At 40.9% G+C, this 138,534-nt stretch overlaps 6 protein-coding genes and 1 pseudogene across 29 annotated transcripts; 4 read left to right on the plus strand and 3 right to left on the minus strand.

Moving 5' to 3' along the window:
- Positions 1–399: 399 nt before the first annotated feature.
- LOC103715270 (flowering-promoting factor 1-like protein 1) lies at positions 400–1,840 on the minus strand. Its single transcript, XM_008802843.6, has one exon. It carries the CDS (start codon positions 1,724–1,726, stop codon positions 1,406–1,408), a length of 321 nt encoding a protein of 106 aa, XP_008801065.1. The 5' UTR covers positions 1,727–1,840; the 3' UTR covers positions 400–1,405.
- Positions 1,841–15,897: 14,057 nt separating this feature from the next.
- Positions 15,898–17,022, plus strand: LOC103715303 (glutathione S-transferase 3-like; annotated as a pseudogene). Its single transcript, XR_015967929.2, has 2 exons — positions 15,898–16,298; positions 16,373–17,022. The product of XR_015967929.2 is annotated as a glutathione S-transferase 3-like (transcript).
- Positions 17,023–18,553: 1,531 nt separating this feature from the next.
- LOC103715269 (autophagy-related protein 18a) lies at positions 18,554–27,313 on the minus strand. Its single transcript, XM_008802842.6, has 4 exons — positions 26,069–27,313; positions 22,135–22,336; positions 19,287–19,413; positions 18,554–18,876 (listed from the first exon to the last, which is right to left on the minus strand). The coding sequence occupies exons 1-4, from the start codon at positions 27,020–27,022 to the stop codon at positions 18,786–18,788; spliced, it is 1,374 nt and encodes a 457-aa protein (XP_008801064.3). The 5' UTR covers positions 27,023–27,313; the 3' UTR covers positions 18,554–18,785.
- A 4,463-nt stretch (positions 27,314–31,776) lies between these two features.
- On the plus strand, positions 31,777–34,476 carry LOC149752962 (uncharacterized). The gene is made up of 3 exons (XM_089924623.1): positions 31,777–32,257; positions 33,147–33,229; positions 34,426–34,476. The coding sequence occupies exons 1-3, from the start codon at positions 31,777–31,779 to the stop codon at positions 34,474–34,476; spliced, it is 615 nt and encodes a 204-aa protein (XP_089780749.1).
- An 8,383-nt stretch (positions 34,477–42,859) lies between these two features.
- On the minus strand, positions 42,860–44,405 carry LOC103715268 (uncharacterized). The gene has a single exon (XM_008802840.6). The coding sequence runs from the start codon at positions 44,205–44,207 to the stop codon at positions 43,083–43,085; it is 1,125 nt and encodes a 374-aa protein (XP_008801062.4). The 5' UTR covers positions 44,208–44,405; the 3' UTR covers positions 42,860–43,082.
- A 14,910-nt stretch (positions 44,406–59,315) lies between these two features.
- LOC103698678 (pre-mRNA-splicing factor ATP-dependent RNA helicase DEAH10-like) lies at positions 59,316–101,681 on the plus strand. 22 transcript variants are annotated; one of them, XM_089924754.1, is made up of 18 exons: positions 59,316–59,589; positions 60,493–60,592; positions 61,507–61,574; positions 66,120–66,187; positions 71,201–71,292; positions 71,482–71,559; positions 71,663–71,724; positions 89,016–89,062; positions 89,201–89,281; positions 89,661–89,877; positions 92,035–92,440; positions 92,827–93,030; positions 93,702–93,862; positions 97,238–97,423; positions 98,313–98,544; positions 100,066–100,268; positions 100,621–100,755; positions 101,383–101,681. In XM_089924754.1, exons 5-18 carry the CDS (start codon positions 71,266–71,268, stop codon positions 101,564–101,566), a joined length of 2,223 nt encoding a protein of 740 aa, XP_089780880.1. In that variant the 5' UTR covers positions 59,316–59,589; positions 60,493–60,592; positions 61,507–61,574; positions 66,120–66,187; positions 71,201–71,265; the 3' UTR covers positions 101,567–101,681. The 22 variants fall into 22 exon arrangements, with proteins under 22 accessions (XP_089780880.1, XP_088558865.2, XP_088558872.2 ...); XM_089924757.1 differs by lacking the exons at positions 59,316–59,589; positions 60,493–60,592; positions 61,507–61,574 and adding exons at positions 63,980–64,208; positions 65,107–65,206; positions 68,093–68,195; XM_089924752.1 differs by lacking the exons at positions 59,316–59,589; positions 60,493–60,592; positions 61,507–61,574 and adding exons at positions 64,068–64,208; positions 65,107–65,206; positions 68,093–68,174.
- Positions 101,682–113,012: 11,331 nt separating this feature from the next.
- Positions 113,013–120,722, plus strand: LOC103697718 (1-(5-phosphoribosyl)-5-[(5-phosphoribosylamino)methylideneamino] imidazole-4-carboxamide isomerase HISN3, chloroplastic). 2 transcript variants are annotated; one of them, XM_039124583.3, is made up of 8 exons: positions 113,013–113,261; positions 113,359–113,417; positions 113,502–113,706; positions 114,273–114,358; positions 114,847–114,948; positions 116,000–116,133; positions 119,618–119,666; positions 120,158–120,722. In XM_039124583.3, exons 1-8 carry the CDS (start codon positions 113,138–113,140, stop codon positions 120,200–120,202), a joined length of 804 nt encoding a protein of 267 aa, XP_038980511.1. In that variant the 5' UTR covers positions 113,013–113,137; the 3' UTR covers positions 120,203–120,722. The 2 variants fall into 2 exon arrangements, with proteins under 2 accessions (XP_038980511.1, XP_038980510.1); XM_039124582.3 differs by having other exon boundaries at positions 113,014–113,261; positions 120,236–120,722.
- The last annotated feature ends 17,812 nt before the right edge of the window (positions 120,723–138,534 follow it).

The raw sequence follows: 138,534 nt of genomic DNA on the forward strand, positions 1-138,534 counted from the left end.
AGAAACCATCCCAAACTTAGTTAATTAAAAAAAAAAAAAAGAGAACATAGAGGAATTCTTTGATGCTCTGGGCAATCACTTTATAGAGTTGGAAATCTTGGTCTAAGGGTAGTGGGATTTGGATACCCTTCCCCATGGCACTGTCAGCGCCACCAGAAGGACAATGGATACGTGCCTCGTCCCCACCCTATCTCCGGCCACCATATCTTGCCGTCGACACTCTCTTGAGGACCTTGACCGATTAGGCTATTGCCTAGTGATGTGGATGGAAAGTAACCGTGTTTCTCTTCAGAGGTATTGTCCGCTCTGAGGGATTCGTGGATCGTAGTCTGCGGGGGTCCGCATAGGTACTACCCCTTTTTTGACAGGAGCCACCAGCCCCCCCTCACGGTTTTATCCCAAAAGGGCCCTCTGAAGAGAAAGAGGGGAGCTCCCCTATTTAAGGCACAGCACTCTTCGTCACACAAGTGGTATGAGATTAAAGGGGTCCCCCTAGATCCCAACACAGCCCCTCTGACGGAGAGTGCTGTGAGTCCACCTTGCGGTTTTAAGGGTATAGGGTGGGCTCTTCTTCTAGCGCCAACTGATGTGGACGGAAAGTAACCGTATTTCTCTCCAGAGGTATTGTCCGCTCTGGAGGGTTCGTGGATCGTAGCCTGCAGGGATCCGCATAGGTACTACCCCTTTTTTGACAGGAGCCACCAGCCCCCCTCACGGTTTTGTCCCAAAAGGGCCCTCTGAAGAGAAAGAGGGGAGCCTCCCCATTTAAGGCACAACACTCTTCATCACACAGGCGGTATGGGATTAAAGGGGTCTTTCCAGACCCCAACACCTAGTATCCCTCCTGGTCCATCCATTTGTTCCCAATCAGTTACTTTAGGCCATTTTAACACTTCACCAGGGCTGGCTGATAAAGCCCCTCTTCTTTTTCTCCCCATGTTTCCATGCACTCCTAACAAGCCATGCATGTTTCCCATAGGACCTCCCTTGGAATGAATTAATGTTACATGTGGGTTGGTTAGCACCTTTTGTTTGCATGCAGTGTCTCCAGGTTTAAGACTAACATAACAAAAAATACCGTGACCACTGCAGTTTATTTTCTATAGGATCACTGAATTAATGGAACAAACCATGCATGTTTCTTGTAGGGCTTTCTCAGACAGAATGTTACTCTTGGGTTGCTAAGCATCTTATTTGCATGTAATAATACAACAGAATAAATATTGGACGAGAAGCCCATAAATATTCCATTTCTACAGGATCTCACAATGCGACAACAGGACACACACATGAAACAAACAGCGGAAGAAACAAGGCAAAAGCCATGGAAAGCTCAAGCTCACACCAATGATATCTGAACACTACTGAGGCTTAAAGTGGAAGTCCATCGTTTAGGGAATAAATACTACATATCGATGACCCGGAAGGAGTCGCGATTCTTGACGACGATGTCATACATGTGCATGGACTTGAACTGGCTGAAATCCCTCGGGAGGGAGATGAGGTCGATGGACGAGCGCTTGTGGAACTGGAGGAGGTCGGGGTCTTCGTAGTATCGCTCCCACCCGAGGCTAGTGAGCTTGCGCTCAAGAGAGGCATAGGAGTTGATGACCTCATTTGTGGGAGTGTGAAGTAATACCTTCCGACGAACTGTAGAGGACTGCTCATTTGCAGGGTTCTCCACGAGCCTCACAACTCCATTTTTGAACACCCAGACTCCAGACATCTCTCTCTTGAGAACTGTTGGACTGCAGACAGGGAGAGGGAGAGCAAAAGAAGGTGATGGGTTGGAAATGAAGGGTTGATGGGGCGTATAAATAGACGATAAGTGGGGTAGATAGAAGAAACACATGCTTATATATTAGCCGTGGTAAAGATGTTGGCTTTGTGTGGGGTCTTAAGGATACAAAGATGCCACACGGGTGACACGTACTGCTACGATGGTGGATTGGAGAGAATCTAGCTAGGCTTCTAGAGGAATCTTTGATGAAATTTCCGTGAAGATTATAACAAGAAATTCTAGTGACTAGATTTTAACGAATGGTAACATCCAGAGATGTAGGCTTTTGGGTTTATCGATGACCAGTTTCTAACGTCAGAGAGGACACAAATTAGTGGCAGAATCCACTCAGCTCGCTGTCTTTATCTCGATGCAGGCTTAAGCATCCATGATGACGAGTACATCACGGTTGTGAACGCAGAACTTGTTTTCAGTGTCTACAATTTCTAAGTCAAGGATGCTGCACTCAGCTGTACTTTTTATCAGATTGGCAGAGAAATTGAGCAGTCTCTGATCTATGAAATCAGTTGCTCCTGGCATCAAAATTATTGTGGGATACAAGAAACGTATCACCTTCTCGTGTTACAAGGAGGACCCCCTTTTCTTTTTTTTCTAAGAAGTTGAATTTATTGTACCAATATATTATAAATACAACCATAAAAATCTAAAAATAAAATATTTAATAAAATAGAAGAAGAATCGTATGAAGCCGTCTCTATATATCACCATTCAGTCTGTAGCACTATTAGTTTCCCCATAGACATATTCCTTTATCTTTTAGGAATACATGTGGATAGTTATAGTTGTGAACTGGCTTTGATTTTCTTGTCCCTATATATTGCTTTTCTACTAGTTACCATGACTAGTCGAGCCTATATTCAAAAAAAAGAAAGCTTTTTCGAGAATAAGATTCTTAGATACCATGGCCTTTTTATTCTCCACTCTAGAAAAGATATTTTTGTTTTTTTAATGACTATGGGAGGATCCTTTGATAGATTTTCAGCTTTCTTTAGTCTTGTGTTAAGGATTAGTATACACACCGGCTCGCCGACATTGGAATTTGGTAAATTTCTAAGGTAGGCAGCCTTGCCTAACTATTTTGACGCCATGGGAGCAGTCGGACGGAGACGAAGTCCTAGTTTGACGCAGCCAGATGTCTTTCCTATTATCACCTTTGCAAACAAAAAAAAATGAAATTGAGGAATTGGAGAGTGAACTTTTGCTCCATGTTACATTTGATTTGAAGCCTGATTCATCTATTACAGATTGTGGGATACATGTATACATGTGTGCATGTGTGCAAGTAAGTGAGAAAGAGACATATAAATGGAGAACCCAAAAGTTTAAAATGATCCGTGTCAAAAAAACAATAATAATGAATTACATGTATAAAAGTACAAATCAAAATTCATTAGGTTTTGATGTGTCTCAACCATATAATTAGATACAAAATTGTAGCACATCAATAAAAATTCTTATTCTGTGTTCATTTAATGCATCAATTAGATGCAAAGAAAGTATATATCTATGACCTTCTAAGCATTTAAACTGTCGTAAATCATAACCAAAGATTAACTGGCTTCTTTTTAATGTAAAATATCTCAAATATATGAATCACAAATTCAATCTAGTCCTCTATCAAGAGCCCTCGTGCTTTATCATGCTCATTTGATATTCAACAACTAAGCTTTCAGTACAATTAAAGCCACCAAGAGAATTTATAAGCTACGAACGATAATTTATTTTGGATCAATGCTCCAAGCAATGACAAACATGAAACACTAAAGCATATGGAATCAACATCATACATCTTATATTTTCTTCCGGTTTCCATAGATGAGCATTTGTGATGCCGTCAAGCATCGATAGTAAGTTGTAGTTTAGAAATCATACCAAACAAAACATTCAGGGTGATCCCATAGTAGAGCTTCCCAACCAAGATCTTGTGTTAGCTCCTCTTTGCATGTATGCACATATTTCTTGGTATAGACTCAAATATAATGCTAATGCTTCTGTAATTAGGTCAAATTATATTCTATATTGTGTGTCGGTTCGTCTTTTTACTGTGGGCTAATTACCGAGACAAGTGCATGATAAATAGAGTCTATAGAAAAGAGACAAGCTTATTGGTCACGGCTATATATAGTGCATGCAGGGTAGGGTATAATTTCTCTACAATTATTAGATAGTAAAATATCCGATCTCTGCCCTGTGTGATGCGACCTCAGCAAGTGGGATTTGGATGGCTCTTCTCCACCACCACACGTGTCGCTCCCCACCAAAAGGCCATTGGATCGTTTCACATGGCTCTTTGCCCTCATGTCTCCTATCCCATATCTTTCCCGTCAAATCCCCTCATATCATTGGCCAGAAACCCATGCTCCATCTAATCCTCAAGACCCCATGAATAGACTAACCTTAGCCTTGAGAAAGAGGCTTTTTGTAACAAATATGTTCGTTGTTGTCCCTTTCCTACAACAGTCCACATGCTCACTATTCCATAGGCTACTGCATGCTTGTTCTCTCGTGCCATGTTACAAATACAAAAGGACAAGTTATGGCCCAAGAACTCCAATAGCACCACACAATGTAACCATGGATTACAGAACCAAAAGATGACAAAACTGACACTAAACGACCCATTAATTGTTTGGAGATTAATTAGCTCCTAATACAGCCATGATATATATATATATATATATATATATATATATATATATATATATATATATATATATATATGTATATATATATATATACATATATATATATATATATACATATATATATATATATACATATACATATATATATACATATACATATATATATATATATACATATACATATATATATATATATATATATACATATACATATATATATATATATATACATATATATATATATATACATATATATATAAGAGTGGAAAGCCATCTCTCTCTTTACACAATCTACACATCAATGACCCTAAATGATTCGCGATTCTTAATCAACTTGAATCGGCTGAAGTCCCTCGGAAGTGAGTCGAGATCAATACTTGAATTGGTTGAAGTCCCTTGTGGAATTGGATGAGGGAGTTATGAGAGGTGATGATCTTGTTGGTAGGAGCATGGAGCAAGACTTTGCAGCGAAGTATTGATGACTGCTCATTGGCAGACATTCTTTCAGGTTTTCTTCTATCAATTGTATTGCTTATGTGAACAGGGAGAGGCCAAGAGTTACAATATACCTCATGGATTTGAAAGAAGGGTTCATGGGGTATCATGTAGATGGTGTTTGGTTTAGAAAACAAGGAATAGAAGAGAAAAACATATGGGGTACTCTCAAGGAACATATTTGTGATAATGTTTTATCATTGATGTGCTTCTAAGTGGGGTCTTAACATATAAATATGCTACAAGGGTGTTGGGTGCCGAGTGCGCCTCTATATAGGCAACTAATTAGGGCATGTATGGTTGGGAGGAGTTAGGCTTTGTAATAGGAATGGAAATTAGCAACTCCCATTCTAGTTGTTTGGTTACAGGGAGTCCAATTTTCCTTCCGATTTTAGAATAGAACATGAATGCTCCAATCCTCCAAAGCCTAATTCGGACTCTCTCTTAGTATTCGAATTTTATTCCGACTCTGATTTCAGTCACGAACCAAATGCATCGAGGAATTCGGCCATTCTGATTTCTATTACATTCCATTCTGATTGTGATTCTGATTTCAGTCGCAAACTAAACACACCCTTGATGTATGTGAATCATGATTCTATGAACAAGTTGGTGTCGAACTGCATGCGGATCATTCCTTAATTTAATGAAGTTACAATGTCATCATCAATGATCAGGGCTCGAACCAATATGAATCCTGAAAAATTCTGCAATCTATATCAGATAGTCATGGTTTCACAAGAAGCTTGAGATAGCAATCACATTCAATCTGCATTCCCCATACGTATTATGTTTTGACAGTCTCCAACTTTAAAGTGAATGATTTCATCAGCTATCAAGCATGTTAACACAACTTTATACTGTATTTTTTTGTCAAATTTTCGAAGAATTTGTTCCAAGAGTAAATGAAGGAGCATGGAGGCATCAGCATCCAAACAATAGCTGGTACAGCATGCTTCCCTCTTGCTTATGATTCAAAGAGCTTACCATTAATTTCTGCCTTCGTATAGCTAGTTAATATGTAACAAAACTTGGGTTTTCGGGTTTTCTCAGTGATGCACAAGCCCTATAGGGACATCAAAGCTCTCGTTGCTAATGGTCTTGTGGAGGTATTTCTTGGCCTTTCCTTTTTATCCAAAATTACATAAACAAGATGCTTGGTTATCATAAAATAAAGGTTCTTTATCCAAAAAAACAGAAGAAAAATTGATATAAAGGTTCTTCACATTGGCTTTGCGTTTGGGCTTAGTACGTAGGAAACTTGAACAAAAAGATTCTCAAGTCTTTTGTTTCAAGTTTTAGCACATATAAACATCTAATTTTCTAACTAGGACTTGCCTAACTACTCTCGTTCTTCTTATCGTTTATCCAACTTAACTAACCTCTCTCACTCCTTCTTATCACCCTGAAACTTTTTTCATTTAGGTTTCATTGCTCGTAGCAGCACATAATCTTCACGAGATCTCAAGAAAATAAGTTAAGTAGCTGATGTCTAACCTTTTCAGTTGTTCCTCGATCAAGCAAATTATCTGTTGCTAAGAGAAATACCACAGAGATATGGTGAATGATATCACTCTCCAACTCGGTTTATATTTTCTGGTGAATGGAGCGTCCTTTTTTGAACTTTTTTTAGGTGCCTAATACATCGCTCAGGATGCCACTTCAAAGGCATGTACTAAAAGATTTTTTTTTTTTTTTGTAGGTTTCTTTCCTCATATATCTGAATCATTTTAGTATGATTCCTATTTCAATAATACACCATTTTTCACAACACTCAAACTCTGACCCTTTTATTTTTTTGGTTCCCTTCACTCATGCGCAAGATTGTATCAGCTAGGACCATGGATCATCATATGGGCATGAAATTGGGAGTTTTGGGAAGTGGGTGTGCAAGGGATGTTTCAGCTTTAGCCTAATAAATCATATGAAGTGCCGGGACATTTATCTTTACTTGCTAACTTTATTACCTGTGGGTTTTCTTTTCTAATGTAAAAAGTACAAGAGGGAAGATTTTTATCTTTACAGTGAGTTGCCTTGTGAGAATGTGTGTGGGTGTGTATTTAGTTTCGGATGAATCTTGAGTACTTGTTTTGGGTGAACTCTAAATAAAACCTTCAGCTAATATTTTTAGATGGGTCTTGGATTAATCAAAACAATATCAGAGCAGATCCGATCCATGGGCTCGTGTGAACTAGGAGATCCTATGTTATATGCTCATTTGGACCAACCACAATCTGATCGTGATATTTGTGAATTAATTTGAGTAGATTTGATCTTTAGTTTGGCAAAAATATCATAATTTAAATAGGAGGAGTTTGTAAGAATCCATATAAGTTTATATTTAGTTCTACATCGGTTATGTATTGGGTATGTCTTAAAATACTTATATAGAACTAAAAAAATAATATCTTCTAACTAACTTTTTTAAATGAATTCTTGAATCGTTATTATTTCCTAATTTACTTGTCTACCACTGCATTGGCCTCCACACTTGTTTGAAGGCAATTCACCGTGGCCTCAAAAGAATAGTTTATGTCTCCAATCCCCAGCCTTAGAATTATATATATAGTGGCGGAATAATTGTCTACTTTTATTTTATCTAAATGAAATTTTTCATGAGAATTTTTTTTTCAAAGTAAATTTGCAAGCCACCTACCAATCAGTTGGCATAATCTAAGAGCTTGCTCATGAGAGATCAAGAGACTAGACCCTATTGCTATTAGAAAAATATAAAAAAAGAAAAAGAAAACTTGCTAGCAAATTACTCTACCACATATTAGAAGAAATGTCATCAGCCTGATTTAGATCTAGGAGAATTGTCGTTGTCCGATCATGCACCAAAAGTTTTACAACTAAGTTGGCAAGCAAGTTGAAACTGAAAATTCTCATTCAGAGGAAAGAGAGGAAATGGTTTTGTTCCTCAATTGAAAACATGGAGAAGATCACCAACGACAAGAAAAGGTTGTGGTCCTTGAGCACGACCCGAACCCGATCTAGATTGGTAGATAGGGGATCACAAGAGTTGATGAGGGCATTGGGCTACATGCTTCTTTTTACTGACCAAATTCCTGCACTATCTTCATTGGTCCCTCTTTCCCACAGAATTTGGAGTTTTTCTTGCTCCCCTAGCTTATAATTTGAGTCCTTAGGCTGCTACTTTATGACCTCCCTATGTCTGACTTGGTGATTGATCCCATGGGGACAATATGATCCATACGTGATCGACATTTAAACAATATCAGCAAGATATTTCTGATGGAATTTTAAGATGTCGTCCTCCAGTTGAGGACCAGATCGAAGGCCACACCTTGCAGACCACAAAAGATCTGAAAAACTTATAATACTGAAGTGTTTTTATTTGTAACAAAATATTTGAACAAGTTTTGCGATATATTTACTTTTTTTTTGTGGCTAATTTTCAATGAAACGATTTTTTTTCCTCGTTAATCAAACTGAACAAAAAAAATCCTAGTTCATTTAGTGCATAAATACTAACATTGAGCAGGTATGCCATATATAAAGATATACAAAATGGACTTAGTCTAAAATTATGTTAGATCCCTTGGTATGAAATATGACATTCTTCCATGCACCCACTTATCCTGTGTACGTGCACATTGATGCCACAATTGAGTCATGTTCTATGCCACCACCATACCTATGCGATCCTGTGTGTTATGAACCTTCCATGACAACTTATCATGACTTACATTTATTTATAGCCTCTTATAATGAGCATAAACTACAGCATTACAATCTAGCCTTTTCGATAAGATTAGCATACCACATGCTAAATCATGTCGCATTATAGTAGTAATTGCGACAAACAACTAGGGAAACACACGAGTATAGATGCATTGCCCAGGCTATTGCCTGGTTTGCAATCTTACATGAGAGCCACCTTGCAAGCTAAAATGTACAAGAGTTATAACAATGCTATCAGTAATACATGGCATTACCTTGTTATCAAGCTTTTAATAGAACAATTCAGTGTGTTTTCTGCATGTGTGATGCTCATGAAATTGGCCTCTGTGTGTGTGTGTGTGAGAGAGAGAGATGACTCATGATTAGAAAGGAGCTGAAAAAAAATGGTTATGCCATCAGACATGGTTTCCTGTGAACCCATCTTGATATGGCACAAGGGAATTGGTGTTATTAACGAAGGTTTTGTTATATAATTGAAGAAAGTGATGGGTTATTTTCAGGATAAATTTATCATTTTGCTCAAGAATTTTGCAAACTAATATGATTCTGGACGAACAACTCTAAAAATCAAAGTTAATACCATATATCCATTCCACCCCTCCCCCATTCCACTCATTGACCTTCCAGGAAAAATCACTAGGAAAAAAAAAGATCCCTATTTAGCCCATGAATCACGCATCGACCCCGTATATAATTAATTAGGCTACCACATTGCAACATCAATCCATGCTTAGTTGGCTTTATAGACATTAAGTCCAAAAATTTTATGTAAGAACTACAAAAATAATGGATAAAATCTCTCTTTCTTTTTTCTTTTTTTTTTTTAGTGATCACAGCAAGATATATATGTTTCCATGAAGTGAACAAATAGTAATGATATTTTTACAAGAATCTAGAGAAGTAATGCACATAACAGAATCCAAAAAAGCAGATTTTCAAGCTTCTTCTGCAAGCTTTTTTATCTTAATTTTTTATTCTAATACCATACAAAGTTCTTCTTTATTATCTTTCCCTATACAATTTTTTTATTGAAAGAATTTTTCTTTTTATACAAGCAAATCAGCACTGAACAAGGACAAGGGATGCCCTATTTAGATAGGGCAAGATACTACTTGTTTCTTCTCTTGCGGTGCCCTCTCTCTTCTTTTTTCAAAGCCATGATACCTACGGTTGTCATATCTATATGCTAAACTTTATAAAAGTAAGCATCCCTTAGGATTTGGAAAAGATGGGAGATTTGAAACCATGGAATATATATTACAAAAATCTATCTGGATTATGTTTGTGCTTAACAACTAAACCAAGGGATAGAAAACCATAAATAATTCCTATTATAGCTAAAGTTCAGCATGTTCTAGCACTAACTTTAGTTAAAAAAATATAGAAAAACCGTTAAAGGTTGTTATGGTGAGCTTGAATTGCGTTACAAGGAGAATAAAGTCCATGACATTGGGAATGTTGGATCAATTCCCTCACCAAAATGGCCAGGAGCATTTGTAAAGTTGTAGCTCATGTTTGGAAAAGGGGATCAATTCCGCTAGGTTAAACAAGATAAGAATCATTAAGGCGCTACGGCATGTGAATATCACATGGGAGTGTGCTTTGCATATACACGCTGCCCATCGGTTCGTGTCAATTTTTCATTCGCATATAAAGATAGATGAAATAAGCATGCACTACAAACTAAAAATAGTAGGGTCGATGCCAAATCTAGCTTGCTTATTTGTCGGGGGACTAGGATTAGGGTTTGAACCATTACCTTCTGCCATTTGTCTAAAGCAACACGATCTTCCATATCATTAGCTAAACGAACAAATAACACAAATTGCAAGCCTAAGATCTGGAATCCAACTAGGGAGCTCTAGGAATTTGAGCATATGCTGCTCCATGATAGGTATGGTTATATACATGGTGGGGATTACAAAGAACTTGTGGCATGGAGCCTAAGTGGAGCTATGAGCTTCATGCTTATTTGTCGAAGGACTAGGATTAGGGTTTGAACCATAACTTTTTGCCATTTGTCTAAAGCAACACGATCTTCTATATAATTAGCTAAGCGAACAAATAACACAAATTGCAAGCCTAAGATCTGGAATCCAATCGGGGTTGCTCTAGAAATTTGAGCATATGCTGCTCCATGATAGGTGTGGTTATATACATGGTGGGGATTACACAGAACTTGTGGCATGGAGCCTAAGTAGAGCTGTGAGCTTCATGCTTATTTGTTGTAGCAACTCAATAGCTAGAGAAGGAACACGAGAGTAAGTGGTTCATTAATTTCGAAGATTGTTTAATTAAGAAATTAAGATTGCTCATGAACTAAGTTTAATCCAAATTAATAATGGAGAAAAGCGGCATATATTCAAATTTCAAGAAAAACAAAGAAAACTTTATACCAGCATCTTGATAAATGATATCAATTAACAGATAAGCAACAACAAGCAACCCAAAATGCACCATGATACCAAAGGTTTTAAAAACTAAATGTCAACTCATTAGTTTAAGGTCCATTTTGTTGATAGTCATTGCAATTATTAATCTGGTGGCGGGGGAAAAATGAGAAATATGAGGAAATTTTAAAACCGAACAAAGATATTTTGAATAAGTCTTAGAAAAGTAAAATCATTTTAAAAAATATAACAATATAACTGATATATGTTGTGGTGCTTACGCAAACAATGAATGTGGATCTGAATAGCTTTTGAGTTTGAGCTTAAAAACCTCATGAGTAGCTTTTGAATTAGTATGGCATTTTAAAGCACTTGAGTTTGCTCACAACTAATTTGTGAACCAAAGCTTGCCCCAATGGTTATACCATTTTGCTTAGCAGCCGAAGATTTTATATTAAATTCTTCAACGATACATGCTCAAAAATCTGGATCTGGATAATGTTTCTCTCCCTTTCTTTCAGAAAAGGAAAAAAAGATAAATGAATTATTTTGATACTCTAAAAACCGCAAGTAGGTAATTCATTGTCAATAACGTTTTGAATATTTCATTTACAAATACAGACCAATTTTTTTTTTTTTTAACTTTTTTTTGGCCCCCTCCACCCTCACTGCGTTCAGATGTTTGAGCCAGATTGGATGGAGTCCTATCAAATCAATATATTTAGAAGACTAATTCACCAAGAATTTCAGTTGATATATTCAAATCTTCATGATTTGGTAATTTTCTTGACCAATCTTACGATTGCTTGTCAGCTCAGTTGCTTGGCTGCTGAAACTGTGGCTCTGAGTCCACACTATAAAAGATTTTCAGATGACCAACCACAACACAAGCATGGGAGTTTGGGTCCCCAATGTTGCGCATTTCTGAAAGTTTTTTCTTTTCAAAATTGAAATTTTATCTTCTCAATTTCAGATTTTATTCTTCTTTCTCTTTAACTCTTCCTCTCACTTGATTATCCAAACTTTTTTTCTATCATCTCCGCGTGCTATTCATTTTCATCAACTGTTCCTCTTAAAATATTTAGGTTTTTTTTTTTCGTTTTCTGATGTTACCTTCTTATTCTAATTTATTTTTTTCCTAATTTAATTATCTGCACTTACATTGTTTCAAAATGCTGCAGAAAGATGAGATGAGACGATATAGCTAATTTTCTCATGCACTTCCTTCTAACTCACCTAACAAGTGCTCTGATCTTCATAATTCAGATTGTTTCTTCTAAAAACTTTTCAGATATCTTGATGAAACCTAAACAAAAAATAGTAGAAGGTTTTCATCCTCCTTCCAGCATATTTTATCCATCAAGCAAATTGCACCTTACAAATACAAATCTGAATCCAACAAACCAAGTAGCAACAAGAGAGACCATATATAGAAATGTCCAGTTACTTTGATATTTAGGGTACCACAATTCATTTGACTAGAGATCAATGATATTCCCAAAACTTTGGGACATGTACATTATAAATGCAGACCTTCTTCCATCTTTCAAGAGATTCAAGCAACCAAACACTACAAAATGTGCCAAAGAAGTCCTTGATTGCATATTGCTACATGTTTCAATATTTATAGCTCCAACAGAAAGATCAATCTAGGGCTCCATGAGCACCAAGATCATCTCTTAGGACTCTATTTTCATAAACTATGGGTTGTTCAGTGGATAAGTTTTATTAAAACAGATACACAAAAAATTGATTAGTTTTACAAAAGTATTTATTTGATTTTCTATAAAACCTATTTTGTCAAAGCTAATGTCATAAAATCTAAAAGATGAGTATTATTAAAAACAAGTCTTTTCATGAATTCATAAGACAGCTGTCCACCAGTCGATAAATTTTATTAAATTGGATAATATTAAAAAAAGGGTTTTACAAAAATATTTATTTGATTGTTTTCCATTAAATCTACTGTGTCAAATTAATAAATCATAAAACCTGAAGAATGAGTATTATGAAAAAAATAAATCTTTTCATGTTTTCATAAGACTTGTTTGATTAAGAATCATATTTTATGGGTAGTTTGGCAACCAAGCTGCCCCTCTGAGTTTAAAGAAACCACCTCTATCATGCAGAGTATAGGAAATTTTGCTTAGCTTGCTGAAGGCAAAAACATGATAAACTTCTTTCCAATGATTATGCAATGAAGATATGAAGAAGTATTTTCATATTTCCCAAGGCCCTAGTGCATGATATGACATTCCATTAAGAACAGATATGCACACTATAACAAGATAGAAGTTTCTTCTGAGGGTGAAAAACTGTTTCTTCTCAACATTCCAAAACATCAACTGCTGCAGTACAGAGCTACATGGAAAGAAATTATAAGAAGAAAACACATATTGGAACTCTCTCAATTTTTCATGCCTAAAACTTCCTCCAGCAATAGTTCTCATAAAAATGCATATTTTACTAGGAAAATGCACTATATACCATTATATGACTACAAATGGAACAGAATGGTGATCTTTGTCGCTTGGCGGCCAACATTATCTGCAAACTTGAGGAAGCCAGATTAGATAAAGGCACTAGATTTTAGGTATAAACAAGATTGAAAAGGAAAAACTAGCAGCAAAATCCAATGGTACATTAATAACATGATCAAGCGTAGACCACTAAACTCAAGACAATGTTTTCAACAAATGGGCAAAACCTTGTTAGGAAATAGGGCCAGTAACCTTCCACAAGCCTTTCCCCCAGGAAATGAGATAGCAAACTAATTTTTATCAACTAACGGCTGTTAATTGATGAAGCCTACTTAGAGTTCAATAGATTATGCCATCAATTTGCCCCCAAGATCACATGTAAGACCAATTGATAGCTCACTACCCTGCCAACCAGTTGTCAAGCTTAAAAGGCCTGTAACATCTTGGTAGTTGGGCACTTTATTTTCTGTCTAAAGATTCATAAAATTCCTTTCATGTCATCAAAAAGATTTTTTTCTACATACAAAAAGAAAGCAAGATAAGTAATCAATAGAATAATCCAAAGCTGCAAATATAATCATTTAAAGCTCAACCTCTTGGAGTGATTACAAGTGCTCGCCCCAACCAAACTTCAATGACTATTACAAGCACCTTCAGTTAACAAAGCCAGGCACCTATCATGGATCTATTTTGCATATAACAAGTTTTATAGCAGCAATGCTGTTGTTAGCTCAACTGGTTGGTGCCCCTCTGCTTAGGGCTTGCCCTTAGAAGAGGTCAAGCCCTTAGCAGAGGTCCAGGGTTCAAACTCTGGTGGCAGCACATAAATAATGTTCAATATGTTCATATTGATGGACAATAAATAGATTATCACAACAGCATTTGCCAATTTTGTGCGCCTGTTAGTGGGTGGAGGCTAAGGTTCTTTGAAATACAATACTTCAGCTTCAACCTCTGAACATATAACTTGCTTGAAAAATTTCCTTTTTAAACATCAGTCACAAAGATAGGGAGATATAAGGAAAGAGAAATGTGACTGCATAAAACTTTAGAAAAAAACTTTTGTCAGATATCTATAGTAATTTAAGTCGGCAAAAAAACTTCTGATGAAGGGCAACTGTTGTAGGAAATTGTGAAATACAAATTTAGGACTGAAAATTCAGGAGTGGAGGAAGCGATTGATGAAATTCAATTCTTCAGAGTGACTGTGCTAGTTAATTAAGAAAATCATATAAAGGCTTTCGAGAGTCTAATTCCAATTAAGTTTCATCTGAGATTCGCTTGACATCACTTTCATGGGTAGCTAAGGAATTATATGTTTCAACACTTTCACGTCTAAAATGAGGAAGTTGTTAAACTCTAAAATCTAAATGCATTATGTGATCCCTAGATTGTGTAAGAGTATCTAATTTTGTATTGTTGAACCACTGTGATATCATAGAGGCGTTCAAATAGTTAATATCTTTTTCAAGCATATCTACTGAAGCAGTACCTAAATCATGAATCAGAGAGTGATAGATGCATTGAAATTACAAAGGGCTTTATTTTGATTTGTTCAATCTTTGCACTTGAAAGAGATGAATAAAAAAAAAAGGGAAAATAATGCCTGTATATCAAGCGATAATCGACCAGAATCTCCAAAGAAGATCAACTGGGGCACTGAACCAAAATAATAATAAAATTGCTATCATCATTTAGAAAGATAACACCAAAAGCACCTTAATGAGACATGATGGACCTTGGAAAAGGTGTATTAAAAATGTTTTTTGCTTGATTTTTGCAGCAAAACGGCATGACATATCAGGAATTTCGAAGAACTCCATGCAGAAAATAAGGAGCCATTCTATCCAGCCACTTAATACTGCGATTGCAAGATTGGTATCTTTCTTTTGTGTGAATTATAGCGCGCGCGCGCCCAGAGAAAGAGAGAGATGTGGTTCTTCTTAGGTTTTATTTTCTGCTTAAGTAAAATCCTAAGCGGATGCATATCAGTAAATAAGGGATGGGAGATCTACTAAGACAGATCATTTCTTATCTGATATTCAAAATTGTAAATGCTTCTGTTTCTCTTGGTTATTTGTTCTTTCCTTGCTTTATCCCTCCATTATTGCTGTGAGCTCAGGCACATCAAAGCCATTATAAAGGTTCGAGCTCAGAAAAAGGTAGTTTTATAACACGACTATCATTAAATTTTTTTATTCTCAAAATGCTTGCCAAATTAAGTCCTGCTTGGCCGACTCCGACCGAATCCAGCATGACCAAATCCTAACAAAAAATGCTCTAGTTACTCGCCGCGGTCGATCGAGGGCAGGTCCCTGTCCATCTTGTCGATGTCGTGCCACAAAAAAAGAGTCGTCTTTTATTAGGAAAATCTTCCAATGTCGCCGCCCCAACGACGGCTGAACCTTCACAGGTGGTGAAATTGATGCGCAGGGTGTCATATTAACAAGACGAGATCTACTCGCCCTCTAAAACCAAAATCAAAATCCAGATCGAGAGAGAGAGAGAGAGAGAGAGAGGAAGAAGAAGATGGGGATGAAGCTATACGGGACGCCGCTGTCGACGAACACAACGAGGGCGAGAGCGCTGCTCAACGAGATGGGAATAGACTTCGAGCTCGTCCCCGTCAATCTCCGTGCCCGCGATCACAAGCTCCCCCGATCTCTCTCTTATTATTTTTTTTTCTTCTTTTGAATCTTAACTGTTATTCTAATTCATATATCTTCTTTGCAGCCATTCGGTCAGGTTCCGGCGCTGCAGGATGGAGATATAATCCTTTTCGGTAATTATAAAATTATCGAGCCTTTTAAAATTTATTCAACCTGTTCTCATCGTTCGGCGAAATTGGATGGCCAGAATCGCGGGCGATAAACCGGTACATCGCGAGCAAGTACAAGGAGACCGGACCGGACCTGCTCCGGTCGGCGGGGGGGCCGGCGGAGGCGGCGGCGGTGGAGGTGTGGCTGGCGGTGGAGTCGCAGCAGTTCGGGCCGCCCGTCGAGGAGCTGGTGTTCGAGGCGGTGATCAACCCGCGGATCGGGGAGGCAACCGATCAGACGGCGGTGGAGCGGCAGGCGGAGAGGTTGGGGAGGGTGCTCGACGTGTACGAGGAGCGGCTCTCCAAGAATAAATATCTGGGCGGTGAGTTCACATTGGCGGACCTGAACCACATGCCCTACACCTATTTCCTCCTGAGGACACCCCAGGCGGATCTGGTCACCCCCCGGCCGCATGTTCTGGCCTGGTGGGAGGATATCTCCTCGAGGCCCGCCTGGAAGAAGACCGCCGAGGTCATCCCCATATAAGAGCGAGAGATGGATCCTGACGCGTTTGATGTCTCCAATGTTTAGTAGTAGAATAAAATAGTTTATATGAACTAAATTATGCCATCACTAGCAGAATAATAACGGCCTGTTTGGCACCTTTCTGTTTTCTAATTTTGTTTCTCTATAAATTAGTAAAATTCTATATGGAAATGGATGAGATGTGCTCCTTGCTTCTTCTTTTTCTGCTTTCCAAATGCAATAGATACTTGCTTCCAACGAGGTTATTAAAAAAATAATTTGAAAAATTAAACTGGTTTCATCACAAAAAGCCTAGTGCAATAATAACAACTCAGGCCACCAAGATGGTAGCCCAGTTGGAACGGGGCGTTTACTTCCAACCAAGTGGTTACAGGTTCGAAACGCGCGGGCGTCGATTAAATTTGGGGACCGAATGCTCCACGCCTGGACACGGGGTCTGGAAGTGCTACTGGTCAGCTGGTAGCCTGGGTGGTGCCAGGTGTGACGTACTCACACGGAGGGTCGGATCGGGTAATCGAGCCGGCTCACGGGTGGAGAGAGTATAAGTAAAATAGGTCGGCGTGCCCAACACACGCCCCGGTTTGCACCCATCGAACATTCTCCTGGCGGGGTGGGGGGCCCAGTGGGGGCTGCTACGCGAGGTTGGGCTTGTCCCTTCCTCCCCCCTTCTCCTTTTTTTTTAGCAAAAAAAAAAAAAATAACAACTCAAAATTTCATTCAAAAAGATTAATCAAAAAATATTAGTTAGTTTCTTTGATCTTGTATAAGTACCCAAAATTTATCTAGCAAATTATCGACACAAATTCTAGCATACTTCTTTCGTTTAAGCCTTGACGTCCTCCTTAAGCTAAGGATCCAAATCTATTCAAATCTAATCACAAACAGCACGATCTAGCATGATCTAACACATGTGCAAACAATACTAGAAAATGATAACAGTACTAAATAAACCCTAGTTTATTTTTCTGTTTTTGTTTTAAAAGTATAACTGGATTTTTTTTGCAAAATTAACTACTGAAACCTCTTTCTGATATTATCTTACATTTATTCCAAAATTGAAACTTCTAATTCTAGACATAACTACTTCGACGGACGGTCCATGCAGTAGAGATGCGAAAGAGCTAAACTTGAAAAAGCTGGATGTTAGATACCTAACATCATTTCAATGACTGACGATTTGATATTGGTTTCATAATATCAGTCCAATCATACAACATTTAGAGAAAAAATGGTTCATAGTTGTCGCCCGGCCTCTCCGCTTGCACCCATATTCTCAGCATCAAGGCACATAAAGAGCCTTACAAAGGGAATTTACCATGACAAACATGCTTCTTAGAAATGGTGATCAATCTATCTGACCATCCATCAGCAAACTATGATAGAGCGGCAGGTTGCATATGCAATACCAACATAATATTTCAGTTTAAGATATTTCTTCAGTTCGCTATAAAATCATTCGCAGTTCAAGCTTTAGTTTCTAGCCACCTGGACTATTGAGCCAAAGTTTTATCATAATTCCAACCAATCAGATTAGTAAAATATCTAGGCACAGGCTGAAACAACATGAAACCAGAAGCAGAGTATGTAGCACAACTGAAGGTAGGAGCAGGCCATCAGAAAATCATAACACATTACAAGGAAAAAGGGAAATTGAAATAAACACTACGTAATAGCAAAGGAATCGCCACAGCCTTTAATGAAGCAACTGTCCATCATGTCAATAGAGAGATTCAGGGAGACAAAAAGACATTTATAAATATAGCATGGCAAACTATAATGTGCCCAGAAAATAGGACACACATAGATCTATCATGTGATATTCACACAAATAGTCACTTTGATATGAGTACATGGAAATATTTGCAAGCTGTTAACACTAAGATATGTACAGATTATTGCCCCCAAGAATATTTACCAATGATAGTGAACAGCAGTACAATCAGACATATAAAACTTTCCTTGCGCTAAAAGGTTTCCTCTGGTTTTAAGAAATTGTAACATTCCAGCTGTGTCATCTCTCCACCGTTCACTGGGTCAAATTGGCATCGGTAGAAACTGCACATTCAGGACAACATTAGGGTATGTTTAGAATAAAGACACAATGGCTTAAGAACAAAAACACATAAACCCACTCCTGGGCTATCATGATGCGCAGAGAGCAGAGAAACTAAATGTTCATAAACCCACTCTTGCGCACCAGCATGAGTCAGGAATGTCTTGAGGAAGGAATCATGCAATCCCAGAGCAAAAAAATTACATAAACGCAACATTGCCATCATGTCAGGGTCACTTAAGAGGCAATAAATCATGTTTGTATCACTAATTTGTTTCAGTAAATATCCAAATGCAATAAATATATCAGTTGCAAATATCACCAAATTTCAAAATTGAGAACTTTGTACCAAATATTGGGCAAAATTTGAAGTTTCAGCAGGAAGCCAATTGTTGGAGTTGACATTGCATACCTTCCGTCCATCCCAAGAATCACAATAGTGTTCTTTTGGTGTCCAAATGCAACATTATGTTGCAAACCTTCATGCAAGCGGTACTGGGCCACAGACCATTCTGAGTTGAAATACTTAGGCAGAACACCTAAGATGAAACCAAAAAGGCAACTTTAACTTAAACAGTCTACAAGGCAGCAGCTGATTGGGGGCAGCATGCTATTTTTCACACTAACAGCAAATTTTCTCATGTATAAATACCAACACAAATGATATCATATTTCCTTTGATTACAATGTTGAAATCCAAGTACACTGCAAACAGGTTCGAAAAATTTGCAACCTGCCCGGTTCGAACTCAAAATACGTAGCATTAACATGAACATTTGAATCAGATTTCTATGTCCAAATTCAACACCAGAAAAAGGATCATTAGCTTGACTCAATACAGATAGTTCATATAGGGTAGAAAAGAATCTGTTCACCCAGTTAATTACAAACTCCTGGTTATTAGCCGATTGAATCCATCTGGACCATTTGAAATAAGATCTCGTCTAAGACACGGTTGAACTTGATTGCCACCCACAAAAATAAAGCACTGCTCAGCAGTGAACCCAACCCCGGTCCCCGGTCCAGCACAAGGAACACTCAAGCAAACCAACATGATTACCGGTAGGGTGCTGACAAGCATTGGAAGATTTCCAAGGGCAGAACTTTGTATTTAAGCAAGACAATTGCAAGAAGTTAAGGAAAAACATGGGAGATTATATCTTGAAAAAAGATTAAAGTGGTTACAATAAAAGGAATGAATTTAAAAAAAATTAAAAAATAAATAACATGAAATATTCAAAATGATTATTGACAATTTCTGAGGCATATAGATGGACTGGAGCTGATGCAAGTATGATCCATTAACTAAAATCCGTGGTCCAATTTAATCTGATAATCTGGAGGATGGAAGCAAGATGAGCTTTATTATTTTTAATTTCTCCTATTTTAGGGGGCAGCGGGGGTTTTTGTTTTTTTCTCGTTAAGGCATGGGGAACTCTAGCTAAGGATGCACATGAACCAAACTGATCAGAAACAACTCAGGCTCAGATCAATAATAGGGCTTAGTTGAGCTCCTTTGATTAAGAAGCAAGTCAAGACAAAGCTCAGGCCTCGTTTAAAGCTCAAGTTATAAGAAAATCATGCTTGAATAATATGGGTTTGTAAAAACAAACTTAACACTAGGCTTCTTCAAACTCGTCCAACAATGAAATGAACAGTGCTTTAACATTTATTAGCAAGCGTATCTCCAGCTTGGCTCACGTTTGATTACCACTTTCTTATAACAAGCAAGACTGAGCAGTCCGAAGCTCTGCTTGGCTTGGTGAATAAGAGGGTGGGATTGCTTGGAGGGCAAGAATGGGAGAAAGAGGGGCAAGGTGGGATCATGCAAGTGAAATATTTATACAAACTACGTAGGATTGTATTTTATATCATAGCATAGATAATTTTTATATTATTATATACTATTCGAGTTAGGTCCTTTAGGAAATCAGATTTGGATCTTTGTGGATTCCCGCGTCAAAAATAATTATCATATCAAATAGATCGTATTGGATCTCGATCAGATCATGTCAAAATCCAATCCATTGACACGCTTATCATCCATAGAAGTCAGCAAAATTTTCAACTGTACTTATTCATGAAGTCAAAATAAAATCTAGAGTAGAGTTAAGAGTAGTATTTTCCAGTAAAAAATTGAAAAGGAGATCATCAACAAGTTGACTGTTTACTATGACAAATGTCATATTACAGGTACATATTGACCTTTAATCTCCTTTACACTTATTAAAGGTGAACCAGTGACTTGTTTTCTTTTATTAAAATAAATTACTAGTCTATCTAGGCAGACAAAAATATTTTGATAAAAGCATTATACAATTAAAAAGGCTCTGGAAGGAAAGTATAGAATACCAGTGGTAAATACTAACAAAGACAAATTAGATGGAAAACCAACCATTATCACGAGATCTCATAAAGGTTTAAGAAATAAGTTGATATGTTTTCCCCTTGCATAAAGAAATATCCAGGTGCAATTACTAATTTTTACAAGTTAAATGTGGCTACCTTTAATGAATAAGATTTTTAACAAGTTGACCGTTTACTATGACAAATGTCACATTATAGGTACATATTGATCTTTAATCTCCTTTACTCTTATTAAAGATGAACCAGTGACTTGTTTCTCTTTTTTTTTGATGAAAAAAATTACTAGTCTATCGAGGCAGACAAAAATATTTTGATAAAAGCATTATACAGTTAAAAAGACTCTGGAAGGAAAGTATAGAATACCAGTGGTGAACACTAACAAAGACAAATTAGATAGAAAACCAACCATTATCATGAGATCTCATAAAAGTTTAAGAAATAAGTTTATATGATTTCCTCTTGCATAAAGAAATATCCAGGTGTGATTACTAATTTTTACAAGTTAAATGTGGTTACCTTTAATGAATAAGATTTTCAATGAGTTGACTGTTTACCATGACAAATGTCATATTATGGGTATATATTGATCTTTAATCTCCATTACAATTATTAAAGATGAACCGGCGACTTGTTTTTTTTTTTGATGAAAATAAATTACTAGTCTATCGAGGCAGACAAAAAATATTTTGATAAAAAGCATTATACAATTAAAAAGACTCTGGAAGGAAAGAATAGAATACCAGTGGTGAACACTAACAAAGACGAATTAGATGGAAAACCAACCATTATCACGAGATCTCATAAAAGTTCAAGAAGTAAGTTCATATGATTTCCTCTTGCATAAAGAAATATCCAGGCGTGATTACTAATTTTTACAAGTTAAATGTGGTTACCTTTAATGAAAGAGAGGGATGAAGTGATAGCTGGGGGATTTGGCTCTGGTGCAGGCCGGGGCCTATCATTTCCTGTCAATCCCAAATTAACCTTGAGGCTGAACACATGAACTGTTCCTTTGTCACTGGAGACTGCTAACCACTGCATATTAGCAGAGAAGGCCAGGCTGTAAATCTCTGCTCTATCAGCACCTCTTCTTACCTAGAAACAAAAGATCTCCCAATAACATCAGATTCAAAATCGCTAAATATAAAACAGAGAGGAGCTTTACTGAAAAAACAGCAGAACCTGGAAAGAAATCATAAAAAAAAATTAAAAAATATGCATGAACTGTAAAAGTATGCACAAATTATACAAGGTTTGTAAAAGCAAAGTCTAATACAGCTGCTAGTGTGATTTGGACACAGGTTCACACACAAAGTGGGGAGAAAACAGTAAAATAAGCAATTCTATTGTGGGAAAGAGCAACAACTCTCCTTCAAAATAACAACATTCAGTATTATAGGTACAACAAAGGTACAACTCAAGTCATGGAACATAGACAAAATTGTAGGAAGTAAGAGTTCTATTCATAGATTCATATTCTATTATAGGTTTTAAGAGAAATTTCTTTTAGTATACTTTCTTTGCAGACATTAAAACCAAAGAAAATAAACCTTGAGCCTTGAGATTATGCATGAAAATTTATTTGTATTTGTTATAGATGAAAGCTGAAAGCATAAAACAAACGGGTTTACTCCAAATTTGTTGTACGTCAGAGTTTTGATGTAACATTTGTTTCGACTTCAAATTTAGGAACTTAAAAGTAATTTGAGCATAAGTTTATTTGGATATCCTGCCAATCATAAAAAAACCAAATCATAATTTTTCAAGGGTGCGTGCAAAAAATGGTGGAAGCACAAGGATGAGGCGGCATATGAAGACAGGAATTCAGGTGATAAATTTGAATAGGTAAGTGCAATACCGTCTCAGGGTGACAATCACTTGATGGTTGCTTTCTCTAAAAGGTTGATCTCTCAACTCAAAACTTAGCCTCTTTTAGATCATTGTCACCACAATAAGGTTATATACCAGAAATAATCTGCCAAAGTCCATAAAATGGAAATCTTCATTCACTCAAAATAATTGCACTAATCTCTTAAAATAACTTTAAAGCTTACACCCTTCTAAAACTAAATCACAACGGGCCATGCTTCCCTTCTACTCCTACATCCACTATTCACATTATTCTTTTATATTGATGTGGGAATCTTGAATCACGTCACCTGGCGAGGAATGAATCAGTACAACAGCCAGCCTGCTTTTTCTTTTTTTTCTTTTCTTTGGTTCAAGATTCATTCAATAAAACAGATGGAAGGCATATTTAATTATAACTAACATAAACTTTTCTACATGACTAAAGGAGCAGGCTCAAGTCTAGCCATCTGATTGACCTATTTACTGAAGTCAAGCTCATGGTCTAATGCATCCTATATGAAAAACAACAAAATAATTAATTTGGAAGAAAATTAAGACACTAGAGTATTGGTCCTGATCTTGTACTCTAATAATGTACCTGATCTGGGTAAATTATAATGGCCATCTAAGTCAAATTAACCAAGTGGTCATTCTACCAGCAAGAAAAACCTCAGTCAATCAAGTCAAGAGAAATGAAAAAGTATGGGGGAAGGAATAGCATTCTAAAATATTAGCCGATGCGACCAAATGTGCAAACGAGGCCCAGTGACCCCACCTTATTGGGCCAATGTGGTCCTCAAATGCAGCCAAACATCGATCAAGTAGGATATTCGCAAGCCGTCATTAGGGCCCATGGGTTGGTTTTAAAAGCCTCAGCCCACTGCACTCCTGAATGCACTCTTCAAACTCCAGCATCTCCAAAGAGGGGAGGGAGAGGTGGGGGTTGAGGAAAAAAGGAAAGGGTGTTGGGGGGGTGGGGTGCGGGGGCAGGCTATAGCTCATCCAACAATTAGTGTTAGTTAATCAATGGCCTACAGTGGATGGAAAATGGCATATATACTTTGGCAGCTAACACCAAAGGATTGAGTGTTGGTTTTTCTTCTCCCCCCTTGTTACCTTTCCTTCACCTCCTTTTCTCCCACTCTCTATCTCCTTTGCCCCCCATCTTCTTCGCAACTTGTTTTGCCTCTTCTTCATCTGCTTACCTTGCCCCCTTCTTCTGCTTCTCTCTCTTTCTCACTATCTCTCTCATATCTTCCATCTCTGTCTGTTCCCTCATCACCGGACGCCCAGCACCCTCTTTCCTCACCTTCCCCCACCCACCAAAAAAAAAAAACTTGATTTTCTATTGTTCATTTTCTACTTATTTATCTCTATTTTTTTAATTTATTTCACCTTTTTCCATAAATCTTATTATTTCTAAATATTTAGATGCCAATCTTATGTGTAATGTTGTTCCCTAGAGACACACATACTGCAACTGCCTCTTAAAAGTAGGGGAAAAAAATCCAAGAAATATAGCTATCCCACTCCTTCAATGTGCTTGCAATACAATTATCGCAAAATATATTTTAGGTCAAACTATCTAGAAAAATTAGAATGGAAAAAGACCAATATTTGGTTTCTCTTTTTGAATTTAAAATTGAACACCATCAAAGAGAAAAAGTGCAATAGCAAAGCCTTTTGTTACACACATACATATACAACATATATAGCAAGAGATTTGATGAAAATTCATTTTTCAATTTTTTTCATGCATCCATATAGGTGGTAGACTTGATGTACATCATTTTTTAGACTTCAATTTAATATGCAGGCACTGAGAAATCAGCCAAAGTAGTCATTACTACTTCCCAACTAGCACCATAGGAACGATTCACTATAACCAAATCAAATATTTATTAGCTTGAACTCCATGATACCTTTACCACATCCCTTGAAGAACCAACAATGAAGGTCAAATTTGAAAGCCTTGCAACATCTAATATTGCTACTCTCCACCCTTTGTTTCCTCTTCCCCACAAGGTATTGGAGGTTAGATCAGGGAAATTTAGCATTTTCATTTTGTTGAATGGTAGAGTATATTGCAATCTTTCCAGCAAAGTTCTTGCTAGCACTTAGTTTCTCAAAAGCTGATTACGTGAGGTGCAGGTGGTGCCTCATTCTTTTCATCAACATCATCCAGTATTGCATGCCAAGGCCTTTGTGGATATGCCCTGCAGGTAAAGGGACAATAAACTTCATATCCTATGTAGTGTTGGGCTTTGGGCCTCGTGGCTTGCTTTTTAAGGCTATAGATTTGGGCACAATAACTAAAAAACTTATCATCTTAATAAGGTGGTGCAGGCTCAGCCCCTCCATGCCTCACATGATACTGATTATAGCACCATGCTTGATCCTAATAAAATATAAAAGATTTACAACTAAAAAAGGTCAAGTAAACTCTATTGTAACATTAGTTGCGTCCTCACTTCACATTTTCTTTTCAAATTTTACCATCGAAAAATTTTAAGCACTTCTTTTTTTATGTGATCACAAACAAATTCCTAGTTGAGGGCAAAAGGCAAAAAGTGGATTGGTGGGGAGAAACTAGTCACAATATCAGCAAATTTCGCTTCTCTCAACCAGTGGAAAGAAGGATGGTTTGACTGCTTTGTGAGGGCCACTAAACATGTGGCAAATAAACCAAAAAAAAAGCAAAGGAAGAACAGAAAATACGGGAGAAGTGTAGAACAGGAGAAGGATTTCTACAATTCGAGTAATCAACAAAAATGAAAGGAAGAACAGAAAATACGGGAGAAGTGTAGAAACCTACCTTAAGACCAACCCCTCATATCTGAGGGCAAACAGTTCTATATTAGAATTTCACCGTAATCATCTTAGCAAATAACACAATAAGGAAATATACATGCATCGAACTACAAAAGAATCATGAGGACCAATATGGATTCAAAGAAAGCAAGCAATGCATCTTACTTCTTGGAGAAGTGTTCCATCAACGGTGCTGAAAATCCTGATAAGCGTGCCCTTGGTGCTCGCAGTGGCGATCAACCGCCCATCCTGCGACAGCGCGAAGCACGCAATCCTCGAGTCATGTGCCATGATAAACTTGGTCCGGCGAGCCCCGTAATGCTCCACCCTGACCTGGCCCTTCTGCCCCCCAGGGCAGACCAGGACCAGCGACCCCTGCTGCTGGGAGACGGCGCAGAGCCCCTTGGGGTTCGGCACCGTCTCAATCTGGTGCACGAGCTTCAAATCGGCGAAATTGTACACAAAGATCTTGTGGTCCAGCACCACGATGATCCGGTCTCGCCGGAGCCGTACGGCCCGGACCTCCGACCGGAAGGAGAGCTCCCCGATGCAGCGGCTCTGGTGGTCATCCCAAATCATGACCTTGTTGGGCGCGTAGTAGGGCTGCGGCCCCCCGCCGACGAGGGCCAGGATGTTGCACCGGAACAGCATCTCCACGACACCGATCCCCCCGTCGTCGAAGTCGCGCCGGAAGATCTCCCGGAAGGGGTCGCAATTATAGATGCGGAAGCCCCGGTCGGTGCCGGCGGCAAAGCACCCATGGTCCTGGTTGAACGACAGGTGCAGCAGCGACGGCATCGACGCGGCGGATGGCGGCGAGGAGGAGCACGAGGATGGCTCCGCTGCCATCAGCGGCGGCGTGACGGCGATCGAATGGAGGCTGAGATTGGGGTTTTCGAGGGAGGGGGAGTCGGGGGCATCGTCGCCCTCCAGCGGATCGGCGGCGGAGGAAGAGGAGGGGTCGGGGGATAGGGATTGGGATCCGGGTTCGTCGTTGTGGTGGGGAGAAGGGAGGAACGGGGAATTAGGGTTTGGGTCGGGGTCAAGGTTAGTGTTTGGCCAGGAAAGGGGGGGTACGGGGGAGGAGGATGAGGAAGTGGGGATGGAGAGGGCGGCCATGGAGGCGGGGTTAGGAGAGATCGGGAAATATCACGGCGTTGGAGGGGCAAAAGGGACCATCGGCGGATTAAAAATGCTCGGCGAGTTGAGGAGGCGACGGGAGGACGGCTGTCCGATGAGGTTTGTCGGAAAGGCTCGAGGTAAGAACACCGATATTGTTTTCCAGAAGGGGGACTGGCTTTTGATATAATTGCTTAAGTGCCCCTGGTGGCGGAGTGGTTGAGGATTGCCGTTAGCTTACGAACAGAAAATTCTTGGAAATCCAACGCATTTTTTTGTTGGGTGAACCGTACGCTGTTGTTTGGAGGAGAAATAATTAAACCCGAAATGGACAAACAGACATTTATTATTAAAAAAATAAATTTTTAAAAATAATTCAGAGTTCTTATAAAATAATAATATATTTTTTTTTTTTTTCAAATGGATGTTTGGAGATGATGTTGAGGAGGTAGAAGATGGAAGGAAAGAAATAGTTGGCTTAAAAGAAGATCGCCCTAGCATTGCTAACTTGGGGGTAATTATATAAACCAGATAAAAATTGCTAATCAAATCCATTATCTTTGCAATGTCAGCTATTTTTGATCTTTTTTTTTTCGGTACATCGGCGAGTCATACACAACGGATGTGAATGTAGCCCAAAAAGTTAGAATTGCCATATTTTTCGTAGGACATATTTTTAAGAGTGATGAATGATGGTGATGGCATGCCCAATGCATCTCCGTCAACAACAACGACAAAGAAAGAAAGCAAGTAGCAGCATAAATCCAATGTCTATGTTGAAAATTTCTATTACATCCATTAATTAAAATTGCTTCACAAATCACAACGAAGTGAAGAAATATGTAGTAAATTACATCTCTAGATTGAAAATTATCAAGCAATGAAATGTAGGCTCTTTGGACTCGAAAACCATAGGAGAAACAAAAAATCTCTGCTTACTAGAGATCAGAAGATCTTCAAGGCAAAGATTTAATTGGTAAAGGTAAAGGTCGGCTTCACGATGACATTGGGAGGAATGAACCTCCTAGATCTTGGGTGAAGGTGGTCCAAGGGAGGCCTGAGCCTCATTCATCATAAGAAACTTGATCCCATCAAAGTTACGATCGCAAATCGGATCATCTTTGATCCTAAGATGCAGAGAGGGAGCGTGCAGATTGGGACCTGGACTTAGTTTGTAAATTTTTGGTGAAACCCATGCACATAGCTGAACTTAGGTTGCAACCGAGCAACCCATGGCCAATTACTAGGCTCTATCAAGTTTCTAATATGGATTGTGATAATTATACGTACCTCTAAATTTTCTAATGAAAATGACATGGTTACCATCTTAACGGAAGGGCCAGGGGTGTTAAATCTTCTAAGGTGTCAAGATGATTTCCGGCCATTGGAGGCTAAGATTAATGTGGTCCGACTGTGGATTTGCTTCCCTCAACTCCCTATAGAGTATTGGCATGCTAAGGCTTTAATCATGCTTGCTGCTAGGATTGGTAAACCTTTGAGAATAGATGAACCCACTATGCATGGAGAACAATGTGATATTGCCGTAGTGGGTGTCGAGATTATCCCATCTCAACCAATGAAACAGGAGATGTGGCTTGGTCCCCTAGAGAAGTGTCCTTTGTGGAGAATTAAAGTATGAAAAGGTCCCATCCATTTGTTGTATAAATATGGAGGAGACTCCGTTGGGGCGAGTATGGAGGTTGAAGGAGGTGAAGGTACTCTCTAGTAAGCTGATAACTTGGTAAGTACCCAAGCGAGCAAGGTAAGTCTAATGATCCTATGATTCAAGATGAAGATGATTTTCTATATGGAACTACTATTAGTTTTGCCCTACTGTTATTTTGATGTGGAATTATAAGGGGGGGCATCGAAAAAAGATGCTCGAACTAGATGGGAACCACCCTCTCTAAACTGGCTTTTAAGATAAATATGAATGGTTCTATAATCTTAGATGAATTGACGGAGTGGGCAGCAATAATCCTCAGAAATCACATTGGACAACAAACATCTTGAAACGAAATGTATACTTCAAATCTCAAGCTCCTCTCCCTTTGCTAATGCTTCGGATCTTCACGAAGCCTTGCTTATGAGGCATCAACTTCATCTCCTAAAGGTGATTACCTTACTTTGCTTGCAATCATCAAGTGAGGCGAGTCAATCCCTTTCAACTCCAATAGCTTAATCTTGGACTGCACTACCATGATTGATGGAATTATAGAGATCAAGCTGCAACACATCCTAAGACGGAAAACCGAGCAGTGGATTGGATCGCCTCTCATGCTAGAAGATTGGGGATATCTTGGGTGTTGGATGACAATGTGCCTAGGGATCTTAGGGAATATATCTAGGGCTTATCAAATGAGAATGTAATGGTGGCATATTTGGTCGTTATCAATCCAAAAAGAAAAGATAGCAAAGAAATGTTGTTCCTTGTATATCTAGTGGAGGATTATGATCTTAATACATATAGCCTGATTATAAAAGTAAACATGCTAAGATTCAAACCTTATAACTATTCTAAGGATATGCCTTTAGACAAGGGCATCTTTTGTTAGCATAATAATTCTTTGAATTTTAACAATAGGTACCTTATCATGGTTTACTACTTCCACTGAGATTATAAATTAGTTATATATTTTTTTTTATTAAACGAGGATGGGTTGTAATTAATATTCATTGTTTGTTAGAAAGCAAAATCTTATATGTAATTATTAAACTTATGCATCAAGTGTCAGGATTTGATATTAGTCTTCATGCAATTCTCGTCTCTTCAGAGCCCCCACTTCTTGGCTATCTTAAGGTGAATTTCGATGGAAGCTTGCTCGCTAGTGGAGATTGGACATGTGTGGCATTTGTCGTTAGGGACCATAGTGTTAGGCTGATTGCTGCAGAGGGATGTTGTTCCATTGAAGCCTCGGCATTTGGAGCAGAGCTCAAGGCTGCCTGGGAGGGGCTATCTCATGCGCATCATGTGATGAAGGCTGACAGGATCATTCTGGAGGGCGATTCCGCTGTTTTGATTGATCGCCTTTAGGCGGAGAGACGGAAGGAGGTAGAGCATCTGCTGATGTACGATATGTACCGGATGATATGGGAGTGTCGGGCCATGCAGATCAGGCATGTTCTTTGGGAGACGAACCAAGTTGCTGATTGGGTCGTCTTCTTCGCTGCTTAGCATTCCAAGGAGTTCCTATGGACCCAACAATTCTTAGTTCCTTATGCCTTTATAGCCTCCTCGTTAGTGATGTAGCTGGTTGTGCTCATGTGAGAGCAGTTTGAGCAGCCGACCCACTAACCAGAAGCCAAAAAAAAAGCCAATTGCTTCCTGAAACAAAGGTAAACCACTCCATCAGTACAAGTCCCTCCACTTCTCCCTCTATGCCTCTTGTCAAGCCCAAGCCCTTTAAAAAGGGCACCTACTTTAGATGTGGGAGCTCAGATCACTTCAAGGCAAACTGCAGAAACCCAGTTCGATGCTTTGGGTGTCTTCGTGTGGGACACCAAGCAAGAAGCTACTGAGCTATTCCCTCTCAGCCTTCAACCATCTCAAAAACCCTGGCCAAGCATCTCAAGAGTCGAACAACGTCCTTCTGCACATTCCCAACATACCTCAATCATCAAAAGTTTTCTCCCCTTCACCTGCGAGAAGGCAAGCATCTTTGACTATCAGCTGTCCCCTCATAGCCTTTATAGTCTCCTTTAGCGAACCTACGAGAGTCATCTCATGCTTCGCGGCCAAAGTCACTTCAACGTCATTGCCCACTACTGTTCCCATCAAAAATGTCTTCTCTCACATCCTTTCAGTCCTTTTCATCAAACCAGGTGTGTCGGGCAGGACAGCAGTTTCGCCTTTGAATGAATTCACTCCTTTTGCTGTGTTGGTTCACACACCAATGGCTCACTGCTCAGCAAAATGAAGTTCCTGCCGTCGAGCTAAGAAACTCAGAACTCTTGGCCTCTCCAAAGACAACATCACCCTAGAAGATCTCCTTTACCTGAACTCTTAAGACAAATGAGGCCTCCTATTTGCCGACAACAAAGGCAAAACACTCTCCAAATTGAAAAGCATGGAGTCTGCACGTTGGATAATAGTTAACAATGGTACCAAAGAATCCACTTTGGTGGTTTGGAAGGTGATTTGTCAGCTGCTCAAGTTTGGTGGGTTGGGTGTACGCTCTTTGGCAGCCAGGCGAAAGGTTCTGGCAGCAAGACATGCAGCCAGATATATCTTAAAATCGGATAGCCTGTGTATGAGGGGCAAGTACAGTGCATACACCACGGTGGCTGACTTTCGGGCAGTACGCCATTGCTCCTTCATTTGCAAAGAGATTTGCGCCCATGCTCCAGTGGTGCTTTCTGCGATCAGGTGGGCCATTGGCAATGGGCAGTCTATTGATGTGTTGGAGGACGCATGGGTGACCGAACAGCTATTGGGTCGAATGCCGACGATGGTCGATTCGGTAAAGCTAAAGGGGTGCAGAGTTAGTGATCTAATCTCTCCGGAAAGAGGTAAGTCGAATGACATGCTGATCCGGGACGCATTTGGGAGCAGCTGGCTGAGAGGATTCTGGCACTTTCAATTCCTGCGAGGGAGACAACGGACAAACTGGTCTGGACTTTGAAAGAAAGGGCGAAGGTACGTACTAGGGACTTGCATGTTCTGATGGGAGGGAGACAATCTGACAGATTGATGGTGAGTGGATTCAGAGAATGCGTATCCACCCTCGTGCAGCCTTATTCATCTGGAAGGTGACATGGGGCTATCTACCAACCGGAGTGTGGTGGCCAGGAGGAGCGTGAGGATTATTCCCATGTGTGAGGAGTGCCCCGACATGGAGGAGTCTGTCAGCCATGTGCAGTTCAGTTGCCCTCGGGCAGTGCAGGTTTGGAGGAGGGCTTCATTCCCCATGCCGCACTCCGTGAAGTCGGCCGAGGAACTTCTACGCCAGCTAAGGGAGGCCATGAGGAGACTGAGTTCTGCTGAGTGGGGCATCACCTATGCTTACATGCCTTATCACATTTGGCTAGACAGAAACGTTTGTCTCTTTGAAGGTAAGAGGACATCCACGAGGGCTGTGGTCGATAGAGCTCTCCTCCAAGTTGTAGAGATCATCAACACAACCATGACGATATCATCCGAGATGGCTAGGGACATCTGGGACTCCCACTTCGTTGTTGCAGTGCCTAAATTTACTTTTGTCTATTGGAAGCCCCCACCCCCCGGGCCATCTCAAGGTGAATTTTGATGGCAGTATGGCGGCAAATGGAGACAAAGAAGGTATGAATTTTGTGATCAGAGATCACAACTCTAGATTGGTTGCCACGGGAAGATGTCGCATATGTGACATAACAGCTATTGGGGGGAGCTCAGGGCAGTTTGGGAGGGCATCACCTTCGCGAGGCATATTCTAGGGGTCGACAATATCCTCCTGGAAGAAAACTCAACGACGGTGGTCGAGTAGATCCGAGATGAGGAGTAGAGGGACGATGGCCACCCACTGCTCTAGGATATTCACAGGATAGCGAGAGACTGTGACTCATTTCAGGTTGCTCATGTGTATCGGAAGGCAAACATGACTGCAGATTGGGTCGCCTCCTTTCCTGCTCACCACTCGAAAAAGGTTCTTTGAACATGCCTTGAAGCCGCCCCTCCACCCATACGTCATTTTCTTTCCCTCGACTCTATGGGTTGCACTCACACTAGAGCAGTGTGAGCAACTATTGTACCAAAAAATAAAAGACCATCTTTTTTCTTGGCGCGTTTTGGCACCCCATCGCACTCAGTTTTTGGCTTTCTTTGTGCCAAGTTATTACTTAATGTCTTCTCTATTATTATCTAAGTGTACTCACTTTTTGTTAATGCTGACCAGATCACATAGGTTTCTTTTTGTCTGGATAAATCTAGCTTGCTGCTGGGATTGGCAAACCTTTGAGAATAGATGAACCCACTATGCATGGAGAACAATTAATGTGATATTGTCATAGTGGGTGTGGAGATTTCCCCATCTCAACCTATGAAACAGGAGATGTGGCTTGGTCCCCTAGAGAAGTGTCCTTTGTCAAGAATTACAGTATGAAAAGGTCCCATCTATTTGTTGTATAAATGTGGTGTTTTTGGTCAAAGGTTTTGGAAATCCTCTCAAATATGGATCTCAAATGGAGGAGGAGACTCCGTTGGGGCGAGTATGGAGGTTGAAGGAGGTGAAGGTACTCTCTAGTAAACTGATAACTTGGTCAGTACCCAAGTGAGCAAGGTAAGTCTAATGATCCTATGATTCAAAATGAGGATGATTTTCTATATGGAACTGCTATTAGTTTTGCCCTGCTGTTATTTTGATGTGGAATTATAAGGGGGGGCATCGAAAAAAGATGCTCGAACTAGATGTTTTTCTTTGATTTATGTTTATAATGTGTTCTCCTTGATGAAAGTCATGTATCTCATGGATTTGCTAAATTTTGTGGCATGTAGTGTTGGTAGGGCTTGGGACTCCTTTGTATTGCCAGCAGAAGGAAAATTAAAGTCTCTTGAAAAGTACATCAATTTCATAATTTTGTGGCTGATCATGACTTGCACGAGCTTGGCTTCTCTCTGGCCCCCCCGTACTTGGTGTAGAAATCGCCAAAGGCTTGCTAGGTCAGGGCCCAGCTGGACCATGCTTTAAATAAGTCTAATTGGTTACAATTCTTTCCTAATGCTATGGTTTCTCATTTAGATCACAGTGCCTTAGATGCCCTCTTATTTACAATTTTGTGGAGACTAAGGAAAAGCCATGAATGGCTGTGAAGTAGAGCTTACTCTAAGTTGTGTTTGGAATGGAGAAGTGGAGCCTGGAATGTCATATTTCACCCGTTGGGATGGCAACCAGATGATAGAAATTGTGTTTGGAATGGAGATCCATCAGATGATTCCTTTTGGCCTAATAATGTCAGTCCTAAATGAGGTAAGGCTCTCGTTGCTACTGTTTCATGGTTTACTTGCTCTCTTTTGAGAATAGGAAGGGGTTTGAAAAAAATGACAGCTTCAAAGGTTTGGTGCATGGTAAATTAATATTTCAGAACTCTATGCATCAACTACAAGTCAGCATAAAAGATGGGCAAGATGGGAACCACCCCCTCTAAACTGGATTTTAAGATAAATATAATCTTAGATGAATTGACGGAGTGGAAACGAAATGTATCCTTCAAATCTCAAGCTCCTCTCCCTTTGCTAATGCTTCGGATCTTCATGAAGCCTTGCTTATGATGCATCAACTTCATCTCCTAAAGGTGATTACTGCAAGTAATTACCTTACTTTGCTTGCAATCATCAAGTGAGGCGAGTCTATTCGAATAGAGCTTAATATTTTTCTTAAAGAGCTTAATAATTTTCGTATTCTTAACTTCTTTAGTTTTTTTTATTACAGGTTCCTGATACTTCATCTGCGCGTAGAGATGGTGATGCCATCGACCCCTGAAGCTTTTATTTTGGAGTTTTATATGTATTTTTTTATGCTTTTCAAAGTACATTGTAAATGTAAATTGATAGTATAAATGTAATTTGATAATATGAATGTTTAGATAAATATGTTTGATTGTGCCATGTATATATCTCGCTTAGTGTGTATGCCTTTGATTTTGTAAACAGAGTTTTAAAAATTTTTAAATATTTTTTTTAAAAAATAATACGCTAACGACGCTTTAAAGCGTCGCTAAAATCACGAATATCTATCAATTAGCGACGCTTTAAAGCGTCGGTAAGTTTGACTTAACGACATTCAAATCAGCAAGAAGATTCTTTAACCAAGTAATCTCACAACAAGTTGAGGCTATGGAACGATATTCTGTTTCTGCTGAGGATCTTGATACAGTATATTGCTTCTTTGATTTCCATGATATAAGTGAGTTTCCAAGAAAAATGCAGAAACTTGTAACTGAGCGTCAAGTGTCAGAATATGCTGCCCAATCTGCATCATAGAAGGCTTTTAATTGCAATTCAAAAGTGGAAAAGAAGAACAATCCTTGTCTCGGAGTGGCTTTGAGATACCTCAAAACATGATATGCAGCAGCTAAATGAGGTTGCTTTGGTGAATCCAAAAATTGGCTCAGAACAAGTACAGGATGTGTTAAATCAGGTCTGGTTATGGTGAGATAAAGTAATCGTCCCACAAGTCTTCTATAAACTACGGGATTAGTAATAGGATCACCTTCATATCTGCTGAGCTTTAAATTTTGTGCTATGGGACATTTTGCAGGTCTTGCACCAAGATATCCTACGTCTTCTAATATTTCCAATGCATACTTCCTTTGGCAAATAGAAATTCCTTTGGAGCTTCTAGCTACTTCAAGACCAAGGAAATATTTTAAGACCCCTAGGTCTTTAAGCTTGAATTGCAAATCAAGAACTCCTTTAAATTGATTTATGTAGGAGATGTCGTTTCCAGCAACTATTCTGTCATCTACATATACCAATATGGTTGTGTAGGAGTCACCATTTTTTTTTGTAAATAGTGAGTAATCAGCCTTAGATTGAATAAAACCATGAGAAATGATGAAGGGAGATAGTTTTTCAAACCACTATCTTGAAGCCTGTTTCAAGCCATATATAGATTTGTTTAGATGACATACTAATCTTTCACCATTTTATCCTTGCTGCTCATAACAAGGAGGAAAAGTCATATATACTTCTTCATGCAAATCACCATGCAAAAAGGCATTATTAACATCCAATTGATATAAATGCCAATTTTTGATAGCTGAGACTGCTAAGAGTGTTTTGACGGTAACTAATTTTGCAACATGAGAAAAAGTATCATGATAATCCAATCCGGCTTGTTGAGTGTATCCTTTAGCTACAAGTCTTGCCTTTTTCCTTTCCTCAGTTCCATCTGCTTTGAATTTCTGTTTATACACCTATTTGCAACTGATTGGTTCTTTTCCTTTAGGTAGAGAAGTAATAGTCCAAGTATTATTCTCAACTAGAGCTTTAAATTCAGCATTCATGGCATCTCTCCATTCTTATGATCTAGAAGCCTCAGCATAAGTTTTGGGGGTAGTTGTAGATGATATAGACAATGCCAAATAACGATGAGAAGGGGACAACTTTTCATATCCCAGAAAGCTTGATATGTCATAGGCTTTTTCAGATTTTTCAGAAACTCCTGTTCTTTGAATTTTCTTCAGAATTTCTGATTGAAACATGGACTCTACATTCTGAATTTTTGACTGAAATCGGGGAATTTCAGATGCCAAATTGCAGTGATATTCTCTAAGATAGGTAGGGGGTCGTTTGATCCTAGATGACTTTCTAAGTGGCTGTTGGAATGCGGAAGAAATTGGTGAAACAGAATTATCTATGGGAGTAGGAGAGGTTGTGCCACTGAGCGTGCCATTTTGTGTGCCAAAATATGTGTCGGCTGAATTTGGAGTGTTGTTATGATTTTGTATGGGAGATGGGTTTGCAATACTTGGGGTGTTCAAGTGTGCAGGCCGAAAGGAAGTTTGTGAGGGATAATGGTCATAAGAAGTAATGGGAGACTTAAGGAAAATAGTGTCATGAGTTTCAAGTGGAGCAGTATTAGGAAAAAAATTGTGTTGAAATGGAAAAATTGATTCATGAAAAACAACATCCCTAGAAATGAATGTAGTTTTGGATTGAATGCCAAAAAGTTTGTAACCTTTGATACCATGAGGATATCCAAGAAAGACACACTGTCTAGCTCTAGGATCAAATTTTGTCCTATGTCTTTTTAATGTAGAAGCATAACATAGGCAACCAAATACTTTCAAATGAGAATAAGAAGGTTTAGAGGAAAACAAGACTTCATAAGGAGATTTGTTTGAAAGCTTAGGAGTTGGTATTCTATTAAAGAGATATACTGCTGTTAAAATGCAATCTCCCAAAAAATTCATAGGGAGATTAGCTTGAAACCTTAAGGCCCCAGCAACATTGAGAATATGTTGATTTTCTTTTCTACCACTCCATTTTGTTGAGGAGTATCAACACAACTTAATTGATGTATAATTCCTTTTGATGCATAAAAACTTGCCATATTAAACTCTAGCCCGTTGTCTGTTCTAATAGACTTGACCTTAACAGAAAATTGGGTGTCAATTAAGGCACAAAAGGACTGAATTATATTACTAGTTTGAGACTTAGAATGCATCAGGTAGACCCAAGTAGCTCTACTGTAATCATCCACAATTGTTAAGAAATACTTAGATCCATCAAGTGAAGGAGTAGAAAAAGGTCCCCAAATATCACAATGAATCAGTTCAAAGATAGAATGGGAAACATGGTTTGAATGAGAAAAACTCAGCCTATGTTGTTTAGCAAGGGGACAAATGGCACAATGTTCATTTTGAGTAACATGCATCTTAGGTTTTGTAACATATCGAGTCTATGATATGATAGATAACCTAATCTACGATGCCAAAGATGATTATTACTTTGAACAGAATTTTGAAGAAAAATTGGGTTAACAGCTGAACATACAAAACCAGGATGAGGTGCTGAATGTGCTGTGGAACAAGGAGTGACTTTATTTTTATTTAGCTGAAGATGATAAAGGCCATCCTTAAGCTTCCCCAGTCCAATCATCGTCCAGCTCAACAGGTCCTGTATCAAACAGCATTTTGACAGAAAAATTAAACAGCAATTATGTGTCTCTATCAGCTTACTTGCTGAGATTAATTTGAAGGAAAACTTGGGAACACACAGCACATTAGTCAAAATGAGAGTGTCCGAAATCTTGACCATCCCTATGTGTGTAACAGGGGTTCTTTCACCCGTGGGAAGCTTTACAGTGGTGTTGAAGACGGTTGCACTTGCAAAAAAATAAGAGACGGCGCATACTATGTGATCTGTGGCACCGGTATCTATGATCCAAGGGATGTGTTCTTGTTGATGATCAAGAATGCTCCAAGAACAGACATTGTTACCTGATAATGCAGAGGATGAAGGCACTTTGGAGTTGTTGGTACCGGGTCGTAAGTCTCCAACGTGATGTACCGAGGGCTGTGGGATTTTTAATGAAGCAGCAGCACTCTCATACGACTGCAGCTGTGGCTTTAACATTGAGAGAATTTTCTGACACTGATCGGGAGTAATAGAAATTTGGAAAAATCAAGAAACATTTTCGGCGTATCAGGACTAGAAACTTGATTAGCTGCAAGGGTCGTCCTTTTGCCTTTTGTGAAGCTGAATCCGGGTGGAAATCCATGAAGTTTGTAGCACTTTTCTTTGATATGTCCTGTTCTACCACAGTGACTGCATATGGGCCTATCTCTCCTATTTATTTGGCCTACATTAACTTGTTTTTGAATGTGTTTTGCAGTCTGATTAGAAGAAGACTGGTTATAGTTGTGAGTGGACTTACTAGCAAATGCAGCGACATCAGAAGTTTGCATCATTGCAGTCACATCACGTTGCTTTTCTTACTAAAGCATAAGGGCAAAAACCCTGTTAACTGATGGCAGGGGATCCATTAATAAGTTCTGTCCACGAACATTGGAGTAGGACTCATCTAATCCCATCAAGAACTGAATCACTTGTTCTTCATTTTGATATTCACTCTGTTGCTGAGGTCGGAAATTGGCTAACTCCTCCCAAAGTCCCTTCAAGCGGGTAAAGTAGGAGATTACACTCCCATGACTCTAAGAAACGGATGAGATAGCCTTCTGCAGCTGGTAGATTCTTGTCCCATTGCTTTGACTAAATCTTTCTTTTAAGTCAAGCCAGATCTCTCTTACTGTCTCCATGTATATTACACTAGTGGTCATTTCTTTTGGGATTGAATTCAAAATCCATGCTGAAACAACCATGTTACACCTTCTCCAGGACGCATGATATGGATCATTCGATGGAGGTTGAGGAAGGCTTCCATCGACAAATCCTTCCTTGTTTTTAACACTTAGAGCCATGATCATATATCTGCTCCAAGCTGAATAGTTTTCTTCATTCAAGGTTAAAGATATAAGCTGCAAACCTGTGCTGTCGCCATGATGTAAGAAGAAAGGGTTCATGGGATCTTCGACTATGCTGTGACACGGAGAAGAAATGGAATCCGCACTGCTGTGAGTAGATGCAGCCATGGTCGGAAGCTCTTAAAGCTCTGATACCATGTAAATTTTTGTATGAAGAAGGAAATGGAAAATGTATTCAGAGGAAATAATCTTGGAGGAAGAGAACAGAGTAAGCCGAGTGTTTATTCTTACTTCTGAATCTATCTCTTACAAGCTGAAGTTATATATATATATATATATATATATATATATATATAGGAACTAAACTGTTAAGAGCTAACTGAGTAACTGCCTAACTGATTGACTAACTGAATAACAGAATTTAGTTTAGTTTCAGTTTGGACTTCATCCATAATACATAAGGATGTGTAACAACAACCTCACTCCCTTGGAAAGAATAGAAAGAACACGGCTTAAAAAAGAAAAAGCTTAGCAGCATCCTTCTCCATGAGGAAGTAGTGTAGAGGCAAAAGTCGAGAATTCAATGGTTGAATTACGGAGACGTAGCATTAAATTCTTCCATGCTTATCCCAGTGCAAGAAAAAGAAAAATACTATTAGTAGCGTTAGCTATCAAGGCAGAACCTTCGACGCTACGCATGGCATTAAAGAGATTTTTGTTCATTTCTATTTAGATCCATGCAGCGCCACCCCTCGACCATATTTATGAAGGAGGGCAGTTGAACCTGTCTTAGCTTGATGAGCATTTCTCAGAGGAGGAAATCAGAAGAGCAGCTTTCAGCTTGGGCAGAGACAAGGCACCAGAGCCCGACGGTTTCCCAATGTCCTTTTATCAGCAATATTGGGCTTTAATTAAGGGGACATTGTCAAATTATTTGAAGAGTTCCACCACTGATCTACTGACCTTACCAGATTGAACTACACCTACCTGACTTTGATTCCTAAGAAACAAGATTGCACAACTGTAAGTGACAACAAGCCTATAAGTTTGGTTCATGGTGTTTTGAGAATTATCTCCAAAGTTCTTTGCACCAGGCTTGCAAACTTCATCAACATCTTGGTCTCCCAATCTAAATCGGCGTTCATTAAAGGAAGACAAATAGGAGACTGTTTCGTCACATTTGCTGAGCTTATCGCTCACTGCAAGAGATCATACCACCAAGGTATTGTCCTAAAATTGGACTTTAGAAAAGTGTTCGACTGCCTAAACTGGGAATTTCTCCTAAAACTCCTAAAGGCAAGAGGTTTTAGCACTACTTGGTGTTCTTGGATACAGAAGCTGCTTCATTCTACAAAACCATCTCTGCTCATCAATGAAAAGCCTACAAAGTGGTTTGCTTCTAAAAATGGGCTCAAGCAAGGGGATCCATTATCCCCCTTCCTGTTCATCCTCGCACCTGATACACTACGACGTTTGCTAAATGTGGCGGCGGCGAATAACCTCATCACAAGTGTGGGCTCCTCTTAGATTTCTAGAAGTATCGTCTTCCTCCAATATGCAAATGATACTTAGATTTTCTGCAAAGCCTCAAAGGAGTTCATTAAGAACCCAAAGTTCATTATATATTCATTTGAGATACCATGTAGATTAAAGGTCAACTTGTATAAAAGTTACTCATTGGTCTGAACATGGACGATGAAAGAAATTAGATTTATGCCAAAATTTTTCGGCTTAAATAATGGGGTTTCTCTCTTCACTATAACAAGCCTAGAAGATCTGACTGGAGATTTTTGGAACAGAAAATAGAAAAAAAAAAAAAAACTGGCCTCCTAGAAAGGAAGATTATTAACGTTTGGTGGAAGGTTAGCCTTAATCAACTCCATTCTCAGTGCTACCCAGTCTACTGGATGCCATGCTTTCAAATACCAGCAAAAGTCATCAAACACATTGACTTCAAAAGAAGGCAATATCTATGGAGAGGGAACGATTCGTTTTGTGGAGGGCATTATCAAGTGAGCTGCGAAAAAGCTTGCCGCTCGACGCATTTGGGTGGTCTTGGAATCCTTAATATAAAGACCCTAAATCAAAGTTTACAAACCAAATGGTGGTGGAGATTCTTCTACTGAAACACCAGACCATGGAGATGACTGATACACCTATTGCACTTCTCAAAAACACCTCCAAGCTAGGTCTCAAACGCTATTAAAGCCTCAGCATTTTGGAAGGAAATAATGAAAATGAGCCCATGGTTCTTCGCTAGCGTGTCTATTGATCAGACGGGTAATGAAAATCAAACTGCTCTGTGGCACAACTCTTGGATCCATGATGAGTCGTCGAAGAAGGTATTCCCCATCTTATTCCTCAGTGCACAGAAGCAAGATACTGTGGCCAACTTCGTTCAAGGTTCAGCAGATTGGTTTTCAGCAACATCTCCCATGTTAACTCAAGCCAAAGAAGAACAGATACAGCTGTGGAATCTTCTGAGTAGGTTTTCCCTAACACAGGTAGAGGATAAAGTGAAATGGAAGTGGAGCTCCTCAAATTCCTTTGCTGTTAAAAACTGCTATAGATTCTTAAAGTCATGGCGGCATTACATCTGAGTTTGGTGGCATCAGCTGGAAGCTTCCGATTCCGGAATAAATGAAATGTTTCAACTGGTGTTTGTGGAAAGAATGAAACCAGAGAGTGTTTCAACTCGGAAGCTTTAACATCAAAACTGCTAACTTTCCTGTGGTAGGTCTTCTTTAGGTCAGAGCTGCCTCAATCACCTAAGAGTGGAGCCAGCCCTGCTTTTAGGGCAGCTTCTTTATTATATTTGTTGGATTTGACGGGATTTTTTTTTTTTTTTATGAAAACGGCAATTTATATAGCTCTAACGTGTACGTGATTTTTGCTACAGGATGACGAGGGACTCAAACTCGCATGGTGTACCAAACGCACTTAGGAGCTTAACTTACCTGGTCAGGACCTCCCCTTTTTGCTAAAGAAAACTAGCCTTGAAAGAGTTTAGGCTCAATCGGATAGCCAACTTTTCGGCCAAACACCACTTTCCCCACACTATCCCGCCTTCTTCACCGTCTCTCGCTACTCTTATCCGGAAATAATGATGGTAATTTGCCAATTCGTTGCAGCTGACATGCCATCACGTGTACATATTCTTTTAAATAAACGAAATTCAGAGAGGCATTTCCCCTTTTTAATGAACGAAAGAAAGAAGAAGAGTCACCTAGTTTCCAATGTTGCGCAGTCCCCTTCTCCGCTTCTTATGATCAAACATTCATTATTTAAAGCATTCCAATGTTCCACCACTAGGCATTGCTTAATTTCATTATGGCAAACCATTACCTTTACTTCTCTCCAACTCTGTCATATCTTCGTTCAAAATATATGTTAAATTACCATAAAGGACTTCTTTAAAAAGGATTCCTCAAATTGTTTTTGTGTTCGCACATTTCTCCGTGCTCTTGCTCCGGCTTCGAGCAGGAGCCTTTGTCCATCCACCCTCATGGCCTTTGTCTGGGTTTTCCTTTATTGTGCTCCTAGTAGATCTTAAATTTCATGAGTCTGAACTCAAACATATAACCATAACTCTCCCATAATATCACCCCACTAGAGGAGGAGGAGGAGGAGGAGGATGAGGATGAAGGAGAAGAAAACATACTTTCTACAAAATTACATCATGCGTTATACATAGGGCATGTTAGATTAGGAAAAGTTGAACTCTAAGAAATGGGAATGAGTGACTCTCATTCCAATCATTTGGTTGCGAGAAGTTCAGTTCCCATTCTGATTTTGGCCATGAATCAATTCGTGACCAGGATTGGAATTGAAATCATAATGAATTCTCCGATATATTTGGTTCATAACTGAAATTGAAATTGAAATCCGAATGAAATTTTAATAAGTCCCAACCACATTCCAAAAAAAATCCATCACTACTCAAAACCAAAGACAATTCTAATCCAAAATACATAGATCACGAAAACAAAAAAAAAGTGGTTTCAAATAAACAAAAAAACACGTTTTTGTTGCATACTTCGCAAGCGAGGCAAGAAGGTATCCGACCTCTATGTACAACGCTAACGAGTGCAACTTCCTAATTACGTAATTACCAAACTCCAACGACAGAGAAACGAGATTAAATTTCTTTAATACAGTCCTAGAAATCGAACCCACCGGCATCATCGAACCCAGCGTCGTAGCCAGCATCGTAGTTGGAAGCATCCGAGATCATATCCCCGATCAGAAGCCCGCCGAGAGCCCCACCGATCAGCCCCGCCCCCAATCCCATCCCCATCTTATTCTTCTTCTTCTGCGGTTGCGCCACCGGTGGCGCCGCCCCGTACCCGTACCCTGACGGCTGGTAACCGTACCCGCCCTGGTGCGGCGGCGGCGGCGGCGGCGGCGGCGGCGGCGCGTACCCGTACGGCGGCGGCTGGTACCCCTGGTACCCCGCCGGCGGGGGGTATGGCTGCGCTCCGTAGGGCGGGTACCCGGCGGAGCTGCTGCCGGCGGCGGGGTACGCCGTTACGGGCTCGTCGGCCTTGGGCGCCTTCACCGGTGGCGGGTAGGCGGTGACAGGATCGTCGGCCTTAGGCGTCTTCCCCAGCGGCGGGTAGGCGGTGACAGGCTCGCCGGCTTTCGGCGCCTTCCCCGGCGGCGGGTAGGCGCCCGCGGGGGCGTAGGCGGTGACGGGCTCGTCGAACTTGGGCGCCGTCCCCAGCGGCGGGTAGGCGGCGACAGTCTCGCCGGCTTTTGGGGCCTTCGCCGGCGGCGGGTAGGCGCCCGCGGGGGCGTAGGCGGTGACGGGCTGATTGGACTTGGGGAACCCCACCGGAGGCGGGTACGCCGCCTGCGGAGCAGGCGCGGGGGCGGCGATCTTCTCGCCGACCTTATAGGAGAGGTTGAGGACGCCTTTCGGCTTGCCGGAGGTGCATTTGCGGACCTGGTAGCTGACGAACTTGGGGCCGTCGCCGGGGGCGGCGTCGAGGAGCTCGGATAAGGGGATGTGGACCTCGCCGACATCGCGGTCGCCGAGGGCGCGCTCGCCGCGGATGAGGATGTGGAGGACCTGCCGGCCGTATCCGTCGGCGGGGACGTTGAAGCGGAACGTCGAGTTCCAGGCGGGGTTCCGGCCGCCCTCCCGGTCCGTCGGCGTCCGCTGCCGCGACCGGGTGTCTCCGGAGAGGGACACCACAGCGTAGACCTCCATCTTGGAGAACAAATTGACGTCCTTGAGGTCCTTGGCCGAGATCAGGGTGACCTCCAGCGTCCTGTGCGCCATGATCGAAGACAACAGAGATCAGAGAATTCGAGATCGAAAGCGAACGGGAGTTAGGGTTACAGAGAAGCCAAGATCGCAAGCGATCGAGGGTTAAGATTCTGAGTAAAAGGGATCGAGGGGCGATCGCGGGAGAGGCGGGTATTATAGGACAAATATCGCCGTCATAGAAAATTATGGCGGCTGCTTCGGCTCGCTTTCCGGCTCGACGAGTTGGCCGGTATTTGGGAGGAAATTGTGAGCGAAATTACAAGAGTGCCCCTTCTAGGTCGTCCTGGGCTTTCGTCAAAGTTCCACGTGGCAACTAAATACATTTGCGGCCGGTTCGCGACGTTGACATTAAAAGATTATTCTCATCCTAGGCAGGGCAACGCACTCAGTCGTACACCCGCAAACAGAGGGGTGGGGTCGCTGGCGGGTGCGCCAGTGGGTGTACATGTTACTTATGTTATACTACGGGTACATGGGAAGCTTCGCTGACCGGCATCACGCGTCCGGAAACACAAGTCTTGGGGATGTGACATGTGGAGGGTAAAAGCGTAAGTTAGCCTGGACGCGGAAAGAACGCGAGATCACCTAAGATCCACGCTTGGTGGCGAAGAATGGTCACGATTGGTGGGCAGACACGGCTAAGATTGCATGAATAAAAAAAAAATAGGGGGACGAGGATGACGGTCCAGCCGATTCGATGGTGCTCCAGCTTGATGCGGAAGAACCTGAAATTGAATTTTTTCAGGATGCAACCCGCGGCCCATCCCACGATGAAAATATTTTTATCTTAAAACTACTATATTTATATTTTATAGAAGTATTATAAAAAATAAATATATCAGTATAAAATCAGAAGGTTAAAAAGACTTGTCTCGATGGAGACGTGTGATATACACTGCCCTAATGGCCCTAATAACATAATTTACCCCTTAACTGTAGATTTGTGGCCATTTCGTCCCTAAGGTATAACAACCTGGCTCAGCTCGATCCTCCTTTAACCAACACGATCACTAGGAAGGTCTGACTCAACCAGTTTCTTCATATGTCCAAGAAATAAAAAAAGATAAAAAAATAGAAAGTGGAAAAGTGGAAAAACTCTAGGTCTGTAGAAAAAACTCTTGAAAGATATAATGAGACCGAAGACTCTTATCTAGAAGACCGAAGAGATGTGATAGTTCAGAATATATGTAATGTTTCGGAAACACTGTATCTTTTCAGAAACTAACGTTCTCTTTTGAAGAGTTACAACTCGTATGAAAAATACGAGGATATTTTAAAGTATTTAAAACAACTAATGCTTAGGAGATAAGAAAATTTAAATTTTTTTAATTAAAACTCCAACATCCCTTCTATTTTATTATTTATTTATTTATTTGGGTACAAATAGAAGATCTGCATGCACAGCAGGTTCTAATTAAAGTGATAGTAAAAACTAATTAATAAAAATATAATAATAATCAAAAAATATTTTCTTAATTTTTTTATAATATATAGTAATAATTTTTTTCTTGAAATTATTTAATTCTATTTTTCCTCTCCTACATCTTTTATGCTCGAGTTGGAAATCAAAAAATATCTTCTTAATTTTTTTTGATAATATATAGTGATAATTTTTTCTTGAAATTATTTGATTCTATGTCTCCTCTCCTGCATCTTTTATGGTGGAGCCTGGAAAAAAAAAAGGAAAGAGTTTGTCATGCTATTGTTAGTATTTGGCAAAGTTTATAGTTAAAATATATATATGGATACAAAATTATATAAATAGAAGAGAAATACTAATAAATCAAATAAAAAGATAATGTTCACAAAGTCTCTAACTTAATGTAATTTATATTCATTCTTAAAACTACCTGAAATCATACACACTATATCACCTCACAATTAAAAGATGCTATTTAATATTTAACCTACAAAGATAAATATACCAGAGGAACAAAATCATCTAAACAACTTAGGGGCACGAATAACCTACAAACATAACTAAATTTATAAAATCATGTAAAGTCAAAAAAAAGAAATCAATTGGATAAGTATATCGTTGCACATTTTATGTTTATCTATATAAAAAAAGTAAAATAAAATGCAATAGGTGTCTTCTAAAGCATGCTTGTAGAATAGGTGAAGCCAACACAACAGTATCATCGATAAAAAATGAGACAACTTTTATTCTATCTTTTTTGTCAGATTAAAAAAATTCTATAGTATAAATATCGCTTTAATTTGTTCTACTAAAAAATAAATTTTTAAAAAATAATAGATTTCCAGCTGTGTTGACCAACACATGCACCTCTAGCATTCCTACCAAACAATAATCAATTTGGGGTTTTTTTATATCACGGATAGTCATTTTAATAATGTAGAACATGCCTAACACAATCAGAGATATTTTATGTATCCTCAAACGTTTCTATGACTTTGTGATTGTGAGTTGAATAGTATGTATAAATGAACTAAATCATTATATGCTAAATTGAACAAATATATTTCTTTGCTTGTTGTTATTTCTTACTAAGTTCACAGAAGATTTCTGCTCTATGATTTTCTCAACGATGACTTTCCCGAGGCTTCTACCCTCCCCTTTCTCTTGTCTCTCTTTGGTCCCTCATTCTCGTCCTCTGGTCCCTCAACTATGACTTTCCTGAGGTTTCTACCCTCCCCTTTCTCTTGTCTCTCTCTCGCCCCCCCCCCCCCCCCCCCCTCCTCCCTCATCCCCTCTCCCACCCCACTCCCTAGGGTTCTGCCTTCCCTTAATTGGCCGCTACTACTCCGCCAAGTCCACCATTCGACTCTGCATCTTCCTCTTCACTCTCAGAGTCTCGCCTCCCTCCATGGCCCTCCTCAACCCCATGCCCAATCACCAGTAGTTCATTCATGCCATCAACTTTGTCCTTGCCCTCCCACTCCTCAATACAGTCGCCACTACTCCACTGGCAATGGTCACAAGTAACCATCCCACTAAATATCTCCCACTCTTCCTCTATCTCGTCCAAGTCTCTCTCTCTCTCTCTCTCTCTCTCTTCTTATGTGGTAGAGAGGGAGAAAGCAGGGGTTTGGTGGTGGTGGTGCTCAACCCACCTCAGGGAGTGAGGAGGGGGGTGCCGAAGAGGGAGAGAGGGAGAGAGAGAGGTATGAAAGAATGGGGGATCACGTAGTAGTGTGTTGGGGGTGGTGGGGCCTAGGGTGACTAACGAATAGAGCCAGAAATGGGCTGGGCCACACGTCTACACAAGCCCGATCTAACTTTGTTTTGAACTTCAGGCTGGGCTAAGGCCTAAAAATTTTTGGAAACCCAGGCTTGAGCCCTACCTAAACCTGATTTGGTTGACCCGAATTTATCCGTTTGGGCCAACAATTGGGTTGGCCCAAGCCCAGGCACTCCTCCACCTCGATCGAAACTTCGGCATCTGCCACTGCCATCTCTAGCTTTGAGAACCGACTAGCCCAACTCCAGCACAAGTATTCAAGCGACGCTAGGAAGAAGGTGGAGCAACAATAGCCTATGAAGTTTGAAGACGACAAGAAAAGGTGATGTTGCCACTGGTGTCAGTCAAGAAGGCCATGATAATGGCAGGGTTGGTGATGGAGGTGGGCTTCAGCCCTATCAGCAAGTGGCTTAATGGAAGGATAGCTAGGTTGGGCCAATCAAAGTGAAAACGAAGATGAAAGGCTGACAAATATAGGATGAGCGATCAGTGAAAGATGATTGGCAAATACAACAATGCGGGACGAGCTTCAGGGAAGACCAACGACCGGCGACCGGGGAATGGCAATGAGGGATTGCCAATTGGACTTTGGAGTGGCAATGGAGGTGGAGTCGTGGAGAGACATGAAATCAAGAAGTGAAGAACCCTTGGCCACGACAGAGTTTTGATTTGCAATCAATCGGAACTCTTCGAGAGAAGAAGAGCAAACCCATTTTGAAATTTGGACTGAGCCTAAATATCTAATTGGTCGAATTGAGCCATTTTGGAACTAAACTGGGCTGGATCTGGGCCTGAATTCAGGCTTTATGTCGGGCCTTGTATGGGCTCGAGTTTGGGTCGAGCATAGGCTGGATTCGGATCAGACTAATGATATAACCAAGTTCGGTTCGAAAAATAAATGAGTTTTATTTTTAAGTCCAAATTTAGCTTGAAATCTTTTAGGTCTAGCCAGCAGGCCAATTTAAAATCAATCTAGTCCGATGGGCTTCAGGTCGGCTTGAGCCCATTTTTAGTCTTATTGGTGGACAGGGTTAACCCTTATGTCAGGATTTGGTGGGTTGCCCCACCTAATTTGGGGTATATGTTATCACGTCAATGACTACTAGAAGACAAGGAGAAAAAAAGCAACAGGAAAGGGGGTTGATCGTGGCATTGAGGGTATGGAAGAACCATCTAGTCATACTATTCATCGATTGTAGTACCAAAAAAAATCAAATAGACTGTAGCGATGTTTTCTTAGTTGCTGATAAAAGCATAGAGGGGCGAGGGGGGAGGCCATTGAAGAAACAAGGGAGGAGGTATGTGTGCCTAGCATACGAAGGAAAAAGGGAGGGAGGATGGAGAAGATGTATGGAGTGATGGGGGAAGGAATGGGAGAGGTGTGCCATGCAGTATACATCATGTAAAAAAAACCATGATGGGGTAGAGGGCGTGCATCCCTCTCCACCCTGTTGTGAACACCACAGAGCAAGAAGAAAAAAAAGAGCTACATGGAGCATCCACCGACGGTGAGTTTGATGGCTAGTTTGAAGGCAATGAAGAATGATCACGCTAGCAAAATAGGAAAGCTCTGTCAAGAGAGCAGTTCTGCTCAAAGTAAAGTTGGAGAGAAATCAACTCATAAAAACTTACAAGAGAAAGCAATTAGGGAAGATCCATCTCAAATAAGAGAATACATCTCAGTTCCACGCCGATTATGAGTGTCAGTGACCCGAGGAATAAGGTGCCATCCCATGACTAGTCGAGTGATGGATGAGGAGATTGATAATTTGAGAGCATTGGAAGAACAATGGGAAGATGGCTTGGTATCAACTTTTTGATTGCTTCTTTTAGAGAACATTGGAAGTTGGCTAGGGTTTTGGAGGCATTTCTAATTGGAATGGATCATTTTATCTTCATATTTCAATTGGAGGGGGATTTATTTAGGGTCACAACAAAAAGTCATGGATTGTTGGGGACCAGGTCCTAGCATTGGAACTATGTAGACCAAATTTTAGAGCTTCCAGGAATCCAATAACCAAAGCTTCAATATGGATGCAAATGGAGGATTGCCCATGGAATTGTGGAAAAATGATGAAATTTTGGAGATAGTTGCAATGGCTAGTAAACCTCTTTGGCTTAACAATTGGATAAAGAGTTTGGAGTTACGAAGTAATTCAAGGGTTTGTGTTTTTCTAGATCTTAATGAGCCTCTTGTTCTGAGAGTTGATATGCAAGGTGAGGGAGAAGATCTAATCTGTCAACCATTCACATATGAAGGGATACATGTCTATTGTTTTGCTTGCTAGGGCATGAAGCCATTGAATGTTCTTATGAGAAGGCAAAAGAAAAGATAGGGGTCGTAGAGTGATCTGGGAAGATTCCCAAATTCGATGTGGATCACTTTGGCCACTACGAATAGGGCTGGATAGGGGCCAGGAGCAACATTCACTGTACCAGAAAGTCGAGTCGCAGACCAAACTTTTGGAGGTCATAACTAGTTATACAAGGTCCGAATGAGATGATTTTGTTGAATCTAAAGTGTTGATTTTGATGATGCAAAATAGTTGAGTCAAAAGTTGACTAATTTATTATTTTGAGTTTAATTGATTAATCTCAAAAATCAAAGAAAAAAGTCTTCAGTTACTCTTAAGTGATGATCATCTATCTGAAACTCCATATTAAGAAGTTGACTCCAAAAGAATATGAAAATATATCTTGGAAGCTTACATACAAGCATAAAAAATTTCAACCTAAGCTACCTCAAGAGTTAACCCCAGCTTGCAATGAGTCGTCCCCAACACCCTATCACTAACTAATACGCCTTCATGAGCCACCTCTAGCAGATCGTGAGTCAACCCCAGAATAGTCTCCGAGGACAGACAGAAAGCCAAGAAAGTCATTATATTGACGAGTCGACTCATGAAGTACATGAGCCAACTTCGGTCTAGCAAAAGTCAACCGCAGAGAAAAGCAAGTCAACCCCTAATTAGCCACAGAGAAAAAAAAGAAAGCTGAAAAAAAATTGTATTGGCTAGTCGACCCATAAAAATCATGAGTCAACTTTAGTCAAACTAAAGTCGACTTTAGAAACAGACAAATCGACCTAACGACCATAGTGGAATGACAGAAAGCCGTAAAACTTAGTCCATTGAAGAGTCGACCCTTGAAAGCAATGAGTCGACCCCAGTCATCTGACGAGTCGATCTCGGTCATCTGACGAGTCGACTCTTGAACTGAGAGAGCTAACTTTACAAGTGCCACAGACGAAAGATAGAGTGCGACAAAAATAGAAGTAAGTTTGAGACAACTCATGAAGTTCATAAGTCGACTTCTGAAAATCTCAAGTGGATCCCAAAAAATGGCGAGTCGACCCCTCTATGCCTGACACAGTAATGATTAGTTTTTCTGTGAATTAGAACGACTGTTTTTATCTCACAACCATTCTATTATCTATTCAATAGCTAGAAAAGTGTTTCACCATCTTAAAGGAGTGTAAATGCATGGAAATACAAAAAAAAAAAAAAGCGCTCAAGCACTACAAAGAAAAGTCCATCATAGCAAGAAAGAGAAAGCAAGAGAGAGAGCTTCAAAGAGAATAACATTTAAGAACTTTTATTGCGAGCTGAAAAATCACATCTTCAACATCAGAAAATTGGTGAAAGATCTGTAAGAGCAATCAAGTTAACCAACAGAGTCTAGCTTCATTAATTATTTTGTATTTATTGTTTAGGAGTTGTACTTTACTGTGCTTAAATTCTTTCATACATTGCTATAACAAGTTTCAAGGATTAAAACTTGAGGGAAAGGTTCATCCAAATCTGAAATTGAATTGTAAAAGTTTTGATTGATTGCCTAAAAAATTAACTCGATTGATTGTGACTCGAAAAAATAATTGGTGAAGGTTTTGGTTGATTTTCTAGAAAAATCAACTAGGTTGGCAAAAATAACTGTGCTGTAATTTGGATTATAATTATGATAAAGTTTTTTTAAAAAAAAATTGGAGAGTGGACGTAGGTGTAGGGTTGGCACCGAACCACTATAATTTGTTTATGTTTGCGCTGATTGCTTAACTAGTATTTATTTTTAGCTTATTTACTTATTGTTCATTTGCTAAAATTTATATTCTTTTATCAAGCATTCAATTTTGCTGCATTGAAAAACCCAATTCATCCCCCCTTAGGTTGCATAGCTGGACAACAAGTGGTATTAGAGCCTAGTACTCAAGTCTCTCATTGACCTAACTGTCAATGAGTTAAATATCTACGGCAGCCCCTATTGGTACTTCTCTTGCTGAGGGTCAGTCCACAAATAAAGCTTCTCTATTTAATAGCACCAACTATACTTTTTGGAAAACATGCATCCTCATTTTTATTCAAGCACTAGATTACGACATATGGAATATCATAGTTAATATACCAAACATACCCACAAAGATTATTGATGGTGTGTCTTTTTCCAAACCTGAAAGAGAATTGGATAAATTAAATAAAAAGATGATACAGCTAAACACTAAGGCCATGAATATTCTTTACTGTTCTTTAGATGTTAGTGAATTCAATCGCATATCTACTTGCTCTTCTGCTAAAAAAATCTGAGATAGGCTCAAAGTAACTCATGAAAGTGCTAACCAAGTTAAAGAGTCTAAAATCAATATGCTTGTACATAATTATGAGTTATTTAAAATAGAGTCTAGTAAGTCTATTTCTGATATGTTTACTTATTTTACAAATATCATTAATAGCCTTGAAAGTCTTCGTAAATCATATTCTAATAGTAATTTGGTGAGAAAGATTCTCAAGTCATTGCCAAGAACATGGAAGGCCAAAATCACGGCTATCCAAGAAGCAAAAGATCTCAACACCCTTCTTCTAGAAGAATTGTTGTGTTCGCTAATAACTTACGAGCTATCTATGAAGCAGAACCTTGACGGAGAGGAATCAAAGAAAAGAAGGACTATCGGTCTCAAATCAAATACTCAAGAAGAAGATGAGAGCAAGGAATCTGACAGTATAGAAGAAAATGAGGAGATGGCTTTGATAACGAGGAAGTTTAGAAGGTTTATAAGAAGAAAATGGCAATGAAGAAGACCTTTGTTTAAGGGGGAGCTGAGAAAAGAGAAAGATAAAGACCAATCGCTAATATGCTACGAATGCAAGAACCCAAGTCACTATATAACGGATTGTCTACTGCTGAAAAAAACTCAGAAAAAGATGCCTATCAAAAATATTAATTATATCATTTAATAATTAAGATTTTAAATTTATTAAATTATATTAAACAAATAGTTTGGCTTATATTAATTGTTGGTATCTCAAGTAATTATCATATTAGTGGTGTTTGATAATAATACTGTTGCCACCAGATCCCAGAAAGCTGATGTGGATCACCTTGTGACCCTGAGAGATAACAAACAAAGGCTGAAGGCTCGCTGGATTGGCTCTGACGAGGCTATCCCATGCTTAAGTCAATAAAAGTTTCTTTGATAGGAAACAATGGAAGAAAGAAATAGATGGAAAGAACGAAGGAATAGGGTCTCCTCTATGTTCAAATTATTCACCTCTTTTTACTGAGGATATTTGGATCTATTTATAGCTAGAGTCCCGAATTTTCTAAGATTGCATCTTAACACTCAGGGTCATATTGCAATAAACTACTGACATGATGCAACAACCTTGGAGACGTGTTGTAACAACCTAGATATGGCAGAGTTAGGCATGCCTTTGAAGCGGTGGGAGGCCAAGCTGCTTTCTCTACAGAGGAGCTCCATTTATCATGACAAAGTCGAGCGAGAAAGCACCGATCCTGGAGGTTAGATGCTTCTATTCTGCTCGGCCTGTTGTTCATTTGTACCTCGGAAAGCTAGGCTGGGATGCCTCGTAAGAGACCTGGGTGTGTTGGGATTGCCGAATAGACTGTGAGTTGGATAAATTCTTATATGTCACATCATGCTGGTTATTAATTGCCACAACAAATACAAATTGACATCCTGCTTGAGATCTAAGTCAGATAAAAATTTCATTAAAACTTTATACAAGAACTTAGAATTAATTATTAAATATTATTCTAAGAGAGAATTAATTAATAAGATTATCCTAAGAGCTGTATGAAGTTCAGGGAACTAACCAAAACCAAACAAGGATTTGACCATGAAAAATAAACTCAGCAAGCTATTGCATTTGGATCGGGTCTTCAAGTTAGACTCAAAACTTTATTGGATTGGATTCAGTAAAAGGCTGAATAATGTCTAAAATCGTTATGGAAAATATGCATTTACACTTAGAAGATACAATAATAGATTTGTACATGTTGGTGCAATGCATGGTAGTTGGCCTATGTAGTACCTATTGTAGTATTAGACTAGGAGATAGTAATGCTAATGGCGACTTCTTATACAATAATCAAAGAAAACCAAAAAATACAAATAAATTTGAGCTAGGTATACCATTTAAGATATTTTTTGAAAAAAATAATTATTTCCTTACTGTATAGATGAATTTATGCATAGAAATAATTTTCTTCAGGATATAAAGCTCATATATTCTCTGCACTTTAAACTAAATCCTAAAAGTACAGCACATCCATGCCGCCCATTTTTCCAACAAAAAATAATAATAAAGTAAATAATAATAAGAGAGTGTACCGTGTTTTGATGAGATGGAACGGAAGAGAGAGAGAGTGTGTTAATTTGGAAGAGAGACTGAGAGAGTACAAGAGTAAATGATTGAATAAAATAACGGAGAGAAGGAAAAAGTGATGCGTCCTCGTTTGCATTGCTAATTTGGTATATATTGGAGGTAAAACAAGGTGCCTCTTGGATAAAGAAACCAAATAGCCGAGGTTTCAAAAGCAAATAACCACCTCCCAGAGGAAGTAACAGCCATAAATAGCTAGTTATTTTGAAAATAAAATTATCACAAAAAATATTAAAAATATATTTAATTGGCGGTAATCTGGTATGAAAAATAAATTCTATATCAGATTAGCATATTTGATGTGAAAAATGAACAAGAAAGATGATAAACTAAGTGATAGATTGCATGTTTATTTTTTCATGCCGGACTATTGAGTGGAGAGAATCTTAAAATATCATGAAAATGCACTCGTTTATATTATATTAATACTTTATTAATTATATTATTTATATAATATAATTAATATTAGTATACTATACTAATATATTATAAGTATATTAATATATTGATTAATAATATATTTAATATGTTAATAAGTTTATTAGTAAATATTATTTATTAATAGATAATTAACAAATATTTAATAATTAAAAAATTAAAATAGGACTTATTAATAATTAGCATATTTATTTATATACCAAAACATACTAAAATTTATTTATAACAAGCAATATATTTTGTTAATATATATCAAATTAATTTAAAAATATTTATTAACTCATGTAAATATATTTCAATATTCGAAATAGCTAACAGATGGACTGAGAAAATATATTATTATTTGAATTAGAAGGATATTTTGAGAATTTGGCAAAATTTTCATATAATAGTAGCTCTAAAAAATATGGTAATTTTTTTTCCAACAGTATTTTTTAGAGTAATTTTTCTACAAACCAAATATGATAAAATTGCAAGCATTTTTCTAAATAAATGATTTTCGATAATCATCATATTATTCTGTAATCTGACATATCCCAAGCAAAATGAGGCTTAAAAAGGAGATAATTAGCAAGCCTTTAAATTCAGCAGCCACTATCTTAGATTTGTATCCTTCAATGCACTGCACATTATGTTGATCCAAACTATGTGTTTCATGCATGCGAATCAGACTAAAATATGTTGTACGTAGAAATTCCTCAGAGCCTGATTTTTGTGATCTTTTGAAGAACAGACGTTATGATCTTTCGAAGTTAGATTATTTTAAAACAATCCATAAAAGAAACTTCTCGACCTGTTTCGATGCCTTGTAAATGATGTTGGCAGATGGTTATTGCAATCTTACCGAGAGGAGAGGGCATGATATCTAGGCACTCAACATTCCAATTTAATGTTCCTGCCGACAACCTTGGTTGAATAATGGTTACCTCACTCTCCGCTTTTATTATTATTATTTTTATTTGTTTGTAATGGTAGATAGAATGATTTAAATTCAACGAAAATAGATATATGAATTCCACCATAGGAGAATAGGTAGAGGGTTCAAGGAGATAATTTTTTTTTATCAGAGATATGATCTTATGCACAGGTATATCCATCAAAATCAAAAAATAAAATATTATAAAATTGCATAGCTGAGGAATCCTATAGAGTAGCTCTTTTATGGCTTGCCATGTACGATGCATCCAATCAGCAACATCGTTAGCTTCTCTATAAATATATTGAATCTCAATAGATAGTAGTGTAGTGATAGCAATTATTTGCATGAAACATGTGTGATCATTATGAATGGTTCTCGTTGTCGTAACTTATACGTGATAATGTGCCGGTTAAACTATTGCTATACTTTGCTTCCAAAAGATAAACTACCTATTATCGATCGTTATGCCCCGATGATAACAATTTTTTGCGTCGATTTAAAGCGCACTGTTACGGGGTGGGCATGCTGAGTTCGAATCAATCTTTAGAGCAGACCAATATGGGTGGGTTAAGTGGAGATAGGATTATATAAACGACATCTAAAGAAATGATACGCACAACCATTTCTAGATTGTTAACTTGTGGATGCTTGGACATTGATTTCTTTCTCCCCTTATGAGAATACATTCTTCTCTATCTCAAATGATGTGTCGATATTTGATTGGAGAGTAAAAACCATCGTTTTGCTATCATCAATCTTACATCCTACAATATTGAATCTTTTGGAATTGAATCTCCAATGCTCTACTAAAGTAATGCTAGAAATTAGACTCCATGGTGTCCCTGCTTAGTTTTCTGTGATGCAACTTGGAAGCTTTGCTACAATAAACCTGAATGTGCTGCAGCCTGCACTGTTACGGTATATTAAGCATATTTATATGCATGGATACCACATTCCAGGTGCACTTCTTGGATATTTCTTTGAGGTATCCAAATCAGTCTCAAAGTTGGTCAAGTAGGAAGCGAGCTGAAGGTGATGCCCAAATTGCCAAACCAATCTTTCTGGTATTCTCAGATGCTCCTGTCCGCTTCAAAAAGAATGAGGAGATGCACAAGGATTAAATAAATCAAATATTCCCACCGAAAGAATATCTAATTATTGGTATCAAGTGGTTAAAATGTTATATTTTAGGCATGGCTTGACTTCTCCTCCATGAATAATTTAAATGTCTTTATAGTCGACAACTGCAAGTATACTCCAAGTTCGAAGCCTTCTCTTTTTTAAAATTTGTTTGGATTTTAGCTAGTTCCCAAGCCATGATAGACATCAAGGGGAATAAGCAAGGGGATAACCCTCTATTCCCTCCCTTACCATGTTATCCCTCCACTTTTCTTATTCATTCTTAAATACACAGCACAATAGAAGGGCGATGTGGTTCTTATGATAACCCTCTATTCCCTCCCTTACCGTAATATCCCGCCAGCTTATTTCTCTGACCAAATACCAAAAAACCTTATCTTATGAAATAAGCCCATTTCTTTTACAATACTCGGACATTATTTTTTTATTACCTCCGAGTTATTCGCGGACATATAGGTTTTATATTGAGTAGGGCTAAATTTGTGTAGATTTAGTGTGGGTTGTCTCTTTCTTTTTTTTGTCTAAGATTTATGTTTTATATCCCATATAATTATTATATTTTTATTGTTTCTTCATTTCATTTTGAGGATGGAAAATGATAGACGTACGGATGAAATTCGAGGATAAGTAGTAAAAAAGGTGAGATTTTGTAGTCTTGGTCAAGTTTGCCCATGCAATACCTATTATCCTCTATTTATTTGTGATATGGAATTTTTTGGAGAATAATTATAATATTATTAATTAAAATATAATTTATATTTTTAACCATATTTTTCAAATTGGATACGTTGGACCTTTCAATATTCACTACAAAAGAAAGGATATATCCCGACGCTTTTTGAGGTCTCTACCGACGCTTTTAAGCGTCGGCGAATTCCCAGCCCACGCACCGCAAAGCGTGGGTCAGACATCGGGCAGGTGGGCGTGGGTCGGGTTTTTGCCGACGCTAAGAGAAAGCGTCGGCAAAAACGGGGATTTGCCGACGCTAATGAAAGCGTCGGCAAAAACGGCTTTACCGACGCTTTAAAGCGTCGATAAAGCCCAATCCAGTTTTGCGTTTTCGCCGACGCCTTAAAGCGTCGGCAAAAACAGCTTTACCGACGCTTTAAAGCGTCGATAAAGCCCAAATGAACAAAAAAGAATTTAGATGCAAGAGGACTCTCGAAGGGAGTTCCCCTCTTCTTCCCAAATCCGACGAAAGAGGAGTTCTCTTCCCTCTCATAATCCCACTTCTGATTCTCGATCAATCTCCGGAGATAAGCACGAAGTTTTCCTGATTTCTGTCGAGATTTCTCAACAAACCACCTTCGATTTGCATCGTCGGCACAAGGTAATCAACCCCGCCTCTTTTTTGTATTTATTCTAGACTTCCTCGGCCGTCATCAATGAATTCATCGACGTGATTTTCGCCGGCGGGTCGCCGTATTCGGATGAAGACCTAATGCTCTGTTTTCGTCTCCCTTGTTCTATTTTTTTTGCTTCCATCTCCTTCACGGTGGTTCGAGGCCGTGCTCCTTTCTGGAGCTTCGAACGAGCTTCTGGGAAGCTCTACTACCATAGCCGAGCTTCGATCAACGGCCGGTGAGCCGGAATACCTAACTCTCCTTATTTTGGGCCGACCTAGTGTCGGTTTTTCTCTTCTTTTTCTCCACCGCCGGCCGACGTGGGTGTTGATGCCATCGTGGTTATCGTCGGAGGCCGGACATCGGGCCGCCGCCAGCCGCCGACTGCCGGGGCTGCATCCATTCCGATCAGTTTGGTTATTTAATATGAACTGAGGTTATTATGATAAAATTTTCAGGCCTAGCATATTCTCTAGGCCTTGTTCCAGGAAGTGTGCGGTGTGTCACATGTTTGACCCGGGTGCTAGGTTTAGAGCGTGATAATATTTGCATTAGATTTGAGTCAAGATTTTATTAGTTAGAATCGAGTATGGGTTAAAACTTTAACCTGACTTGGATCATGAGGGTGGAGAGTCAAAGTAATTTAGGTTGGCCGAGTTAAGTTCTTGATAACAATTTTTGAGTAATTAGTCTTTTCTTGATACTAGTTGATTAAATCATTTTGCAAAATAACTAGTAAGAATTGTAAATACTAAATTTGATAATCAACATGAATTTAAGAGGTATTGACTCTTAAAAAATATATTTAGGATCAAATTGGTGGCCTGAAAAGACCTATGTGCAAGTATAGATCAAAAATTCTTGATCAAAAGCAAGATTCGCCGTACCGATATCGGACCCCATACCGGTACCGCATTACTAAAGACGTACCGAATGTCGGTACAGTATGGTATGCAGTATGTCAGGCATACCGACACTGGCGTACCGGTACCGGTACCCACCGATACTAGTACGGTACGCCCGATACCGACTGGTATCAACCGGTATTGTATACCATGATCAAAAGGGTCAAGAGGTCTCAACTGGAAGTCGAATTGGATTGAGCATGGTCAAGGATCCAACCCGACCCATTGCCACCCTTAGTCATGGTCATAGGCAACAAAAATTCCATCATCATGTCACCCTGAGCAATAATAACTTGTGAGATTTTTTGTTTTAGATATATTTTTTTTAATTATTTAAAGAATTAGCAGAGAGATCTATTATAGAATTAGAGAGTTGAAAATCAAATACAGATGGCCCTTTGTTTTGAATGGAAGTGTAAAAAAAAAAAAAAAAAAAAAAAAAAAAGAGGGGTGGATGGGCCGGCCCGAAAAGACCGGGCCCATCCACCATTTACGATCGTGCCTAGGGCACGATCGTGGGAGGAGTAACACCACAAAAAAAAAAGGGGGAGGGGGAGAGCGGCGGCGGCGGCGGCAGCGTCCGGGGAGAGGCGATCGCCGGGGGAGACCGAGCGCCGGAGCCGAGAACCGGCCGACCGTGGAGGAAGCTTTAAAGCTCTTCCTTCCTTCAAGAAGATCCCCACAAATCGGGTGAAGAAGCTTGGGAATCCGAGGGTCTTCCTCCTCCGATTTTCCGCCGGAAAGGTCGCCGGAACACCCCCACCGGACCGAGGTAAGCATGGTTCCTTCCTTTGTGTTTTATTTCCTGGATTTGGGGCGGCGTGGGTGAAGTTTTTGGCCGGTGAGATCGCCGGAGAAGAGTTCGAAACAGGGAACCCCTGTTTCGGCTTCTCTTTTTCGGATCTTGTAGCCGCCGCCGGCCGCCGGGTTGGCCGGATCCATGGAAGCTGGGTTGAATCGGGACTGTGGGAGGTTTTGGTGAGGAATTTCTAGGGTTAACTGAAGATGGGAAGTGTGGATCCGAGGCTTTCTCCCTCGTGATCCCATCCCCTTTCCCTCTTCCTCTCGTCGGTTGGCCGCCGACTGGTGACGACGGTGAGAGCCACTGTGGCTGCCGTCGGGTGGGGGAGCCGAGCCACCATCACGGTGGCCCTATGTCAATGATGGTGGAAGAAGGGGGGGGGGGGGGGTTCTTTGTCTTAGGGAAGAAGAAGAAGGCAGAGGGCCTTCCGACCTCTGCCGACTTTTTCTTTCATCCCTCCCTCTCTTGGCCGGCCATCATCGCCGGAGTAGTGGCCGATGAAGGTTCGGCCAATGGTGGCCGAGTTGTTGTCGGGTTGGGGAAGGAGAGGGCACAGCCACCATGGCTGTTGCCCTTGGATCAAAAAGATTTGAGGAAGGGAAATGTACTCCCAACCATGAAGAGAGAGGAATCATCCCTTTCTCTTGGTCTCTTCATCGGGACCGGCCATCATCGCCGGCGTGGCAGCGGCCACGGCTGGCGACGACATAGACTGATGGTACAGGGTGGAAGTCGGGCCACCCCGACTGCCCTAGATTTGAGGGATTGAGATGTTTGGGGACCTGGTGATGGACCCCATAGTAGATGTGAATTATGGTTTAGAATATTTAAATATTAAATAATTTAGTTTGTGAATTATAATTGATGTTGTAGGGGAAGAGTCAGCGGTGCCAGGAGAGTTTGATCAGGGGACTCAGCACCCCAGCGCGTAGGTTGTGATTCGGATCTGTGCTTGAGTCAGTCTACAATTTCTGTAAGAATCCTTGTACGCCAATCCTGCATGATATAAATATTTTTGCATCATATATGTTTGATCTGCTATGATCCAGACAAAGCAAAATAGTTTTATATTTTATTATATTTGATCGTGTTGGCTTGTGATTGGTAGTATGATGGATGCATGTATGTGTATATCTTATACCTACATAATTGAATTTATGAATGTGGTGGTATGGACTAACCATGCTATATTGGTTGCCCTGTCACGGGCCGAAAACGTGACCATGGTTAGTCTAGGCCGGATATAAGATGGAAAAAGGAATTGATGTGTGTATGTGAATTGGTTAAATGAGTAGGGACTTTGGGCTTATCTCGTTAGTATTGATTGCCCCATCACAGGCTGGAAATGTGATATTATCGATTGCCCCGTCACAGGCTGGAAATGTGATGCTATCGATTGCCCCGTCACAGGCTGGAAATGTGATACCATCGATTGCCCCGTCACAGGCTGGAAATGTGATACCATCGATTGCCCCGTCACAGGCTGGAAATGTGATACTATCGATTGCCCCATCACAGGCCGGAAATGTGATACTATCGATTGCCCCGTCACGGGCCGGAAACGTGACCGGGATGTAGCCCAAAGTCGGAAAGATAATTGATCCGGATCAAGTTAACATGGAATAGAAAGAAAAAGCATTGAAAACAGTAATGAAGGTTTATGAGCTATGATATGCTATATCATTCTTGTGTGACTGGACTTTTATTGATGTTTGATGTACATACTTATATTGATTATTTGAGTTTTGGAAACTGTTTATGTTTTCATGAAATGTGCATCGATTTGTCGTGGTTTTCGAATTCATATTATTATTGTGTTGGTATGGATGTGTAGGGATTCTTACTGGGCTGTAAAGCTCACCCCCTCTTCTTCTTTTTCTTTACCAGAGTTACATGATGCATTGATTTGGACAGGATGGGCGCAGAGTGCGAGTACCCGAGTCATTAATTAGTTGGTTTGTTTATCTTTCTTTGATGTTGATGAACATTTGAAGATCTTGTAATTGAACTAATTTGTTTATCTGGTGTGGACGTGTTGGATTTGTCTATTTGAATTACTAAATTAATTATGGATTTATTGGAATTTTTGATAATCATAGGCCTTGCATGATCTTTAGGGCACTGCTCTAGGGCTCATGCGGCCGATCGCGTGCCGGACCCGGGTGCTGGGTTCGGGGCGTGACAGAGTGGTATCAGAGCTTAAGGTTAAGGTATCCTAGAGTTTATGTTCAGGTGAGTATCAGTGGAGAATTATGATAGAAAAACTATCAGAGATTTGGTTTATAATCACTTGAGATTGTAACAAGAATGATATTATAATCTAAGGTTTAAGACCACTAGGGACTGTGGCCCTAGTGGCATTAAAGTTTGAGGTTTAAGATTATTGGAAAATGTGACTAGTTGGAATCTGAGCATATGATTAAGATCACTTGGGTTTGCGACGGAAATATATCATAGCTTAAGGTTATGATCACTTGGAACATGACAATTAAATTCAGTGCTTAAGGTGTAAGATCACTGGGCATTGTGATAAAATATATGCATCGGGTTTTGGTTTTCGATGAGTGTGGAAGGAAAGTATAAATTATCTTTGATCATGATAAGAGAGGTTTGACCTAAGATAAGTGTAGGAAGGTCCACAATGGCATATCAGTTATACCATATTCGGATATTATTTAAATGACCTGCAAGTTCAAATTTGATATGGGTTTTGATATGATCGTACTTTTGGTTTTGCTGCTAATTATTAGAGTGGGATTTGTACGTAGATCTTCCATAGTATTGAAGTGAGCTAAGAAGATTTCATAATATTGAAAGGAATGTTCTTCAAAGTTGAATATGTTTGTGGTATTGGCATGTTTGGATATTACAAATAGGTCTATTTTTTTTATTGATATATTTGATTTTATTTTGAGGCTATTGAGTTGGCATATTGATGGGGGAATTCTAATTATTGAATTCATATATTTGGATTGGGCTACTGAAATTTTCTTATAATTGTTGGAGACTATTGGATGTGTTAACTTGAACGCAAGTCTAGATTTATGATCTAACCAGAAATCTTTGTAAAATACAATATTGAGTAGAGATTTCGATTTTGAGATGCTTATATGAGTTATCACATGTAGCATTGATGTTAAACATTAAGAATCTTAGTGAAGAAAGATTTGGAGGATAATGGAGTTAATTCTATTCATAGTAATATTGGCTCAATGACTTCTAACCCATTGAATTTGAAGTAAATCTTTTTTGGAAGGAAGATTAATCTAAATTATGTAATTGAATTGCTAAGGAATCCAGAGTTAATTAAATCTGGATAATTTAGATTCTAAGTTGTGGAGATCATGTAGTGACCTTAAACTTGACTAAAGGATCGGGGGTTAGTTATGGTAAGTACACTCTATATAAATCGAGAACAAAAAGATCTAGAGGTTTTGCTCTAGTTCTACTTGGAAATTTGAAATTTAAAGTTTCTTAGTCTCAATGCAAAGTGATACTTTAGTCAGAAATCATTTTGTGACTTTAGAGAATTAAATGAATTAAATCAGAGTGTGCAGCGGAAGTGTGGTGGTTTGACTTATTTTGAAACTGGTTAAGATCATTAATATTTGATCTAAAAGGCATTACGATGGAATACTTGAGTTAGCTTCAGGAGAATGTTGTTGATTCTATGGATGATCTAAAGGTAGCTATGTAATTTTCACCAGTGGATTCTTCTATTGTTGACAACTTTTGGAAGAATCTTGGGCATGTTAAATTTAGCATTTACGGTTGATGATTCCTTGGTTGGTCTTAGACTTGGAATGTTTTAACATGGATCTCTTATTTGTTGGAATGATATGGGAGAAAGAAAAGAAAAATGATTATAGAATATTAGGAGCATTTGATACTAAAGATTTTTTCCTATTTCTGTCAAGCCAATTATGATCTCTGGGTAGAATTAAGAGAAATTGATTTCTTTGGGATATAATTATGGCATTTTAATCCAAGGTTGGGAGTTTGGAATTCTTTTGAAGGATACCAAAAGAACTTACTACGTGTGGTAAATAGAAAGGATTAAGTTTTGAGATGCTGTGATTTTTGTATGTCAAAATCTTGTGAGTAGATACTCCGAGAGGGAGACTACTTGAGATCTCGGGGATGATATAACGGATGCATATTTTTAAAGTTTGAGGCTTCAAGTAAGTTAATTTCGAGGACGAAATTTTTTTTTAAGGGGGAGAGTATGTAATACCCCCCCCCCCCCCCCCAAAAAAAAAAAGAGGGGTGGATGGGCCGGCCCGAAAAGATCGGGCCCATCCACCATTTACGATCGTGCCTAGGGCACGATCGTGGGAGGAGTAACACCACAAAAAAAAAAGGGGGGAGGGGGAGAGCGGCGGCGGCGGCGGCAGCGTCCGGGGAGAGGCGATCGCCGGGGGAGACCGAGCGCCGGAGCCGAGAACCGGCCGACCGTGGAGGAAGCTTTAAAGCTCTTCCTTCCTTCAAGAAGATCCCCACAAATCGGGTGAAGAAGCTTGGGGATCCGAGGGTCTTCCTCCTCCGATTTTCCGCCGGAAAGGTCGCCGGAACACCCCCACCGGACCGAGGTAAGCATGGTTCCTTCCTTTGTGTTTTATTTCCTGGATTTGGGGCGGCGTGGGTGAAGTTTTTGGCCGGTGAGATCGCCGGAGAAGAGTTCGAAACAGGGAACCCCTGTTTCGGCTTCTCTTTTTCGGATCTTGTAGCCGCCGCCGGCCGCCGGGTTGGCCGGATCCATGGAAGCTGGGTTGAATCGGGACTGTGGGAGGTTTTGGTGAGGAATTTCTAGGGTTAACTGAAGATGGGAAGTGTGGATCCGAGGCTTTCTCCCTCGTGATCCCATCCCCTTTCCCTCTTCCTCTCGTCGGTTGGCCGCCGACTGGTGACGACGGTGAGAGCCACTGTGGCTGCCGTTGGGTGGGGGAGCCGAGCCACCATCACGGTGGCCCTATGTCAATGATGGTGGAAGAAGGGGGGGGGGTTCTTTGTCTTAGGGAAGAAGAAGAAGGCAGAGGGCCTTCCGACCTCTGCCGACTTTTTCTTTCATCCCTCCCTCTCTTGGCCGGCCATCATCGCCGGAGTAGTGGCCGATGAAGGTTCGGCCAATGGTGGCCGAGTTGTTGTCGGGTTGGGGAAGGAGAGGGCACAGCCACCATGGCTGTTGCCCTTGGATCAAAAAGATTTGAGGAAGGGAAATGTACTCCCAACCATGAAGAGAGAGGAATCATCCCTTTCTCTTGGTCTCTTCATCGGGACCGGCCATCATCGCCGGCGTGGCAGCGGCCACGGCTGGCGACGACATAGACTGATGGTACAGGGTGGAAGTCGGGCCACCCCGACTGCCTTAGATTTGAGGGATTGAGATGTTTGGGGATCTGGTGATGGACCCCATAGTAGATGTGAATTATGGTTTAGAATATTTAAATATTAAATAATTTAGTTTGTGAATTATAATTGATGTTGTAGGGGAAGAGTCAGCGGTGCCAGGAGAGTTTGATCAGGGGACTCAGCACCCCAGCGCGTAGGTTGTGATTCGGATCTGTGCTTGAGTCAGTCTACAATTTTTGTAAGAATCCTTGTACGCCAATCCTGCATGATATAAATATTTTTGCATCATATATGTTTGATCTGCTATGATCCAGACAAAGCAAAATAGTTTTATATTTTATTATATTTGATCGTGTTGGCTTGTGATTGGTAGTATGATGGATGCATGTATGTGTATATCTTATACCTACATAATTGAATTTATGAATGTGGTGGTATGGACTAACCATGCTATATTGGTTGCCCTGTCACGGGCCGAAAACGTGACCATGGTTAGTCTAGGCCGGATATAAGATGGAAAAAGGAATTGATGTGTGTATGTGAATTGGTTAAATGAGTAGGGACTTTGGGCTTATCTCGTTAGTATTGATTGCCCCATCACAGGCTGGAAATGTGATATTATCGATTGCCCCGTCACAGGCTGGAAATGTGATGCTATCGATTGCCCCGTCACAGGCTGGAAATGTGATACCATCGATTGCCCCGTCACAGGCTGGAAATGTGATACCATCGATTGCCCCGTCACAGGCTGGAAATGTGATACTATCGATTGCCCCATCACAGGCCGGAAATGTGATACTATCGATTGCCCCGTCACGGGCCGGAAACGTGACCGGGATGTAGCCCAAAGTCGGAAAGATAATTGATCCGGATCAAGTTAACATGGAATAGAAGAAAAAGCATTGAAAACAGTAATGAAGGTTTATGAGCTATGATATGCTATATCATTCTTGTGTGACTGGACTTTTATTGATGTTTGATGTACATACTTATATTGATTATTTGAGTTTTGGAAACTGTTTATGTTTTCATGAAATGTGCATCGATTTGTCGTGGTTTTCGAATTCATATTATTATTGTGTTGGTATGGATGTGTAGGGATTCTTACTGGGCTGTAAGGCTCACCCCCTCTTTTTCTTTTTCTTTACCAGAGTTACATGATGCATTGATTTGGACAGGATGGGCGCAGAGTGCGAGTACCCGAGTCATTAATTAGTTGGTTTGTTTATCTTTCTTTGATGTTGATGAACATTTGAAGATCTTGTAATTGAACTAATTTGTTTATCTGGTGTGGACGTGTTGGATTTGTCTATTTGAATTACTAAATTAATTGTGGATTTATTGGAATTTTTGATAATCATAGGCCTTGCATGATCTTTAGGGCACTGCTCTAGGGCTCATGCGGCCGATCGCGTGCCGGACCCGGGTGCTGGGTTCGGGGCGTGACAGGAAGAGAGGAAGGAAATGAGAGTTACAGAAGAAAGTTTCGTTTTATCTCCCAAATATATGAGATTAGTTTTTTCTTTTTGAAAAATAGAGTTGATAGGTATATGGTGGAGATTGGAATATGGGATTTCCATTTCTGTACTTGGGCAAGAATGTTTTTTTTTTTTTTTTTTGTTATGATAAAACTGCTTTGAAGTTTAAGAGTGAGAACTCTTTACAAGAAGAAAGAGCAAGGGGAGGGACCAGAGAATGGAAACCAGAGCTTTTACCTTAATTTTTTTCAAAAAATTATCCTAACTAAGAATTCTACTATGTTCAATTGCTCATGAAGATATTGCATGGCTTTTCAAAAAGAGATAGGATCATGGAGTGTTCGATGAAGATGGAATTTTCTTTTCTGTTGAATTAAAAAAGTGGAAGTAGGGCTTTTCTTTTTTTTTCTGATATATATTGAGAACACCCTCAATTAATTAATTTCAAGAAGATCGCTTAATTATTAATTGACAACTCATCAAGCCACATTAGCTGTCCCATATTTCTGTTATTTAAAGATATAAATAATAGTTTCTAATATTTATTAATTTATTATTTTAATAAAAATATGTGCATGAAATGGGTTGTATTTATATATTGAATATATAAAGTTAGCTCCAAAAGACCCCATAATTCACTAGGTGGACAACTAATCATCTCATGTGTAAAACAATAATAATAATAATAATCTATACAATACATTAAAGGAAAGCCGATGGTGTCCCAAAACGATAAATGCCAGAATGGGGTTTGCTTAGGTGTCGGCATCAAAGGATTCTGTGTGTGGTCATCCATCTATTTGATTCGGAGTTTAGAAAGAGTCCGATGCTGTGATGTTCCACTGTAGGAGAGAGTCCTCATTCCCTCACACACAAAAAAAAAAAAAGAAAAAAAGGAAAAAAAGGAGAGACTTTTCCGTGAAAAAAGAGTTTAGACAAATAGCAGAAAAATTAAGAGGAATTAAAATGCGCCAGGCTCCGAACCTCACGAGTTAAAAAAGGGGTAAATAATAATTTTAAAACCAGTCTTCCGAGTTCTGGGCTGGTTTGGTTTCTTGTGGACCAAGGCCTGAAATATGGAATATAGCAAATAGGCTATGAACACAAGCCGAGGGAAAGAGGTCTCGCCGCCATTGCTTTTTGCCGCCATGGCTCCATAACTTGAAGAGGAGACGAATGAGAGGAACCCTCGCCCGCTCGACGAGGGCAATATCGCCCTTCTCAAAGCCTACACACGCCTGCCCTACCCCCTCCAGTCTCCCCTCGAATCGTCGTCTTCAGATCCAAATCAGTCGGCCTGGAACCCTAGATTTTTTTTTCTTTTTGTCCTTTTTAATTTTCCTAGTATTGTTCTATAGAGGTAGAAATCGAGCATTTCTTTGGAAATCCTGTAAAAATTGAAACTTTATCTGTTGCGTATAATTTTTCCGGTATTTCCTTTTCAATTCTTGCTTATAATGCCTCTGGCTGCTCAAATCTTTACTGATTTTGGTCTAAGTTCGGTTCGATTTGCTATCCTATTTTTTGAATCTTTTGTTCCCCTTTGTTGCACGGATTTTGTTGTTGGGATATGGGTTGAATATATTTCATGGATCTGCAATATCATCAATTGAAAATTGAATTGTTGTGTTGTTCTTTGATGACAGGGTCTAGGACCTTATTCAGCTAGTATCAGGAAAGTAGAGAAGGAAATTAAGGAGATGACGAAGAAAGTCAATGATCTTTGTGGTAGATGGTGGTGATATATATGTTAGAGCATGCTTTCTTATATTATTTTTTAGCTTTAGTTCCATAATTTTGGAGATCATACACATTAGAGTACGTTGAAGGAAATATAGAAATTGTGCAACAACCCTAGTCCCTAATCTTTGATTGGCAATACTTAGAATAGTAATTATCAGACCAAGGTTTTCAATGTCTAGATTGTTTGTTTTGTTTTGGAAGCCATGCGAATCTTCTAGGATGGATGCTTTATTTGTATTATTTTTTAAAACTATAAACATGCACGTCTTTTACCTTTAAATATGATAATTCCTTTTGGTTGAACAAGACACAACATGTCGAAGTCCAGAGTAATTTATTTAAGCTGCTAATGTTTCTACTGATTGTATCAGACTGTAAATCCCTAGCAATGCTCTCATAGTTTTCTAAATTGCCGCTAACCTGATTATTGAACTAGTTTTAGAAAATATTCTTCTTGTTTATCAATACTTTGATGGCTGTCATTCTTGAATATAGGATCAGAAAGTGATTGGGTTGTAATTATTTGACCAAATTTGAAGAAAATAAAGGTATAAAGAGATACAAATCAAGTCCATAAACAGTAAAGGTGTCAATTCTCAAGTTGCAGAGCCAAATATATAACTACAAGAAAAACATGAAGATCCAGCATGCCTAAGGGAATTGTCCCTGTTATCAAAGCTATAGCCGCCAACTATTTTGCAAGAACTTTGCTGGATAAATCTCATATTCTCACTTTCTAAATACGGACGAGATCCAAATTCTTTTAGCAAAACTATTTTGTATATGATAACTCATATAATACCCATCACTTACAAAATGTGATAGTAAGGCTAGTTGAAAGTTTCACCAGGCTCTTTCTTCTTTCCTGCCAAGGATTTTGTATATGATAACTCATTATTACAAAATTCTTTATGTAATAATGGGTTCCTAGATTTTCTTACCTTTAATAGGCCCAAGTATTGGTCATTCCATCGTCCTTTCTGAAAATTTCCCCATTGGGCTGTTTCTGTTCCCAAGTTTCTTTCAGCGAATCTTCCTCTTTTCCTTCTTGACAGTTTTTTTGGTACAACTAAGCATTTAAAATGATTTAAACCTCTGTTGCCTCTCTAAAACAAGATCCAGAAACATGTAGAAAAAGGGGATGCATAACTGCATGCATACTTGATCATGTACAAGAGTGATGAGCATGTAAAGAAACAACACAGTTCAAAAAAAGGGAAGAAGAAACTAATAAACATAAGGAGGGTGTAGCAGTACAATCAGAAGATATATGGTGGAAGCCCTTCATAAATATTAAAATTGAGGTAATTTAATCTATATTGCCAATGTTTTCCATCCTCGTGTACCTATATATGAAGGCATTGCAAAAACCCTTAAAAACCTAACCTCATGTATCAACCATTGCTTCTAAAACCAAGGTTCAAAGCTGGGTCCCAATTTTCGTTTTAGCCAAACATTTGGCAATCTTGTTATTTTGGCTCTTGTTCCGATTATTTTGATTGAAACTGATGGAAGATGGAGAACTGTAAAATAGAATTAATAAAGATAATAAATAAATAGCAGATAAATTAAGTCAAGAAAATAAAATGGTAATCATTTTAAGGAATTCTTCTGCATGATGTAATATTAAAACCATGCGAGAGTGTAATATATCATACTACTACTTGTTGGTACTTTAATATATGAAATGCCTATGAAGTTTAAGTGATAGGATAGCAAACTCATGTAAAAAGGTTTTACTTTTTTTTAAATATTTTCCAATGTACCATTGCTATGCTTATAAATCTTCTCAAACCTCATAAAGTCTAAGTTTAATGTAAAGAAAATGCTGTCTGGCATTTGCAAAAATATAGAAATATAAGACAATTAGCATAGATAATTTTGTAGACTTAATATGGCTTTGTATGTTAGTTTTAGCATAAAATCCAAAACCATTTCTGGTACTGGACTAATTCCAACCAAAATGAAGCATTCCATATTTGTTTTTGGAGTTTTGATCAAAACCTTAAACCATTTGGTCAACTGTGAGGACCCGTGCGGGCGTGTGTTTAGTCCCACATCGGTTATTCGCTAGGTAGATCTTGGGTACTTATATAGGATCAAGGAACCCAAATAATACCTTCTGACTAGCCATTTTGGGTGAGATCCTGAGTTGTTACAAATGGTATCAGAGCGGACCCGGCCCATAACCTATGTGGACTAGGGGACACTGCAGCACGGATCTATTGGGGCTGACTACGGGCCAATCGTGGTGTTTGTGATTAGATTTGAATAGATATGAACCCTTAGCCTGACGAGGACGTCAGGGCTTGAACGGGGGGAGTATGTGAGGACCCGTGCGGGCGTGTGTTTAGTCCCACATCGGTTATTCGCTAGGTAGATCTTGGGTACTTATACAGGATCAAGGAACCCAAATAATACCTTCCGACTAGCCATTTTGGGTGAGATCCTGAGTTGTTACATCAACTATCCTATTCTCCGGAGTTCTAACTTAATCAAACAAAAAAATGACTAGATCATATTGATTCTAAGAAGCAACTTTGGCAATTGAACCTTCCATATTGGAAACATATCCCCATTTTCTTGGAGAAATTCCTAGGTTAAAGTTATCATTTGAAATGAAAAGTATGACCGCAAAGGTAATTGTCACCTAGGCTGAAATTAAGAGCCAAGACTTAAAGTGGGTTTTGTCATTATAGACATATTGTGTAGAACATGGATCATTAGATGTAAAACTTGATAGAATTTGAATAAGGTAAGTGGAGTGAAATGCAGTTGTTATTGCTAAATGCTGCTTGTTCTAGGCTTTTTAGTGAAAATTAAATTTAAAATTAAATGGCTGGATTTTTGCATGGCCGGTGTTTAAAGAAACAACTATTTTTTTCTATTTGTAAGAGTGTGAAAGGGATGAATTCATTTAAATGGGCTTTTCAGAATCGTGCACCATCATATATGAGAAAATATCCCTATTTTTAGGTCTCTAATGCCTGTTTTCTTCAATCAAATGTCAGGAATCAAAGAGTCTGACACTGGTTTAGCTGCACCAAGCCAGTGGGATTTAGTTTCTGATAAGCAAATGATGCAAGAAGAGCAACCTCTAGAGGTATATCTTTTTAATCTTTTATTAAACAGATATCTGAAGATATGTGTTTGTGCATCACATACACACACACACATGCACGCATAGCGAGAGAGATGCTGGCATGCACACACTGATACATGTGAATTTTTAGCTTGATGTTTGCTCTTTCAGATTATTCAAATTCTAAGTTAGATTTTCATCTCTTGAAAGGCCGCTAGGTGCACGGAGATTGTAAATCCAAACACAAAAGATGCTAAATATGTGATAAATGTAAAGCAAATTGCCAAGGTATATTCTCTGATTTTAATTGAAATTCTTGATTGCATAGGTCTGATTTATTCTATAGAACCTCAATTGAGAAGACTGAAGTTGATTTCTTCACTGTGTACAGTTTGTGGTTGGCTTGGGTGACAAAGTCTCTCCAACTGATATTGAGGAAGGCATGCGTGTAGGGTAAGGCTATAGATTTGTTCACTTGATAGCTCCTTAGCACTTACTGGAGAATTGTTTACCCAATTTATTTATAGCTAGTTTTAGTTGAGGAACATTATTAATCCTTTATATCTGTCTGTAATATATTATTATTTGACTATTTTTAGTTGAATTCTCCACAAGAAATTTAAAAAAAAAATCACTTGCCCATCGAAACAGATAATCTCATTTCCTCTCACTTACAGAGGCCGTAATGAGCCCCACATGTGTGGAAGAGGACGCAATCTTTGGCATTACAGGAGGGAGGCGCTCTCTAGTCTAGGAAATATTGTCCTTCTTTTCCAGAGCTTGGTGCTGAATCTTGGTCCCCATATATGGAATTTTCTTTGGAGTTGCACATGGTGATTTTGATGTCTTAAAGGGGAAGCAAGTTATTTAAGAGGAAGATTCTAGCAATGATTCACTTAATTAAATCCACATAAAAGATTGGATGATAAACAGGAGGTGATTGTAGTAGAAGTCAATTATGCAGATTTGCAGACATATTTTGATAATGCGACAAGGCAGGAATAAATCGCAAACAGAAACAAAAAGAAAGAAAAGTATTCTACTATGATACGGTTGTGCTGTTCAAAAGAAGTGCCAAGACAATACATAGAACCACAATAAGATTTTAAAAAGAGGATATTTCAGCATACAAAGTGGAAAATTGGAAAGAAGCTAAAGACTTAAACTATTAAAATTATGTAACTTATGTTTTTTCCATTCTTTTGTTTGTTCTGTTTTGTGTTTAGGGTGTTCAAATTTTGAAGCTACTTAGGCTTTTTTCTTAATAAGGGACATGCTGTGGAGATTTGTTTAAAGGATAATTTGATACATCAGCTTTTTCAAAAGTTGAGTTGGAGGCTTTTGGTTTCAACACTGCGAGGGAAGTTTTTCCTGCCATAATTCATGTGCAATTAGCAGTTGGTATTTTATGGCACCATTTTTTAGATTGGAGTAAAGTTTAGAAGGTTGAAATTGATGCATCACGTGGTAATGGTGCCTGATGGTGGTTATAATATTACCTACTTCTGTGATGTCCTTACACTCGTTAGTGATGGAGACCATATATTTTAAATATTAGACTAAGTTAATTTGCAGATAAAAATCTTGTTTATGATCATGTAATATCTAGAGATAACTTTGTGATACTTTTTGGGTCTTGCTAGTTTGTTTAGGTCTAACTCCTATATGATCGCAACTATGTTGTTGTCTAGCCTTCACAGCTTGCACATTGCAGGACTTAAATTGGGGGGATTAACTTGTCCTTCTTTAATTTTTGGATTTAAATATCATAAACAACTTGATATGAGTGCGATCAGAACTCTGCATTCGGGCACGTGCTTGGGGGGAGTAATACCAGGATGGATGGCCGACTCCCTAAGAAGTCCTTGTATTGCACTGATTTCAAAAATTTTCCCAAAAATTAGGATGCACAGATTGTAGGTGCTTGATATTTATATATTTGTGGAAGTTTGATTATCACTAGTATTGCTCCAACTAACCTGAAGGAACCTTCTTAGGATGGACATTGCTGCCTTGAACTCGCATCTTCTAACATTATAGATGCTCATGCTGTTGAATAAAGTTGAGACTTGAGACTATACTATTTAAATTTTTCTTATTTTTGTTCAACATTGGATGCATCTATTTTTTATGAATATCTCAAGATAGATAAAAAATCTAGCGAATATATGCATATGTCAATTGGAAAGAGAGTAATTTAGATGAGCCATTAATTATTCATCTTTATTTATTTAAATAAAGAGAGTAAAATATACTACATATAATGGTCTCACGAGATGACTCATCCCCCAAGCAACACCACCATGTGCTTCGGTTGGATTCTGAGTGCGGATGCATTGAATGCTTTTCTTTTTGTTTCTTAGAGACTTTCTTCTCTGATTTTTCAAAGAAACATGATGTTAATGTGAACTGCGGCTTGCCCCAGTGGTTAGCAACCTGAGGTCTGGATTTTTTTTTGGGAGAAACTGGGGACATATGGAGAGCGGAAGTAGAACAATATCCATCTCAACTACTAAGTTTCACTCTAGGAAACCAATGCATACTGGGAGACTAGATGCTCAGAAAAATCCATGGTAACCATTTTCCATTTTTCCCTGAACTTTCTAGCGTAGACTTAAGAAAGGGTAGGAGATCAAAGAGATGGCCAAAAGGATGATTTAGTCAAAAACCAAAATCCAAATCCCTCTCCTTTGTGTGTGTGTGTGTGGGGGGGGGGGATGTACTTGTGGGTGCCGTGAATTTGAATGGATGGTGGCAGAGAATTTGAATGGATGGTTAGAGATTAAGATTCTGGAGAGTTCTAATAATCATAGGGTTTAAAATGATATCAAGTATCATGATAAGATAGGCTCCAAGATGCTAACATGGATTGTTGTAAAGGATGGTTTAGATTAGTTCTAAGAAAACACACCTTAATCCAATGGTTGAATTCAAATTTAAAAGGAGGACCTGGCTGGATTTATGAATTCTATAATTGGAACAAAATTTGGTTGCACTTGGAGGCTCAGATAAACTTATCAATTGGTCAATTTTAGGGTGCAAAATTTCCATTGAGCTGAAATTTTAAGATAGTGAAGAAGATTTACAAAGGAACGGATTTACTAGGTTTGGAGCTAGTTTGACTCTTTTGACCAAAAAATAGAATAACATGAGTGGGCCTACCTCCCTTTTCCGAAAAAGCCTAAAATAATTGTATAATAAAAAAATAACTATTTAATTGTTCACATTATTGTTCACCACAAACAAAGTTAATACTTTTAGTTGATATAAAAATTTGAATTTAAATAAATTTGTTCTACTCATGCGAATATCAAATAATAGGCACCATTCTTTTAGGTGATATAAAAGTTTGAATTCATATAAATATCTGTTGCTGGAAATTAGACCCGGGGGCAATCTTCGGTCGAGGGAGAGGGAGCAGCGGGTCACCACGGCGGGGCGGCGACCGGTCGGCGGGCGGCGTCCTCCGTCTGGGGTGGCCGGAGAGAGGGAGCAGGAGGTCCTCACGGTGGGGCGGCGATCCGTCAGCGGGCGGCGTCCTCCGTCTGGGCGCCTGCAGACAAACCGGTGGCCGGGTTTTCCGGCGCCGGCCCTCCGACGCTCAAGTCAGGGAGGGGGCAAATAGTGTAAAGAGGAGGTAAATAATGTCTGTAGAGTGCGTAAATTTTCCAACCCCCTCCTGAGAGGCCAAGGCTCCCTTTTATAGGCGGGGGTCGGTTTACCTGTGATGTAACGGGGCGAAGCCGTAGTACGGCTCGGCATGTTGTTCAGGTCGGCGCATGGTCAGGCGAATCATTGCACTGATGTCGGCGGTGAGGGCGTCGTACGACCCGAACTAGCACGCTACCAGGCGAATTATTGCATTGGTGTCGGAGGTATGGCCGAGATCAGAGACTTATCATAGTCGACTAGACTCTGCTGGGCTGATTTGCCGTGGAGAGCTGAGAGTCCGTAGATGACAGGAGCCATACGCATTAAATGTGGAGTAAGCCGGAGATCCGCATTAATTGTAGAGTAGGCTGGAGATCCGCATTAATTGTGGAGTAAGCCGGAGATCCGCATTAAATGTGGAGTAAGCCGGAGATCCGCATAAAATGTGGAGTAAGCCGGAGATCCGCATTAATTGTGGAGTGAACTGGAGGTTTTCAGTGGCCATGCGCAATAAATGCCGGAGGGGCGTCAGGGTATGGTCCTCGGTAGGACCTCGGAGGAGTACGGCCGTAGTAGGTGGCTGACAAGGGTAGACCTTGAGCATCAGGATTTTCCTGGGTCGGAGGTATCGAGGTCGGATGTCTTGAGGTCGGACGCTCCGAGGTCGAACGCCGACTCCGGCTATCCAGGGTCGGCGATTGTGCGGCTTCTTAGGGGCATTCGTGTCATTTGGGGGGAAAAATCTTATTCCCCCAACACTACCCCCCGACTTCCGAGTTCGAGTGGCTTGTGGGCTCGGACGTAGGAAGTAAAGTCTATCATTGAAGTTGGGGGGCGAATCTCGTCCGCGCCCTCGCGTTTCTCGGAGTTTTTATGGCGAGATCTGCGCCCTTGGGCGTTTCGAGGTTGCTTTATTCAGCGAACTTATGGTGGAGCTCGTATCCTTACGTTTCTCGGAGCGGATGTAACGGGGGTGGCGTCTCTTGGATCGCCAAGATCGCTTCGTGCGGCGGACCCATGATGAGGGTCCTCGGGCTCAACGAGGCGGCGCCTCGACCCCGTAATCGAGACTCCCCGCTCATTAATGAGTGTGCCGTTACGGGCTTCAAAACAGACACGCGGCATGACCTAAGGTCGGACGCTTTCGATCTCGTATTACTGGATCATAGATCTGGGGAGGTGGAGGCTATATCAGGGCTCCACGTGTCCCAGATCTTATTAAATAAGGGGAGCGGGGGTGGCGCCCGCTCGTTCTTCAAGACGATTTGATTCTGCGGACCCATGATGAGGCCCCGAGATCCGATGGGACAACGCTTCGATTTCGTACCCGATTTATTGATCCGGAGTGAATGCGGTGCCTCGGCCTCCGAGGTCGCCACGTGGCGCCATCCGGTCGGGAGATGGGAACCGACCCTGTTGATCCGGGCCGTCAGGGGGGTCTATATAAACCCCTCGAGTTTGCCCTAAAGGTGTTATTTGGCTGCCTCTTATTTTTGTTGTCTTTTTCCTTTGCTTCCTTCCTCAACCGAACCTCGCCGTCGGCGCCCGGAGCGATTTCCGGCGATGTCCAGTAGGTCCCTACCCTGTGATTGCTAGGGTTCCTCTTCTCTTTTCCTCCCAGTTTTCATCCTCTGCTTTTAATTTTATTTCGCTCTCCCGTGAGATGGGTCTCGGTCCGGAGGAGGTAGGGTCGAGTCTGTCAGAGGAGGAGTTGGAGTTGATCCGCTCCCGTTTCTTCTTCCAGCCCGGGTTTCGTCTCGAAACTGCGGGGCCGGAAGACAGGGTGACTCAGTCGCCCCCAGGTCGGATCGCGGTCTACCGCGAGACGCTCTGGGCTGGCCTGCGGTTTCCCGTTCATGAGTTCGTGAACAACCTGCTGGCCGAGTACCAGCTTGTCCCGGCGCAGTTGGCTCCGAGCTCGTGGAGGACCATAATCGGGTTCTTGTCCCTGTGCCTCGGGCACGGGATCCCGGTCTCAGTAGGTCTTTTCCGCCGGTGTTTTCTGTTGAAGAAGAACCCGGCGGACGCAGGGTGGCTATACTTCGCCTTTCGGGGCGGTATGTCACTCTTCCAGGGCGCCCCTTCCTCGATTCATGAGTGGAAGGGAAGTTTTTCTTCCTGGCGTCCGAGGTGCCTTGGGGGTTCGACCCGAGGTGGGGACACCCTCGGCTGAAGGCCCTCAACAGGCTCTCCGAGCCCTCGGGGAGAGAGCTGAGGACCTTGGACTCTTTGCGAGCCCTCGGGAGGGGCAACGACCTGACCGAGCTCCTACGGGAGGACGCCCTGGCGAGCGTGGGTCTGAGCTCGGCGCGCCCCGAGGGTAAGGGTAGTTATATTACTTCCTTTCCTTGTCCTTCATTTTTACTGCCACTGGTCTGACACTTGGTGAAATTTTTGATTTCAGATATTCCCCGTATGCCGACCAGCAACACATCACTTTTTTTCCGCCTGAGGAGGCGAGAGGCCGAGGCCGGAGGAGCTAGGCCCCAGCCTCGGAAGAGGGCGAGGTCGGCCGGCGCTTCCACGTCGGCCGGGACGAGTGGCCCCGAGGCGGGGGCCTCTACAGCCGACCCGAGGCGGGCGCGGGTCGTCAGTGACGCGGGCCCATCGGCCCCTCCTTGCCCTGCCCCCTTTGCCCAGCGGGGGGAGTCGTCCATGATCCGGCCGCAGCGCCCGGGGCCCGAGCTGACCCGAGGCCCCGAGGCGAGCGGCTCCGGGACCTCGGGCTCGGGCATGCCGGGCCCTTCCCGGGCTTTCCGGGAGGAGTCAGTCGAGCCGGACTCCCCTATTTCCGAGGGGAGCTCGGCCTTTCACGACGCCGAGGTCGCACGCTCCGTGCTTCGGCGTGCGATGCTTCCAGCGGACCGGGCCGAGTTCCGGAACATTTCACTGGAGGAGGTCGTTGACAGTGCTTACTGCAACACCGCCCGGGTAAGCTTTCTTCTTAATTTCCTTGAGTTATTAGCGAACTTGCGTGCTTTTCGACTTACGATCATCTCTGTTTCTTTCTTTGCAGCATATTCACGAGCTCGACGCCTTGGTGTTTATCGCCCAAGGGTGTCAAGAGGAGGCCTGGCGGCTCGGCCGGCAGTTGGAGCCGGCCAAGAAGAGAGTCGCCGAGCTGGAGGCGGCGTTGGCCGAGGCCGAGGCTCGGCGAGAGGCCACCGAGGCCGAGCGCCTTGCTATGGCGGGGGCGCTTGAGGAGGAAAGGGCTGCTCACGCCCTGACCCGGTCGGCCATGCGCGGTTCAGAGGCGCGCTTGAGGGAGATCCAGTCCGAGGTCGCGGCTCTCAAATATGAGGACGGGGTTTTCCGCCTCCGAATCGAGCAGCTTGAGGCCCGAGAGAGGAGGGCACTCGAGCGAGCTGAACATGCCGTGGAACTCTTCAAGGAGTCGCAAGAGTTCCGCGACATGTTAGAGGAGGAGACGGTCGACGGGTTCCTCCGGGGTTTTGAGAACTTCCGGCTGCAGGTGACCCGGTACTGCCCCCAGTACGACTTTTCGACGGTCCGTCCGAGGATGAACCTGGGCTACGGGTCCGACACGGAAGACATTCCTGCCATTTTGACATCCGAGGCAGGATTGTACGAACAAGACCCCGCCGAGCCTTCGACGAGGGCGGCCGAGGCGGACGGCGTCCCGGAGGCGGCTCCGGCGGCCGAGACGGACGGCGTCCCGGAGGCGGCTCCCGAGGCCCCTGCCCCCGACCCCGAGCCTGTGCCGGCTGAAGATCCCGAGGTCATCACTGTGCCAGACGACCCCCCGGATGTTGCTGCCGCCGCCTAAGACTTGGTGTATATATATATTTTTTCTTTTCCATTGTATCCGAGGTCGGCTCTTGAATGGCCGACCTCCAATTTTGTAATTGGCCTTCCGGCCCTTTGTCAATGAAAAAATAATTTTGTCATTCTGTGGTCGTCTTTTCTTTTCTTGTCGTGAATGAGGCTATAGCCTTAGCTAACCGCCTCGACGACCTCTAACTTTGTATTTTAGTTTTCGGGCTGCTTAACGAAGTCGCCCTTTTTCCCGGACTATATCTTGGCCTTCTCGGATTCCAGTCATTTCGACCAAAGGGAGCTCCGAGCTTAGGTTTCTAGAAAATTTCTCTAAGTCCTATAACTCGGATCTTAGAGTCGCGGGAGTCGTCACGTTTGGCCTTTAGGGAAATCCCAAGGCATCGAGGTCGGGCCTTAGCCCTTCAAGTAGGACCGGACTAGGTCTGTACGTGCCGCTATTCGGGGAGTCTAGTCGGGTTTCCGAACTCAACTCCGGACCCCTCGTAGGGAGCGCGGGCTAATAGTAGAATTATCGCCGAAGGTTTTCACTTATCGTTCTCGGACTCTGCTGAGATTTCGGTGAGCAAGGCTGGGATTTTTAAAGATTGCCTTGGTGTCTGTGTTTAGCTGGTACACTCGCGGCTGGGACCACTTTCTCAGCTAAACATCGGAGTCTACGTATGGGGGCCGAATTGGGCCCTAATTTATGAAGGCTTTGTACAAGTTGAAACTTGGCGAGTGGAGCATGCACAATGTAGTTCAGAGATCGGTCTTAAGCCGACCTGTTGGAGTAGCCCGGCTTTGGGGCGAGATAAGACTCCAACGTTGGATGAGATTCCGCTTAGCAATATGTAGATAAAATTTGACAAGGAGGGCGTCGAGTTAGATGTACCTCTTGCATTCTCAAGAGTTGTGCTTCACATGGCGGAGTAGGCTGCTTCCCTTCCTCGTCGACCTCCGGAGTCATTTTTGACTTGTAAGGGGGCTCGGGCTTCTCACGGACCCGACGACACCCGCCGGAGTTGAGAGGATCTGGGGAGGCTTTATTGATTTGTAGCTCTTTTCGAGGTCGAGGGAGCTTGAGACCCTACGGTCGGACCTCGGGGCGCCCCAATCTTGGTCGAGGGATCTTGCGTCAGGTTGGCGGGTCTGTGGGCGCTCTACCGAAGTAGGGTGCGCGCGTAGCTCAGTGGCAGAGCTCTGCTCCAGAAAGTATTGTCCGCTTCGGGGATCGGGGATCGTCGACCGCTCCCGGGGGTCCACTTTGTGGCGCCCCGGGTGGAACCACCCTTTCCACCCCTCACGGCTTTGTCCAGAAAGTATTGTCCGCTTCGGGGATCGGGGATCGTCGACCGCTCCCGGGGGTCCACTTTGTGGCGCCCCGGGTGGAACCACCCTTTCCACCCCTCACGGCTTTGTCCAGAAAGTATTGTCCGCTTCGGGGATCGGGGATCGTCGACCGCTCTCGGGGGTCCACTTTGTGGCGCCCCGGGTGGAACCACCCTTTCCACCCCTCACGGCTTCTTCCCGAGGTCGAGGGAGTCTGGTTCTCTGCGGTCGACCCTCGGGGCATCCCGACCTTAGTCGAGGGATCGGGGATCGGGGATCGTCGACCGCTCCCGGGGGTCCACTTTGTGGCGCCCCGGGTGGAACCACCCTTTCCACCCCTCACGGCTTCTTCCCGAGGTCGAGGGAGTCTGGTTCTCTACGGTCGACCCTCGGGGCATCCCGACCTTAGTCGAGGGATCGGGGATCGGGGATCGTCGACCGCTCTCGGAGGTTCACTTTGTGGCGCCCCGGGTGGAACCACCCTTTCCACCCCTCACGGCTTCGTTCAAAAAGTATTGTCCGCTTCGGGGATCGTCGACCGCTCCCGGGGGTCCACTTTGTGGCGCCCCGGGTGGAACCACCCTTTCCACCCCTCACGGCTTCTTTCCGAGGTCGAGGGAGTCTGGTTCTCTACGGTCGACCCTCGGGGCATCCCGACCTTAGTCGAGGGATCGGGGATCGGGGATCGTCGACCGCTCCCGGGGGTACACTTTGTGGCGCCCCGGGTGGAACACCCTTTCCACCCCTCAGGGCTTCTTCTCGAGGTCGAGGGAGTCTGGTTCTCTACGGTCGACCCTCGGGGCATCCCGACCTTAGTCGAGGGATCGGGGATCGTCGACCGCTCCCGGGGGTCCACTTTGTGGCGCCCCGGGTGGAACCACCCTTTACACCCCTCACGGCTTCGTCCAGAAAGTATTGTTCGCTTCGGGGATCGGGGATCGTCGACCGCTCCCGGGGGTCCACTTTGTGGCGCCCCGGGTGGAACCACCCTTTCCACCCCTCACGGCTTTGTCCAGAAAGTATTGTCCGCTTCGGGGATCGGGGATCGTCAACCGCTCCCGGGGGTCCACTTTATGGCGCCCCAGGTGGAACCACCCTTTCCACCCCTCACGGCTTTGTCCAGAAAGTATTGTCCGCTTCGGGGATCGGGGATCGTCGACCGCTCCCGGGGGTCCACTTTGTGGCGCCCCGGGTGGAACCACCCTTTCCACCCCTCACGGCTTCTTCCCGAGGTCGAGGGAGTCTGGTTCTCTACGGTCGACCCTCGGGGCATCCCGACCTTAGTCGAGGGATCGTTCGTCAGGTCGGCGGGTCTGGGCACGCTCTACCGATCTGCGACGCTTTCCGGGGTCGAGGGAGTCTGGTTCTCTACGGTCGACCCTCGGGGCATCCCGACCTTAGTCGAGGGATTCTTGCGCCAAGCCAATGTTTCATCGTCCTGCGATACTTCTCGAGGTCGAGGGAGTTTGGGACTCTACGGTCGAGCCTCGAGGCATCCCGATTTTGGCCGGGGAATCTGAGGATCACAGACGACCCAACATTAGAAGAGAATTACAGTCGTCAAAATGAGAGAATTATTTGCAAAAAAGAAACTGAGTCCATTGTCCTGATCGTCTCGAACCCCTAGGGGTTTCATTGGTGGTACATTCGTAGATTCTCGGAGTTCCAGCTTCGCGGGATCAGAGTCCCCTCCAGGGACTTCAATTTGTACGCCCCTGGTCGTTGTACCCGGGCGATTTGGTACGGCCCTTCCCAATTTGGGGCGAGCTTTCCTTGCTCGGTCGGTTGAGAAGCCTCGGCTCTCCTGAGGACGAGGTCCCCTACTTTGAGGAGCTTGGGCTTGACTCTGGAGTTGTAGTATTGGGCCGTTCGCTGTTGGTATCTTGCCATACGGACCCGGGCGACCTCTCGTGTCTCTTCGACGAGGTCCAAGTTGCTCCTGAGCTGGGAGGAATTGGTGTCTGGGTCGTAGTGCTCCACCCTCGGAGAAGGAAGGCCGATCTCCAGCGGGATGACGGCTTCAGTGCCGTATGCTAGGTTGAAGGGGGTCTCTCCCATGGGCAGTCGGAATGTAGTCCGGTACGCCCAAAGGACATTGTACAAGTCCTCGACCCACTGTCCTTTGGACCGATCAAGCCTAGCTTTGAGTCCCTGCAAAATAGTACGGTTAGTTACCTCAGTTTCCCCGTTTGTCTGGGGATGGGCAACCGAGGTGAAGCGGTGATCGATGCCGAGCTCAGAGCAAAATTCCCTGAAATGGACATTATCGAATTGCCGACCATTGTCGGATATAAGGATACGGGGTAGTCCGAATCTGCAAATTATGGACTTCCACACGAAGTCCCGCATCTTTTGCTCGGTGATCCGGGCGACAGGTTCGGCTTCGACCCATTTGGTGAAGTAGTCGATGGAGACGACCAGGAACTTTCTTTGTCCAGTGGCGAGGGGAAAGGGCCCCAGGATGTCGATCCCCCATTGGGCAAACGGCCAGGGGGCGATGATGGAGGTCAGCAGGGCCGAAGGTCGGCGCTGGATATTAGCGTTCCGCTGACATCGGTCGCACTTGCGGACGAAATCTGTTGCGTCCTTCTGGAGTGTGGGCCAGTAATATCCTTGCCGCAGGATCTTATGGGCCAGTGCCCGACCCCCCAGGTGATTCCCGCAGATCCCTTCATGGACCTCTCGGAGGGCATAGTCCGCCTCGGAGGGGCGGAGACATCTGAGAAGGGGAGAGGTAAACGATCGTCGATAGAGCCTATTCTCGTACAAGACATACCGAGGGGCTTGGCGCTTGATTCGGCGAGCCTCCGTCTCGTCTTGAGGCAGGGTCCCGTCTTGGAGGTAGCAAACGAGCCCATCGATCCAGCTTGGCTCGGAGTCGATGCACATGGTGGGCTCGGGTTCCTCCGTGCTGGGGGTCTGAAGATACTCGAGCGTTGTTCCCTTGGGAAGCTCGCTCATGCAGGAGGTCGCCAATTTGGATAGCTGGTCTGCCCTGAGGTTTTCCGCTCTGGGAATGTACTGAATATTGAAAGAATTCAGGGCAGACGTAAGTTCCCGCACCTTTTGGAGATACTTTTGCATGGATGGCTCTTTAGCTTCAAAGTCTCCTTGGATCTGGTTCACTACCAGCTGCGAGTCGCTGAAGGCCGTCAGGTCTTCCACTTTCAGTTCTTTCGCCAGCCTGAGCCCGGCGATGAGAGCCTCATACTCGGCCTCGTTGTTCGAGGCCGGGAATTCGAGGCGCAAGGCTTGCTCGGCCACCACTCCATCTGGACTGGTGAGGATGAGTCCGGCTCCGCTACCCCCCGAGGTTGAAGACTTGTCCGAGTGCAGGACCCATGGCTGCCTCGGGGCTTCCTCCGCGGATACGGGTGGCAACTCGGGGTCGTCCGGCAGGGTACACTCCACGATGAAGTCGGCGAGTATTTGGGCCTTAATAGCCGGCCTGGGCCGATATTCGAGGTCGAATTCCCCGAGCTCGACCGCCCATTTGGCGATCCTCCCTGCACGATCCGACCTTTGCAATATTTGCTTCATAGGCTGGTCGGTCAATATAGCTATTGTGTGGGCTTGGAAGTAAGGCCTGAGTCTCCGAACCGAGATGATGAGAGCGAAGATGGTCTTCTCAAGTTTAGAATATCGGGTCTCAGTATCCCTGAGAACCCGGCTGGTGTAATAGACCGGCTTTTGGAGCTTGTCCTCTTTCCGGACGAGGACTGAGCTCACTGCAGCTGGGGAGACGGCCAGGTATAAATAAAGGACCTCGCCCTTCTGGGGCTTGGTGAGCAGCGGGGGAGAGGCCAGAAGGCTCCGGAGCTCTTCAAAAGCTCGCTGGCATTCTTCTGACCACCGGAAGTCTTTCGGCCGTTTGAGGCTTTTGAAGAAAGGGAGGCAGTGCTCGGCTGACCGGGAGACGAACCTTCCCAAGGCGGCAACTCGCCCTGCGAGCCGCTGCACCTCCTTAACTGTCTTCGGAGGCGACATCTCTTGCAGTGCCCGGATCTTCTCTGGGTTGGCTTCAATTCCGCGCTGGGTCACTATGAAACCCAGGAACTTGCCCGAGGTGACTCCGAACGCACACTTCGCCGGGTTGAGCTTCATTTGGTATCTCCTGAGCTTAGTGAACGTCTCGTTGAGATCGGCTATGTGGTGTTCCGCCGCTCGGCTTTTTACCAGCATGTCGTCTACATAAACTTCCATATTTCGGCCGATCTGGTCTTTGAAAATTTGGCTGACCAGCCTCTGATAGGTGGCTCCAGCATTCTTCAGGCCGAAGGGCATCACCTTGTAGCAGTAGGTGCCCTTGTCGGTGATGAAGGCCGTCTTCTCCTCGTCTTCTGGCGCCATTCGGATTTGATTGTATCCTGAAAAGGCGTCCATAAAAGTTAGCAGTTGGTGTCCTGAAGTGGAGTCGACGAGCTGGTCGATGCTTGGGAGGGGGAAGCTGTCTTTCGGGCAGGCCTTGTTCAGGTCGGTGTAGTCCACGCACATACGCTATTTTCCGTTGGCCTTCTTGACGAGGACTACGTTGGCGAGCCAGTCCGGGTAGGAGACCTCCCGGATGAAGCCGGCTCCGAGGAGTTTGTCTACCTCCTCGGCCGCAGCTCGTTGTCGTTCCGGGGCGGAGCCTCTTTTCTTCTGCTTTACAGGCCTGCTAGTTGGTTTCACCTGGAGTTGGTGGATCATGACCTCAGGGTCAATTCCCGGCACGTCCGCGGGCGACCAGGCGAAGACGTCAGCATTGTCCCGCAGGAAGCTGACGAGGCGATCCCTCTCGCGGGCGCCCAGGCCGGAGCCGACCTGCACAGTTAGCTCGGAAAGATTTTCTTGCAGTGGAATTTGAACAAGAAGTTCACCGGGCTCTACTTGCTTCTTCCAGAGGGTGTCCCTCGCGTCGAGGGTTTCTATGGGCAATGAGGGGCCCGTTGGCTGAATTGTCGCCTCAGTTGGTTGCTTTTCTCCGTGGGCCGCCATGTAGCATTGCTTGGCGACCAGCTGGTCTCCGCGGACCTCGCCTACTCCTTGGCCGGTGGGGAACCGCATGAGCAGGTGGCGGGTTGAAACCACGGCTCGAAGGGCGTTTAGCCCTAGCCGCCCAAGGATGGCATTGTAGACCGAGGGCAGGCGGACCACCAGGAAGTCCGTCCTCACAGTGCTCTCTCAGGGAGCGAGGCCAACTGTGACAAGGAAGCTGGCCTCACCTTCAACTGGGACCGAGTCTCCGGTGAACCCAACCAGCAGGGCATTGATTCTCCGGAGATGTCCTTCTGGCAGTCCCATTTTTTGATAGGCATGATAATACAAAATGTTGGCTGAGCTTCCATTGTCAACTAGGACACGCTTTACATCAAACCTATTTACAATCATTGAGATGACCATAGCATCATCGTGAGGGGTCTCAACCCCTTCTAAGTCCTCGTTCGAGAACGAGATGACTTCATCAGTGCATGGGCGCTTCGGGGGTGCTCCCTGGGCGGCTGCTCCTGCCGGGGCCCTTCCAATCATGTTGATGGTGCCGGCAATGGGCCTGTTGTCGTCCGGATTTTCGGACGGTATGGTGTTCTCCGCCGGCCTCCTTTCCTCATGTCGGTTCCTCACGAACCGGTTGAGTACTTCCCGACGGATGAGGGCTTCTATCTCGTCCCGGAGCTGGAAGCAGTCCTCCGTGTCGTGCCCACGGTCTCGGTGGAAGCGGCAATACTTCCTGGGATTACGGGGAATTCCCGTGTCTCGCATAGGAGGCGGGGGTCGGAAGAAGTCCCGACCCTCGATTTCCATCAGGATCTCGGCCCGGGGAGCATTAATGGGTGTGTAGTTCTCGTACTTCCCTGGGTACGTCCGAGGCCGTGGCGGGGACCTTGGTCGAGGAGGGGTCCTCCGCTGAGGCCGTTTCTGCTGCCGAGGTGGGCTCCTCAATCGGGGGAGATTCTTCTCTTGACGGGGAGATCGGCTCCTTTGTCGGCCGCGCTCCTCGCGGCGCTTCTTCTGCTTCTTAGAGGCGGGCTCAATTGCTCCCCGCCTGGAGGCGACTGCCTCCTCGGCTTTGGCATACTTCCGGGCTCGGGCCAGCATTTCAGTGAAGTCGACCGGGAAGCTCTTCTCGATGGAGAAGAAGAATCGGTAGGAGCGAACCCCAGTCTTCAGAGCCGACATGGCTATCGACTGGTCTAGCTCGCGAACCTCCCATGTGGCGGCGGTGAAGCGGTCCAGGTACTCCTTGAGGGACTCCCCCTCTTTCTGTTTGATGTCGAGGAGGGAGTCTGACGTCCGTCGCTGGCGTCGGCTGGCAGCAAAGTTGGTGGCGAACTGCCTGCCGAGTTGCTCAAAAGAGGATACCGTGTTCGGCTTCAGTCCAGAAAACCAAAGCCGAGCGGTCCCTCGGAGGGTTGCTGGGAAGGCCTTGCAAAGTGTGGCCTCCGAGGACCCTTGTAGGGCCATGAGGGCCCGATAGCTCTCCAAGTGGTCGAGCGGGTCGGTGATTCCACTGTAGGGCTCCACCTGAGGCATTTTGAACCTCGCGGGAACCGGCTCATCCTCGATCTGGCAGGAGAAGGGGGACTTGGTAGTGAATTCAAAGTCTCCCTCTTGCCTCGCCTTCTTGCTGTGGAGCGCCGCAATCTGGCGCTCCAGATGCTCAACTTTTCGGTCGAGCTCCCCCGCCCGCGGAATTGTTGCCGTGGTTTGTACCGGCTCACGGCGGTCCGGGGCTGACTCAGCCTCAGAAGGCTGGAGTCTTCTGTTGAGATCTTCCCCTGGTAGCTCTCTCTGGGGGGAAGTCCGCTCTTCGTTGTTGGCTCTGGAGGAGCCATGTAAATTCCGGCCGGGAAGAACCGGGCCGTTGGGAAGAAATTTCGGCGGGGCCTGGGCCCGCAGGGGAAGCGTTGGTAAAGCTTCCTCGCGTCGCAGGCCCTGAACGGCGGCGGCCAGGGCCTGGACTTGCTGTACTAAGGCATTGAACTGTTCCGGCTGGACCTGAGGAACTGGGTCAGCCGGAGTTGGAGAATTCTGGACGGAGCGTCCAGGACTTTGCGGGGGACGCCGGGAGACGTTGGAGGCTCCCTTACTTCTCAACTTCATGACTACTACTCGGTCCCTTCCTCTAGCGCCAACTGTTGCTGGAAATTGGACCCGGGGGCAATCTTCGGTCGAGGGAGAGGGAGCAGCGGGTCACCACGGCGGGGCGGCGACCGGTCGGCGGGCGGCGTCCTCCGTCTGGGGTGGCCGGAGAGAGGGAGCAGGAGGTCCTCACGGTGGGGCGGCGATCCGTCAGCGGGCGGCGTCCTCCGTCTGGGCGCCTGCAGACAACTTGGTGGCCGGATTTTCCGGCGCCGGCCCTCCGACGCTCAAGTCAGGGAGGGGGCAAATAGTGTAAAGAGGAGGTAAATAATGTCTGTAGAGTGCGTAAATTTTCCAACCCCCTCCTGAGAGGCCAAGGCTCCCTTTTATAGGCGGGGTCGGTTTACCTGTGATGTAACGGGGCGAAGCCGTAGTACGGCTCGGCATGTTGTTCAGGTCGGCGCATGGTCAGGCGAATCATTGCACTGATGTCGGCGGTGAGGGCGTCGTACGACCCGAACTAGCACGCTACCAGGCGAATTATTGCATTGGTGTCGGAGGTATGGCCGAGATCAGAGACTTATCATAGTCGACTAGACTCTGCTGGGCTGATTTGCCGTGGAGAGCTGAGAGTCCGTAGATGACAGGAGCCATACGCATTAAATGTGGAGTAAGCCGGAGATCCGCATTAATTGTAGAGTAGGCCGGAGATTCGCATTAATTGTGGAGTAAGCCGGAGATCCGCATTAAATGTGGAGTAAGCCGGAGATCCGCATTAAATGTGGAGTAAGCCGAAGATCCGCATTAATTGTGGAGTGAACTGGAGGTTTTCAGTGGCCATGCGCAATAAATGCCAGAGGGGCATCAGGGTATGGTCCTCGGTAGGATCTCGGAGGAGTACGGCCGTAGTAGGTGGCTGACAAGGGTAGACCTTGAGCATCAGGATTTTCCTGGGTCGGAGGTATCGAGGTAGGATGTCTTGAGGTCGGACGCTCCGAGGTCGGACGCCGACTCCGGCTATCCAGGGTCGGCGATTGTGCGGCTTCTTAGGGGCATTCGTGTCATTTGGGGGAAAAATCTTATTCCCCCAACAATATCATTTCTCTATTCATGCATACCTCATATAATAAGCATCATTCTTGCCATAAAATAGTTATTATAGCAAAATAACAATTGGATAACATCTGTTACTTATTCATCACATGTCCAGATTATCTCCCGTCGATAATCTAAGTCTAGCAAAATAAAATTATAGAATTTATTAGATTAATAATTACAGAGTCGGATTCTAATTTGAAAAAACACCCGATATCAATCCAGATCTAAACAAATTAGGTCAAGATATCATGAGGTCGGGTACGGATCTTCGAATAAACACCAGCCTAAAAACCTAATCATTCCAAGATTCAAACTCAGTGGTTCCTAGTAAGACCCACCCCACGGTGATTTGCTCGATTGCTTCCCCTTCGCGCTCGCCGGGCGGCCTCCTCTGCTTCCCCTCCGGCCAATATCCCCACTGCCGGTGAGCGTCGCTTTTCCACGCGCCACCGCCGGCAAGTGCCCCTCTTCCCTTCCCCTATCACCTCATCGCCTCGCCGGATTCGAAACTCGAATTCGAGGAGGAAGCGATTTAGGTTTGGTCTCCTCGTCGTCTTTTTGCTAACTTGTCCAAGAGGAGATGCCATCATTTCCTAACGATGTCTCCTCTCAGAGCCAGAAGAGCGGCAGAAAGCTCGCTAGGGAGACCACAAAGACTAGCAAGCTCTAGCGAGGATGAAATTTCTTTTATATTGTATAAGTCTTGAATCTGTTGAAGAATTCCTTCTACCTCGTCTTTGTTTATTTATAGTATAAATGAAAAAAAAAGAAAAAATTCATTTCTTGTGCTATGAGCTGTTGTTAATGGACACATTCGGTTTCCACTTCAGGAGACAACGGATTTTAGAGCAGAGAAAATCATTGCCTATTGCATCAGGTATCTTCTTTGTCTTGAAATTAACACAAGAGGAAAAAGGGAGCTTTTTTTTTTGTTGGGGGATTCATTCACTTGGATTTTGCTTCTTTTAGCTAATTGACTTGCTAATAATTTTGTTCTAATTGTTGGTTGTTTCAGTTGAGAGGAGGATCGTGGATGAAGTGAAGAAGAATGACACTGTAATAATTGTTGGGGAAACTGGAAGCGGAAAGACCACCCGTGAGTTTTGTTTTGTCTTATCCTTCTCATATGCTATAGTACATATTTTTGTCTTTTTACAGTTCACATGCTAATTTTCTTTTATCATATGTGGATTTTTCACTTTGCAAAGACTAAAGACTAACAATTTCTTTGCAAAACATATTATCTACAACATGGTGAGTACATCTAGTGTCCTATGAGAATGAAAATTGTAAGCATCTTGAGAGAAGTGAGCTGTTCTATGCTAATGTTATAACCCCACACATTTTGCATCACTATATGATCACACCTATTAGTTAGGTTGTACTTTCCAATTTGCATCGTGAACCATCTCTGACTAACATGGTATTGAACATGAAATTGTAGAAGTTCATGCTTGCTTCCATAATTATTGCAGAATTGCCACAGTTTTTATATAATGCTGGATTTTGCAAAGATGGAAAAGTTATTGGCATCACTCAACCACGGCGGGTTGCAGCTGTCACTGTTGCTAAACGTGTGGCGGAAGAATGTAATGTTGAATTAGGACACAAGGTTGGGTATTCAATTAGATTTGAAGATGTCACATCCAGCTCTACAAGGATTAAGTACATGACAGATGGATTGCTATTAAGGTAATCATGCTTGTGAACCTTTTAATATAGATGTGTGCATGACTTTTAGACTTGATAGTTCGCTATAAATTAGTTCTTGCTACTGTTTTTATTCAACTGTCTTATAAGCATGTTCCTCGTCTCAGTAAAAGTAATGAGTATTAAAGTACACTTTCTATTGAAAAAGAAAACTTTATCCAAGTCATTCCTTAGCTAGTGTGGCTTCTAATTCTGGGTAGATGGTGGGAAGTTTCTTTGATGAGGAATGTAACGAAATTGTTTTAATCCCATTTTAGGATGATACGTTTTGCAACCTGGGTTTATGATGTCGGTCCAATCACTTCAGTTGCCACAGAAAACCTGCATTCCGGATGAAACAAGATATAATAAATGAATAAAGATGGAAAAAGAATTGTTCCTTCCTAATAATACTTTGTTTTCTTGGTTGATAAAAAACTAGTTAGGATTAGTCATCTGATCCTCCCCTGGATTTGAGCTTTTCTTTCATGGGCAGATTGGTTTTTCACGTGTCAACGTACAACTATACTTAGAAAGTGCAGAAATTGGGGTATTGTTTTGTTGATATTAAGTACCTTCAGTTGAGCAATGTTGGAATGTCTAGCTCTTTTTTCTTTTAATTTTTTGAGGCATGATCCTTTCTCTTTTATAGATAATTCATATTCACAGATAAACTATGCATATTTGACAACTTACTCTCAGAAAGTTCGAGATAGGTTTAGCTTAATTGTAATGATTATAGCAGGAATCTTCTACCTAGAACAAATTTCATTCTTCATAATTTTCTCAGAATTTCAAACCTGCAGTCACTTCCTAAGCAATTTCTTTCTCCAAGTGTTTTTAGCATACCCAGCACCCACACTCATTTATGCTCCTGACCTTGCTCCCAATTCTGGCGACTAAGTCCAGCAATAACATTTCAACATACAATGATCTAATAAATTCATTTTCTGGGGAAACTTGCTTTGCAAATACCCCATCCTATCCTATTGGAAAGACTTTTAAGATAATTGAAGGACAAGGAAATGTATTCTATGGGATTTAACAAAATCTGTATGTTGGTGATGGCAAGCCTCATTGCAATCATTTCAATTTGACAATGTTAAAGATATTATTTCTTTAAAAGGGAAAGAGACGCCATTATTTTGATTTTGAATTTTTTTGTCGAATTAAATTTTTTCAGCAGTTCAGAATGGAAAGATATTAGATAAATTATCGTGAGAAGATACTGGTGAAATGTGAATTCGTGAAATATTTGAACATCAAACCTGAACTTGTCTAATCTAGCTCTAAATTTTATCAGTTGTTATGGTGCCGCCATAATCAGCAAACACATAATATTTGTTGTCTAATCTAACAGTAAGTCTCCATTTCATGTTAGTGAGTGAATATATGTAACAATTCTAATGATAGTTTTTACAATCAGCTGTCTAGTGATGTGCCCAATAGACTACCAGATGGTGCATCACAAGCTGTTCCAGAAGGTAGTCATCATATTTACAAACTTAACTACCTAACAACTGCCTCTGCAAGGTACCAAAACAGATGTTCAAAAGCCCTTCTGTGCTGAACTGGCACACAGCTCACTGCTAGGTGCTCATATTTTTAGCTTTCTGCTTAACCTGAAACAAGATAACTGTGGCTCCATCAAGCATGATCTAATTTGTTTCATTTTGGATGCAGTAAGTACATCAACTTATTTAACGATTTAGCCATCTTTCTTTTGTGGGTGTTAAACTGGCCCATTTCACTAATTGATCTGCTAGATTATTCCTATGAGTTAATTAATTTGTCTTCTATAAAGAATATTTGGATCTGGTTTGACATATTTTGAGTCATTTTTTTATATGGTGATTTGGACAAGTTCCAGGTTTTTCATGTTAATATTTTGAACTTTTTCTTACTTTTTTTTTTGCCAAAACAGCTGGCAAATTTGACTTATTTGACTTGGTTGCTCATGACATGTTTTCCATTTTTATCTAAGGATTATATTTCATTTCCTGTGTGCATCAATTTTTTACGTTTTTCTTGGATGCGTACATCAATTTATTAACATGATAGTTCCCCTTTTTCTAATTTATATATATATATATATATATATATATATATATATATATATAAATGATTCTGTCAGCTAATATTTGGGTCATTTATCAACAGGGAAGCACTGCTGGATCCATATCTATCTAGATATAGTGTCATCATTGTCGACGAAGCTCATGAAAGAACAGTCCATACTGATGTGTTATTGGGGTTGTTAAAAAATGTGCAGTTTGTAAGATCACGTTCTACTATCAAGCAGCATAATTTTGACAACAAATCTGAGGTGTCTAATAAAGAAGATAAGACTCAATGCTTCAGTACTTTAAGAGCATGTCAGGGTGCAAAATTCACCTCCCTAAAGTTGATAATAATGTCTGCTAGTTTGGACGCAAGGGGTTTTTCTGAATACTTTGGCGGTGCAAAAGCTGTACACATTCAAGGAAGGCAGTACCCTGTGGATATACTGTATACATATCAACCTGAGCCAGATTATATAGATGCCACCCTAATTACTATTTTTCAGGTAATTAATTTACATTTAGCCATATCATCATGTTTCTTTCTCGAATTAGACCATCATTGGCGTCCTACATATAATCAATATCTAGGACTTTGAATTGTTACAAGGAATATGAAATTGGTTGAGGTGTCTCCAATATTGGTTGGGTTTTGTAGGTTTTCGGATGTTGGTTTATTTATAGCTTTATCAGTGATTAAATTCTTTTTTAGATCTTGCCTCCCAAGAGGACAACAAAAAAAAAACCACGGAAAAGGTTCTCTAATTGGGAGATGACATGTTTTAATACTTCATGCTATACTTTGATTATATGTAAAAACTGAGCCGCTTCATTCACTCAGTTTGGCTTTGCATCCTTATTGAGTCCAGGATAATATCTTTTTTATTTGCAGATCCATCTAGAGGAGGGTCCTGGAGATATTCTTGCGTTTTTGACTGGGCAAGAGGAGATTGAAGCAGTAGAGAGGCTTGTTCATGAGCGCATTCACCAGCTACCTAAAGGCAGTCAAAAACTCATAACTGTACTTATGTACTCATCTCTTCCTTCAGATCTGCAAATGAATGCCTTCAAGCCAGCCCCTTATGGTTGTCGCAAGGTAAACCTGATATTTTTCATCCTTATTGATCCAAAAAAATGTATGGTGTTCATCAATCTGTTTACTTATTTATCACTCTGTAAAATGATGACAAATTGATTATTGACTACTCAAAATTATAAAATTTTATTGTTAACCTTACAGCATTATCTTTTTCCCACACTTGTTCTTGCTTGGCTCCTAACAACTCGATGCATTTAATCTAACTTATTGCAAAAACCATGCATGGTAGCTTCTGTGAATCAACTCTCTGGTGCAAGAGGCAGGATTGAATGATTCATTGTCAGTTTATTGTAGTATAGTGACTGTGTATATAAGTAGTAGGTTTAGTGTCTTGTTTTCATACTGTGAATCATTCCTCATCACTAAACATGCCACAAGTCTATTGGTTGTGCATTGATGCAGCAGTTAATAATGTTATATGTTACTTCTGCATCCAGTGAGAATGCATTACATGCGTTATGTGATTTTGGAAGAGGCAAAGAATTGTAAATTTAGCCTGTTTCAGTAACTTGAGTCAAAATTAATTTACTATATCTTGTTTGAAGTTGTGATTTTTCCAGTGGACCTTTAACTTGATTACTTTCTAACTTAAAATGGTATCTACGTATATTGAATTATCATGCACCTATCCTGGTGCTGATAGGTCTTTTTCTCAATGGATTATGTAGGTCATACTAGCAACAAATATTGCGGAGACTTCTGTTACAATACCCGGCATCAAGTATGTTATAGACCCAGGACTGGTGAAAGCTCGTTCATACAACCCAGTAACAGGGATGGAGTCATTGATCATCATTCCAACCTCAAAAGCACAGGCTCTTCAAAGGAGGTAAGAATATTGGTATGCTTACTGATCTGTGTTGGTTGTCAGAATTTTTATTAGATAACTTTGACTAATCTTTATGCCTTTGGTTCCAGACTGTTATGCCTACTGTTTGTTTCATTCGATAAGTTATTTCTTGGAAGTCATTTATTTATTAAATGAGCATGATGACACATGTTTTTGTAATAATTATGGTGACTGTTACCTCATAAATGTCGATATCCATGTCTTTTAGCTGATAACTCTATATAGGATAAATTTGATCAAGATCACAACCTGTGACTTGACAAATGCTCTGAACTAGGATAAGCATAGAGAATAGTTGCTATATTCTTAAAGACAAAAAGAACATATTAATTAGGGAAAAAATATAGTGACACCCTTCAACTTTGGGTGAGAAACACTTCGACACCAAAAGTTTAAAATTTTTTAATTAACCCCTAAAAGTTATTTTTTTGTGTCAATGTGGTCTTGCCGTCCATCTCCATTAAGAAGTGTCATGTATTAGTTATCACACATGGTCATCATGTGATAATTTTAAAATACGCTATTTTCGAAAAATCCTCCTCCCCTTCCTCTCTTCCTCCACCCCTTTCCATTCACTCCTCTCTCTGTGGAATGCCATGATTGTTGCTGCGATCATCCGGTGCCCACTATGCTAGTGATGCATGTGGCCGCCACCGCCCTTTCCATGGACAGCTTGTGCCACCAGTGGTCCCTTGGCTCAGACCGCTTCCTTGGCCTTTTCACCCATCCCCTGTAGCCAATAGGATCGTGCCCACTGCCTCCATCACCTACAATATCTTTTGGATCGGGGCTAACCATCTCCGACCCCAGCATGCTCCCCCATGAATCCCTCCCCGCTCCTCTCTAGAGGGTCCAGAAGCCCCAACACTGCCCCCTCTCCTTTAAGCTCAAATTCATCTATTGCATGATTGCATGGATCTGAGGGGGTTATCATCGATCGTCGAGAATAGAAGAAGAGGGATGAGAGAGAGAGATGAGAATTAAAAGGGAAGAGGATGGGGAGGAATGTGGAGAGAATAATCAAGAAGGGTGAAGAATGAGGACAAGATTTACATGGCAACCAGATGGAAGAGCTGCCCAATTCGATTAAGAAAATGAAACTTCTAAGGTGGAAATGGACAGGAGGAACATGTAGAGGAGAATCAGGAGGGCGAAGGTCGAGGATGAGGATGAGATTTACATGGCAACCAGATGAACAAGCTACCCAATTCGATTAAAAAAATGAAACTTCTAAGGTATCTCGACATTTCATCAACCTGGATTGAAACACTGCCTGAGTCAATGAGCAACCTTCATAACTTGCTGTGTTTATACCTAAGTGTTTTTATCTTCAGATGCTTCGCGAATTCCTAGGGAGGCTTCATAACTTGCAGGTTCTATACCTAATAGCTTGTAAGTTTCAGACATTGCCCTTATCCATCATGGATGAGCAAGGCAATAGCAGATTTAGCGGCATTGCAGAGCTAGGACACCTAAACCTAACATCGGAATCTGGTGTCCCATGAAGGAAAAGAATCTAGTAACAGATGCCCACAAAGCAAAGTTAAAGGAGAAGAAAAACCTATGGTCTCTAACCTTGTCATGGAAGAGTTATCATTTAGAGGTGGTGGAAGCTTACTGGAGGGTCTTGTAACCCCTCAGAATTTGGAGGTCTTGGACATAGATGGTTACATGGGCACCAAGATTTCTAACTGGATGACGAACAAGATAGAATCATGGCTCCCATATCTGGTTCACTTAATATTAAGCAATATTCATGTATGTGATTATCTTCCACCAGTCAGACGGCTAGTAGCTGTTCAGTCTCTTGAGCTAAGATACATGAGCAGAGTCATGTACATGGATACCAAATGTAATGTTAGTTGCAACAGATTGACAACATACCCTTCATTGAAGGAACTCCGTTTTGAGAATATTCCCGATTTAGAGGAGTAGCCAACTATAGTTATGGTGGATAATGGTGGGGAAAGACATGAAGTAATCATGCTAACTTCTCTTAATACTTTGACAGATCTGGATGTCCCAAGCTGAAACTAAAGCCATGTATGCCGATATCCATTGTGGACATGTGGGTGTGCGATAGCAGTGAGATGTTGTCATTGAGATGGCAAATGTGCCCATCATCCTTGGTGTCATAATCTTTGCTTCTTAGGAGACTGTGGTAAGTACTATGGCGTATCATCTGATGGAAGGAGCTGCAATACCATACCAAACTTGAGGACTTGTTAATTGAATCTTGTGATGAGCTGATTAATGTACCAGAGAGCATGCAAACACCTAACTTCACTTTGATCATTGAAGAGAGTAGCCTGCACCAATTTGGCCAACCTGCTAGAATGGCTGGGAGACCTTACATCATTGGAAACATTAGTGATCTCATGCTGCCCAAGCTGATGAGATTGCCTCAGGGCCTGGAACACCTCATTTCCCTTTAAGAGCTAATGGTCAGCCATTGCAGCTCCACGAAAAAATAATCGAGGTCAAGGCATGGGAGGAGAGGGTCAGGCTGGCAGAATTCTCGGTGATGGGAATAAGTTGAATAAATTCTGGCATTATAGTGGATTAACAATAAGAGGATTTTCATCTTTTGAACTAGTCCATTAACGATGTTAGGGGCCAGATGAACGGTTGGATCACATTGACACAAAAAATAAAAACTCTTGGGGGTTAATTGAAAGTTTTTAAACTTTTGGGATCAAAATGTTTCTCGCTCGAAGTTAAAGGAGTGTTGCTGTATTTTGGCCTATTTTGTTGTTCAAGTACTTGAATCTTTTTTTTTCTCCCTTCCATAACTATCAAATATCTCTATCTTAATTTGAATCTTGACTCTGCTAGTTGATGAATCATTATGAATCCCACTTGGCTTACGACTTGATATCACAGATTACTTAAGTGGCCTGCGATTGTACCATTTTTCTAACAAATTTCCATTGACTTAAAACTTGATGTTGGTACGTATCAACATTGCATCCATAGTAGTTTTCTTTTCTTCGTGAAGATATGACCAGTCTTATGTATTTGGACATTTTATAAAGAAAACTGTAAAGAAAGAACATGCAGTTTTTTTTATAGTACCTTTTGGTGCTGAAAACAACAAAAAGCTATATTTTTCTTTATTAATCTGATTTCTTTAGTACATCTTTTTTTTATTTATGATACATACCATATGATTTGAATGACAAGTATAGCAACTTGAATAATTCTTTGCCTTTGATGAAAGTTAGTATCCCATTGAATCGCATGTTTGTATGCCTATGTTGTACATCGTTTCTAACTGCAGTTCAATGTAGTTTTGGTGTAAATTATAATTTTACCTGATTTGTTATAACAAGACTTTATCCATGTCAAACGCAGTGGTCGCGCTGGACGAGAGGGCCCAGGGAAATGCTTCCGATTGTACCCAGAAAGTGAATTTGGTAAACTTATGGATTCGACTGTTCCAGAGATAAAGAGGTGCAACCTCTCAAATGTTGTGCTACAACTGAAAGCCCTAGGTGTTGATGATATTATAGGGTTTGATTTCATGGAAAAGCCTTCAAGGTAAAATCTGATATTCTTCTTTGATATTACATGTTTCTTAAGGCATGGTTTTGAAATATAGAAAATATAACTAGATTCTAGTAAGCTTGCCTAGTAATCTCTATGCAAACAGGACATGTGCCTTCACCCGGTGAGAGCACATTCAGTTTGCTAATAATAATTGACGAACAATTCCAGACTTTAAAAGGATTTTGGCCTTTCTTCCGAATGTGGAGATACGGTATTTGTTCCATGGACTTGAGTGTTGGTCCACATGGCATGGCATAGCTTTACATGCATGGTTCACAGCGAGCCAGTGCCTCACTGGCATGCAGCACTAGCACAGTACGGGCTGCCTGCTGGGGCTTGCCATGCTGTTTGTACTCGTGCATGCCAAGCATTGGCATCGAACAGTATGCACCAGACCAATGCCAGTCCAGCATGCCGCCTGCATATGATACTTAAATCCTTGGTCCGTTCAGAAAAAAGCTTGTCTTTGTATCTTTCATTACATTTGTTTCTTTATTGGTATGGAACTCAAATCCTAACAATTACCAATAGTCTATTCAACCATTGCTTGCAACTAAATTGATGGACTTATGAAAGTCAAGTAATTTTTGAGGACACATGGTAGTGGAATTAGTTTCAAAGTTTTTACTTATTTAGACTGTTGTTTGAGTCTCAATTGGATATCAGAATTTTGGTTTGTTTCATTTCTCCGTTACACTGGAAATCATTTAATGTGTAGATAATTTTATATGTACTGCTTTCTTCAAAATTATTAGCATCGTGTTTTAACTATCAAGATTTCATTGTCTGATTGACTGAAATTGGCCTTTTATTTATTTTAGTAATGACTTTCATTTTCCCTCAACAAAAATATATACATGACTTTCATGACTGTTGACAGGATGGCTATTGTGAAATCTTTGGAGCAATTACTCCTCCTAGGGGCTTTAACTGATGATTATAGACTATCAGATCCAATTGGTCATCAGATGGCTCGGCTACCATTGGACCCTATGTATTCGAAGGCGCTGATCTTGGCTAGTCAATTCAAGTGCATGGAAGAAATGCTGATAGTGGTTGCGATGCTTTCAGTGGAATCTATTTTTTATTTTCCTCGTGAGAAGATGGAAGAGGTATGCATTTGGCATTTCTTGCATTTTGCAATTTATCAAAAGATTTGCTTGATATAGTGTATAACATCATGCATTTTTTTGAATTTTTATATAAAACAGGATGTTAAAATTTCTTGTTGTATAAAAGTTCTGCTTTTCTCCATTTTCCTTTTTTAGTTACATAAAACACAAAATGTTACATACGGATGGTACAATAGATCCTGGTCTTGATTTTATAAAACCTTGTAAGAAATCATAACTTAAATTATATAAAATAAAATATGTATAATTCAGGGGGTGTATACGAATTCAAATTTCTTAGTTATTAAATATCTTTCATTTCAAGATTTTATGTAGACAATTTATATGGAAAAGGGGTGTGCCTAGTGGTCAATTAGGCTTGGTGGTTTGTTATGCATTAACTTTGGCATTTTATACTAACAACTGGAGTATGTCATGGACAAACCAAAAGTCACCCTGGCTCAACAAGAGAAAAAACCCAATTATATTGCTGCATGTATTTTAATCCCCAAATGCTAACTGACCAACCTATAACTTTTCCAAGCCTACGTGTTTAGCTTGGTTACAGTTATCAGCTTACTGTTTCATGAAAGCTTGTTCACACCATGCACATTATATATGGCTTTATGTACCGAACTGTAGCTCCCCATAGTGGATGCACCCTCCTGTTCTGGTAGGGAACCAATATAATACAGGAGCTCGATGCAGTATTGTGTCCATACATGATATGGGTACCGAGTTGATATGGATGCCAACTTGATATGGGTGCCAACTTGGTAGCTTTACCATATGCGGTTACGATGCTATACCCTACTGGTAAAGTACTAGCACAGGAGCCATTACCAAGGCGTAATACTTCTAGCCATTACTTTTGGACTGCACCTGTTCGTGAAGGTGATTATATCTATTTATTCCGTTCTCTGTGACTACATAGGTCCGTAATTCAATTGTCCTATGTTTGTAAAAAATGAAAATCCATATTATGTCAACTATGGAAGTATCGCGCTACTCTGGCGGTAAGTAAATCTAGCATAGAGAAAATCTGATAAAACATGTAAATTAGTATTGTACATTGAAAATGTTTATGTCAACAATTTTCTTCTCCATCCTAATAAACTTTCATTGCATTATCTATTCTGTTATGGAAAACAATATTCCCCTCGTATCCATATACCACATCATGTCTCACCCTTTTTTGCATAACAGACCCTCACAGATGATAGTTTGTAATGTTTCATATTTGATGGCACCCAGATACATCCTCATAAACTTTAATGCAAATGTAAGATGCTCAATTTTAATATTAAAAGATCAAATTATATTTTATATTAAAACCCTTATATCTGATAAACTGCAGATAAATTATTATTCTCTTCACTTCTCTTTCCACATGGTAAGTGCAAATCGTGTTAGATAACTGAAGGAAAGAGACTAAATAACTGGTTAATTACTGCTATTTCATGCAATCTTCTCTGAGGTAACCATGCTAAGTATCGCCCATTGTCTTGGTTTTCTGTTTAGGCAAAAGCTGCAAGGAAGAAATTTTCAAGCCCTGAAGGGGACCATATATCCCTGGTGAATGTATATCGGGCTTCTGCAGAATGCTTAGAGAAGAGCAGAACAGCAAATAGTAAAGAAAAAAAATTTGAAAAAGCTCTAAGGAAATGGTGCAGGGAGAACTTCATCAATTACCGGTCTCTAAGACATGCACAAGATGTTCACAGGTTAGCTGTACTTACCTCATTCACATATTAATATTTTGAGTTCTTATTTTTGATACATAACAAAGCTGATGTGCAACCTCTTTACAATTTGAAATGATAGCCCCTTAGATTATGAAGTTGCAATTTCATTCCGATAGCCAATATATGTATACTGTTTAATAGTTCAGATGTGCGAACTGTTGTATTTCTTAAAATAATTTGCATTTTTATGCAAGTGATATACGTTTTGATATCATCACAACAAGTTTGTGAAAGCGATATTTTTGAGAATTTTCTACTCCTGGTAGGAAAAAAAATTGTAGCATTTGGACTAATGTACCTTCTCATAATTTACCAATTTTCATTCTTGCAGTCAAATTCAAGGGCATATCCAGCAAATGGGTCTATCTCTATCATCATGTGGAGATGACATGCTTCAGTTCCGCAGATGCCTTACAGCCTCATTCTTCCTCAATGCAGCACTGAAGCAACCAGATGGATCATACAGGTTTAGAATCATACTGTACTTTAGCTACGCTGCAATTGATTCCAAAAGAAAAAAAAAAAAGATGCAACACCAGGAACAATGTGTTGTCTTTTTTTTTTTTCTGATATTTTTGACGGTTTCATGACCAAGAACCGAGGGCAAGGGGCACCTAGGGCAGAATTGCGACATTAAGAACTCTTGAATGAATCCAGGCCTGCCCAAGTATCATTTGGTGAATTATAATTCTTGCCCATTGGTACCTTCAAGAAGGCAACATCTATCTATCTACACTTACTCAAAAATTAATCAGGAAAAAAATAATTAGCTACTTGATTATTTTAGATATCAAGTTCCTTTGTTATAAATGCTATTCTTCTTGTCCCCCGAACTACCATTATTCAATCAATCTAGCTGTCCTAGGAAGATCAATCATTCAATGAGTTGTAATTTATGCCTGTTGTCTACTAATTCAAATAGCTTCAGACTCGGAATTTCTGTTGTTAAACAAATTTGCTACTAATTATTTTTATGACAAAAGATATGATGCTAAATCTTCTGCATTGTGTCATATCAACCCTTTTGTTTCTAGAGCAAAGAACATGACCTCTTACGCACCAAATCATTTCTAATCTTGTTATTCTTTGACAGGGCTATGTGGAGCAGTCAAACTGTACAGATACATCCTTCTTCAGTTCTGTTCCGGACAAAGTCAGAGTGTATCATCTTCAATGAGTTGGTTCGAACAAATCAAAACTATGTTCGTAACTTAACAAGAGTAGATCCCCTGTGGTTACCAGAACTAGCTCCTCAGTATTATGCTGTAGAAAATTAATGTTTTTTTTTTGGATCAAATTTTAAATTTTTGATTGATCCATTTATGTGTAGATCCATTCTTAATTATCTCTTGTATCATGCTTTGCAGTAATTTCCTGCAATCTTCTCGAAAATATGTGTTCGTTTCAATCTATTTATAAGGCAATAGGATGCAAAATAACAAATTGATATGGTACAAAAAAGAAACTGGAAACTAGGGATGGTAAAAGGCGAGGCAGAGCTCCAAGTCGAAGCATTGTAATTGTAGGATTTAACCCATTGGGCAGGCTAAGTGCAAAAATTGGGGATGCATTCACTTAATCCTCTTTTTTCCGTAATCAAGCCTTTGAAGATGGATTTAAAGGCATTGGACGTTGCTTCCCTATAGATGGTGGTGCATACAGATTTTCTTCATTTCATTGCTTCAATTCATTAGTTCTTATTGGTAACTTTCAATGATGCATACGTTGTGATAGAGGAAAAAATGGATCGTCCAGTCCACAATTAAAAGGCCGCCCAGTTTCGACCCAGTAAATACCAATGACGGACGACTGAATCTTCACTTCGGCTCAAAATCAGCTCGTTCTCAGAACTCCACCGAAAGCTCGGGGTATCTCCAGACAATCGTTGATCCGTCTCGATAAGGCTTGGGGCGCTGATCCCAGCGATACGCTCCGACTCTCGAGCTTGGGCCGCTTCATCGATCACATCTCGGAATCCGGGAGGCTAAGCTACTTCCAGCATCCGCCAAGCCGACCTCGTCAAACGTATGATGCGACTGCTTAATGAGTTTGGCCTCGCCAACGACCACACCCATGTGCGGGCCTACATCCACCTACGTGGTCGTACTGCATCACACTATCATGTCATGTCTCCATAACCAGCCAACAGCAGTCAGACGGTATCTTGATTACTCCGGCCATACCCTGCCGTGACTGTCAACATCCTACCGTTCTCAAGAATGGGCCGTACCGCACGTTACCAGCCAGCCTGAGCTGCGCGCCATCCGGCTCAGAGTTACGCCCCTTCACGACGAGGGCTGACAGTACCTCCGCCACCTAGACCACTCCACCGAGACTATAAATAGCTCAGTCAGGTAATTTCTAAAGAACCTTTGGCTAAACTAAATTTATCCACTCTATCTTGATCGTCGGAGGGTCCTCATCGGAAACACCGGTGAGGCTTTGTGCAGGTCCACGGCCGTCGCGCAGGAGGTGTCTTCCGTCTTCCCCTTTTCAGTATCGGCAGCTCTCTCGGCTCCACCAGCGTGGTCACCCTCGGGCTAGATTTGAACCACAACACGTTGCATCACCGGCACCTCCTGCAACATTGCAGCAAGAACGATCTATCAATATGAACCATAACAAGGATGTGTGTGTGGCCATGCCGTAACAAGGGCAACCAAAAAATGATATACCTCAAACCATCCTCATTTTCTGTCACTCCTGGCACATCATAATTTTTGAATTATGATGTGGACGTTGGATGATTGAATTAGATGGAGGTATTTTTCTTTTTGATGTTTCATATAAGCAATTGTTTTATTAACTTTTTTAAAATAAGTGGTCCCATCATTATTTTGGAAATAAAAAAAGGGAAACCACAGTCAAAAGGACTCTTCTGCAAATAAACAAAAGTTAAAATTTGACCACGAAAATTCAAACTGAGCTAGCTTTGGCCAAATCGATTCATTTAATAAATCTGCAATGTGAGGGGCATATATAATAAATGCATGATGCATCACTTCTCCATATATTACGATAACCTTCTCTTACCCTGATCAATGCCTAACTCGTGTTGATGTTGCTGATGCTGATGCTGTTTCTATTCAAACCTATAAGAAAGCATCTCCCTTTTGGCTCCCTCTGGTTAGTCCTAGTCATTGTTAATCTTTGCTTTTTAAATAAAGAAGGTGGAGAAGCTGTCATGCTCCCATCAATTGCTTCAACATTAGAAGTCATCAGCTTGCCACCTGCTACCGCTGAAATTGGACTGAGGACAGAGCATAGCTCTAACGACTTAGGGAATCAACTAGAGACAAGTTGAGCAGGCGGAATCAGGCGTGGGGGGTGGATCTCTTTCTTGTGTGGCCTGCAAAATGTCTACTTGTTAGAGAGTTTTCGGCGGATGACCCTTGGATGCCTAAGTCAGAATCGAGAAGCCATAATATGGAAGGGAGAAAATTTAGCAGAGTAAGGGCTCTATGACAAAAGTTGCGTGCGTATTGCTTACCTCAAGTCCTCGGGTTGTTCCTCTTGTATAGGGGAGCTAACTTTGATGTTACCTGGGCCGACGTGGAATGCAATGATGGCCAGAAAATAGCCAGTCGCACGACCGAGGCGTGGGCACCAATCTGTGTAGGCGACGTGCGGCACAGATCTGAAGCAAGCGTGGTGTTGCCCCGACGGCAGGCTACCAAGGATGTCAATTGTTAGGGCAGCCAATTCTTGTTGACTCGTGCTAATTAGCTCCTCGGCTGGGGCCGAGGTAACTCACTTCGGTTGGTCCGTTGCTCGGCTGGGGCTGAGGTTGTTCTCTTTGGCTTACATCTGAGGTCAAAGAGAATATCTAGTCCATGGTCGAGATTACTTGTCCCCGACTTCTAAGGTCGAACTATATTCTAATTCGGGCGGCGGAAGTCATGTCATCATCTCGATCAAGGACGGAGCTTTTATCAAGGAGCCTTGAATGCATCGGTGACGAAGGAGACGATGGAGACGGTGACGAAGGATGAAGTTGTTTTTCTTTTTGCTCGAGTAAATCGGGCTCAGTGTACTTTTTGTTGTCAGTGTAAAGGTTCACAACTTAATGAAAATAAAGAATTTTCTAAGTACCTAGCTTCAGTTTTTATTCTTACTGTTTGCTTTTTGTTTGAGTCCAGGTCGTCGCCCCAAGCTTTGACCTTTTGTTGTAGCTTTTTTTACTTGATTTTTGCCAAGGTCAATGTATATGCAAAAAGGCAATGAAAATAAAGAATTTTTTGGAAGTACCTGACTTCAGTTTTCATCCTTCTTGTTTACTTTTGCTTAAGTTTAGGTCGTTGCTCGAGCTTCAACCTTTTGTTGTAGTCCTTTTTGGCTCGGTTTCTGACTTCGACCTGTCTTGGGCTCCTTGATCGATTTTTTTTGGAGTTTTGAGGAGGTCGACACCTCCGTTCATCTCTGGAGTATGCTCTGAGAGACATCTTTGGGGTTGGCTACTAGAGAAAATTTGAGTAGGCCCAATCTTCAGGAGGTCGACACATTCATTCATCTCCAAAGTATTCTCCCAGAGGCATCTCTAGGGTTGCATACCAAAGGAAATTCAAGTGGGCTCGGTCTTCGGAGGTCGGCACCTTCATTCATCTCCGGAGTATGCTCCCGGAAGCATCTCTAGGATTGCCTACTAGAGAAAATTCAAGTAAGTTCGATGTTTCGCTTGGGCCATTTTCGACCTAAAAGGGTCGGTTGGCATGCCAAGCTTTCGGCACGGCGACCTATTTTCCTACTCGTGCCATTCCCGACCGGAAGAAGTCGGTTGACTCATCGAACCTTCGGCGCGGTGGCAGGTTCTCCTGCTTGGGCCATTCTCAATCTGAAGAGGTCGAGCGTTCGGTGCAGCGGCAAGTTCTCTTGCTCGGGCTATTTTCGACCTGAAGAAGTTGATTGACTTGTTGAGCCTTCGCTGCGGCGGCCGGTTCTCCTACTTAGGCCATTTTCGACCTTAAAAAGTTAGTTGACTCATCGACCATTACCTGACCATCACCTAACCATCATTTGCATGCCACGTCAAGCTAACGTCAAAATGAGCTCTTCTATATAAAGGGGCAGCTCAGGAGACCTTGAGTATGCATGCAATATTACTCATAAAGCCTACACTCTATTAAAATTCTTTTTCTTCCATATTGTTGCCTTTCGATTTCAACTTAGCCATTGGAGGGTCCCTCGTCGGAAACTCTTTGGCAAGTGAACTTTTTATAGGCCACACACGGAGGAGAATCACCCTCCACACCTCGGTCAGCCTGCTCAGCTTCATTTCCAGCAGACCTCAGGGTCGTTCGAGCTACCGCCAAATCAACAGTTGCATAATGGAAACCCACAACATTACTCTTTTTGCAGGGTTAAAATTGTTGCCGCCGAAAAAAGAAGACCTTGCTCTTCTTTCTTTTTCTCCACCTTAATGTGGAAAGCAGTGTAGGTTACAACATATTACGACTGCAATATACAACTAAATGGATGATGGAGCATGCAGTTTAGATCCCATTGCCTCGGCGAATCTTTCTCTTCTCTAAGTCAGAAAATTGATGCCAAACGCCAGCACTTTATGTAAATAGAAATTTATGTAAATAACAAAGCATTAGATCTAGACTATCTCTTTGACGGTTTTCTTGGTCAACTTTGATCGTCTGGAAAAGCATTTCAGAAATTGAGTTCTTTCAGATATGCGTTTAGTAAAAAAATCAAAATAACATAGAAAAAATTCCAAATTCAATTTTTTGTTACTTTTTCATTTCTTTTCCATATCATGTCGAATAACCAAATAAACGGTAACGAGGCAAATTCTTTAATAAAGCCTGGAGAGTCGATCATAGACGGGTCTTCTTTGGCTCCGCATCTCACGGCTCTACAACCTTGCGACCGTCGCCGTGTTCTTCGGTCCAACGTTGTCCAACTTCCGTTACACGTAACATCTTACGCCAAACATGACCATGTTTTCTTGCGCCAAATATTTTTATATAAACACAACATCCCATCTTCCGACGGCACTTTTGTCGTGCTCGGATTTCGAACTCTAATGTCGCCAATTGTGACCCCGGCGCGGAAGCAAGCCATGACTGGCGGAAGAATAGCCAAAGTTCCCAAGCGTATCCACTAGTAGGTGTTGGAATGAAGAGTTCAAGCATTCTTCCAAGTGATTGGATTCGAGTTTGAGGTAGGGTCATAGCCTCATAGGTTAACTTAGAAAGACACAATGCCTAAACTTTGGAAAATGCAAATTGGAGTAATAGAAATATTATGCTTACCCTCTCCAAGTATCTTTAAGATCGGATCCAACACCAATAATAGTGATTAGCATGTTCTTATAAGTGATGTGGCATGAGGTTATCATGAATATATTTAATAAATATATTTACACAAAGAGTAATTCTATGCCTACTTAGAAAAATCACTCGAAAAAGTCGTTTAGGTATTTTCCACCAATCACTTTGTTTCATTTAATGGCATACTTCATAAATGAAAACCTATCATACAGCCAAGAGAGCTGATGACCGCAAACCTTTTTTTTATGTAACGAAAAAAAGCTACCTAAGTCACCTAAAACTTCTTATTTGGAGATGAGATAACTTATATATAGCTGGTGGTTAGATATGATTTAATGTATATATAGCTAAAAAATAAGAGCTTGAGACAAATTTATATGATGAGGAGAGTATGTTAACCATAATGAGAAACTTGAATTCCTACAATCAATTTTTCAAGGATAGCCTCGATTGTTGTATGTCTCAAGTCTTTCTTCTACCATTTCTCCCTTTTTTTCACTTTAAATTCTTATTAAATAAGGTTTTACCCAATTAATAATATACCCAAGCCATGCTTCAAGGCTGATGGATTTTTCATGCCTTGACCTTACTTGACTAAAATCCAATTTCTCTAGGCATTCGACAAAGTCCAAGTTCGTATACCTATAATGCAAGTGTGTACACAAATATAAATCATATATATACCCCCTTTTCTGATGTTTCTCTACTCACACTTACATTTAACATGAAAGCAAAGATGATGCAATATATCGCAGCCATAATCATCAAGCATGGTCTCATCTGACCCCGCAGGCGATCTCATGTTGGAAGACTTCTTGATGTTGTTCAAATAAAACTGGAGATCGACATGTTAATCTTCATAAATATAGAACTTGGCATTCCACTAGATACGACGTCATTTCATCTCCTATTATATTTAATGGGACCTTGTACGTAGCATCTGTGTTCAATAGTCTCACATGATAACAGTGAGACAAAATAAGGATTAAAAACGAATAGTCAGAGAGTATTAAAAGACAAGAATTTCAAGAAAAAGAAAAGTCTGGACTTATTAAAAATTTCAAAACAGGAAAAGGAAAGACAAATCTACTTTGCTTGATGAAAGCTTTTTGGACACTTACGTGGCTTAGTTTCTCTCAGAATAGCTTCAACCAGTTTCCTGGCAAATGAATTGAAGGGTGCAAAAGATCCTCAGCAAGCAATTGTCTGCTCCCAATGTTCAAAGTTGAAGTATAGACTTGTTTTGCCAAGTTTCAAGAGGCCAATTTCTACGCGGCAACGACTCGGACCAGTTCGCCGTTGTTTAAGAATCCTTGATAGAGACTGCGATTCTATACATAAATAAGAAACCAATTAGTCCTCTTAAGATATTGACTTGGTTTTCCCAATGACTTGGTTTTCCCAATGGCGGCTTTTTTGACCCCAAAGGTGACGAGACTGGTGGAGGCTAATTTCCTTATCCCGGAAAGCGAAACGTAAAGGCCCTTCTTCGGCTCCTCGCATTTCCGGTCTGGTGCCCGTGCCTTCTCTTGTGGGTTAAATTTAACATGTGAGAAGCCTTTACAGCGGACATAAAAAGAATTCTTACTCCCCTGTGCTACGGAGAGTTTGGTATTTCCCTACTAATTTCAAATGCTTCGCTCATTGCATCCTTCACCACCATTTTACTAGAGCTGTTTCAAGGCATATCTCCATCACTACAGGTACTACAACTCAAAATCATGCACAATCTTACCTATTATAGTATATACGATATTGGATATCACAGCTGCCATATATTGAATATGCAATCTTGATATATCAGCCCAGATCAATCTCCAAAAATCATTGGATCTAATTTTAATATTCATTTAGTATTTATATCAAATTATATAATTTTGCAATTGTATTATACTATATCTCGTCCTCAATATCTTTTTCATAATTATGGAATTTTATTGTTGTATTCTACCATATATGTGGGCTCAACTTGTATATAAAGCACATCAGTGCTATGAACAACACAAGCAATTCAAATCATATTTCCAATACAAATTTCTCATGGTATCAGAGCGGGGTTTTTTTTAATCAGTCAATCCCTCTTTCTTATTCTCCTATCATTCTCTTGGAGTTTGTTTTCCTTGGCTCTCTATACTTTATTTGATAATCATGGCCTCTTCTACTGTTATTTCCAATCCTAGTGTTGATATAATGTCACTGTTCTTTCTCCACCACTCAAATAACCCAGGCATGATCATAGTCTCTCAAGTTCTCACTAGTGACAATTATTCTTTATGGAGGTGTGCCATAAACATTGCTCTCTTAGCTAAAAATAAAATTGGCTTTATTGATGGCTCGCTTGAGAAGCCTGATAAAAGTTCAGCAACACTTGATGCATGGCAACGTTGCAACATAATGGCCAACTCGTTAATTCATTAAACTACCTATTGGAGATGCCGTTCAAATAACCCAAAAAGGGACTATCAAAATGTCTCCTTCTCTTGAGTTAAAAAATCTTCTTTTCATACCCATTTTAAATTTAAATTTACTATCCGTTAGTAAGGTTACTAAAAATACATAATTGTGTTGTCATCTTTTTTTTCTAACTTTTGTGATTTTCAGGACCTGTAAATGAGGAAGCTAATTGGTCTGGGTAAAGAAAAGGATGATCTTTACTACTACAAGGGTTCAGTTTTTCCTACTTCTACAGCTTATTGTACACTGTTGAGTCTTTGGCATAATCGTTTAGGTCATCCGTCAACTCCAAGATTAAAGATTTTAGTCCAAGATAATTCTATTCCTATTTCTACTTTCAAAATAAAATAGATTCATGTATTGTTTGCCCTTTTCTTTAAATAATTCACAAAACTAAAAGTAGGACATGACCATCTTTGTGTAAAAAAGATACAATGAAGGGTTGTCTATGGTGGAGAAGGGAGTCGAGGGAATGGTTTGATTCCGGACAGAGAAGTGAAAGAGAGGGTCGAGAGAGATTGAAAAATTTCTCAAAGGAGTTAGGGATATTAGCAAGGTCCGCCGTACCGGTACCGGTGGCGGCCCGGACCGGTATGAAACCGGTCCCATACCGGTGGCGTACCGGTCTGAACCGGTCCCGAACTGGTTCTTCAACAATAAACTATCGGTACCGAATTTCACGTTGATCCGGTACCGGTCCCAGGCTGGACCAGTACATACCGGCCAGTACTGGCCGGTACGGACCGGTACGGCAGACCATGGATATTAGTTTTCAGTGAGACCTGTTAACCTGTTACCCGCTTCAGAGTTAAAAAAAAACTTTCATAATTTTAATTAATTTTTAATTTAAATAAATATGATTTGGGCTGATTACGTTAGCTGAGTCGCTATGTCAAAGGTATTCATACAAAGATTGTATTTGTGAGGGCATGCACGTAAATATCAATTTAGAGGGTATTCATACAAATTTCAATATTTAGAAGGCTATTTATGCAAAAATCTAAAGATTTTTTTGTGTGTATACTTTCCTAAATATATAAAATTGCATGAATATTCTCCAAACTTGCCATTTGCATGTATACCCTTATAAACATTTCTTTTTGCATGTTTACTTATTAATGGTATTTTAGTCATCTCAATTTTAAATCGCTAACTTCTTAACGGCGTTAGATGGTATCAGTACATACACACATAAAAAAAAGAAGAGTATACATACAAAATAAGTATTTGATGAAGATATACATGCAAATATCAATTTTGGGAGGGTATTCACGCAAATTTCAATATTTAGGAGGGTATGTACGCAAAAACCCTTGTTTTATTCAATCAGCACATGATTACATTCATATGTGATATATTAAATAATATTATTTAAATATCTATAAAATAAATCATAACAAAATAAAAATATTCTATATGTGCTAGAAGTGATTTTTTTTATCAGATAACCAATACCCAAAGTGATAAGTGCAGTTCAGTAATCGTCACTTTGTCGACAAACTAAACAGCAAAAGTGCGCACTTTTTCAAAGTGTACTTTCGGAAAGTAGCAAGTGCCTAAAAGTCACTTTTGCTTCGCTTACATAACCAAACATGTCCTAAAGAGAAGTGAGCTAAATCTACAAAATCAAAACTAGGTTGGACCTTTTCCTTATGATTCCCTTCTAAAAATGTTATTCAGTTATCTTTTATTAATTCTTTTTAGGGCCCTGGCTGATTGGCCACCCACCCCTGCTTTTCGACGACTTTCCGTTTTCCTTCCTATTTGACTGATTGGACTCCCTCTCCTTCCTGCTATCAAAAGATTAAAGCCAGGTTCCATCAACAACCTGGGAAAAAGCATTGGCATAACTAGTTCCACAGAGCGGAAAAGGGAGAAAAGAAGGGGCTGGACTATCCAATTCGACTGAAGCGGGCAAGCAACATCGTGTATTTAAATAAGGAGTCCGTAATATTTAAAGATTCCGAAGAATTTCTTTAGCTTTATTAAGAATTCTCAGTTAACAAAATTTTATGAGGTTTTTTTTTTTGGGGATCAAAGCATCTTGATCTTTATGTGCAATTTTGCAATGCACCTAATTTCTGTTAAAACACACATGCATGCATATAAAATAGCCAGTGTTTTAGAATCTAAAGCTTTATAGCTTTGTTGAATGCACTTCATTTTGAAAGAACATATGAAATATGGAAACAACACACATATAAAGTTACCTGGCATTTGTGCTGTCTCCTTGATGTAGATTTCTGAAAAAACACAATATTGAATTTTATTGTTGATTTTACTTTGGTTCGTTTATTTTGACATGAGAGTGTAAGTCTGTTAGCTCTTATCTGTCTCCCTGTTTTGATTAAATATGTTCTTCTTTGCAAAAGGTTTTAAAGCCTTCTGATGACCTCGAGAGACTTGTTCAGAGAGATCCTGAGGATGGTGTCAGTTGTTGCACAATCTCCAGCATCTGCAAGGAATATGATCTAGACAAGAAGGATGTATTAAAGTTCAAGGAGTTTCTGTAGTTTGTTTCTCAGACACACTGAAGCTGAACCCAAGTTTGAGCCTCCATGTTTAGTTGCCTAACACCTAACACCTATTCCATCGAAGACCAAGCCAACGACGTGATAGGACCAAGAGAGCCGGTATAGAAGATGCATGTGCTGGGACAGGCTCAATGATGAAATTTTGATTACATGAAAATGTTCATTGTAGTTGTAAGATCAAATAAGACAGTTACTTTTCTTTTCTTTTCTTAATTTTTCCCTTTATTCATACTTTTTAGTTTAGAAACTATTGGGAGGTTCTGCAAAATATTTTCTTCTTGTAATAAGCCCTTTTCTAAAACATTTCATTGGGAAGTGATTAAATTTCATGATCTTTTTGTAGGTAATAAGCATCACTTTTTTGCTTGTGGCACTTAACAATTAATACCAGGTAATCCTTGATTGAGTTCAAAGTTGAAAAAAGCGATAAAATGGCGCTCCATGGACTTGCAGAGTGCTGCCTTGTAGTTACCATGGAGAAAATATCTGACGATATATAAATTACATCAAATGGTTTTGAAATATTCCAGCTATGACATGCAAGTTTACAATTTCATGGGTGTTGTTGCACGTTTGACAAAATTGTGGCATAACAAATTCAAACTGTCATATCATACTAATTGTACGATAAGTTCTCCAAAGAAAAATTGTTAGAAGTGATCCTTTCTTTTTTGTTTTTTTGTTTTTTTTAAATGTTCAGAGGCACATCAATTCGTCTAGCCAATGGCAGCTGTAGTGTATCTCTCCAGAAGTGACTGAATATTTCTCTTGGGATAGAAGACACATTTACTTTCTTCAAGAGAACTGTAACACTTTATTTTCACATGCTATTCTGTTTTGGTAGCAAAAAGTATATTCCATTTTGAAGCCTTCAGAATTAATTGGTTCATGCCTTTTTATCAACGATAATACTGACTAATTTCTCATGGTGAGACTTCGGCCTTTTTTTAGATTTATGTTCATGCTTGAGGTGTAAAAATAAAGCGGGCCTTTTCTGCTGTCTTGAGAAAAGAGGATCTGGGGCTTATTATGGTGCTTCGTTGCATAACCTGAACTTGACTAAATTAGGCTAGATATGGTAATAAATCTTTTAAACCCAATTATCCAATTGAATGATCAAGTCAGACCTAGATTATAGTTTAGCAATCTTATCAGTATACTTTGTATAACTACAAAGTTATTATATAATTGGTTGATATGGTCTATTGTCATCTTTAAAATCATAATTCCAAGTTATAATGCGAACTCTAGAGTGTTACGATACTGCTCCCTCCGCAAATTCTGAAATAAGAGTACGTTTGGAGCATCCTGTAGCCTATCGCATGAAGCCACCATCGACGACGGCACCACCATCCGAACCCAAACCTGAAAGATGCTAGCCATCGATCGGGTCGGACGTTCGAATCCTACCGAGACTTCGGGATCCACACCCTAAACCGACCCGCTTGGAGTCGGTCCTTCAGAAGGCAGGCTCCTCGATTCCTCTCCCCGGCCCTCTCCCCATCCATCTCCTGCTGAGCTCGTGCTCTGGTTGGATTCCAAATTTCTCTTTCGCGATTCAGAGCTCCGGATTAGTTTCCTCATGGGAACCCGCGCGCTTCCCAACCTCAGATCACCCCTCCCCTCTCCTCCTCCACCGGCGCCATCCCCTCTCAGAAACGATCGGTGGAGGATCTCTCCATTCCCCTCCTCAACAAGGCCTCCAAGTACACCCCCCCCCCCCCCCCCCCCCCCGGTTCTCTCTTTGTGTGTGTATGTATGTGTGACGGCATTTGAAATATTTATGAGTCTTTGCACTCGCAGGACGTCTTCCTCCTATCAGTTGTGCTGTCCGCTTCCGCCCCTGCATCGACATCCACAAGGTTTTTCTCATCTGCTTTCGCTGCTTGTCCTACTGAACGTCTTTGACCTGCTTATTGTAACTATAAGGCTGGACTTGTCATCAGGGGAAGGTGAAGCAGATAGTTGGCTCCACACTCCGAGACTCGACGGAGGATGCCTCTTTGATTACCAATTTCGAATCCGACAAGTCACCGGAGGAATTCGCAAGCTTGTACAAGCAGGACGGGCTGACGGGCGGTCATGTCATAATGCTCGGCGCCGATGCTGCAAGCCAATCTGCAGCCAGACAAGCATTGCGAGCTTATCCCGGTAACTTGCTCTTAAAGTTGAGATGTTTTCTTCCTCATGTTCCATTTGTTTAGCCAGCTTCTTCTTTCTTTTTTTTGCTTCTTGCATCGATTGCAAGGGATCGCTTTGTGTTAGTAGAATGTCTCACTTCTTACAAGATTGATATCTGTTGTTTGGTTATACACCTTATTCGTTAAATAGTGTCAAATTGATCCATGGACCCTTGTAGCAACACAGCTTAATCCGATTAAATGTTGATCTTCTGTTAAGTGTTGTAGAGATTGTCATCACTCTCTGATTGTGGTCTTTATTCGTTCTTTCCTATCTTCAAGTTAACAGGGAATTCGAGATAAAATTGATGGTTTATGTCCTCTTGCGATAAGCTATAGCTACTGAATCCAGAAAATAGAACTAATTGCTCAGGGGAGCCATTAATGGCAATTTCTCATGTATATATGTTTATCTCTAGTTTCTATTAAAACGTGAATGTATACTGTTGCTGGGTTTAGTATGTGTCTGTAATACTTTTGAACTTACATATTGTACTCTATCATTTTCGTTCTCACTGTGAGGTATTGTAACTTCAGGTGGTTTGCAAGTCGGGGGTGGGATCAACTCGGAGAATGCCATGAGTTATCTCGAAGAAGGGGCTAGTCATGTGATTGTAACATCGGTATATGGTTTATGTAACTTTGACATCATAGTCATCATTTTCATGTACAATGATATTAGTCTCATCTTTTGTATCTCTCTCTTTTTTTTGGTCTTTATGAGAGTATCAAGCTTAATTGCTTAAAGATTGTGTCATCCTAGGGCTAATAGAAACAACACCTCATCAATTTATATTCTTGTCATATAGTTTAATCACATTAAAGGAAAAGAAAAACCTTATTTGTGTTCGAATCTTTATCTGTTGTGTAACATATATACTGATCAAAATTAAACAAAGTCGGAAAAATCAATCTTGAGACCCTGATTCCTAGCAAATGAATTAGAATATAAAGCCTGTTGATAATGGAAGGATATGTTCCTTAATTTTTGTAGTGATTTCCATTGTTCATCCACATATCATGAGTTGATGTATCATTTAATAATTTGTTTTGACATCAGGCTGGATGGTCTTTTTGAAATATCTTAATATGACATCGTCTTATGTTGCAGTATGTTTTCAGTGATGGACAAATGGACCTTGAACGGCTTAAACATCTTGTTCATATGATTGGAAAGCAAAGGCTCATCTTGGATCTTAGTTGTAGAAACAAGGTAATGTACAAGATTTACATTTGGCGCATGATATTGGTAATGGATTTTAACCCTTTGTTACCTATTGCCCACTTTTTTGCATGCATTGAATCATTTGAACTTGGTGGTATAAATTTAATAGCAAGCTGTGTGGTCTATCAGTTGCATCTAGAACTTGACTTGTGCAAGGTTTTTAAGTAATTTTGTTTCTTATCTTTCTTGTTGGATGTGGCACCATATGTTCAAGTATAAAGGCACAGATGGGGGCCTCTAAACTCTGAGATTTCATGATCAGGAGTCAATCCTCTTTTTTGTCTTGTCAATTTCTTCTGCTCTGATTGACCATGCCTCCAACAGTCACATCCATGCACCATCATTTGCTTGCTTTATCATTGCATATGCATCATTCTTCATTTGGAGCTTCTATTAATGAGGTTGATTGTAGGTGTTCATAGAATCAAAATATCATCTTTGATGGTTTCTTGTTACATAGACCCCAAAATTAAATGATGTATTGTTTTTCAACCAAGTTCCATCTATTTACCGAAGTTACCCTTCGAGTATGGTTTATGCTTTAACTAAATGGACACTTTCTGAAGCAAAATTGATTCTTTGGCTAAAATAATTAAGAACAAAAAACACAGAGTAAATCAGGAAAAATACTAAAGAGACTCGTAACACTAATTATGTATGAAATGTGTCATCTGACTGGTGAATTAGGTTGCTATTTGTATTTCCTTCTGATAATGCATCAATTAGTCTTTTCAGTACTGACAAGACAGTCTGGTTATTGTGTTCATGATTCGAAAATTGTCATTTTTCTTTGCAATTGATCTGCAGCACTCATGAGGAGTAGCTCATAGAAATTGATCTTTTTTTGTCTATTTATTGTTTTATATTCTTGTCACGCTCCTAATACCTGTTATGAGAGGGCTAAATAGCATGTCTTTTAGAAGAAATACTTCCACTATAAACAACTAGTTATGAGTAGGCTTAATGGTAGCCCTTTTTCCCAGAATGAATACCTTTAGCTGTTGCATGTGTCAGTTTTTAGCTCGTCTCTGGTGTGCAGAAAGGGAAGTATGCTATTGTCACCGATAGATGGCAAAAGTTCAGCGATGTGTTTCTAAACGAGCAGACTTTGGAATTTCTTGCCACCTATGCAGATGAATTTTTAGTTCATGGAGTTGATGTTGAGGGAAAAAGGTGATTCTCTCCTCCTTTTGTTTCTTTTTCTTACCATGAAGTTATTTATTTGTTCATGGTAGAATTTTTTTTGTTAAATGGCTTTTGCTCTTGACGACTCCTGTTATGCAGTGATTTGTCTGGGAACTGTTAGGTAAAAGCCAAAGTACTTATTTAGATGTTGTCGTTTCTGATGACAGTGCTATGTGCCCGACCTTGTTAACACAATTCTCAATATTTTAAAATGACTGCACACAGCTGATGGGTGGCAGGGGGATTGCTATTACCTAGCCAGGTGTGTAAATGAGTGTCCAGAACTCAGATGGTCAAAGATAATATATAAAAAATATATAGGAGAAACCTAAATAAATAATTATAATTTGACAAATTAAAAGATACTATATCACCAGGAGGTATCAACTTGAAAACATTTAATACTAATTTAAGAATCAATTCATTTTCCATTGTCAAATGCAATGCGAAACATTCAAGCAGGAGCCTAGGTGGGAAGTTTAGGCGGCCAAAATGTCCAACTTTTAGACGGCTAACTGGTCCTCAAAAGAATGGTCTTTAAGGTACTTTTTTGTTTGGTTGCTTTGAATACCTATTTTTCTCTAATACAACACTGATCAAGGGCTGTATGTGCTGGCCTCTCTTTACTTCCATCAAGGTTTCTGTATGTGTATTTTAGTTCTTCGATCTCTCCACCTAGACATTCAATTTTAGTTGCACTGATCCACCTGCAATATATTTCAATCACTTTGATGAAACTTACTAGTTTTATTAATCCACTCATTTTTTTTAACTCTGTTCTTCTAACATTAACCACATGCTCACCTCAGCATTCTCATCTCTACTATGCAAGCATAATGTTCGTACCTTTGTATAGCTCAACATTTTGGCCATACAGCATATATGCTGTCATTTGAACTTAATGCTTTCATATCAATTAGTTGGCCATTGTCTCATTTCCATTTCTTTTCCCACAAAAATCACTTTTTCCAATTCTTTTTTATTTCAATTTAGTTCCTTTAGTTTCTTATATTTCCTAAAGATATTTTAGCATCCACATGTTCTTGTCTAGTCAGTGAAAAAATATGTGATTTATACATAATGGGTACCATGGGGCGTCATGTAGATTACTTGTAAATGCATTTATTCAAGTTTAAAGAGATTGACTGCTCGAGGTTGATCATTCGAATCAGTGGAGTCAAGAGTCACCAGTCTCTCAGCCAGTTTCACATGCTTTTTTAATTTCTCCTTCATCTGTTTGATGTTTTCCTTGCAACTTGCTACTATGTCATCCTTCTTTCAAGCCCAACATATTACTCTTTTAGAAGATCAACATATGCTCTGTTTTAAATGAAAGGAACTGATAGTCCCTTTTTTCATTCCATTTTTCTATGACCCTCTTCCATTACTTAATATAGGCCTGCATTTGTGTGTGAGAGAAACCAGTGCAATTTTGCATTTGCTTCTTTTTAAGATCAGTATAATACAAGTGCAATAATTGGAAACATTTCTTATTTCAAAATGCTGTTGAAAATGCTGCCTAACCAAACCAACTTAGTTGCTCCCATAAAATGGCATACCTCTTATGGTATTCCATTTGGTCGCTGTACTTCTCGCTTTTTCTTGATTTTTCAATTATTAGCTTTCTTCATCTTGGTCATGCAAAGTGACCTGTGAACTACATTTGCTTTCTGCTTTTTTCTTTTTCTTTTTTTGCTATGAGGCATTGGTATTCTATGGTACCCATGCTAAAACGGTAGTGGTAAGATTTTTTTTAATTTTCATCACTTTTGATACCAATTGTCCTCATTGTTATTGCATTGAAGTAATCCATCTTGCTTGTTTGCCTTTACCTCATTATTAATTATTCTTTTCCTCAAAACTAGCATACAACCTCTTAAAATAACATGAACAGCCCCATTCTTAGATTTTCTTACTACTGTTTCACATCTTATTATGCTCTTCAGTATTGAAGCTTTATATGTTTCCTTGTGTATTTGTGCCAGATTGCCGGTTCCTCTAATTCATTTCTTTGAGACCTCAGCATGTTGCTATTGGTTTCTTATACATGTCTTTTTAGAGTTTCCAAAAACTTTTGGTTCAACTTTGAATACAAATACAATTTTTTCATCTAAGTCCACATCATGTACGGTACCTTGACTAACTTGTGTGTTCTTGACCACTAACAAGTGCCTCCTTTTTCCTCCTTAAATGCCAATGCATATTCTTGAGCTTCTTCTGGTCCCTTTCTTTCATCTTTCTTTTCCCCTTTTCGTTATTGTATATTGTTGGTTTATGTATGCATAGGTAAACTGCTATTTTGCAAATTGTTTTGTCTCTTTTTTCCTTTTTTGCCTACTAATTTGCAGTCCTCATGAGGATTATGACAAACTCCCTAGTCAGTATCTTAAGCTATCAATAGCAATAGCAATAGCAATACCAATTGCATGCTTCAAGTTTTTTACTTTTAGAAGTACGTATCCAACTTAAACGTGTCCTGCACTCTGCCATAAAGGCCTCTCAAGCCTGAGTTGTTGACAATAAGAGAAGCATCAGAATTCAGATATCAAATCTGATTGTTCCTTAGAATCATCATGAAGGACATTGGCATTAGTAGTTTGTTTTTTAGCCTCTTCCATATTACAAGCAGAATTGGAACCATTGGCGTCATTAATTGTGTTAATTTCCTTCTTTCACTCGAGAGGCTTTTTTTGCGGAATTCTGGTCGCCAATTGCCCACGCCTTCCCCTCATAAGAAGCTTCTTGAGAGTCTTTCCTCTTTAGACGGACATGGTGATTCAAGGGAGCTCTTTTTTTTTAATCTTTCATTTTGCTTTTATATAGGTAAAAGGCTCTCCGAAACTTGCATCTTTTGTTGTGGAAAGGAACATGCTCAGGGCATAAAATGTGCCCTCTTTTCTCACTCTGGTATCTTCTGTACTGTTCTGGGCTTGTCTAATTTTAGATGGACTGGTGCACCAGTTATATCCATTTTCCCAAATCAGTCCTGCACTTTTTGCACAAATCTGGATTGGCATATTAAAGCCTAGTAAGATATTTGGCACAAAAATTGCTATTATCATTAATTTGGCATTTTTTAAGGGCCAGGTGACTTCTTATTTCACGATACTTAATATAAATTGTAATAATTCACTCATAGAGAACACTAAACTAGTAGCTTAATATAAATTGTAATAATTCACACATAGGGAACACCAAACTAGTAGCTTAAATGAGCTAGTACTGGTTTTAGGTAGAAATCTTCATTTTTTACCTATACTAATCATCCTTGTTTTCTAATTCATTCTTTGAATCACCATTAAAAGTGTTCATTTCTTTGTCTAAACCTGTCATAGACTCGAGTTTGTAAAGATCGTAATCTAACTCTGTTATTGACAATCACCTATGTAAGTTAAATTGGACTGTCGAGAATACCTTGAAATCTATTACATTGGTCTTGCATCCTAATTTACCGTATTGTGTCTTATTGCAGGCTAGGAATTGATGAGGAGCTTGTGGCACTGCTTGGGTACTACTCACCGGTATGCAACACCGCATTATGTTAGGTTATCCATATTTATAGTTTAACTTTGTTTGGAGAACAAAACAGTTCGCTTCTTGACAAGCCATAATGCAGTGCTTCGAACTATGGCTATTCTTTAAAATTTTTAACATAATCTCTTGAACTGACAATCAATTTTCTATCTGATTGCACAATTCTATGCAAAAATTTTATAACTTGCATAGTATTCTTGCAAATGGAGCTGTTATCGTGGAACATATCATATAGAGATTGCTAAACAACTTGTCAGATGAAATTGGTTTTGGTAGATAGTTCTTACTGCCAAACTCGGTTTTCATGTGGATCAGCTGGATGCCAATTTAGTAAATATCTGAATATCATTCATTGCAAAAATAGTTGTTCAATCTACTAGAAGTTAGTCTAATAAGTTGCAAGCTGTTGCATGAGAATGACTCTGATCTAGTATATGGCATTCGTGCATCTGATTGATTGCCATTTGTGATGTCTCAGATTCATCTGTTCGTAGAAAGTTTGATCTTGGAAACTGTAAGTTGAGCATAACAGAAATGGGTTATCTTGCTCTCTCAGATTCCAGTAACTTATGCTGGTGGGGTCACAACAATAGCTGACCTGGAGAGGATAAAGACAGCAGGCAAGGAACACGTGGATGTAACAGTTGGAAGTGCCCTAGATATATTTGGAGGTGATCTGGCATATAAAGAGGTGGTAGCTTGGCATGACAAACAAGTAATGATCAACCGGTGACTTTCAGGTGATATAATGGAGGATTAGTTGCTGGTGAACTTTATTTATCCACAAGAATTTAATGACTTTTCTTGTGGTCGATAAATTGTTATCTATAGCTATGTGATGCAAGCTGTTCCATAAAACATCCTGTATTATTCTAATGTCCACCTCTGTAAGGCTGTAAAACTTGAGTTAGTTGAGAGGCAGGCAATTCAAAAGTGGTTTAATGCAATAACCCTTAATCTTGTGGAACTCATCTTGCTTGTAGCTTTGATCAGCACAAATGGATGTCAAATGGATAAATTTACAGTGTAGTGCTTTTATCTAATGTTAGTGCAAATTCTAGATATGCATAATGCAACTCTCAGCACTTCTTGATGCACGGATTTCAGGTTAAGGAATGCAGGTGCTTGATATTTATATATTTGTTGAAATTTGATTATCGCTAGTATTGCTCCAACTAACCTGAAGAAACCTTCTTAGGATGGACATTGCTGCCATGACTCACATTGTCTAGCATTGTGGATGCTTATGCAACACTGGATCATTTAAAAGCCGAGACTAGAATATTTAATTTTTTCTTATTTTCTTCGACACTGGATGCATCTCTTTTTTATGAATATCTCAAGAGAGAAATTCTAGCAAATATATGCATATATCAATTGGAAAGTGAATAAATTAGATGAGCCATTAATTATTCTTCTTTATTTATATAAATAAAGAGAGTAAAGTCTACTATATATAATAGTCTCACAAGATGACTCGTCCCCCAAGCAACACCACCATGTGCTCCGGTTGGATACCGAATGCGACTGCATTGAATGCTTTTTTTTCGGTTTTTAAGAAACTTTCTTCTCTCATTTTTCAAAGAAATATAATGTTAATATGAACTGTGGCTTGCCCTGGTGGTCAGTAACCTGAGGCCTGGAATTTATTTTGGAGAAACTAAGGACATATGGAGAGCGAAAGTAAAACAATATGCATCTCTACTACTAAATTTCACTCTGGGAAACTAATGCATATTGGGAGAAAAATCTATGTTAAACATTTTTCTATTTTTTGGATACTCTTCTTTAGCATAGGTTTAGTATTTTTGCTATATAAAATAAAAGGAAGAAAAGCATATCAAGCAAAACAGGGACTATATTAAGCAAAGCTGGTGTGTAACCTCTTTACAATTTGACATGATAGCCACCTAGATTATGAACGATAGCCGATATATGTATACTGTTTTAACAGTTTAGATGTACAAACTATTGTTTTTCTTAAAATAATTTGTATCTTTATGCAAGTGATATACATTTTGATATCATGATAGTAAGTTCGTGAAAGTGATATTTTCTGAGAATTTTCTACTCCTGGTAGAAAAAAAATTGTAGCATTTGGACTGCTGTACCTTCTCATAATTTACCAATTTTCATTCTTTCAGTCAAATTCAAGGGCATATCCAGCAAATGGGTTTGTCTGAAGATGGCATGCTTTAGTTCAACGGGTGCCTATAGCCTCATTCTTCCTCAATGCAGCACTAAAGCAACTAGATGGATCATATAGGCTTAGAATCATACTGTACTTTAGCTACATTGTGATTGATTCCAAAAGGGGAAAGGAGGATGAAACACCAGAAACAATGTTTTTCTTTTTTTTTCACCTAGGGAAAATTTGCAACATTAAGAATTCTTGAATGAACCCAGGGCTGTCCAAGTATCATTTGGTGAATTATAATTCTTGCCCACTATTACCTTCAAGAAGGCAACATCTATTTATCTACATTTACTTGGAAATTAATGAGAGAAAAAAAGTAGCTACTTGATTATTTTAGATATCAAGTTCCTTTGTTATAAATACTATTTTTCTTGTCCTCCAAACTACCTTGTATTCAATCAATCTAGCTATCCTAGGAAGATCAATCATTCAATGAGTTGTAATTTAGGCCTGTTGTCCACTAGGGGTTACCTACAAGTAGCTTGAGAGTCGGAATCTCTATCATCAAACAAATTTGCTACTAATTATTTTTATAAAAAAAAAAGTATGCTGGTAAATTTTCTGCATTGTGTCGTATCAGCCCTTTTGTTTCTACAGCAAAAAACATGGCCTCTTACACCAAATCATTTCTAATCTTGTTGTTATTCTTCGACAAGATTAAGTTGAGCAATCAAACCGTACAGATACATCCTTCTTCAGTTCTGTTCTGGACAAAGCCAGACTATATCATCTTCAATGAGTTGGTTCGAACAAATCAAAACTATGTTTATAACCTAACAAGAGTAGATCCCCTGTGGTTACCAGAACTAGCTCTTCAGTATTATGCTGTAAGGAATTAATTTGTTTTTTTAAATCAAATTTTAAATTTTTTATTGATCCATTTATGCGTGGATTCATTCTTAATTATCACTTGCATTCCTATAGTGCTGTAATTTCCTGCAATCTTCTCTAAAATGTATGTTTCTTTTTGGGTAAACAAGATATCTCGTTTTCAATCTATTTATAAAGCAATAACATGCAAAATAATCAATTGATGTGATCCAAAAAAGAAACTGAAAACTAGGGATTGTAAAATCTGAGCCAGAACTCGAAGTAGAAGCATTGTAATTGTAGGACTTAACTCATTGGGCAAGCTAAGTGCAGAAACTAGGGATGCATCCTCTTAATTTTCTCCTTTCGCTTCCCTATAGATGGTGGTGCAGACAGATTTTTCCCATTTCATTGCTTTAGTTCATTAATTCTTGTTGGTTGATGCCTTTTTAAAACAGAACTTTCAGGGATGCTTGCGTTGCATCGCCGGCACGTCCCACAACACTGCAGCAACAATAATCTAGTAATATGAACCATAACAAGAGAAACCAAAAAAAAAAGGTAGAATCTAGCAATATGAACCATAACAAGAGAAACAATAAAAGAAATTACCTCTGATCGTCCGCAATCATTTCTCTAACATTTATTAATTTATTATTCTTCATAGTGGCGGATCCAAATGGGATAGAAACAAAGAGAGCTCAGGTGGTATCTATGTTGGATGTCCACAAGGATTAGTCTAAGAAAATGAAGTTGAAGCATAGTTACAGAAATTTCATAGAAGTAGCTATATTAATAAGTTTGGGTTGTACTAATGCAAGCTCAAATATATGATCAAGATGCTCTATATCTGTTTCTTTATGATTAGTAAATGAATTTGATCAGATTTTATCTTGCTTCATGAAAGAATATTGTTATCACGGGCTTCGTGCTATTGTGGACAACAACCTACAGTAGCACGACCGTCATGGGCCGGATCTGGAGCGTGACAAATCATGTTTGAATCCGGATCGTGACAGACCTGACCTAACCCAAATATTGACGTGACTTAAAAAACTAACCTAACCCGACTATTTTGTAAGGCCCCGCCTTGTTGTCCAAACTCACTCCATGACAAGGTCCAATCAAACTGCTATCTCTTTCTCTCCACATGTTGCTAACATCAGACTTCTAATATCCACTTGCTGCCTACCTAGGCTGGTGTATTATAAATAGGTCGCAAATATTAATCTGACCTAAAAAAAAAGACCCAACTCGGCAATATTGTAAGGCCCCGCCCTTTGGCCCGGCCCATTACTGAAATATTCCCCAACAAAACAAAAAACAATTAAGATGACCTAAAAAAACACTGACCCAACCCGACTATACTTGAAAGGCCCGGCCCATCACTGAAATAGACCCAAACTAGGGGTGGCAAAATATGACCCGACCCGCCAACCCGACCCGTGTTCGACCCGCCATAAACAGGTTTGGGTTTGGCCTAAACAGGTTCGGGTCGTAAACAGGTCGACCCGTTTAACCTGTTTATTAATTGGGTCGGATACGGGTTTTAGATGTCTGACCCGTTTAAACCGTTTAACCCGTTTAATATATGGGTCGGATTGGATCAGACAAGGTGGCCCAAGCCTTGGCCCAAAGAAAAGCAATAACTACCTATCTCCATAGCCCACAGGTTGCTTAGCCCACAATCCAGCGTGATTTAATGAGATGGGACGGGTCACGGGGTCAGGAACAGGTAGTCAGGCCGAACCCATCTGGCCATCTCTCTGTCGCGTTTCCGTCCCTCATCTCTCCCTCCATCGCGTCGAACCCTCCAAACCTCCAATCCTCCATGGATGATGGACCCGGCTCTCTCCCTCTCGTCGTCGAAACCTCCTGGCCTCCCACCTCTCCGGCTCTTCCTCTCTTGACGAAAGAAATCCCGAGTTCCGATCAGCGGCTCGGTGCAGCGCTGCAACGACAGCACAGCGGCGGTCGCATGCCTCGCGGTAGATCTCGAGTTCGATCGTTGAAGCTCCGGCGGCGACGCGGCAAGACGGAGGCCGCGGGCGGTGCGGGGAGGCGGCTCGGGCGCGGCCGTGGCGAGGGAGGCCGATCGGAGAAGAAGATGAGCAGTGATTTTTTTTCTCCTTTACCCTCCCGCCTCTCTCTCTCTCGATCTCTCTCCTCTCTCTCTCTCTCGGTCTCGATCTCTCCCTCCTCTCTCTCTCGGTCTCGATCTCTCCTCCTTTCGGTCTCGATCCCGATCTCTCCTCCTCTCTCGGTCTGGATCTCGATCTCTCCTCCTCTCTCGGTCTCGGTCTCTCCTCCTCTCTCGGTCTGGATCTCGATCTCTCCTCCTCTCTCGGTCTCGGTCTCTCCTCCTCTCTCGGACTCTCTCTCTCTCTTTCTCTCGTCTCTTCCCCTCCCATCCAGCCGGGCAGCCGGTCCCCATCCTTTCCTTTCCTTAAACGGGTCTTAAACGGGTCGGTCAGGTGACCTGTTTATTAAACAGGTCGGGTTCAGGTTATAAATCCTGACCTGTTTAATAAACAGGTCGGGTTCAGATTTATAATATTTTGACCCGACCTGTGTCACGCCCCGGACCCGGATCCGTGACACGGCCGTGCTATTGCCAACTATCGCCCACAGTAGCACGCAGCCTCATACAGGGGTAACAGATAGCCAAAAGGATTCAAACTTATATATATATTAAAAGTTTTGCAGTACAACCTTCAAGTTTGAAACCAAAAATACAGAACTTCTATGCTATTCAAATGTACAAAAGTATATAAGCTTCTCCAAAAATACGAAGCTCTGTAACAAAATAAAAACATATCTGATGGCGATCACTGATGAGGATCTGAAAGAAAACGAAGCATAAACAGATGTGAGCTATACGGCTCAGTAAGTAATCCTGCATAATCCTACCGGATCAACCAGTAGGCTAAACATGTAAATCAGGATTTGAGAAGCTGACATGCATATTCATCTAATAATCATCATGGCACAATAAGTATGCGATTTAAACAAAGCAGTAGTGCAAATCACAAAAAATTTTCATAATATATGCATATGAAACCGTGCCCCCCGGCATGCCGTGGTCCATTCTCTCGGATGCTACTGCGAAGTCCATTCGGCCACTGGCGGGGCCAGCTAGTCATTCTCGGCCACTAGCAAGGCCAGCGAAGTTATTCTCGGCCACTAGCAAGGCCAGCTCAGTTGCATTCGATCAATAGCATCTTTGAGCCCATTATAGTGCCTCTTAGCTAGCTAAGACTTTATAAACTTACAAGTGTGATTAAAAAATCAGTATCATCATGTTGCATACATAGCCATAGCTTCTGGGATCATGCAAGTTACTTATGCATTGTAACATATCATGCATGAGACATATATACTTAAAATAAATGCTTGGAAAACATTAATAACATGACATGATCCATAACAGGATTAGGACAGGTTACTTACAACAAGTTGTTATCAATCCTTTGAGTCCGGACGACAAGTCTTTAATTCCTAGGACCATATTATAAGACCCACATTATCCTCTATTATCATAAATTTTAACCCAATTAAAGTAAATTTGAGTCTACCAGGCCTAATTGGGTTTCTTATGGGAAAGATTGGGCCTGATTTTGTGGTTAAGTCCACTTTTCCTAGCCAATTTGGCCTTCTGCCAATTTAATTGGGCTTAAATTGGGCCTGCTCAATATTCAATTGGGTCTGCTGGATCTAATCCAACTCAATTGGGTTCAATTTGGCCCAATTTGCTTGATTTGGGTTCATTCAGGCTTGGTCGGGTTCAGATCCAACATCAATTAGGACTAATTGGTCCGTTTAATTCAATTAGGCTTGGATCAACCCTACATTGGGCTCACCCAACCCGTTTGAGTCATTTGGGCCTAACGGGTTTCGGATCTGGACTTGGATCCGACCCGCTAGCCCGTTATGGCCCTCCCCTTTTTTTCTTTCTTCTTTTTTTTTTTTTTTACTTCTTCTTCTTCCGAGAGCTTCCAGAGGCTTCGGCCTCTCCCCCTTCTTCGCCCGTGCCTCTCCATCTCCCATCCGCCGGCCCCCTCCTCCTTCCGCCTTCACCGAACCCTCCCCGGCCTCCTCCTCTCCCGGTGCCTTTCTCCTTTTTCCCTCGCCGCCTTCCGGTTCTTCCCCTCCTCTCGCAGGCGGCCGGGGAGGCGAGGCTCCCGATCCACCAGCCCGGAGAGGTGCAACTCTTTCGGGGCGGCGGCGGTGGGAGGCCGGCTCTTCCCTCTTCTCCGAAGTGGTGCCGGAGGAGAGGAGAAGAGCTGGGAGGTGGGTTCGAGGCCGATCTCCTCCGGGAGGACTTCACCGGCTCCGACCACGGCGAGGTAAGGCCGTGGTCCGAGGTAAGTACCCCCTTTTTTTTTTTTTGTCTTTCTTCTTCTTCTGTTTCCTTCTTCCCCCTTTTTTCTTTTTTTTTTTTTCTTGTGGGAGTCTCGCCACCACCTCTTGCCGGCGGAGAGGCGGGGGCGGAGGCTGGCGGCCTTGGGGGCCGCATTGGTCGCCGGCATGGCCAGAACCGGCGGCCCCCCTGGATGCCCCTCTGCCCTAGGGCGGCAGCGGCCGGGGACTGTCACCCCGTAGGCCGAGTCCGGTTGGGCTCGGCCCGGGTGGCAGCCGGGCCTGGGCTTGGGTTTCCTTGGTCCGGCCCGTGGCCCGTGGGTCCAGCCCGCGGCCCGTGGGTCCGGCCTAGGGTTTTGTTGTTTTCTTCTTCTTGCCCGATCTTCCTCCTTGTGCCGGTGTGCTCCCCTCTGTTCCATGGATGGAACAGAGAGGAGAACACCCCCACCGAGGGGGTTCCTCCCCTCTTCTCTCGCTTTAGTCTACTGGCAGTGTGCTTACCTTGACTTGGCTGACTGGAGTCGGGCAGTGACCCTTTCTTGGCAAGTTCCCTCCTTCCTCCCTTGGGGCTGCGGGGCACCTTCCACCTCCAGCTCCGGGATCTAGCTCTCTGGTACAGAATATCAGAGGGTTAGAAGTTTAGGGAGGGTACATTCCATTCGGGGTTAGCAAATCTTAGGGGTTTTAAATACAGGGCTTATGACTTGACCCCAAAGGAGAGGTGGCGTTCTCTCCTTCCTCACTGCTCCGGGAGCCACCAGCTGCCCCTCCTCCTCAGGCCAGCTCACAGCTCATTTGCCGAGGGGGAGGAGGTGGCGGGCTCCTGTTTTGCATGCCGGTGGGGGTTTCTCCGTTGGCCATCTGGTGGTCTTGTCTTTTCAGCCCTCAGGCGGGAGATTATGGCCATCTTGGGCCAGCTAACCCCTCCCTGGCCCAATACTATTCAATTGGGCCCTACAGTATTGGGCCCGGTCTGTATTGGGCCCGGACATTACATCCTTCCCCCCTTAAATAAATTTCGTCCTCGAAATTAAGCATACCTTGGTTCTCGAAGAGCTGAGGGTAGCATTGTCGCATCTCCTCCTCCAATTCCCAAGTAGCTTCCCTTTCAGTGTGGTTGGTCCACTGGACTTTAACATAGGGAATGGTGCGCCTTCGGAGGATTTGCTCTTTTCTGTCTATGATGCGCAGGGGAGCCTCCTCATAGGTTAAATCTTTATTTAATTGCAGAGGCTCATGTGGCACCACATGGCTGGAATCCGGAACATACCTCCGTAACAAGGAGACGTGGAAGACGTTGTGTACGCCTGATAGCTCCGGGGGTAGGGCCAATTTGTAGGCAACCTTGCCTATCCTGGCAAGAATCTCGAATGGGCCGATGTAGCGAGGACTTAGCTTGCCGTGTCTTCCGAATCGGGTAATATCCTTCGATGGAGAAATTTTCAGGAAGACAAAGTTCCCCTCCAAAAATTCCAAGGCCCTTCTTCCTCTGTCAGCCCATCTTTTCTGTCTATCCTGGGCAGTCTGAAGCCTTTGCTTAATTAGTAGTACCTTGTCCCTGGTGTGCTGGACCAATTCGGGGCCTAGCATTTTCCGCTCCCCGACATCATCCCAGTGTAAGGGGGATCGGCATTTTCTCCCATAGAGAGCTTCGTATGGGGCCATCTGGATACTGGAATGGTAACTATTGTTATAAGCAAATTCCACCAGTGGTATATGACTATCCCAATTTCCACCTAGGTCCACAGTGCAAGCCCTCAACATGTCTTCCAGAGTTTGGATTGTCCGCTCTGACTGGCCGTCAGTCTGGGGGTGGTATGCTGTACTGAGCCTCAGTCCGGTACCCATGGCCTTCTGAAAGCTTACCCAGAATCTGGACACGAATCGGGGGTCACGATCAGAAATGATACTCACTGGTACTCCGTGCAGGCGTACAATCTCGTCGATGTATAATTGGGCCAACTTGTCTAAAGGAGTACCAATTCTGAATGGTAGAAAGTGGGCCGATTTTGTGAGACGGTCAACTATCACCCATACCGCATCATTCTTCCTTACTGTTCTAGGAAGTCCTATAACAAAATCCATTGTGATGTGCTCCCACTTCCATTCAGGAATTTCTATTGGTTCCAGCAACCCTGCCGGCCTCTGGTGCTCTGCTTTTACCAGCTGACAGGTCAAACATCGGGCCACAAACTCAGCTATCTCTCTCTTCATCCCCTTCCACCAGTAATGTTCCCGAAGGTCCCGGTACATCTTAGTACTACCTGGGTGAATAGAGAAACGGGATTGGTGGGCCTCTTCCATGATTTTCCTTCTTAGGTCAACATTTGCCGGTACACACAGTCGGTGGCCAAACCTTAGAGTGCCATCGGGGTGCATCTGGAGCTCGGGTCGCAACCCTTTCTCCACTTCATCCTTGAGCTGGCAGATGTGCTCATCAGACTGCTGGGCAATCTTTATTCTGTCGATCAAGGTTGGTTGTATACTCAAGGCGGCCAGCAAACTTCTTGTAGTTCGGGTAACCACCTCAACCTGTAGTTTATCAAGATCCTTCTGAATCTGTGGTTGAGTGGTAAGTAATGCGGCGGAGCTCATTACTGACTTTCTGCTTAGGGCATCAGCCACCACGTTGGCCTTTCCTGGGTGGTACTTAATACTCAGGTCATAATCCTTCAGGATTTCCAACCACCTTCTTTGCCTCATATTCAATTCCTTCTGGGTGAATATATACTTTAGGCTCTTGTGGTCGGTGTACACTTCATAGTGTTCGCCATACAAATAATGTCTCCAAAGTTTCAAGGCGAACACTACTGCGGCCAACTCCAGGTCATGTATCGGGTAGTTCTGTTCATAGGGTTTCAGCTGTCTCGAAGCATAGGCTACCACCTTGCCATCTTGCATCAGCACACAGCCTAGCCCGTTCTTGGAAGCATCACTGTAGATGGTAAATTCTCCAGTTAAGGACGGCAATGTTAAAATTGGGGCAGAAACTAACCTTTGTTTAAGCTCCTGGAAGCTCCTCTCACACTTGCCGTCCCAGATAAACTTGGCCCGTTTCTTAGTCAACTGGGTCAAGGGGATAGCAGGGCACGTGACTATCGGGCCCACATGAGGGGGAAACACGGGGCTCCCCTGCCAGATGTTGGCCGGTTCCGGGGCTTCACGCAAGCGTCCTTCACCCCTCACCGATTTTGCTTCTCCCCAAAAACACATCTGCAGGATTTGGAAGCACCCGCCTCATATACCCAATCTCTGAAACGAGCCTCATGATCATGCTTCAAATATCATTTTCATAAAGTATGCATATATTACGAAAATTTTTTGTGATTTGCACTACTGCTTTGTTTAAATCGCATACTTATTGTGCCGTGATGATTATTAGATGAATATGCATGTCAGCTTCTCAAACCCTGATTTACATGTTTAGCCTACTGGTTGATCCGGTAGGATTATGCAGGATTACTTACTGAGCCGTGTAGCTCACATCTATTTATGCTTCGTTTTCTTTCAGATCCTCATCAGTGATCGCCATCAGATATGTTTTTATTTTGTTACAGAGCTTCGTATTTTTGGAGAAGCTTATATACTTTTGTACATTTGAATAGCATAGAAGTTCTGTATTTTTGGTTTCAAACTTGAAGGTTGTACTGCAAAACTTTTAATATATATATAAGTTTGAATCCTTTTGGCTATCTGTTACCCCTGTATGAGGCTGCGTGCTACTGTGGGCGATAGTCGGCAATAGCACGGCCGTGTCACGGATCCGGGTCCGGGGCGTGACAACCTGTATCTGACCCGACCTGTTTATGCCTGACCCGACCCGATTGCCACCCCTACCTAGAGAATATGCTAGGCCTGAAAATTTTATCATAATAACCTCAGTTCATATTAAATAACCAAACTGATCGGAATGGATGCAGCCCCGGCAGTCGGCGGCTGGCGGCGGCCTGATGTCCGGCCTCCGGCGATAACCACGATGGCATCAACACCCACGTCGGCCGGCGGTGGAGAAAAAGAAGAGAAAAACCGACACTAGGTCGGCCCAAAATAAGGAGAGTTAGGTATTCCGGCTCACCGGCCGTTGATCGAAGCTCGGCTATGGTAGTAGAGCTTCCCATAAGCTCGTTCGAAGCTCTAGAAAGGAGCACGGCCTCGAACCACCGTGAAGGAGATGGAAGCAAAAAAAATAGAACAAGGGAGACGAAAACAGAGCATTAGGTCTTCATCCGAATACGGCGACCCGCCGGCAAAAATCACGTCGATGAATTCATTGATGACGGCCGAGGAGTCTAGAATAAATACAAAAAAGAGGCGGGGTTGATTACCTTGTGCCGACGATGCAAATCGAAGGTGGTTTGTTGAGAAATCTCGACAGAAATCAGGGAAACTTCGTGCTTAACTCCGGAGATTGATCGAGAATCAGAAGTGGGATTATGAGAGGGAAGAGAACTCCTCTTCCGTCGGATTTGGGAAGAAGAGGGGAACTCCCTTCGAGAGTCCTCTTGCATCTAAATTCTTTTTTGTTCATTGCCAAGAACATGGAAGGCCAAAATCACGGCTATCCAAGAAGCAAAAGATCTCAACACCCTTCTTCTAGAAGAATTGTTGTGTTCGCTAATAACTTACGAGCTATCTATGAAGCAGAACCTTGACGGAGAGGAATCAAAGAAAAGGACTATCGGTCTCAAATCAAATACTCAAGAAGAAGATGAGAGCAAGGAATCTGACAGTATAGAAGAAAATGAGGAGATGGCTTTGATAACGAGGAAGTTTAGAAGGTTTATAAGAAGAAAATGGCAATGAAGAAGACCTTTGTTTAAGGGGGAGCTGAGAAAAGAGAAAGATAAAGACCAATCGCTAATATGCTATGAATGCAAGAACCCAAGTCACTATATAACGGATTGTCTATTGCTGAAAAAAACTCAAAAAAAGACGCCTATCAAAAATATTAATTATATCATTTAATAATTAAGATTTTAAATTTATTAAATTATATTAAACAAATAGTTTGGCTTATATTAATTGTTGGTATCTCAAGTAATTATCATATTAGTGGTGTTTGATAATAATACTGTTGCCACCAGATCCCAGAAAGCTGATGTGGATCACCTTGTGACCCTGAGAGATAACAAACAAAGGCTGAAGGCTCGCTGGATTGGCTCTGACGAGGCTATCCCATGCTTAAGTCAATAAAAGTTTCTTTGATAGGAAACAATGGAAGAAAGAAATAGATGGAAAGAACGAAGGAATAGGGTCTCCTCTATGTTCAAATTATTCACCTCTTTTTACTGAGGATATTTGGATCTATTTATAGCTAGAGTCCCGAATTTTCTAAGATTGCATCTTAACACTCAGGGTCATATTGCAATAAACTACTGACATGATGCAACAACCTTGGAGACGTGTTGTAACAACCTAGATATGGCAGAGTTAGGCATGCCTTTGAAGCGGTGGGAGGCCAAGCTGCTTTCTCTACAGAGGAGCTCCATTTATCATGACAAAGTCGAGCGAGAAAGCACCGATCCTGGAGGTTAGATGCTTCTATTCTGCTCGGCCTGTTGTTCATTTGTACCTCGGAAAGCTAGGCTGGGATGCCTCGTAAGAGACCTGGGTGTGTTGGGATTGCCGAATAGACTGTGAGTTGGATAAATTCTTATATGTCACATCATGCTGGTTATTAATTGCCACAACAAATACAAATTGACATCCTGCTTGATATCTAAGTCAGATAAAAATTTCATTAAAACTTTATACAAGAACTAAGAATTAATTATTAAATATTATTCTAAGAGAGAATTAATTAATAAGATTATCCTAAGAGCTGTATGAAGTTCAGGGAACTAACCAAAACCAAACAAGGATTTGACCATGAAAAATAAACTCAGCAAGCTATTGCATTTGGATCGGGTCTTCAAGTTAGACTCAAAACTTTATTGGATTGGATTCAGTAAAAGGCTGAATAATGTCTAAAATCGTTATGGAAAATATGCATTTACACTTAGAAGATACAATAATAGATTTGTACATGTTGGTGCAATGCATGGTAGTTGGCCTATGTAGTACCTATTGTAGTATTAGACTAGGAGATAGTAATGCTAATGGCGACTTCTTATACAATAATCAAAGAAAACCAAAAAATACAAATAAATTTGAGCTAGGTATACCATTTAAGATATTTTTTGAAAAAAATAATTATTTCCTTACTGTATAGATGAATTTATGCATAGAAATAATTTTCTTCAGGATATAAAGCTCATATATTCTCTGCACTTTAAACTAAATCCTAAAAGTACAGCACATCCATGCCGCCCATTTTTCCAACAAAAAATAATAATAAAGTAAATAATAATAAGAGAGTGTACCGTGTTTTGATGAGATGGAACGGAAGAGAGAGAGAGTGTGTTAATTTGGAAGAGAGACTGAGAGAGTACAAGAGTAAATGATTGAATAAAATAACGGAGAGAAGGAAAAAGTGATGCGTCCTCGTTTGCATTGCTAATTTGGTATATATTGGAGGTAAAACAAGGTGCCTCTTGGATAAAGAAACCAAATAGCCGAGGTTTCAAAAGCAAATAACCACCTCCCAGAGGAAGTAACAGCCATAAATAGCTAGTTATTTTGAAAATAAAATTATCACAAAAAATATTAAAAATATATTTAATTGGCGGTAATCTGGTATGAAAAATAAATTCTATATCAGATTAGCATATTTGATGTGAAAAATGAACAAGAAAGATGATAAACTAAGTGATAGATTGCATGTTTATTTTTTCATGCCGGACTATTGAGTGGAGAGAATCTTAAAATATCATGAAAATGCACTCGTTTATATTATATTAATACTTTATTAATTATATTATTTATATAATATAATTAATATTAGTATACTATACTAATATATTATAAGTATATTAATATATTGATTAATAATATATTTAATATGTTAATAAGTTTATTAGTAAATATTATTTATTAATAGATAATTAACAAATATTTAATAATTAAAAAATTAAAATAGGACTTATTAATAATTAGCATATTTATTTATATACCAAAACATACTAAAATTTATTTATAACAAGCAATATATTTTGTTAATATATATCAAATTAATTTAAAAATATTTATTAACTCATGTAAATATATTTCAATATTCGAAATAGCTAACAGATGGACTGAGAAAATATATTATTATTTGAATTAGAAGGATATTTTGAGAATTTGGCAAAATTTTCATATAATAGTAGCTCTAAAAAATATGGTAATTTTTTTTCCAACAGTATTTTTTAGAGTAATTTTTCTACAAACCAAATATGATAAAATTGCAAGCATTTTTCTAAATAAATGATTTTCGATAATCATCATATTATTCTGTAATCTGACATATCCCAAGCAAAATGAGGCTTAAAAAGGAGATAATTAGCAAGCCTTTAAATTCAGCAGCCACTATCTTAGATTTGTATCCTTCAATGCACTGCACATTATGTTGATCCAAACTATGTGTTTCATGCATGCGAATCAGACTAAAATATGTTGTACGTAGAAATTCCTCAGAGCCTGATTTTTGTGATCTTTTGAAGAATAGATGTTATGATCTTTCGAAGTTAGATTATTTTAAAACAATCCATAAAAGAAACTTCTCGACCTGTTTCGATGCCTTGTAAATGATGTTGGCAGATGGTTATTGCAATCTTACCGAGAGGAGAGGGCATGATATCTAGGCACTCAACATTCCAATTTAATGTTCCTGCCGACAACCTTGGTTGAATAATGGTTACCTCACTCTCCGCTTTTATTATTATTATTTTTATTTGTTTGTAATGGTAGATAGAATGATTTAAATTCAACGAAAATAGATATATGAATTCCACCATAGGAGAATAGGTAGAGGGTTCAAGGAGATAATTTTTTTTTATCAGAGATATGATTTTATGCACAGGTATATCCATCAAAATCAAAAAATAAAATATTATAAAATTGCATAACTGAGGAATCCTATAGAGTAGCTCTTTTATGGCTTGCCATGTATGATGCATCCAATCAGCAACATCGTTAGCTTCTCTATAAATATATTGAATCTCAATAGATAGTAGTGTAGTGATAGCAATTATTTGCATGAAACATGTGTGATCATTATGAATGGTTCTCGTTGTCGTAACTTATACGTGATAATGTGCCGGTTAAACTATTGCTATACTTTGCTTCCAAAAGATAAACTACCTATTATCGATCGTTATGCCCCGATGATAACAATTTTTTGCGTCGATTTAAAGCGCACTGTTACGGGGTGGGCATGCTGAGTTCGAATCAATCTTTAGAGCAGACCAATATGGGTGGGTTAAGTGGAGATAGGATTATATAAACGACATCTAAAGAAATGATACGCACAACCATTTCTAGATTGTTAACTTGTGGATGCTTGGACATTGATTTCTTTCTCCCCTTATGAGAATACATTCTTCTCTATCTCAAATGATGTGTCGATATTTGATTGGAGAGTAAAAACCATCGTTTTGCTATCATCAATCTTACATCCTACAATATTGAATCTTTTGGAATTGAATCTCCAATGCTCTACTAAAGTAATGCTAGAAATTAGACTCCATGGTGTCCCTGCTTAGTTTTCTGTGATGCAACTTGGAAGCTTTGCTACAATAAACCTGAATGTGCTGCAGCCTGCACTGTTACGGTATATTAAGCATATTTATATGCATGGATACCACATTCCAGGTGCACTTCTTGGATATTTCTTTGAGGTATCCAAATCAGTCTCAAAGTTGGTCAAGTAGGAAGCGAGCTGAAGGTGATGCCCAAATTGCCAAACCAATCTTTCTGGTATTCTCAGATGCTCCTGTCCGCTTCAAAAAGAATGAGGAGATGCACAAGGATTAAATAAATCAAATATTCCCACCGAAAGAATATCTAATTATTGGTATCAAGTGGTTAAAATGTTATATTTTAGGCATGGCTTGACTTCTCCTCCATGAATAATTTAAATGTCTTTATAGTCGACAACTGCAAGTATACTCCAAGTTCGAAGCCTTCTCTTTTTTAAAATTTGTTTGGATTTTAGCTAGTTCCCAAGCCATGATAGACATCAAGGGGAATAAGCAAGGGGATAACCCTCTATTCCCTCCCTTACCATGTTATCCCTCCACTTTTCTTATTCATTCTTAAATACACAGCACAATAGAAGGGCGATGTGGTTCTTATGATAACCCTCTATTCCCTCCCTTACCGTAATATCCCGCCAGCTTATTTCTCTGACCAAATACCAAAAAACCTTATCTTATGAAATAAGCCCATTTCTTTTACAATACTCGGACATAATTTTTTTATTACCTCCGAGTTATTCGCGGACATATAGGTTTTATATTGAGTAGGGCTAAATTTGTGTAGATTTAGTGTGGGTTGTCTCTTTCTTTTTTTTGTCTAGGATTTATGTTTTATATCCCATATAATTATTATATTTTTATTGTTTCTTCATTTCATTTTGAGGATGGAAAATGATAGACGTACGGATGAAATTCGAGGATAAGTAGTAAAAAAGGTGAGATTTTGTAGTCTTGGTCAAGTTTGCCCATGCAATACCTATTATCCTCTATTTATTTGTGATATGGAATTTTTTGGAGAATAATTATAATATTATTAATTAAAATATAATTTATATTTTTAACCATATTTTTCAAATTGGATACGTTGGACCTTTCAATATTCACTACAAAAGAAAGGATATATCCCGACGCTTTTTGAGGTCTCTACCGACGCTTTTAAGCGTCGGCGAATTCCCAGCCCACGCACCGCAAAGCGTGGGTCAGACGTCGGGCAGGTGGGCGTGGGTCGGATTTTTGCCGACGCTAAGAGAAAGCGTCGGCAAAAACGGGGATTTGCCGACGCTAATGAAAGCGTCGGCAAAAACGGCTTTACCGACGCTTTAAAGCGTCGATAAAGCCCAATCCAGTTTTGCGTTTTCGCCGACGCCTTGAAGCGTCGGCAAAAACAGCTTTATCGACGCTTTAAAGCGTCGATAAAGCCCAACCCAGTTTTCGTTTTCGCCGACGCTTTAAAGCGTCGGCAAATGTATTTTGGCCGACGCTTTAAAGCGTCGGAATTGCTATTTTTTTAAAAAAAAAATACGAATGTAGATTAAGGTTGCCCAAGCTGAACCAGTAAACCTGCAATCCAAATTATTACTAAATCACAAAACTTCAAAATAAATTGTTTATGAAATTTAAACCGAAGAAGAAATTAAAAACATATATATATTCTCTCTATTTCTCTTATTCAACATATGTCAGAACAGCCTTACTAAATATTCTATATTCCGTCCCTCAAAATCTACTTTGTTGAAAAGCTTATAAAATATGCTTTTGTGTTTATCCAAGACCACCAAAGGATACAACCCTTTGTCTAATACATAGCAATTTGTTCAGCAAACATAACGTACCCCCTTTATAATATTTTCCTTTCCTTTCCATTGAAACCCTGTCCAAGACCAGGGGAATTTTGTCCTGCCTGCATGAGCTTAAACTACAACATTCCTAGAAAAGTAGATGCTCAACCAAACATAAGCTACTATACAATGTGTCACTTTCTCATGATCAACCAAACATGTCAAAACCATTTTCTCAGACATCATATTCCTAAGAATCATCTTCGCAGAAAAAATATTCCAATAAGAAAAAATTCCAACAAAAATTCCTAAGAATCAATATTGATTGGCAACATTTTAAGCAAATATGATTTTAATATAAACTTCCAACATATATAGTATTAATATACTAGTTTTAACATATATGCTAATATAATAGTATTAATAAACTAATAATATATTAATATTATATATTATATTATTATAATATAGCATAATAATATAACATTCTATTTATACAAATATATCATTATAATAAAATATGATAAATTAATATAGTATTGCCACTATAGTCAGGGAAGAAAAGGGTAAGGTTAATTGGTTTAGCCATTCTCAAAATTAACACTCTCACCTTTTCTATACAATCCAAGTCAACCCAAAGTTCTCATCTCCCCTAAGTATCAATCCAACCCGATAAAGTTAGCTTGATTGAACCATCAAGGCTGGAAACTAGAGTAGGATAAGCTTTATTCGGATCTTATCCCAAGGATCGGAAGCTATAAACTTGGCTTATCCCTATTCAAAACTGGCCCTAAATATTTTGGAGCTCAGTTTCTGTAGAGCAAAGTTGATCATAGGCCAGGCCTCGGACCTAAACCATATTCATTTTTAGTTAGATTTCAGGCTGCGCCTATTTAAAATTTGATATTTTCTGTACCTAAGTCCGGTCCAAGATCAATTCTAGTGTAGAGCACAAAACAGTTATTAAAAAATTGTAATCCACTTTAAATTTTGCATTGGTGCAAATGAAGATACTGGTGATAAAGAGATTAATAAGGCATGATACTTAAATTTATCTTTTTTTTAATAAAAGTACTGCTAAATGTTTATTGTATGT

Source organism: Phoenix dactylifera, chromosome 8 (assembly GCF_051530095.1).
Source record: "Phoenix dactylifera cultivar Ajwa chromosome 8, Ajwa_hap1_PhDact_Kaust_v1.1, whole genome shotgun sequence".
Lineage (NCBI taxonomy): Eukaryota > Viridiplantae > Streptophyta > Magnoliopsida > Arecales > Arecaceae > Phoenix > Phoenix dactylifera.

What these genes read in the sequence shown, in the direction of transcription:
- LOC103715270 (XM_008802843.6), bottom strand. Translation starts at nt 1,726, where the DNA reads ATGTCTGGAGTCTGGGTGTTCAAAAATGGAGTTGTGAGGCTCGTGGAG.
- LOC103715269 (XM_008802842.6), bottom strand. Translation starts at nt 27,022, where the DNA reads ATGGCCGCCCTCTCCATCCCCACTTCCTCATCCTCCTCCCCCGTACCC. An exon ending in ATCCCTCTCTTTCATTAAAG is followed by an intron (nt 19,414 to 22,134) that starts GTAACCACATTT and finishes GTTTCATCTTAG; the next exon opens with GTGTTCTGCCTAAGTATTTC. An exon ending in ATTCTTGGGATGGACGGAAG is followed by an intron (nt 18,877 to 19,286) that starts GTATGCAATGTC and finishes CTGAATGTGCAG; the next exon opens with TTTCTACCGATGCCAATTTG.
- LOC149752962 (XM_089924623.1), top strand. Translation starts at nt 31,777, where the DNA reads ATGGGGCTATCTACCAACCGGAGTGTGGTGGCCAGGAGGAGCGTGAGG. An exon ending in ACCCCCCGGGCCATCTCAAG is followed by an intron (nt 32,258 to 33,146) that starts GTGAATTTTGAT and finishes TTTTGGTCAAAG; the next exon opens with GTTTTGGAAATCCTCTCAAA. An exon ending in GGAGGTTGAAGGAGGTGAAG is followed by an intron (nt 33,230 to 34,425) that starts GTACTCTCTAGT and finishes TTTTTATTACAG; the next exon opens with GTTCCTGATACTTCATCTGC.
- LOC103715268 (XM_008802840.6), bottom strand. Translation starts at nt 44,207, where the DNA reads ATGGCGCACAGGACGCTGGAGGTCACCCTGATCTCGGCCAAGGACCTC.
- LOC103698678 (XM_089924751.1), top strand. Translation starts at nt 63,890, where the DNA reads ATGGGCCGGCCCGAAAAGATCGGGCCCATCCACCATTTACGATCGTGC. An exon ending in TGGAAGCGGAAAGACCACCC is followed by an intron (nt 89,282 to 89,660) that starts GTGAGTTTTGTT and finishes TAATTATTGCAG; the next exon opens with AATTGCCACAGTTTTTATAT. An exon ending in ACAGATGGATTGCTATTAAG is followed by an intron (nt 89,878 to 92,034) that starts GTAATCATGCTT and finishes ATTTATCAACAG; the next exon opens with GGAAGCACTGCTGGATCCAT.
- LOC103697718 (XM_039124582.3), top strand. Translation starts at nt 113,138, where the DNA reads ATGGGAACCCGCGCGCTTCCCAACCTCAGATCACCCCTCCCCTCTCCT. An exon ending in CCTGCATCGACATCCACAAG is followed by an intron (nt 113,418 to 113,501) that starts GTTTTTCTCATC and finishes ACTTGTCATCAG; the next exon opens with GGGAAGGTGAAGCAGATAGT. An exon ending in AGCATTGCGAGCTTATCCCG is followed by an intron (nt 113,707 to 114,272) that starts GTAACTTGCTCT and finishes TTGTAACTTCAG; the next exon opens with GTGGTTTGCAAGTCGGGGGT.